Source organism: Perca flavescens, chromosome 3, assembly GCF_004354835.1.
Source record: "Perca flavescens isolate YP-PL-M2 chromosome 3, PFLA_1.0, whole genome shotgun sequence".
Classification (NCBI taxonomy): domain Eukaryota; kingdom Metazoa; phylum Chordata; class Actinopteri; order Perciformes; family Percidae; genus Perca; species Perca flavescens.
This window is the reverse complement of record NC_041333.1, coordinates 34,399,901-34,521,796: the sequence shown is the minus strand read 5'-3', so window position 1 is coordinate 34,521,796 and position 121,896 is coordinate 34,399,901. Positions and strand designations below refer to the sequence as shown.

The following is a 121,896-nucleotide window of genomic DNA, read 5'->3' as shown; positions in this document are numbered from 1 at the left end:
CGTAGGGTTCGGTTTGTTGGGAAAAAAATTCTAAGGTTCTGCAAAACCCTGTCAAAAAGCCCAATATTCGGCCGAATCAGAAGCCGAATCCTGGATTTGGTGCATCCCTGATTGCTAATCCTAATTCTCTTCGATCGAGATTTCATTAAATTCTTCTGTCATCAAAGTCTCCCGAGCCCTTTTTCACCTATCCAGAGTCGAGAGCTGCTCCTGAGGTCTGAAGTAGATGACAAACTGTTATCCAAAAGCGTGCGTTGGAGCATTTAACAGTTTGCGGTGGTACATTTGCTGCAGTCTGTGACTATGACTTTCTAATAGCTGAAAAATGGAAATGTTTTCAAATCAGTCCTGACATTTCCATTGGCTCAACTTTCTTTTCTTTTTTTACCAAGAACAAGGACGAGGACAGGTTGCATTTTGACCAGCTCTGGCTTCATAATGAGCTGCTGTTCTTTGATGACCGAATTCTCCACCTCTGTCGATGGGAACGAGCTATCTAGTTCCAATTAGCATGTCATTAACCAGAATCAGAGAGATTTAATCACACACACACATTAATCCTCTTATATCTGTCACCTGAAGCACAGATGAGTGAGTTCAGTGGAGTGCAGGATAACCTTTCCATCGTGTAGCTCAGCAACCTGAATCTGCTCCAGTGAGTTCAGCGTGTGCATATCTCCTGCGATATTCTGTGTGTGTGTGTGTGTGTGTGTGTGTGTTGAATCACTGTGATGTCAATCTCATCAATGGCTCCTGAAGGTACTATTTCTACTTCAGGACATGACTACTCCCTGTTAGTTTTTTAGTTCTTAAGCATGATTGAATTTGCCTGCTAGACACTTTAATGGCCTCAAAGTTTAGTTACATAATCACACTGCTGGATTAATTAAGCGAAGCTCCTGAATGACAGATGAGAGGTATATCCTGCCTCTGGCTCCAACCATCTGTGCTGAGATCCCGTGGAGTTTACATCACTTGTGTCTGTACAGCGATGTGATGCAGAGCTCTGCGTCATTCAAACTCCAGTGTTTATAATGTAGATGTAGATATTGGTATCAGGCCAGAACCAAGTGGTAATGTAATGGTGGGACGCCTGACCTTTATGTTGGATCATCTGCGGGTGTCAAAAATGTTTTGTAGCAGCACAATTTCATTTTTGCTCTCATTTGGGCAGAAGGGGTTCCATTTCTATGCATTTTATATCACACCGCTGTCACGTAGGCGGTTAATTTTGTCATAAACAAGTGAGTTTCCTGCTGTTTCATGAATTTGTCTGATGATTTTGCCATCAGCTATTACCGGAATATCGCCATCTCTTCAGCTCGACATTTTCAGTGGCGCAGTCGTCTATATGACCCTTCTTCTTCACACTCTGTTTTCTTTAAGTTTTGAGCCGTGACAGAAATGCCATCAACACGCCCACTCGCTAGTGGATTCTCCAGAACAATGACCTGCTCTATTCACACATGGGCTCAGTCAGCCATTACACAGACTTTGTACCAGATACCTGGCAGGGTATAAGACCATTTAATGTCCGCTGCAACTGATTGGAACATACAGCTCCTCCGTGTAAGGTCTGCATAATTTCAGGGTTGCAGTGCATGTATGAAATGGATTTAAGACTACACACGCTTGCATCATCAGGATCAACCCATCGTATAGTAGAGCAGCAATTTGATTGCATTCGCTCGTTGGATTGGCACATCCGGGCTACCATACTTTGAATACTTTTTCTGTCTATACAGCCTTTTTTTTGTATTCTTGTGTCCAGTCGTATTATTTGTTTAATTTGGTCAATGTTGTACTGAAGCTCACACTGGTCTGCCTCTGTGTTCTCCAAATTTGCAATTGTATGTGCTACTTCAGTCAGCATGTTTTTTATAATGATTTCCATCTTATCCGCCTGGCTCTGTGGCCTTGTGGACAAAAGATACAGTGAGGGAAAAATGACAGTTATTGATTTTACTGGATGAATTATAGATTAATCCCAGCATGCAAATGTACTGAGGAAATACTGTGCGTGTGTGTGTGTATGTGTGGGTGTGTGTGTGTTCTGAAATTCTTGGCAGATTGATGTCTGTGTGTGACCTGCAGGCCACTTCCTTGTTGTTAGTCATGGGCTGAGAGGAGCACTCATACTGTCACCCTGGGACACACACACACACACACATACACACACACACACACACACACACACACACACACACACACACACACACACACACACACACACTAACCTATACATTTAAATGCTCCAGCTCATCTATAATTCATATCACTATCACATTATCCACACAGTCCATATCAAACCCCCTAGCCTCCTAAATCCCGGGGCTCTGACTCTGCCCACGTCCATCTCATGAGTAGTTTGTATTATCAAGAAATCTATACCTGTGCTTTTGTGAAATCTGTCATCAACGCCAGTGTTCCCTGTCTGTTCCATGGATGTACTATAAGAGCTGTGTTCTGCCGAGGCTGGTCTTACAGGGTGTGTCTGGGGAGCGATACAGTGTGTGAGGTTCACTTACCTCCTGCTGCTGCTGCTGCTGCTGCTCTCACTGCTGCCTCAGAGCCAGAGCGCCATCTGCTGGTCGCAGGTCCATCACCTCACATCACCCCTCTCGTTGGAGCAGTGAACAGTGGAGAGGCCTGGGTGTGGTCAGCTGACGATGGATTTGAATTTAGAGTGAATAGGAAAGCTCTTTAGCGGGTCGTCTCCGGAGCACAGAAGATCATTCGACAGCTGTGAGCGCAGCACACTCTGCCTCAGAAAAGCCTCTCAGTTCTGTAAGAACTCCACAGAGCCATGCAACCATCAGTTCGAACTCCGAGCATCTGGCAGATGTTACTAATGTTATGGCCTTCTTTCAGTCTGCACCTCCAGACTAGAGCTATAACTGCACGGAATCAGTCCACTAAGTGCCCCCTATAATTTCCCTCTGCCCCATAATAGCTGATTTTATGATGCTGATTATAAAGAATGTATTAAATGACTGATTTTCTTTATTTTATTTGTAAGGACACAAGCACATTAATCAAGATTTCTGTAAATGTGCCAGTGTTAGCCAGTTGGCGTGACAGCTACTGAAACTAGAAAGTAACCTCAGTGTACACGGTACCTCGACTAATACACTCATCCATAGACCTAATTTACAGTGGGTACCAATAATCAAAACTGGCCAGTGCAGCTCCCCCAAAAAATCTATTAAAATTTCCTTTACATAAATATAGACATTTGCACCATAAATTGATGTAGAAAAATTCACCAGAATTCAGAAAATGAAGTGTTTGGAGCTCAAAATGTCAATTTTGCTCAAAAGTGGAGATCTCAACCCCCCCCCCAAATCTTGAACCCAAAGTTACATCCATAGCTGAGCTATTTGCACTATTTTAAAGCTACAGTGCGTAGCTTCTGCCGCCCCCATGAGGAATTCTAAGTAATGACAAGAAAACTGTTGTGGTGCGTCCACATGATACAAGCCTTCCGTGATCGCACACCACTCCCCATCCCTCCTCCACACAGCTGCTAGTAGCCAAGGAGGAAAGGGAGGATTAAAAACACATGATGGACTCTTCAGAAGAGGTCATTATCTTCACTCACCAGACGCCACAATCTTCTGACCATAGTCATGCTGAGAAATACAGAGAGAGTTGTGTGGCGCTGATGGTCTTAATTAGCTTTGTAGCAACTCATTTGGCGATTTTTAATTTTTAATGTTACAGTCTTGTTGCCACTTTATTGCTATTTTTAATAAATTGTTTTTAACTTATTTATTATGATCACATCGTTACGGAAGTTGCAAACGTAGACGTATTGTACTTGTACAATGCCATTAAAGATATTCTATTCTCAGTCAGTTTAACGGGAGTCCCTGTGGTTTTTTGGTTCCCAACCTGGGGGGGTCAGGACAACTCCAAGGAGTCACAAGACAAAACAGAGAACAAGAAGGAAGGATAGACATATTTCTGCTACGCAAAATTATATTATTCTTTCTGACTTTCATACAATCTTTGCTTTTTTGTGAAATACTGGAAAATTTCACCTCTTCAGTCCACATTATAGTCAAATATCACCGTTAATAATAGTACCGTATAAACAGAAAAAATTTAGGTGAATCGTTGGTAAAAAATAAATAAATAAAAAATATCAATTCTTGGAAAAGGAATCAATAAAATCAAAAACTAAAAAAAACAATACATAGGGCGTCTGGGTAGCTCACCTGGTAGTGATGGTGAACGTAAACTCCCATGCTATAAACAACTGCACCAAAACATAGACTTAAATTATCAGAGCCAGACGCTCCATAATAATATAATATTCTGAAGTAGTCAAACTCCAAGTTTGTCAGCTCGGCTGCGGTTACTGTAAAACAAGCTTTACTGTACCTAGACTCCCTCCTGCAGCATTGGTCTCCATCTCTGTTGCTTCTGGTAATCCACATTCAGAGCCACAGCAGGCTTGTTGTTCTGTGTTGGTTAGTTCCATAGATTCGTTATCCATGTCTATCTCTTCATCCTCCTCTTGCTCGTTTTGTTCTTCCTCTTCCTCATATTCCTCACTGTCCTGTCTTTCTCCCTGGTGTGCTGGCTCCAAGGGGGTAAGCTTCGCTTCAGAACTCAAGCCATCATGGCGCCATTTTGTTGCTACCTGGCCATCACCTCCTGTTAGCATTCCATTGACCGCCATTTCTTTTTTACGTCACTTGACTGCGAATAACTTTACATCTGAAGCGTTTAAAGACTCTATTTGTCCGTTGTTTATTTCTAAAGAAACACGACAATGTATAAAAGGGTCCATTACCTTGTACCTCACGTTATGATTCCGTAGCAGATGTTTTTGTAAAAATAGGCTAACGATTGTGTCATAACCACGCGACTTACTGTCGCATAGTCGAAAAATTACCATATTGCCAGGAGAAACCACAGACGGCCAGGCTCGCAGGCAATCGGGGGGCGTGGAGCTATTGTCTATGGCGTGGAGCTTGTATACTGTCTATGGCGTGGAGGCATGCAGTAAAGTGAGAAGGTGAGAAGCCCATAGCGTTTATGAAAAGCATCGGAAGAAAATATTTCAGCTTTATTATATATAATATTTCAGTTTTCAGCAACGTTTTGATGGATTGGAATTACTCACACTTTGAAATATGGCAAGTGAATTCATATGAAGTAACATTTATCCACGAACAAGTATGATATTTTAAGAAATGTATATGTTGTTAAATAATGAAGTAGGGTTAACAAGGTATACACGGGGGATGGGGAAATTATACAGCCAATGGAGAAAAAAAAACTTCTCAATGCCAATTGCGGTTAACGTTATTACTTTATTTATTTACACATCTACGCGTGAAGATGAGGGATCCCTTTCATAATGGCCGAAGCCATCTACAAGATGATCCTCCTTGCCTGTGCCTGATGAGCTGAACCACATCCATAGGGCCGCTTTGATAGGGGCAACAAGGAGGTAGCCATCAACGTTGAGCCCCCCACCTCCCCTCACACACCACCCATACAATGTTACTGTTATTACACTGCACATATCTATACATACTGTACATATATTGTTCATACTGCATATCCATGTGTTCTGCTCTTATAATGCTACTGTTAATACACTGCACATAGCCTTACTGTAAACCATACCACTTGGTTAACTGTATACTACTGTGTACACTGCACTATGCCATATACTGTTTATACTACACTACCTGTCTATACTGTACTTTTTTTTGCACTTGTGGTTAGACACAATTCAACTGCATTGAATTGTCTCTGTACTTGTGCTCTGCACAATGACATTGAAGAGAAATATAATCAAATCTAAAGGTGTCTTGACACCTCCCTTATCAATATTCACTGTGTAGGCCACTGACTTTGAATATCATTATAAAGTTCTACCACATAAGTAATAAAACCACATGACATTTCTGTCAAAGCATGTCTACTTAAAGTGTCTACTGTGTGTTTCAATAATAAATATTGAATCATTTGGTTAATAATATTGCTTTATTAAAAGTTGAAATAGTAAAACCCATAAAAACATTATATAAAAAAGTAATAATAATAAATTAAAAATCCCTATCCCTGTTAAGGCTGTATATACAACCCAGAACACAGAGATACCAATCAGGACACAGATAAACAGTTCAAGTATTTATTAGGCATAAATACTCAGAGGAGATGAACAATCAAGGCTGAGCTTGTAGTCTTCTTGGAATGGACTGCAGCTTGAGGGAACCAGGCAGTGGCGGATCCAAAGAAGTTCTGAGTAGAATCCAGGAGAAGCAGGTGGTTGTGTCTGAGTGGCATGAGGCAGGCAGCACGGCAGAGCACGGCAGGTAGGAAGCAGGTAACGGCGGGATCTGCACAGAGGAACTGAAGTTAGACAGAGAAAATACTAAATCATGAGAGTTTCTAGAAATACGTGCAGGGATACTGCTCCAAGTTACCACGTAGGAGTATGTGTGTGAATCATGGAATGTGCATCAGCTGTGCCAGTGGAGGCCACTTCCAGGTGGAGACAAACGCTACAGACACACACAGAGGGGAAAAGGGAGACACAAACACACAGGAAAGGGGGAACAAGGCAGCTGACCCACAATCTCCTCTCAAGCTAGCTACATTCGTCGTGGGGAAGAAAAGAGAGAGTGCCATCGAAGTCCACCCCAGCCAAACCAGTGAACCTTGGCCGCTAGGCCAAGATTGGCCCCCATGGTCTCTCTGGCCCTCTCTTCCCCACGACAAATGTAGCTGCTGCCCATTATCCAAATCATTTTTTTATGCGAAAGTGTCAGTACACACATGTTAACACACACAAGTAACTTGTCTCGGGCCATAAACAAAAAAGAAAAAGTCTATGCAGATATACAATAAATCACAGTTGAATTGCTCTTATCTGTTCACTGAAATAATAATATGACAATATAGGTATTACACAACGTTTGAGGGCTTTGCATTCTTTGCTACTGCTTACTGTTAAACCTTAATTATAGTGTGAAGTCATGCCATGTATTGATTTGCAGTGTGTCAGGTGGGTTACCTATTTGGACTTGTACTGAAGGCTTCATGGCCATAGTCTCTCCTGCTGTCCCCGAGGTGGAGGATGGGGACGGGTCCTAGAAAAATAAAAAGGAACAGTACAGAGCACGTTAGCTTTGGTATGACATGATAAATAACAACATTACAACTAACATCGTATTTTAGCACAATCTCATACAGTTCCGAAATATATACTAGGGTCCTGTTTCTTCAGAGACAGCATTGTTTGCTATTCAGTAGGTGACAGGGATTATATTTGGACCCAATCTGTTTTAGTTATACAATTAAAATCAACTTGTGTAATACTTCCTTTGGGCACCTACAATTGATTGTTAGGCATGGTGTAGGCTAACAGCTTAATGTTAAAGTTAAAGTATTTAAACCTATGTGGAAAGAAAAATGAAAAGGGCAACCCTCAGTTATATATGTTATTGGTGACATTATTGTCCATCTATTACCTATCTGTTATTCAACAGGCCAAAGCAAAAGCTTTTGTCCAAAGCGATTTACTGATTAACTTTTTTGTATGACTGATTCGTCCATTTTCTTTTGCGATGTAGCTAGATAACAGTTGATGCCATTTTGTGGTTATATTCGGCCAAAATTAACGTTATACAACATGTGCAAGCAAGCATTTTATATTTACCGATGCCTCAGCTAGCTTAAATGATATATAACTTAATCTGGCGTACTGGCGTTATATTTTAAAATAAATAAATGCTATGCAAAATGACCAAATAATTAATCATAATACTTAGCAAAAGTTGCTTGTCTAAAAATTAACGTTATACAACATGTGCAAGCAAGCATGTTATCTTTACCAGTGCCTCAGCTAGATGATATAGCCTATGCATTAACTTACTGGTACTGGCGTTGTATTTTAAAATAAATAAATACTATGCAAAACAACCAAATAATTAATCATAATACTTAGCAAAAGTTGCTTGTCTAAAATTAATGTTACAGCATGTGCAAGTGTAGCAGGTATGGAAAAGTGTTTGTATTCCACCAAATATCCCTCATTTTACTGTGCATTCATTTTTGTTTATTTGCTGCTTATTCTATGAAGGGATTGTGTATGTTGCATAGGTAATGCGCCCCCTGCTGGTCGTTTTGTGAACGTACTGTTTGTTTTCCCGGCTCTCGTCAGACGATGTTGGATCTGGCCGAGAGCGGTAGGTACTTTGTGTAGCGCGAGATGGATATATAAAATACGATGTTTAATGTGCATTTAAGTGATTAGACAGACTGATTGTGGTTAGTATAGGTTTTTAGCAGTTAGACTGCTTCATTCTCTTCCGTGTATTTTTGTTTATTATTCAGTTCGGAGTGTTTTAGTGGGCTAGCTTACATGCTATGTTTTCACATGTATCTGCGTTGGCATTCTCCATTTTGTGTCTTGCACTGCGCTCATATAAGTATATGTATGTTCTCTTTATGTTGTTAGGCGTGTGTTGAGGGCATATTACCAACGCTGTGTTTCTCCTCTCTAAAACACTCAACAGGTATGTTATTTGCACAGGATTTATGGTGATTTAAAATGTATATTTTGTAATGCCGTGAGGTTGCAGTTAAAGTGTGAGTTTGAGACATCTGAGAGCAGTTTTATATAGGCTATATATTACAAAGTATTTTTATATTGTCATGTTGTATTTTTGCATTCATTGTTTCATATGCTGGGATTTTATTTTATTGAGAAATGAAATAATTTGTCAGACAATGTTGGATCTGGCCGAGAGCGGCGTGTGTTGAGGGCATATTACCAACGCTGTGTTTCTCCTCTCTTAAACACTCAACAGCAATAAATGTCCTGTGCCAAAGCCTGAGTCTCCAGTCGTCTGCTTCACACGTTAGACACAACGCAGGTAACCGGTACTGAGGCCAGGCCGGTTACACAAGCAAGCATATCTTTACCAATGCCTCAGCTAGCTTAAATGATATATGCATTAACTTAATCTGGCATACTGGTGTTATATTTTAAATTAAATAAATACTATGCAAAATGACCAAATAATTAATCATAATACTTACCAAAAGTTGCTTCTCGTGATCCATCACGGTCTCTGCGAGATTCGTAATGACTGAGATTTCTCTTGGCACAGCTACTAGAAGACTTACATGTGACCGGCAGTTACCTGCCGGTCACATGGTCTCTAACAGTCCGCTCACAGTGAAGTCCTGCACGGAGATGTTAGAGTCCGGCAGCTGCTCGCTCCGTTTGTTATAAGACGCACCGAGCAGATGAATGGAGCCGCTCGGTGTTTGGCTAGCTAATAACCCGTTAGCCTGTTACCTTGAGCTTTTTTAATTAGCCTACATTAGTAACAGTTCATTTTGTTACGTATGAACTTAATCCTAGGAAAGGCAAAAAATATAAGACCTTTGTAACGAAATCCAAGACTTTGTATAGCAAATTCAAGGCTTTTAAGGCCTTAATTTGAGATTATCAAATTTAAGATTTTTTCAATGCTTTTACGATCCCGCGGGTTGCCTATGCTGACACACACAGACACACACACACACACAGAACACACACGCGCAGTCACTCTCTAGTCTTGCGCGGTCTTGCCCGTGTGTTGGGATGTCTGGATAAAGATATAAAAGGCATAAAAAGGAAGATTTCCTCCCGTTTGGCTCGCCCTACCTGTCACGTCTCTATTCCCCACCAGTGGGGCGCGCCCCACACTTTGAGAACCGCTGCATTACAGCGTTGGGACAGGAGGCCGTGTAGTCAGAGACACGGCTGGTTTCTACTGCCGTTAGGATGTCTGTTAACGAAACATCCAATTCACACTCACACTGATGACAGGAGCTAATGCACCCTGGGGAATACTTGGCTGTTAATATGACCTGTTGTTTCTCTTTAGTTTCCTGTTTATCTGCTGATTTGTTTATTGCGAGACGGCAATGAGGGCAGCAGTTGCTGTGGCAACCTGCGGCCTTCCCGTGAGGCAAAATAAGGACTTCATACGCGTCCACCGATGGTTACTGGCAAACAATGTTCACAGCGTTGCTGCTGCAGTCCATTTATTGAAAGAACATTTACAAACAATCAGGTAATCAAAAGCTGGAAATGACTTTTATCAATCAATCAATCAATCAATCAATCAATCAATCAATCAATCAATCAGAAAACAATGTAGTGTCAAGGAAAGTGCTGCAGACTGATATGTTGTACAAAGGTTGGATAAAAAATCATGAATTTACCATTGATCAAAATGTGTATCAAAATATGTTACATCAATATCTTGGCAATATGTATATAAAATAAGCAAAGTATATACAAAGCAGAGAGGGATGAAGAGAAAGAAGCAAGGATTTAGGGAAGGAGGTGAGGATGTTTGGGAAGGAGAAGTCACCAAGAGTGAGGCCCAATTCCACTCTTCACCCTAAGTTCCTTATTTTGAAGTTGACAGTCGACTTGGAGTGACTATAAGGGTTATATCATAGATACAGTACGGGGACACTAATACAGCCAGAGGCAGCTGGAGTCCTTCCATGTTCATTTTCATTTAATGGATGAATAAATACAACCTTGAAAGGTGACAGTGAAGTGGTAGCAGAGGAGTGGGCCTTTGGCAGCGGGTGATATGTCTGGTTGCTCCCTGTGGCAAAGAGAGAGAGAGCGAGAGAGAGGTAAAATGAATAAGATAATAATTACATTAAAAACCAACAAGAGGGAAACTAAAGCCAAACTCCTATCCCGTTTTTACTGGAGCTCAGCAGACCTGCCACTGGACCTCGCCGCTATCTCTGCCAGGCACCTGTGAGTTTAACGCCACACCTCCTCCTCCCCCTCTACTTCGCCTATTGTATGAATCACTGATTATCAGCTGCTCCTCACCCCTCTGGTCCTTCTTATCCGTCTCCCCCTTTTCCTTTCTATCTGCTACCCTCAAATCCCTGCTCGCCTGGACAACTCTACCTCTGCTCTTCACCTTTACTGGATCACTGTGATGTGAAAAAAAATGAAAAAACAACAATATTTCCATTTTGATTACCATGTCGCCGAAGTTTGGGAAAATGAAATGTGAATGTTTCAGTTTGTTAAAGAGTCCTTTATTACATTTAAATCCAAAAAAGTAAAAATATGTGTTTTGTCCTGTATTAGTTACCAATATGTAAAACATAAAACACTGCCACCTTTTCTTCATGTCTCCACTATACCACACAGCACACTTTATAATAAAGTTTTTCCATCTACATTACCATTAAAAAAAAAAATTATTTAGCTGTTATAGTGATGTTTTTCTTCTTTCCTTCAATGATAACTAATCTAACAGAGACAGAAACTGTATGATACAGACACTAAATGTTTTATTCACATGTGAAATGGTTCCAATTGGCTAAAAAAGAAGAATTAAATGATTCAAACTTGTATTTAGTTAATGTCCCCACAGTGTTGCATGACTAACCTTCCTATTGTGAAGTTTGAAGAAGTTAAATGTTAATTCCAGCTTGTTACAGGCTGCATTATTGAGCACTTGACACTTAAACAGGAAGCTGTTCCTGTTTACCTTTGCACACATGTTGATGCTAAGCTTCCAGTTTCTTTGCTGCTGATTTCTTCTCTTCTTATTCAACTGTTGCTCAAAGGGATCTTTGTCGTCAGTCTGGTTGAACCATTGTACAGCGTTTTGTTCTCCATGTACAAAACTAAATAACATCTATTTGTAAAGAGGGCTTTCTACAACCTAAAAGCATCAAATATCATTCAAACATAGAGCAGTGCTCTCAGACATCTGGCTGGAAACAATCAAGCTTTGTGGTGGGAGATTCATAACTTTTGAACGGTGGTGTATAGTATGTCAATGGGATCTGTATAGTAAGGCACTGTAAGTTCTCTGTATGAACCAGACAGTTTGTTTTGTATATGTCAACAGAAATGTCATAAGTATCCACGTAGAAATAGACTCTTTGTCTGAGGCAGGTTGAATAATGAGCTAGTTACCCACATACACTCATAATAACACCCTGACTGTAACTCATTGAGCCACACACAAAACACACACACACACGCGCACACACACACACACACGCACACACACACACACACGCACGCACGCACGCACGCACGCACGCACACACACACACTCTCCTTTAGCTGTCACAGCCTTCTGCGGCTGCCTGATTGGTGAGCTGGTGTCACGGCCGAGCTGTGACTGATGGCTCACTGACAAGCAGGCCATTTAACCGCTGCCCACGTTTGTTTTGATTTCATAAATGTACATAAACACTCGGACAGTGGTGGGTGTAATTTGTCTGGCTGCCCGCCCAAAAAGCTCGGTTCTCCTGGGATCAACAACTTGGAGAGTAGAAAAAGACGCTTTTATCTCAGACAGTGGACCCTCACACTCACACACAGACACACACAGCGATGCAGCGTGCTACCTGTCTGTCTCTAACTTTGTCCGCACCCTCACACTCTGAGCTGTGCTTGCTTGCTCGCTTACCATCCAGCTACCGCCATAAATAGAATCTAATTATCATTATGTGGGAAACACTGCAGCAATTTCAATAGAATGACATGAATGAACGTAACTAGACTTAATGTGAATAAAACTTACATTACATGAACTCATCCGTGAACAGATACATTTTCATCGGCAATGGTGTTTAACAATAAAAAGGACAACTCCCAAGTGATGTGAGTGGAGTGTTGTTTGTGTCCAATACTCTCTTTTAGCTCTGTTTTTGGTCTCCACCATCTCCTGAGGGAAACCTATGTCTCTTTAGCTGCTAAATGCTCCACTACGTTCATATAATTATCTGCCCTGAAATTTAAAGGCTTGGTTTTGAGGTAATTGTAAAAGTAACTTTGTCGTTGTGATTTGTAGCTTCCACTTTACTTTTTTTTTTAAACTGATAGAATTTCCTCAATACTGCATTTTCACATAGCTTGAAGAAGAAAATGCTGCCAAGAGCAGGTTTGCTCTGAGCCCCATGTGGGGAGGGAGTGGAGACTTTGGTTCCCTGTTGGTAGCAGCTGGTGCACCTGTTCTGAATCAGGTTATTTGGTTAATTGGCTCAGAACAGGAGGTAGCCTACACCACTTTGCTCTAGATTACACCGCTCGGATCAACACAGTTTTTTGACACTGAAAATTGGCAGATGGAGGCTACCTGCTGTTGTAATGTTTCTTGGCTTAGGTTTAGATTATATTAAGTTGTTTCCTTTTTTTGCTGCCAGATTTGCTTAAGTTAGTTTTAGGCAATTAAAGTTTAGTTAAAGATGTGCAGCTATGGTGTGTTTGTCAGACTAAGGTTACTGTTTTTCAGGGTATTCATGTATTGTTATAGCTTGTACTCATACATAACTAACAGTGGGGAAAAGTGTGGTGGAATTTCCAGAACACCATGTTGTGGTATGATGAGACTATAGGGAAATCTTAGACAACATCAGGTCATTCATAAGTCACAGGCCAGGGGACGAGAATAGTCTTTAATAACCAAACCTGTTCATGTATAATTATGCCCGTCTCTAGAGATTCAGTGAGTCTAGGCAGCTACCTCCTTTTGGAGGTCAGAGGGCCAGCCACACTTTAGCATACTTCCCAGAGAGAGAGATAGGCTGAACTAGGCTTTAGCATCTGTGTTTTAGGCACCTGCAATATCTTTGTTTACCTTAAAGGTTCAGCTTAAACGTAACATCCCCAGCAGAGTTCAAAGCTATAGTGCCTAGTTTCTGTCTCCCCCATGAGTAATTATAAGTAATGACAATAAAACTGTCATGGTGTGTTCACATGATACAAGCCTTCGGTGATCGCGCACACGCTCCCACCCCTCCTCCACACAGTTGCTTGTAACCAAGGAGGACACGGAGGATTAAGAGGTAATTATCTTCACTCGAATTTCTGCGCAGGAAAGTCACCGGACGCCACAATCTTCTGAACATGGCCATACTGAGAAATACAGAGAGAGTTTTGTGGAGCTGATAGTCTTAATTAGCTTTGTAGCAACTCATTTGGCGATGGCTTGAATGTAACGGATGTTTATTAATGTCAAAATGGAAGAGACAGGAACTTCAGAGAGTGATTGATTGAGTCTTCATTAAAGGGATGCTTCACCAATTAGCATTAAGCTTTGTATCAGTAGAAACCCGGTAGTATTTTAGAATGACCGTGCTTCCCTCCCTCATGTCCCCCGGAGACTAGATTTTTCTGTATTGTGGGTCTGGAAAAAAGCCTCCGATGACGTAAAAATTATCATTAAGCGTCATCGGAGGCTTTTTTGCCCAGAGTCTGTGGCTGTAGCCAGCTGGTTCCGCATGTTTTAAAACCCGCACATAGGGGGTCGGACTGTCTTCTTTACCTGAAGCAAATCGAGTGTCAGTCATCTTGGAGCTAAGCTACAGCTCTCTCTCAACAATTATGTGCATTCAAACAACCGCACATGTGTACCACCGGGAGACATTGGTACAGATCGGAGAATATGCGGGAAACTTTATTACAGACGGAATACTCGACACACTAAGCGAGCTTCGCCTGCTACGGAGACCAGCACCTCAGCCTGCGGTCTCACTCTATGTGGCTAGCCGGTAAGGGGACATCCAAAGTGGTGAAATGCGGAACGAGGGCAGGAGTATGAGCTAGGCGGAAAGCTAACGCTAGCCGGCCACCTATCTCATCCATCCTGCTTGCAAGTGTCTGCTCATTAGACAACAAACTGGACTCCATCCAACTTCAACGAAACTCCCAACGCGAGTTCAGAGACTACTGTGTTTTTGTGATTACCTGGCTGAACAACAGTGTACCGGACTATCCAGCTACCAGGCCTGCTAGCCCTCCGAGCAGCTGCTGCACACGGACTGGTGCAGAAATGGGGTGCTTTTATCCAACTAACTGCTAACTGCTGGTGGAGTTTGTGATTGTTAGATGCCGACCATTCTACATTCCACGCAAATTCATGGCTGTGTTTACACTCGGTGTTTACATCCCACCAAGCGCTAATGCTACCAATGCGTTAGCTGAACTTTACGGAGACTATAATGTGTGTGCACTAAATGTAGCCTGTTTCATATGTCGCTTTTATATAATGTCGTTTTTATATATTTTAAATGTGTAACACCATTTGAGCCGCGGTGAAACGTTGTTTCGTGTATATGGTTGAAATGACAATAAAACACATTTGAGTTGACTGTCTCACTGTCTATTATGTCTGTAAACGGTAGGCGTGGCTTGGGAGTGGAGTCGTAGGGAAGCGAAGCAAGTGCATTCTGGGAGTTGTTGTATTTTAGCCACATGAGCCAAAAACACATTTTCTGGCATATCTCGGTTAAGAAGGCACCAACTTCTAAAAAAATTGACATTTCTACTAAACAAATGACCCAATTTAATACATCTTCTTATTCATCTTAATTCATCTTTCCAGCGGTGAAATATCCCTTTTAATGTTCCTGTCTAATTGATAAAAGTCTCCTGAACCTTCTTCGAAAATCGCCTTGTTTGAAAGGAAATTTAAGTGAAAAACACTGGAATGTATTTGCCTGAAAATAGGAATATTTATCAAATAATGTGTCAGATTACAGCACAGTCACTAGGGACACACACCTGTCTCAGAGGCCCAGGCAGACCATCAGCTCGTCCAGCGTCAGGCCTCGGTCTCTGTCCCTGTCACAGTACTGAGCAAACTTCTTGGCGCACCGTCGCGGCTTCAGCCTCTGTCGCAGGAACTGCCGCAGAGGTCGAGCTTCGTGTTTGCTCAGCACCCCACTGGAGTCCATGTCCAGCTGACTGAAGTGCCACCCTAGCACAACCTCTGGCCCGGAGGCCTCTACAGCCTGCAGAGCAGCAGTTGAAGACACGTCCAGAGTGGAGGAGGAAGGGGTGGCGGAGGTTGGAGCGTTCAAAGATGAAGAGGGAGAGCTGGAGGGAGGGGTGTTTGATGCTCTGGTGGGAAGAGACAGGACAAAACCAAACATTGCCACAGCAGGAATAAACAGCATTGTGTTTATTAGACATAAATAATCAGAAAGTAACAAAGTTAATAAACACAAAGGAAGAAAAATAATAAGAAACCTGGGCATTGTGTGTGTGTGCGCGCGCGTGTGTGTGCGTGCATGCATGAACAACTTCACTATCAGAAGTAGCAGTGTGACTTCATCCAATTACTATGATATTAAAGAGATGATAAAAACAAGACTAAAACCGAAGATACCAGCAGTGCTATGTGACATTAACGAGGCCTCGGTCATATCATAAATTTGTAATGCTGAGAGGAAGGGTAAAAAAAGAGAGGACTTGATGTAGATGAAACAGTGATGAAATGAACTGAGTGAGAAGCAGACGGAGAGAATCAGGTAAGTACTGAAAGACTAATTGGCAAAGAGAAACACAGAACAGATGGAGTTGATCTTTTCTGTTCTTCCAACAGTTAATCAGGTACTTGATCAGGTCTGAGTTGTGCACTGAAGTGTAAAATTGGTTTTCATTTGGCATTCTGAGCAGCATCTTAGCACTGCAACAGACCAGAGGAAATGTATGCATCCACTGAGGTCCAAGATGAAAAACCAGTGTAATTTGACCACTAGTTTTTGACCACCAGTGGAGTGAAGTTTAGATGACTGTTTGTACAGTTTGTCAAGTTTTACATGCATATACATGAGTACAGGGCAGACCTGATACAATTTTTTTGCAGAATGAAGAGAGTGATGACAGTAATGTGTTATAAAATGAACAAGGTGACAATAATAGAGGAGTAGAAGACCACAAGAAGATGTCTAAGAGGATCTTAAAATTCAAAACAATAACTTTAGCGATATTTTATGGGGTACAGGCCTTAGCCATGAATGCAAAGCAGAAATATTAAATGTTAACCCAAACATGTTAACCTTTTAATGCAGAGCTTTACATACTTAGCAAGTCAGATGTATTCTCTGTGCTGCTTATGTTAATCAAAGTATGATCAGAAACTGAGCATAACCCTGTTCATATATTTCTGCTTATTGTTTTTACTTATTATCCACTTATGTTGTCATGAAAACCCATACTTTTATTTTTAAATTGCATACAGTATGTCAAAGGTCACCCTATGCAATTAACTAGCTCTTGCATTTACTAAGCAAACAACCTGCTACAGCACATACAGACCAATTATCACATGTAACCGTGAGAAATGTATACGTATCCCAGCTGCATTCAGGGCGCATTCTTGTCATTAATACTCTAATTAAAAAGCCTACGTAGACAAAGAAACGCCTGGACATAGTTTTATACTTTTGCCAATTTTGAGCTTATTCTTCCAATCTGTATTAATCATTATACATTGGAATTGGAAATTGATTTATTTGAAACAGGGACGATGCACAAATAAACATTAAACTTGTTAAACAAGAGAATATGTCTTGGGCCAGGTTATAGCAACAATTGCTAATTTCCACCTGTAGTCCCTGGGCAGGTATGACAAATTTAAAACAAAACAATTTACAATTTTAAATAGAAATATTACAAAACTATATATAAATGACATGATGTGCATAGTAATTAAGAACAAACTGTTTAGTAAAAACAGGGGCGCCATCAGCCCACTCACTCTCTCTTTCTCTCCCCTCCCAGCACGCACACTGTAAAAACTTCTGGAGCAGCTTAGGCACATTAGAGTACATTCTACTCCAGATATTCATTCATACAAGGATACACACACACACACACACACACACACACACACACACACGCACATTCACACTCACATACACACACACACCCACATAAATAGAGTATCCTATATATGTGAGCAAACTTGTTTACTCAACAACCAACTCTTTGTTAGGCATGAGAAGGTGTGAGAATTTGTACATAAAATATGTTGCGTGGGGAGGTCATTCCACTGCCTCATTGCAACACAAGAGAAAGAGGAACTCCCAAATTGGGTTTTACGTTGTGGGATGCTACACTCCCCCTTGTAACGCTTGAGTTGTTCGCACTGTTATTTCGGAGCAGAGTGTTACAAACCTTTTCAGAGGGGGGAGCAGTAGCACTGTATATGATTTTATGTAATAAAGACACATTTGAGTGTTTTATTAAATTATCAAAACTAAGTAGATCATATTTGACAAGTATATGACAATGATGATAATGACAAGTTTTTTTGTCATGAATCTTGAGGCAGTTTTTATACAAAGATTCCAAGGGTTTTATGACTGTTTTACAGGCCTGAGACCAGGATGTAATGCAGTATAAAAAGTGGGGAATGATCATTGCATTTAAGTATGTACTTGATGCTTCAGTGGTGAGAGAGTTTCTTATGTATCTAAAATTAACTAAATTGAATTTCAGTTTGTTGCACAAATTTTTAACATGACCTTTAAAACTGAGTGTTGAATCTAGAGTTACCCCTAGGTATTTAAATCTCTCCACGTGTTTTTATATATTGGCCGTTTACTAAAATTTCAGGATAAGTTTTAAGTTTAGATCGATTTGTGAAGAACATGGTTACAGTTTTTTCAACATTTAATGTAAGACACGAATGATGTAACCAGTCACTAACCTTGCTCATGACGCTTGATAATTTCTTTGCTACGTCTATTGCACTTCTCCCATGGGTATATAAAACGGTGTCATCAGCATACATCACAATATTTATGCCCTTGCAAACCAAAGGCAGGTCATTAATATATAAACAAAAGAGCAGTGGCCCTAAAATTGACCCCTGTGGAACTCCCACAGTGGATGCAAGAAATGTAGACAATGTTCCATTTACTTGCACACATTGTTTTCGATTTATCAAGTATGATTTTATCCAATTTTGGACATTTATGGAGATATCATATTTGGCCATCATCATCATACATCATATGATTCAGGGTAATCTACTCTTTCTTTCTGGTGCACTGTAAAGTCACCATCTTGCATTCCCTTTGTGTGAGCATACCATACTTGAAAAAAAAAACGCCCAGTGAAAGAAAGGTGTGTTTTGCTGAATAACTTCATGGTCGACCAGAACACTTTTGTTTCTTCAATGCAAAAAGTTGTGTTTAGGTGTTTTGGAGCTCCATGAAGTGAAGTTTGGTGCTGTCTTTATATTTTGCTCAATATCAAGTAAATATCAAAGTGTTAGTATATATCAAGGGTTAAAGACTATTTGTTGTTGTATCACTCCCTTGTTCACTCATTCATTATGCAAGTTTATATACATTAAAATCTGCCTATATAATGAACACCAATAGTTTACCCAATTTATAGTAAATAGAGAGTGATTTTGGATTATTAATACACCACTACATCGATCACTACAGGCGCTGTGATGTGCAGTAGATAGTAAAGACTTACTGGTAGGGACTCAAACTTCCAGCATGCTCTGCTTCCAGCTGCAGAGCTCTAACCAGACTCTGTAGGAACTGCTTCTTACGAGCTCCGGGACACCCTGCGGGATCAGACCAGAGAGGACGGTAACCTTAGAGATGTTATAATAATAATAATAATAACAATAATTACTTTTATTTATATAGCACCTTTCATGAAACCCAAGGACACTTTACAGAATGACTGTGGCTAAGCTAAAGGAGGTTGTAGGCTGTGGTAAACAAGTAGTGTTTCAGGAGGGTTTTTTTATTTCCAGGGATGTAGCATTTTGGGAGGGTGTTCCAGCGGGTTGGGGCTACAACACTAAAAGCTCTGTCTCCGAAGGTACGGAGTCTGGTGTGTGGAATGGAGAGCAGGCCAGCGTTTGAGTACCGCAGGTTTCGGGGTGGGGTGTATGGATGGAGGAGGTCAGAGAGGTACTGTGGGGCCAGGGCATGGAGGGATTTGTAGGTGAGAAGGAGGATTTTATATTTGGCTTTTGGACTTAATTGGGAGCCAGTGAAGGTGGTTGAGGGTTTGTGTGATGTGCTGCCACATCTTGGTGTGGGTGAGGACGCTTGCGGCAGAGTTTTGGACATACTGGAGCCTGTCTAGGGTTTTGCTGGGGACCCCAGACAGGACTCCATTGCAGTAGTCCAAACAGGAGGTTATGAAAGCATGTATGAGGGTTTCTGTTAGACTTTGGTTCTTCACATGAATCTGACTCATGAGTCTACCCTGCCTTCCCTCCTGTTTCCTGTTTGCTGCTCCGTTTCTATCACCTCCCGCAGGAGCGGGGACAAACAACAAAATGTTTCATATATATAAATGAAGTAAACATGCAACAAAAAGATAATTTTCTAGAAAAAATGTCTAAAACATTTTACAGAATGCTTGAAACTTTTGTGATGATGTGTGAAATTGTGGAATGGTCTGTGCACAGAACTAAAGCAATGTCCAAACATAATCCAGTTCCAAAAAGGTACAAAGCAATGATTTTCAAAAATTATATGAAAGGAGGGCATTAACCGCTGCAATATATATGTTTGTTGACGTGTGTGTGTGTGTAAGCTGGTGTGTGTGTAGGTGTATTTGTATGTGTTTATGTGTGTTTATATGTATAGCAGACCTATAGGCTATGTATAATAAGATAATTGTGAATATGACGTAAATATGTGTTAAATGAAATAATAATTACAATAATTTACTGAGTTATGGTAAAAGGGGTAGGATTAAATAAGTGTATACTTCTACTCATTTTCAGACATGTCTTTGTTGTTTTTTATTAAAAAATTTTGTGTAATGTTTTGTTTTGATTATTTTTTTTTTTAAAATTCTTTTTGGGCTTTTTCCACCTTTATTTGACAGGACAGCTAGGTGAGAAAGGGGAGAGAGAGGGGGAAGACATGTAGGAAAACATCACAGGTCGCATTCGAACCCTGGACCTTTGTGTTGAGGCATAAACCTCTCAGTATATGTGCGCCTGCTCTACCAGCTGAGTCAACCCAGCCACTTGTTTGGATTATTTTGATATGTCTGAAATAAATGTCTTCATTTATTCATTCATTCATGATATAATCATGTAACAGAGACTCTCATATTTACCAGGCAGAGGTTTTTCCCCGTACCTCCTGTGTGTTGGTGCCTCCTTGGCCCCATGGCACTCTGGGATGTGATTCCTGCATAGAAACAGAATGAGCAACTAAACTGTCAATTAACCAACATTACAGTACACTGAAAGTACGTATAAGAAGAAGACGGGCCAAGGATTTGCAGGACAACATAAAAAAACCGATATGTGAGATATATAAGAAATGAAAGAGATCTCTGAAAACTGCAAATGCAACAAAAAAAAAAAAAACATGCTGAATGTATTTGGCTTTTCGGTTTATGTGTTTACATTTAGATACATTTAGCTGTGGAAATTGTGTTTATCTGACTGAACAAATGTATTTTTTAATTGGTCAAAATGTCTTTCCCTTTTCAAATTAAAATTTTTAATTATTACAACCAGAGATAGCGTATACAGTGCTTGTCAGTAGGGAAACAACATTATAAGGCCTCGGGGAGTTTTCCTCACACCAGTGAACCAAAGAAAACCATCACATGAAAACATCCAACCACGCTGATAAAAGCCCTCGAGAACAGAACCGGCCAACCGCAATTTATTCAGATTTGTTCTGCGTGTTTCCTTTACGGGAAACCCACCTAGGGAACAGAGACAGTAAGTGGTGTAAAACTGGATGATTAAGATTAAATGCTTCTCTGCATCAGTGCGTAATTATATCTGTGCCAAAATAAACCAGTCATATAAAATAAGGAGAGGGGAAGGGAGCGAGGGAAAATAAAGAAAATGTTCTATAGAAAATTAGTTTCTCAGACTGATTGAGAACTGTACAGTCAGTACCAGAAAATGTTAGAAGCTAAAGTCACCTTTTAGAATATTACTTGAGTTACTTAAAGGTCCTATGACATGCTGCTCTTTAGATGCTGTTATATAGGCCTTGGTGGTCCCCTAATACTGTATCTGAAGTCTCTTTTATATAGACCTTAGTGGTCCCCTAATACTGTATCTGAAGTATCTTTTATATAGACCTTAGTGGTCCCCTAATACTGTATCTGAAGTCTCTTTTATATAGACCTTAGTGGTCCCCTAATACTGTATCTGAAGTCTCTTTTATATAGACCTTAGTGGTCCCCTAATACTGTATCTGAAGTATCTTTTATATAGACCTTAGTGGTCCCCTAATACTGTATCTGAAGTCTCTTTTATATAGGCCTTAGTGGTCCCCTAATACTGTATCTGAAGTCTCTTTTATATAGGCCTTAGTGGTCCCCTAATACTGTATCTGACGTCTCTTTTATATAGACCTTAGTGGTCCCCTAATACTGTATCTGACGTCTCTTTTATATAGGCCTTAGTGGTCCCCTAATACTGTATCTGAAGTGGCCTTGACCAACTGCCATGCTTCGCTCGTTTGCAAAATAGACAGTAAAATGAATGGACACAGTGACCCCATAGACTCTGGACGGAGACCAGTGAAGGCTATTAGAAGCACTTTTCCGGTGCTGGCTGAGCGTTACTCTGCAGCCTCCAACTGAGAGAGACGACGTAGATGTGACGTGAGCAACGTGTCTGAAAGTTGGAAGTCTTCTGGTAGCTGTGCCAAGAGAAATCTCAATCATTCCCAATCTTGCAGAGACGGAGAGCGTAGGTATATGTAAGGAGATAACATGGCACAGGCTAATTATTGATAAATAAAATGTTATTTAACATTAGTAATTAAACTTAAACAGCTAATGTGCTTCTCCTGTACTATACGGTAATTCCTCTACTATGCAACAGTAAGTCGCGTGGTAATGACACAATCGTTAGCCTTTTTTTTACAAAAACGTCTGCTACGGAGCAGTAACGTGAGGTACAAGGTAATGGAGCCTTTTATACATTGTCGTGCTTCTTTAGAAATAAACAATGGACAAATAGAGTCTTTAAACGCTTCAGATGTAAAGTTATTCGCTGTCAAAGTGACGTAAAAAAGGAATGGCAGTCAGTGGAATGCTAACGGGAGGTGATGGCTTGAGAGCAACAAAATAGCGCCATAGGAGCTACGCTTTGTAGAGGCTGGCTTACCCCCTTGGTTTGAAAGCCATGATGTGTCTCTCTCTCTCTCTCTCTCTCTCTCTCTCTCTCTCTCTCTCTCTCTCTCTCTCTCTCATGGGTGGGCAAACCAGATAAAGGGGAGGTAACCTTGCTCCTTATGACCTCATAAGGAGAAGATTCCAGATCGGCCCATCTGAGCTTTCATTTTCTCACAGACAGAGCAGGATACCCAGGGACCCCTGGAACTGTAGCACTAACAAACGGGTTGATTACCTTGCAGAGGTGCCTGGTACCGGCCTGCCGCTGTCCACCCTGACACACCAACAGTAACCTGTATCAGCGTAACACTGCACGGGGTTATAGCGGCCGTCTGCACTGCATTCTGGGATGAAACGCTCATCCTGCCAGGATGAAGTCTTCTGAGAGAGCCTCGACGCTCGCTCACGATCACACGTCTGAGCACTGTCTACAAACAGAGACACACACGATATTACTGCAGTATATTTGTAAAGAATGTTACTGAAAATCTTCACCCAACATCTAATTTGGTTGTTTTTTTTAATCCCTAAATGTTAAAAAATGACATGAATGATTGTTGCTGCGTCCTCACTGTGCAACCGATAGAGCCGGTGCATTAGAGACCTCCACTTGAATAGGGCTAAAATGATTTAACCGTGCGGTTAAATCATAATTTTAAATCGTAATTTTCCAAATGTCATTGGACCGAATGGATCAAATTCGGATAGTGAAACGAGTCATTTTGTGGGGGTTGTGACGCTCACAAAAATATGTATCCACTGATTTACAGACGTCTCTTTTGCAATGTAAGTCTATAGGAGTAAGTAAGTATTTTGGGCCAGAGGGCATCACGTGATGGGCTGGGAGTTGCAATTACACCGTTTGGCAGTTATGTTCAATCTGCTTCAAAGCCAGAGTGAGTCTAACTTACACACAAATATAAAGCTAGAATATTATCAAGTATTTATTGTCTTTTCTAATAACCCCTGAAAAAAAGAATCGCTTTGCGTAACAGTAAAGAAAACCTTTCACTTAAAGGGATACATCACCGTTTGTTGAAATAGGGCTTATCATGGTCTCCCCTAGCTGTAGATAGGTGAAATAGGGCTTATGATGGTCTCCCCTAGCTGTAGATAGGTGAAATAGGGCTTATCATGGTCTCCCCTAGCTGTAGATAGGTGAAATAGGGCTTATGATGGTCTCCCCTAGCTGTAGATAGGTGAAATAGGGCTTATCATGGTCTCCCCTAGCTGTAGATAGGTGAAATAGGGCTTATCATGGTCTCCTCTAGCTGTAGATAGGTGGGGTCTCCTCTAGCTGTAGATAGGTGGAGTCTCCCCTAGCTGTAGATAGGTGGGCCAACACATTTTTTGTGCATGCATTGTTTTAGTCCGGTGCAACACCAGCAGCGCCGCCGCTAGTTAGCTTAGCATAGTGAATGGAATCCTATGTTGCTGGTTAGCATGTTGTGAGTAACAGTGAGCCAACAAAAGACAAAAAAACAACCTAATCACTTGCACTGAGACAAAAAGTGCGTTGGCCCACCTATCTACAGCCAGGGTAGACCAGGATAAGAACTATTTCTACAAACGGTGGCGTATTCCTTTAAGAATGGCTTCTCAAGTGAAGACGCATACCAATGTTTTGAGAAAGCAGCAGGCACACAGAGTCTTACCAGTGGGTCGTCTGACGGAGCGCTTGCCTTTGGGGTCAGAGTTCATCAGGATGTTCACCCAGATCGGAGGAGCAGTCAGCTCTGGACAAGAGAATCATACCATCAAAGAATGTTTAAAGGTATTTCTGCTTGTGGGGATGTTGTACAGAAGAGAGTGAAGGAAAGGTGAACAACAATACCCAAAAAGTCTTTAACGTGCTGCAGTTAACTGTCCCCCGCAGCTGTCCATCTGGGGCGAACATTGGGGCGCCCTGGTAGCTCACCTGGTTGACCGTGCGCCCCATGTGCTAAGCCTCAGTCCTTGCCACAACGGTCTGGGTTCGATTCCAACCCTTTGCTACCACCTCTCTCTCCCACTTTCCTGTCTTCAGTTGCCCTACTATAAAGGCATAAAAGCCCAAGAAATAATTTATGGCGACAATTAACAAACAAATCTTTTTTCCGGGTCAGCCTGTCTCTAGTCTATATCGACGACTTTTTATTTACGGGATTGTTCAGGTGCCATAGCACTTTGAGCATGTGATTCATGCTTTTAATTAAACTCATTTAGACTACTGTAATGCACTTTACATTGGCTTAAACCACACCTCTCTTTCACGCTTACAGTTAGTACAAAACTCGGCAGCTCGTCTTTTAACCGGAACTCGCAAACATGAACACATAACACCAGTCCTGGCCTCGCTACGCTGGCTCCCGGTCCATTTTAGAATACATTTCAAGATCTTATTGATTGTTTTTAAATCACTGAATGGTTTGACACTTTGATACATCTCAGACCTCCTCATGGTCACTTAGGTCTACTGATCAACTTTGGCTGGTCGCTCCAAAAACCAGGTTAAAAACCAGGTTTAAAACCAGGTGCAACCGCGCTTTTTCAGTTGCAGCCCCAAAACTGTGGAATGACCTCCACAGGTCAAATTGGCCCGACCCTTCAATCTTTTAAATCTCGTCTTAAAACTCACTTGTATTCCCTGGCTTTTAACCCAGCATGAGAACTGTGTGATCGTATGTTGATTTAGTTTATGTGTTTTTATGTGTTATTTCTTGTTCAGCACTTTGTAAACCTTTGTTTTTTAAATGTGCTATATAAATAAAATGGATTGGATTGGATTGGCTGTCCCTCCGGATGTCCCTTATTTTCGACCAGATGTCCGTTACCTTCCGCTAAATCAGGGTAAATCCAGACAGCTAGCTAGACTATCTGTCCAATCTGAGTTTTCTGTTGCACGACTAAAACAACTTTTGAACATACACACGTTCCACCAAGACAAGTTCCTTCCTTCCTTCTACTTTGCAGAGGCACCGTTGCTCTGTCCGGCGCTTAGTGCCGCCAAAGATGATTGTGATTGGTTTAAAGAAATGCCAATAAACCAGAGCATGTTTTTCTCCCATCCCAGAATGCTGTGTGGACTAGCCAGACACTCCTCCGCAGCGCTTGTACTGTGCTGTTCTGCTCTGCTTGTGTTGTCTTTCTCTCTTGTTTTTGTATTTAAAAAAAAATCTTTTTTACATCAAGACCAGGGGACTACAGCCTTTTGGCTAATTCTAGCATTTTCTAACCCATAACCATGCGTTTTATTAATTTGCACTGTCCCCTTTTTTAAATAAACTGAAAATTGAGAATTGAGCTGTAACCGTTGTATGCCCATTATGTGTATAGGAGAAGGTTCGGTTTGTCACCTGCATGTTTTCTGGGATCCATTGTAGGCCCAGGTTCACCAACATCATCTGGAACATGAGAAAATAGAGTGAAAGTGAGAAAAATGAGAAAGAAAATGGTCAGAAAGAGAGAGAGAGAGAGAGAGAGAGAGAGAGAGAGAGAGACAGACAGAGGGGCTAGATTTATCGAGCCGTTTGCGCCTGTTTCCAGGCGCTAATTGGTCGCAAAGACGGACGTAACCGATGCGGGCTATTTACAAACAGGGCGCACTTGGGTAAAACCAGATCGTCTGCCACATGAGCGAGAAGAGGAAAGTTGCGCTTCCAATATGCGTTCGTGGGAGGGTCGTGGGGAAAGTCGGAGTTCCACCCAAAAAGGTGGGAGGATAAGCGCAAAGTGCACCTAATTATATATTCCGTGGTATTTACAAAGACTGTCAGTAAGAGCGCGTCTCTATTCTGCGGGGGAAATTCTCCGCCTCTTAAAAGCAGGTCTGAACCAGCCGCAGTTGAGTTTCCTCGTAGACCTTTATGCCGCTGGTGAAATGGCAACAGTAATTTGAGCAAGACGAAGACATGGGCGAGGCTGAAAATGTTTTTAACACAAGAATCACACTTTGTCAGTGAACACAACATCATTTAGCGTTACAGATCAAGCAGCCATGCAATATTAGAGTTACTGGAAGAAATCAAAGATGAAATTGAATCTCCCACTCAGCGTTCACATCCCATTCCAGCAGCTGTTAAACTCCTCGCTACATTACAGATATATTGGCATCAGGATCATTTCAAACAGTCATAGCATCAGCAGTGGGAATATCGCAGTCTGCACTCAGCCGTATCATAGCACAAGTACCGCTTCGCTACAGCGCAATTTACGGTATAGTGGGCGGAGAAAGACGCTGATTGCCTGATGGGTGTCAGGGTTGATAAATACTACGCAAAATGTGGAAGCATAGCGTGCGCTATTACCGAACTCGCATAAACAGACGCAGCGCAAACTGCGCTAGTGTTAGTAAATTAGGCCCAGAGAGAGAGAGATTTGGCATGTAGTGTGGTCTGTTATATGATCCAGTTCCTGCCGGTGTGTCTGGCAGAGAAACAACCCGTGTCATGCCAGGAAAAGACAGAGAAAAGTGAAAATGAGAAACATACAGAGCTAACGTTGTGGAATAGAGAGCTATGCTGCACACATGATAGTGCTTGAAGAAGTACTCAGATCATTTAGTGAAAGCTTTGGTAGGTAGCATATTTTTGGCGCTGCTGGGCATACACTTTATAATAATCGTTGAGTATATTGTAAGTGAAGTGGTCTGAGAGGAAACTAGACTTCTGTACCTCCTCTTGGCTCTGTTTTCAGGCTTTAGAGAAGAGGGAGAGCTGCAGAAAGAGGTCTCACTCTACTTGTTGTTTTTGTGCTTTCTACCTACTGCAGCTTTAAGTTAAAAGTAGAAATACCACAGTCAAAAGTACAGTAAAAGTACTCATTATACAGAATGGCTCCTTTCACAGTGTTTTATTATTATTTATTTTTTTTATCAGTGATGAATACATTTAATAGCATTTTAATGTTTGAGTTCGTCATTGTGGAGATCATTTTAGAAACTTAAATGCTACAAGGTTGTAAAAATAAATAAATGCAGTGGAGTAAAAAGTACAATATTTCCCTCAGATGTAGTGGAGTTAAAGTGTAAAGTAGCATAAGATAGAAACGCTCATGTAAAGTTAAAAGTTAAAAGTTAAAGTGAATGTAAAGTTACATTCCAACCGCTGCTTTGTAAATTAGGAATAAAACCTCTTTCTCACCTTTGATTGAAGCTGTATCTGCATCAATGGTCTGAGCCAACATGGCGACGTGATCTGTTTGGGATGATATATTGAAACGGAACACCTCAGTGTGGAAAGTACACACAATTTCATGCAGATTTAATTTAAGTTTGACATTACTGTGGCCTGAAATATTTGAACTTACTAACATACTTCCTGAACAGCAGCAGGAGACAAAAAAAAAACATCTCTACTTCCTCTACTGTAGATATTTAAAGGTCAAAAGTGCTAATTGTACAACTATAACATCACTAAAGGAGAAATCTGGTGCAAAATGAACCTAGGGGTTAATAACACGTGTACCGAGTCGACCGTTCTCTGGGATATGTTTTCATGCTAATCGAATGCAACCAGTTTTAGCGCAAACCGCTAATTAGCTTATAACGCTAATCGTCAGGGCCACTAACAAGGCTCAAAATATCACCACACTTCCACGGTAGCAGAATGAGGGTCCCTACATGTAAACCGAAGTATCGAGAACTTTGTAAGTGTACAGACAGTTTATTCAAAAGATAGTTTATAAAGAGAGTACCGTTCACGTATACAGGCAGGCGGCATCTTGGGAAAACCGTCACGACCAGTCGAACGACGAACGCCGTGCAACCAGTAACATAGCTCAAGCACGATGTTCGTCGTTCGACTGATAAGATGGCGCCTTATTTATTTTTGACCCACATAACACCACCTGAGGAATATATTTAGGAAGAATTGTGTTTATCCCTCCAGTTAAGTTCCACGGACACTTGGAGAATATATGGCAAAGACAGTTTTTCCTTTACTTTGTAGAACTCTGAAGAAATTATATCTGACCAGTGCAGTTGGGGGTGAGATGGAGGACCGAGGTCCCGCTGACAGGTTTGCCATCTGGCATGGAGCACCAGCAGTATCCGGTCTGGCTGTGGCACTGCACTGGCAGGAAGTGACCGTCCGGACTGCACTCAGGCACAAAGATGGCAGCTCCTGGGCTAACGTGACTGTTGTGGGCACTGGCCTCCAGGGCCTGAGCGCGGGCCAGCTGGCATTTGGACAGACTCGGATCTAAAAACCAAGAGGATATATATATATGTATGTATATATGTGCTCAGTTGTGGAAAGTAACTAAGTACATTTGATTAACCCTCCTGTTGACCCAGTTTCTATATCAAAAATTTGGCGTTCTTTCAACCAAATTCAATCAAAAGAAATAACGTGGATGGTTCCCTACACCGCTCTTCACAAGTAAAATAAATGATCAGTTCACTACTTTCATTGAATTTGGGTGTTTTATTCAATTTTATAGTATTTAAAGACAAAAACTGATAAAAGAACGTTGTAAAAAAGTGACAAATGTAGGGGAAAAAGGACCAAAACGTTGAAAAATAAGTGACCAAAACATTGGGAAAAGCGACCAAAGTGTCGAAAAAAGAGGACCAAAACGTTGGAAAAAAAAGAAGTTGCAGGGTCGACAGGAAGGTTTAAGTACTGTACTTAAGAGCAATTTCGAGATATTTCAACTGTCGTGTCATAATCCAGCTGTTAGTTTTATTAGCGGGGGTGGGTGTGGCCGTTCAAAAGTAGTTTTAGTTGTGCGAGAGAAAACTCAGATTGGACAGATAGTCTAGCTAGCTGTCTGGATTTACCCTGCAGAGATCTGAGGAGCAGTTAACCATAGTCCTCACAAATCCACGGAGGTTAGAATACTAGAGATGCACCGATTACAACTTTCTAGGCCGATTCCGATTTTCTTTGAGTTAGGTGTTTTTCGATTTCATTTTTTCTAACCACTTTACAGCACACACAAATATTTATTTTCTATCTTTTCTTTAATAGAAAATTTTTTGAACAGATAATGGATCACTATAAAATAGAACTACATAAATTACTCCTGGTGTGGGGAATTCACACTAAAGTTCAATGTTAGAACCATTTCCTTCTTTTCACATCCAATATCCAACTAAAGAAATGTGATTTGGGTTTTTGGTGTCGTCCCTCCACGCCCTACTTTCTCCTTGCAGGTGTTGCATATTGCAAACTTGTTATCTTCTGCACACATGATGAAGAATGTCCAAACAGCTGACATGTTGCAGGTTAATTCACCAGGTTCCCTACGTGTGCGAGAATAGCGCCGGCACGCGCTTCACACCGCGAGCAGGTACGCGCCACACATGGCGGAGAAGTTGAGAGAAAGGAAAAGAGAGCGTGCTGTCGCGTCCGTGTGTGCGTGTGTCCTTGAGAACTCTAACTCATATAACTTCTGTTGTCAGTTAATTGTAGCGTTGACCGGCATGAAATCGGCATATGTCAGACTGACCTGCCGGTCACCGGTCACGGCCGAGCACTTGAAAACCGGCCAATTCCGGTCACCGGCCGGTCTATCGGTGCATCTCTATAGAATACCAACACAAAGAAAGTGGAAGGTAACAAACATCCAGTCGAAAAGATGGACATCTGGTGCAATCCCAGAAGTGGAACGTCGTGGATATAGACTTTAAGTTAGTTAGCATTGTTCAGAGTAATAATACAAAATATAATAAACAAATCAATAAAAAAATTAAAAAACTTTAATCATCCCCAGAGGGAAATTCACAACTGCCCAGTATTTACAATGAGCTCCACACATTATTGCATCACTAATTATAATACAATAATACTATATATATATATATATATATATATATATATATATATATATATATATATATATATATATATATATATATACCTATTTAAGACTCCCTGCATTGGCATGCAGTGAACTTCAGGATAGGTTTTAAGGTTTTACTCATTCATTATAAAGACACTGTACCCAATCTCAGAGGTCCTTCTGTTGAAATTTGCCTTACAACCTCACTGATTTCTTTGCTAATAAAAACTAATTTTTATGAACTTGCTTTTATGTATTACTTTTTGTATTATTTATAAGATATTTTTTTTATTTCTCTGTTTCTCTCTCTCTCTCTCTCTCTCTCTCTCTCTCTCTCTCTCTCTCTATTATTATGAAAATTAGCTTCTTTGAATTCCATCACTTTGCATAAAACTAAATCTCTGTCCTTATACATTGTGTGTATTTTTACATATACGTTATATACAGTATATTGTTTGTAAAGTAATGCAACAACATTGCCTTTAGGAGCTGCAGTGGGTCAACATATGAGCATTATGGGAAACATTATTAACAGGTGGTGCTGATGCAGCTGTGAAGGTGCGTACCTGAGCAGTGTGCTTGTGGGGCGACGCGGAGCTGCGTGTTGATGCACTGGGCCCTCTGGAAGGCGCACAGAGATTTATACAACCTGCCGTTGCTGCCACACACGGATCTGTGACGCCCCCTCTGGCAGTCCAGGACACAGCCGCGAGGCCACATGTTCTGTGTGATCAGGAAAGGCTACAAACACACAATTAAATGATTCAAACTTCCATTTAGTGAATGGCACAACAGTGTTGCATGACAGGGAAGAATACTGTTGGAACCTGGATTTTTGAATTTGTTTTCCAGTCCATAAAAGTGTAAGTGACCCTCGATCATTAGATTAGATTGATCCCGTTAGATTGAAGAGGTTTAAACTGTGATTTATCAGTCCATAGTATGTTCATCTGATGTTCCAACAGTGCTAACCTTAGACTAACCTGTTTCTATTGTGAAGTTTGAAGAAGGCCTCTGCTAAATGTTAATTCCAGCTTGTTATGGGCTATATTATTGAGCACTTGACACTTAAACGGGAAGCTGTTCCTGTTTAACTCTGCCCACATGTTGATGCTAAGCTTCCAGTTCATTTTACCAATACATTTGCTCAGAGGGATCTTTGTCTCTCTCAGTTGTCTGTCTGGTTGAACAGCAACTTATACAGCGTTTTGTTCTCCATGTACAAAACTAAATAACATCTCTTTGTAAAGCAAACATTTTACAAAATAAAAGCATCAAAGACCATCAAACATATAGAGCAGTCCTCTGAGACAGTGGTTCCCAACCTGGGGTCCGGGCACCCCCAGGGGGGGCGGCAAAGATCACAGGGGGGGCGCGAGTCTTTATCTGGTTTGAGGTTGAGGTAAAAAAAAAAAATTTGCACATGTTAAACAAATTATGATAATACACTAGAATATATAATGTATACAAAAGTCTGTATAAAAACTATATATTCTGTTGTATCCTCATTTTTCCTGCTGCCACGGCATCACTATTTTATGAATGAAACATGGCGGAGAAACGTCACAGTGCTGATAACTGCTCTGTATCAAAAAAGAAAGTAAGGCTCTATTTCCAGAGTTACCTCAACTTCGGTTTTGGGGGAGGGGGGGGGCTCGGCTTTTCTTAGGCATGAGTAGGGGGGGCGCCAAGGAAAAAAGGTTGGGAACCACTGCTCTGAGACATCTGACTGGATCCAATCAAGCTCTTGTGGTGGGAGATTCATAACTTTGAAGGTGGTGTATATTTTGGAAAAACTGTAACCAGCCAATGGAAACACATTTCCTTCCTGCAGCCGTTAACAATACGTAGTCTTAATATAATATATACAGTACACTTTGTGCTGCAGCCTTTTCTTCACTACAAACTCGTCTTGGCCTCCATTATATCGCCCTCCTGTACTTCCCCTCCACCCACCGCAGCAGACAGAAGTGTGTCAATCAAAACTGCTGTGTGTGGCTGAACACTAATAAAACTGTCCAAAACACTGCAAGGAAGAAATACAGCGGAAGACACTTTGTTGCCTCTGCATAGCTGGCCGTCTGTGAGTGATAAATTGTCCGCTATGCCTGTCAAGCTTTCAATGTCACGCCTGAACAAACTTGACTGAGGGAGAGAGTAGGAGAACAATGATAGAGGCAGCATGAAAGAAGGGGAGAAAGCAAGTGACAGGGAAGAGAGGGTTAATTACAGTCAACACATCTGAAACATGCAAACATTTCAGGATGGCTGAGCAAAGACAGACAGACACACACACAGAGAGAGAGAGAGAGAGAGAGAGAGAGAAGAAAGTGTGTGTGTGTGTGTGTGTGCAAAAAACATTTGTGGGTCTTTCCTCACCTGCCATTTTACCTGTGAGAGCTCCAATTTGGCTAACAAAGAAGTGGATAAACTTCAACAGATAAGATGAGCATCTTCCCTGCAGAGACACTCTGTCTCCATCTCTGTCTCTGCTGTCAGGCGCTGTGAGTGGAGGAGCGGGATTGGCTTTGTGCCTGACAGGATGACTTCCACACACACAAGACTGTTTTGTTGGCCTTTGCCCACCCTGAGGTTAGACCAGGTTCCTTGTGTGTTTCTCTGAAGCTGTAAATAAACTCAACCGTTATCATCTTCAGCCATCTGTCTCTGTGGCTGCTTGAGATCTGGGGAAGATGAGGCTTATTCGTGCGGTGTCCCGGTCAGACGGGGCATAACAGAGGAGAGGAGACAAGGAGGGAACAAGGAGAGGAGAGAAGAAATGAGGAGAGGAGACAAGAAGAGGAGGGGAAAACAAGGAGAGGAGACAAGGAGGAAACAAGGAGAGGAGAAGAACAGAGAGAGGAGAGGAGAAGAGAGGAAACAAAGAGAAAAAAAGGAGAGGAAACCAGGAGAGGAGAGTCTGGCGAGCTTGATCATATTAATGACTCCCACATGCTCCCCTCACAACACTCTCAGCTCAGGATCACACACTACTTCACACACACACGTCTCCAAAATATACATGAGATTCGTCACACACACACACACACACACACACACACACACACACACACACACACACACACACACACACACACACACACTCTCTCCTCATCAGTGCCTCTTTGTCCATCAGCCTGCCAGCTCTCCGTACGTACACACCATATGCATGCACACACACACACACACACACACACACACACACACACACACACACACACACACACACACACACACACACACACACACACTCTCTCTCTCTCTGTCTAACAGTGTTAGCCTAATTTAGCGGTGAATGAAACCTCTGTGCCTTAATGTCCAGACATTAACTTATGTATTGACTGCAGAGATCAAATATAAAAAATATAACCCGGTTTAATTAAACAAAAAATTGAATTGAAAAAATAGTCTCAGTTGACTCCTGTTCAAGCAGGCTTTTACTTAGATTATTATGGTTGTTTGTTATGTTTTCTATTTGTATTTTCAATTTGCTTGTATTGTGACTTCTTGTGTTGTATTGCATTTTACTGTGAAGCACTTTGTGATTTTTATCTGTGAAAGGTGCTAAACAAATTTACCTAAACTTTACTTACTTACTTACTTACATACTTGATTATTTGTGATTATATAATCATTTACTTCTCCCCTACTCTATGTTGGTTGGATTAAAGTCATTCAAAGATGTCACCCTGGGTCATTATGATGTGCATCTTTCCTTATTTTCAGATACTTTATAGACAGGTTGTTTAATCAATTATAATCAGAGTAGTAACTGTAGTTCTAAAAATACATAGAATAATGACATATACAAATGACAATACCATTCAAAAGTAAGGACAATTATACTGGTAATTATAAACGATAAGTACGGTGGCCGACAGGGGCAAACGCCCTGCAACTTCAGAAAACACATGCAAATAGACAAAACACAAGCAAATTAAGAAAACAACTTAATTAATTTGACAACACATGTGCAGCATTCAGCAAACGCGCTGCAAATACACACAACACAACCAAATATACAAACGCGCTGCAATTAAAAAACGATGCAAAAAGAAAAGCATTTATTCAGTTTGATAAATCCCACGGTAAATTGGCTGGTTAAACAGGGAGGGACTATTTTAAATAGTCTATTTTTTTGTATTTCAAGAGCGTATTGCTCCACAATATGAATACAGATTGCTCACTTATTTTGTTGTACAGTATAATATGTGAAGTTGCAGGGCGTTTGCCCCTGTCGGCCACCGTAGATAAGCATTAAACAGTCCTTCCAGAAAAATGCAGAGTTTTTTTGTGATTGTTGTGGGCAAAAATCCTTGATTATGCGGCACGTTTTCTTAAAAAATACGATGGAATATGCTCTATGATATTTATGCAATTTTATGCGCTGAAATTGCGGAACTTGCAAAAATTGCGGTTTGATGAAAAAGAGGAAAAAAAATGATTCCCCCAACATCCTGCTTTTCGATGATGTTCACGTCACGTAATTACGTAACTTCATAACGTTCCCATGGCAACAGCGGAAAATGGCTGCTCTTGTGTGAAGTAAACGCCACATTTTTCAACTTTCTGCTAAGATATATTATGTGACTTTTTTGCAACGAAAATGCGGGGATTATGAAATCATTCAAGCCATGCATATTTTGTGCAGAAATCGACAATTTATGCGACAATTTATGCGGCAAAAGTGCGGCGTATTTGAAAAAATGCAGCCCCCTCATAAATATGCAGACTTTGGGTGATTATGCATTGAATTATGCGATTGCATAATCGCGTTTATCTGGAGAGACTGGTTAAAGTGTGGCAAATTACACAGCTTGTTTTCCTACCTTAATAATGGAATGCTATTCCCTGCAATATACATGCAGGATATAGCAGTTATACTTTTAAATAAAACCTATCACACACAAGGTCTGAAAAAAGTTTGCCTTTTTGGAAAGATAGTGTGAACTAGAGGTGATGATATCACTTTACTAAATCCAGTCAAAGCAAAGCGCAACCCCTCCCTGAAGCCCAGACTACATGAAGGTGAATAACACATGAAGTGAAATGAAATCAACAGTTGTGTCTGGGCATACATGTTTAACTGTGATGGAGAGAAAGTGAAAAAACAAGGAGAAGAATCAGAAGAGGAAGGAAGGTATGAAGGAGGGAACAGAGGGAGAAGAGGAAATAAGGGGAGCAATGGAAGAAAAGAGGTGAGAAATAAAGGAATTGTGGAACTAAGTTTGGAAATGAGTATGAAGGAGAGATGAGGAAAGGAGGGGAGGAAAAAAGGAAAGTATGGAGGCTGGAAGATAGGGAAAATAGAAGAGATAGAAAGATGAGAAATTATGAATTCACAGAGAAATTGAAGAAGGAGCAAATAAAGACTAGAACTAAAAAAGGTGTCATGAAAGGAGTAAGAGAGAATGAAGGCAAAGCATGAAAAGGAATATGGGAGGAATCGAGAAAGGATTAAAGAAGAAGTGAGGGAAGAATGAAAGAAGGGAACAAGGAATGAGTGGAAGGACTGCAGCAGCATAACAATAATAAAGAGAGTCGAGGAAGGAAAATATGAACAGAGGGAGAAATGGAAAAATAGAGGGAAGAACGCTAAGAATAAAGAAAGGAGGGAAGAATGAAGGTGGGTAAGTGGAGAAATACAGGGATAGAGGAAGGAAAACAGGAGGGGGAGGAAAGAATGAAGGAAGGAGGAAAAAAAATGTGATTAGAGGAATTAAGAAAAGCCTGCAGAGAGTATTGAGAAAGGAATGAACATCTGGGTGGATGGAATGAAAAGGAGGACAAGAGGGAGGTTAGAGGGAAGAGAGGAATAGGGGGATGAAGGGAGGAGAAGTCAAGGAGGGCAGGAGCCCAGGTGCAAAGTGGTGGGCAGACTGGGTTTCCTGTCCGTCAGGTAGAACTGCAGCAACTACAATATCCTCAGTGTTAAAACAATTACGGCCAGTGTGTTTGGGCCTATAAAACTGCAGCCATTGCATACAGTATGTGTGTGTGTGTGTGTGTGTGTGTGTGTGTGTGTGTGTGTGTGTGTGTGTGTGTGTGTGTGTGTGTGTGTGAGAGAGAGAGAGAGACAGGAAGGGAGCGAGCAGCAGAGAAAGCGAGAACAAGCCCCACTGTCTCCTCGTGCCTTACACATTCCTACTTTAGGAAAACAGAAAACTTATCTCCAGAGTTTTTTTTTTTTTTTTTTTTTAAAACACGATGTTTGTCCTGGAAAGGGTCGCCGATGCTGCTGAAAGGCCCGTTGACACCCGGCGGCGGGATATAGCGTCTGAACTAACAGCCCGCCTGTGAAGGCGTGAATCGCTCACTTGTAAACGCTGCTCTCTCTGCCGTTAATCTGTCCAGCACATGTGTTAAACTGACCATTAACACACACGGAGGGATGATGAGGGTATGTTTAACACACACTCACACACACTCACACACACACTCACACACACACAATGAAGAATGAGACTATAATCTTTCTGCAGGTTTACCGAGTGTCTGTGCAGCTTACTTTACCGGCACCTTAAAAAAGGAGCAGACCAATATCTTTGTACGTTTTAGCACATCGAGCACAAATGACCTGTACTTTACATCAACTGCTGACCATTTCTAAAGCATACGCTCAACTTTCACATGGATTTTCAAATTCCAACCTGCAGAAACACACTGGGATAAAGTTCACGCAAGTGCAGTAAGAAAGTCCACTTGAGGAGACTTCTGTCAAGCTAAAGTTTTTCCTCAGGTTTCCTAATAAATAAAGTATTAATTAGTGTAGTTTTGCAACGCATTCTCATGAACAGGTTTGTATGATATCGTACCAAAATGCATGCACACCAGTGTGTACGGTATCCTACGAAATAAGGCGACTGTCAGCTGGTCACTGGGAGCCGGTGTTCTGTCGATTTATGCTACCTATCGAGATGTGCTACTTAGCGGTTCTGCGCATGCGCACGACCCACAAGCATGGTCTGATTCCCCGCCCATAAATCTATGCAACCTTGCGGTCGGACATACGGCCGATACTGTGGTTAATAGAGTAATATCTAATAAATAATTTATTCATTGTACCTTTTGATAGGGTATATTTGTCTATCAGAATACACTACCACTGAAATATTCAATAAATATAATTTAATAGAATATCAAAATATGCTCCTTATCTCCTGACAATGCACATGGAGTGAGTAGTGGTGCAATATATAATGATTCTGTTGGGGGAGCATTATTTGATAGGGTATATTTGTCTATCAGAATATGCTACCACTGAAATATTCAATAAAGATATAATGGAGTATCAAAATATTCTCAAATAAACATAAGATGTCAATACTGTTAGAGTTATACCTCTATGGGATTCAGCCTGCCTGCACATTTGGAAATATGCAGGCAAATATATCACATAAGGAAGCACATTTCGATAGGGCAGCGCGACTCGATAGACTCTACTATCGATTTACGCTATGGTAGCATTTTTCGACAAGGCAGCATAGATCGTCAGAACACCGGCTATAGAGCACTGGGAGCTGTCGGTCCAATCAGCGGCCGTTGGTCGTTGAGTTTAGCCGACAAAAGATGACTATAATGGCTAAGCCTAAAAACTTAAAGTTGTTCCTGCTGTAAGGACTTGAAACAAACAGCCTATGGCTAGTACACTAGCTGACGCGCTCTCTTCTACCTTACACCGCTCAGCATACTGTCAAAATCATAGACTCCAAATAGTCATCGTGGCATTTTGATGGACATTTATTGGTCACAATGGGCCTCATTCACCAATATCTTCCTAAGCTTTCTCTTAAATATGTTCTTAAGAAGGTTCCTAAGAAAAGTCTACGTCAGATTCATGACGTGTTCTTAAACAGCAGATTTGTTCGCATCTGTGTTCTTAGGATTGATGAATCCCACGTCTTCGTAACTGAAAGCGCGTGCCAGTTGTTCCTAATTAGCATAAGAAAACGCCCCGCAAATTCCCATATAAGGACATGACACTTCCTGTGCACCTCCTGGGAGACAGGTTGTCGGAGATTGTCGGAGCCGCGGTGGAGGAACTATTGAATCTTAGTACTTAAATAAAAGTACAAATAACAAGAGACATATTTACTTTAGTAAAAGTATAAGATGTCCACTACCACAAACAAGGCCTGGCTTTTTAAAAAAAGTTCCTGTCCTAACCAGCATAAAACGGAAATGTGTTGTTAGAATCGGAATGCGGTTGGTTTTATTCAAGTTTTATTTTCTTCATGCAAGTAAGCCAATAAAGTGTGTGAAGCAGCGCAGATGGAGATGTGAAGAGGTCCAGCCAAATAAATAAGATATGAACACGTCTTACGCAGCCTGGCGGAGGAGTAAACGACGCTGTGGTGAGAAATAGATATAGCAACTTTGATTTAAAAACGGGAATAATAAAAACAAACGTTTTCATTTTCACTTTTACCGGAGGCTTTAGGCCTATTACCGAGGGTCAGCGGCGCTGCGCCCAAGCTCTGCAGCACCGGAGCCGGCTTGGATCAGCGGAGCCCCATATATACAGTATCTACGGCAACCAAACTTCTGGTGAGACAAACATGTGACGGTCAGGAAGACGTTTTGGCAGAGGGGGGAAACTGATCAGAAAATGTAACGGAACATTGTAGAAATGTAGTGGAGTAGAAAGTATAGATAATTGCTGCAAAATGTAACAAAGTAAAAGTCAAAAGTAGTCTATGCACTATTGAGTCTACTTAAGTAAAGTACAAATACGTGAAAAATGTACTTAAGTACAGTTAGGACGAATTTGTACTTTGTTACATTCTACCACTGCATTTTGGCCCTATAAATAGCGATCAATCACCAAATAACGCAGGATTTAATCAGTTTAATTGCTGATGTAAATTGCAGTGTTAGTGTTTTTTTTTTGCATAATATGATTTCTTTTTCAACAAATGATCAGAAATACATTACAGTACAATACTATCATTGTAAACGACTGTAGAATTAAATAAAATGCAGTAAGCAATCATTTGGAGCAAATTGTCATCACTCAAATGTGCGTAAGAGTGCTTTTCAGTGTTCGTAGATTTTGTTCTTAGCTAAGAACAAATCCAAGTTAAGAAAACATTAGTGAATGCCAGAATCTTTGTAAAAAGTTCGTAAGAAGGGTTTAAGAACACATTTCTTCGTAAGAACGGTTGGTGAATGAGGCCCAATGTTCTTTTGAATGAAAGTGCAAGAATCCACGTGTCCATCAAGCTCCATTAACAAACATTTACACATCCACATGCTGTGTTGCAGTGTGCAGCGATTTGATGAGGTCAAAAACTATTTGTGCTCCTCCGATTAACAGCACCCCATGTTACCTGTAGAAAGGTTCCTACCTAAATAGACACCACTCAAAAGCACACCAGTGACACCAGTGGACAATTTGTGTCCTACACCCAAAACAAACGAAAAGGGCTCTTAGAATGACTTTGAGCCGAGTACAGGGCATGGCGAGATGGCGTCCTTTCAGAGGCCGTGGCATTTGAGTTTAGCTGACAAAAAGTGAGCGTCATGCGGCGACGACAGTTAAGTCCAGGCGCCAAAACGACGGCTTTGGAAAGAGAACTCCACTAACCAGCTTGAAAGCGCCGGGTTTTAGGACACACCCATCCAGCCCGACCTCTTCGGTCCACAGCGCTCCTTAAACAGCAACAGTCAACGTAGTGCATGCAGCAACAAATACGTGAAATACGTACTACATACCACCATGGGACCTTATTTCCGCAGGGTAGTGAACGGCGCGAGACAAATAATTAGTTGATCCCGTTGAACTGAGCCATGAATTACACTTATGATGTTCGTCAATTTAAAAGATCATTTTGAAAGTGAAAAAAGTCATAGGTTTGTCGTAGTACCACTTAGTTTTGTGGGAACTGTGTATGTAGCCTAAAGAACTTTTATTAACCTATGTTAACACTGCCATATTCTACAGGAGTTTATTGTGCGTCTCTACTTTATTGACATTACTATATTTCTACATGTACTCACTGTAGCTGTGATATTTGTTTAGCATGCTCAAATGCTATAATGCTAAAATATATTACAGGATTACTGGGGCTGTTTTTCATGTGAGTTCTCACTTTTACACACACACACACACGCCTGTTTCCCCTGAGTAGTAGGTTAAATATTTGCCTGGCAGCAATGTGTGTGTCTTTATTGTTAGGTCTTGCTGGCTGGTGTTACCCTGTCGTCCTCCAAGGAGCTCACACACACACACACACACACACACACACACACACACACACACACACACACACACACACACACACACACACACACACACACACACACACACACACACACACACACAATTCATTTTAATTAAATTAATTGAATGACTCCCACATGCTCCCCTGACAACACTTTCAGCTCAGGATCACACATTACATTACTTACCAAAATATACATGAGATTCGTCTCACACAAACACACAATTATAATTTTCCTTCTTTAGAGAAGAATCATGGTGTAAAGTCATTAAAAATTCAATCTTGCTCTGATTTTTATCTTGGTTTTTAACATTTCATCTTGTTGACCTGTAACTTATGTTTTCAGCTTTAGATGTGCAATTTAAGATTCTCAGCTTCAATTTTATTGTATGTCCATATTTGCAGTGTATTTTGGTTTTATGATCCTGAAAGCTGTATATTTGAATTAAACTGTACATTCAACAGCCAAACTACTATAAGGACAAGGAATTTAAAATTAGCATGAGCTATAAACTCTCTGTGCAACAGTTTCATTCTCCGTATTGGAACTAAATGTCATCGTCCCTATATCAAATCAAATCAAATTCAAAACTTAGCTTTTAAAAGAAATGATACATTTAAAAAAAGTGTTCATTGGAAATATAAAAGTATAGCAGATATTCTCAGTAAAAGCTGAATGAGTCAAAGTAAGTTAAATCTTACAGTGGCCCATGTCAGTGGCAAATAAATCTAAATTACATAAATAATGTCAGAGCTAATAATTCAATATGAATAAGAACTGGTCCTATCTGTCAGATTTTTCAAAGTTTATTTTACCAAAAAGAATTATTTGAACCTCCTCATTAAATACAAAATTGCAAAAAGGTCCACTTTTTGAAAAAAAAAGAACCACCCGCCCTTCCACTAGGATAGCTACGGGCCTGACTCCTCTTTTTTAGGTAATATTATATTCTAACGGCTGTTCTGCACTGCAGTGCAAAGGATCATGGGATGGGACTATGTTATTAACGCTTCCTGTCCTAGTGCTTTTCTTATGCATTTATGTTACCTGGGTTTTAGTTGATTTAGTTTATTTACATTTGTTGGGTTACCATGACTGAGACACTGGGGGAGGTTGGTGGTCCGTGTAACGCTTATCAGTTCAATTTTCTGAGCAGAAATGGACATTTGGAAAAACAGAAAAATGGGTTCAAATATCCAATATTTTTCCACCTTGACAAATTAAAAAACTGGATCTTTAACCTGTCTTTCCAATTTTCTGTTTTTTATGTCATTAGCTCTGTGCTAGCTCACGGACTTCTTCCACGTAGCTCGCTACAATAGGCCTATATCTTCCATAAAATGCGTCCTAAAGGAAATGCATTTACATTGGTCAGTTTGATAAACTGATGATTTCTGCCATTTGTGAAACTAAATTCACAAAGTTTTCAGGTAGGCCTACAAACCTGAAAATGTAGACTAACTAAACTAACAGCCTATATTGTTTTTTAGAATACTACTACACTTGTATAAATACTAGTTTTAGTGAGTATAATCCTTAACCCTTGTGTTGTCTTCCTATTCAACCTTGAAAAAAAATATTTTTCCCCGACGTTTTTGACGCCTTTTTTTCCACTTTTCTTTGTTTTTGCTTTTTCCAACGTTTTAAATTGTTAAATGTTTCTTCTACACATTTTCAGCGCTTGTTTCTACGTCCCACTTTTCTGATATTAAACAAAAATTAACTACACAGAAGTTTCCGACCCCCTAGCTTCGTAAACAGGCTAGGCTACTTGTTGGTTAGTGAGGTTAGTGAGGGAGAGTTCCGGTCCTACCGCTGTTCTGTCGGTCCGGACCGGGTCGGACAGCAGGAAGACGAGCAGCGCGCGACAGGTGAAGGTGAGCGCGAGCATCATTCCTGCCACAGCGGACCAGAGGAGGAGTGGCCGCGCGCCCTGTTGTTCCGAAGTTTTCAAAGCGCCGCAGTGCGCGCGGAGCGGCCGCAGCAAAGTCTGTAGCGGGTGACTGATGATGATGATGATGATGAGGAGGAGGAGGAAAGCTCTAAACGAAGACCGACTTCTGCGTCGCTTCTTCGGATGTCACCGAGCTGCTCATGTTGCTTTTTTTAGAGGTCTCGAGCTGCTCCAAAAAGGTAGAGCACACCAGCGCGTGAGAGCAGGCGCGAGTGTGTCGGCGATGCGTGCGCAGGTCAGACCCTCTCCTCTCCGAAAGGTCCGGCCCATTTCCGCTCCCCGTGCCGAAAACCAGCTGATAAAATCCATGAGGTGAAGCCAACAGGTCCGTTGCTCGCAGCGATTGTTTAATTTTAACAACGAAAATAACTTCGGATTGCACGCGGACAGAGGAAGTTTACAAAAACAGCAGCAGCAGTTTGTGTAGTTTGGGCCCTCTGGTATGGGATCAAATAAGGGTCATTAATATTTTGAGCTTGTAAAACAAGTTTTGTAGCTGTAGAATCAAAAGTCTGACAGGACATTTGCGTGTCCATCGCTCAGACTTTGTTTAACCTCACTGTTGAAAATATTCCTCCACTAAGCTGAATTCCACATGCACACAAATAATGCTACAGCTACAAAACTGTTTTACAAGCTCAAAATATCAATGGACCCTCTTTGGTCCCATACTCTTGCACCTGGTTTGGTTCAAGTACAGTGACTTCTGAAAGCTCAAGTACAAATCCAGACTTGAGGTTAAAAAGCTGATAAAATGGCACAACAGTGCATCATGTTTTTGTTATCGGACTAGCAGAATGGATGATGTCAGTTACTGAAGTGACATAAAAGAAATATTAGGTATGGCAGTCATTTCTGTTCACACGGAGATTACAGTGATATGAAGTATGATGGCACTTGTCCACAGTGTTGACAAATATATGCTAATGTCACTTCAAAACTTCACGGGACATTACCATAAGACTATTTGAGATAAAAACCAAGTAAGTTGACATTAGAGCTGCAAAGATTAATTTAATATCTGACAATCGATTAATCGCCAACTAGTTTGATAATTGATTAATCGGTTTGAGTCATTTTTTTTCTTCTTAAAAGAAATACGCCACCGTTTGTTGAAATAGTTCTTATCCTGGTCTACCCTGGCTGTAGATAGGTGGGCCAACGCATTTTTTTTGTCTCAGTGCAAGTAATTAGGTTGTTTTTCTTTAAGTATGAGAGGGAAACCTGTATTGGTACCAGTGTTTCCGCTGGTAACTCTCTGTTACTGCTGCCGCCACGGTGAGAAACACATCAGAAGTTATTAAATGCAACTAACTTCAGTTGGTTGAGTAATAGCGTGTAAGACGGAGCCTGCTGGATCATAGTTCATAAAAATGCAGCGCAGTGACGATACAGACATTTCATAGCCGACACAAGACGGGTGTAATGAGTCAACCGGAACTCTCTGAGTAGCCTAGCATATCGTCACCTTCCTAAAATAATTGCCTAAGTCATTTTTTCAGGTTTTTCAGAAAACACAAAAAGTAAAACTGCCTAAGTCACATGCTTGACATAGGCAGTTATACAAGGTGTAGAATCACATGACCTGTTCAACTGAGGATGTAAGCAATTTTACCAGAGGTGGCCAGCACCATGAGGAGATGATTTAGGCAACAAAATCATTCTCTTATATATATATATATATATATATATATATATATATATATATATATAAAAAAAAGCTCCTTCATAAGCTTTCAACAACAATAACAGACTGATTTAAAAGAGAAAGAGGACGCCCGGCTAGCTCACTTGGTAAATATAGAGGTTTTACACCCCCCCTCTCTCCCCCCTTTCATGTCTTCAGCTTTTCTGTCAAAATAAAGGTCGAAATCTTTAGGGAAAAAAAAAAAAAAATGTGTTCATCTACAGTGAAAATAATTGTAAGTTACAACTGTAGTTGACATAAAAATCAGGTAGTTTTTACATTTGAAGAAAACTATATATTAAAAAAGGGAACCCAAACTTTTCATGGGATAGTTGTTCTTAGCTTCCGCAGCCTTTAGTGTCAATCATGTAGAGAGTGAGTCTAATGAGACAGACAGACAGATGGAAAAAAAGAGACATCGAGACAAGCCAAGGTATTTTGTAAGGAAACTTTTATGTGTGCTTTGTGAAACTCAGTTATCATTAAAGACAGAAGGCGTTGCAGTTTCCAGTACAGCAGATAAGGTTTGATATTAAAGAGTACAAAAAAAGGAAAATCACAATTCCAGAGTTCATTTCTCTCCAACCTGACGGGGAAGAGAAAGAAAGAAAAAAAAAAGAAACAAGCTTTTGGTCCAAGTCTTTTCTACTCAGTTCCTTCCCTGTCTGTCCCTCCCTCCCTCTCTCAGTTTCCCCCCCTCCTCTCCCCCACAGCAACAGCCAACAAACACTGGAGAAATCGCTTATCCTGTTTAATTTAGACAGGGAACTTGCTCAGAAAGGGCCTGATTGACGCCCACAATTTCCCCCAGAACTCCATTATTGAAAACATTATGATTGCATAGTTCTTTCTTTCTTTTTTTTTTTTTACATAACAATTTCCTTTTTTAATATTTTTTTATTTGCACATTATGGAATGTTTACATTAAGACCCCCTCCCCCCAACTTCCTTCCAGTAAAATTTTCTTTCCCTTTTCTTCAGAGACAAATGAGGGGATGTAGGGATGGAGCGGAGAGGACGTGGGAGAGTGAGGTAGGGAGAGAGAGAGAGAGAGAGAGAGAGAGAGAGAGAGAGAGAGAGAGAGAGGGACAGGGCTGTAGCCAGCAATAGGCACATTTTATTTTATTACTTCCACCATTTTTCCAAAAAGTCACAAGGGGAGCTCTCCACAGCGCGTTACTGTGGGAGCTCTAAGAATCCAGGGAGTGCAAGCAAACCTTCATTCAGCCAATCAAATGCATCCATGACGTGTACATTTCTGCACATGGGAGCGATTTCTGGTATATAAAACTGGAATCACTTCTACTACTACATCTTACCTATCATATAAATGTATAGTTTCTGTATTTAAATAAGCACCTGAAGCCCCACCCCAGGAGGAGAATAGTTTCACAGAAGCAAATATTTGTGTTTATTACTATGGTGTGTTGCCTGTCATGGTGATTTCTACAGGAGAAGGCCTTTAGGTACACAAGCCTCGACGTCATGGCTACCAACTTTTTTTCCATTAGTATTTTTCATTGCGAAAATAAAGAAGGAAAAAAAAATAAAAACCTGAAGAAAAGACTTCTGGAAGCTCAAACCTATCTACTGGTGAAACTGCTCTCCCTGTGTTGCTATCATCGGCTTTTAAATGTCTGCGTTTTGTCATTTTATTTTTATTTAAATAAATGTCACTCTACTTTGCCCTACTGGAAAGCCTGCGGCTGATTATTCTCGACAACTGGGGCCGTGTGTTATTCGTCGCACTGAAAAAAATAAGTACGTACAGCGCTGAGCCCCCCCCCCCCCAAACAAAAAACGACAACAAAAAGAAATTAAACTAAGACAGGAGGAGGGAAAGGAGCTGAGGTTAGACAGGTCACCTTGTCCAGCAACATGGGAATAATGGGTAAATATGTCATTTTATCTGGTTGGTCAACACCCCTGCCCCCGGCAGCATAAATCTCTCTAGGATCTAATACACAAACCTCGCCAGTCGCCACGCCACGCCCCACACCACCCTGCCGCTTAACGCCCTGAACACCCCCTGGCAAGAGAAAGAAATTATAATAAAATAAACAAAAAATTAGCATAAGTATCAGATTAGCTTGTGCCCCCCCCTCCCCCAATCATAACCCTTGTCCCTCCCCAGTTTGACCCCACAAAAAAAGGCAGAGAGGGTGAAGCTAAGGACCCACCACTGCAGAGCAACCGTCCCCTGTCCCGCAGCTGCCCCCGGACATGCCTGTCCATATAAACCTTTTTTTTTTTTTTTTTTTTTTTTTTTTTTTTAATTAAACGACAAACTGAATACTCTTGATCCGTGTTACGACATAACGGAGGTGGAAAACATTCGGCGGAGGCCAATCCTAACTACAGTTCAATCAACAAGCTCAGAGTCTCCGAAAGCTTCTCCTGATTCTTTAAACCGGCACACGCAGGGGGCACCTCACCACCACCACCACCACCTCAAATTCTTCCAAACGCTCGATTTCCTGGTGTCTGTCTCTACGCAACAGAATAACTCTCTACCTTCCTTCCCTCTTCCTCCTCTCCCTCCCTCCCTCCCTCCCTCCCTCGTCTGTCCAGGCCTCCTCTTCCTCCTCTACAGATCGCTCTCTCCGTACAGGGCGGTGGAGAAGGACATGTAGTCCAGGGCTCCGGGGATGGCGTTGGGCCCCGTGTAGGGCGCCATGCGGGCGATGCAGTACTCGGCCTGGTCGGGGGGTAGCTCCCTCCTCAGCTCCTCGGCCGTGATGAAGGGCTGATGAACACAGACAGGAAGGTACAGAGAGTGAATTTACATCCTGGCTCACATGCCAAAAAGCACACCTGACGAGACCAATGTACCGATATGCATTGGACGTATTAAACCCTGTATGAAACTGTATAATGTAGTGTAAATGTATAAAAGACGCATGCATTTAAAAACCCACTCAGTCTCTTAACACCTGTATCATGTTGGTTATTGATACTATGGCCAAAGTGATTGCAACGTGTGGGCCCAATGTTTTCCTCAAGTTATTCATTTGACAATTAAAGCTAATTGTAGGTTTTGTTTAATCATGCTCAACTAGTTAAATGTACTGCAGTACAAAGAAAAAGCGAAAAAATGAAACGATAACATTCAATAAGCCTCCAGCTCTTTATGTTTGAGTTAATTCAATGCACTTTATTACACAGAATTATTTCACCTGCGCAATAAAGGAGGGGAAAATAGACACACACAGAGAGGGAATTACTGTAATTGTTGGGGCTTTGTAAATTATAGAGTGTGGTCTAGACCTACTCTATCTGTAAAGTGTCTCGAGATAACCTATGTTATGATTTGATACTATAAATAAAATTTAATTGAATAGAGATACACACACACACACACACACACACACACACACACACACACACACACACACACACACACACACACACACACACACACACACACACACACACACACACACACACACACACACACACACACACACAAAGACAGACAGAGAGACAGACAGAGAGACAGACACACAGAAAGACACACAGACAGACAGAGACAGACAGACAGACACAGACAGAGACAGACACAGACAGAGACACACACACAGAAAGACAGATAGACAGACACAGACAGAGACACACACAGACAGAGACACACACACACACAGAAAGACAGACAGACAGACAGACAGACAGACACACACACAGACACACACCTTATCAGCGGCCAGGATCTTGAAGGAGGCGATGACTTGGTCCGCGGTGTCCGTGTCCGTCGTCTCCCTGGACATGAAGTCAATGAAGGCCTGGAAGGTGACGGCGCCGCTGCCGTTGGGGTCCACTATGCCCATGATGCGAGCAAACTCGCTGTCGCCCTGGCAACCGAGAATCAAAAGATTAACCCAGCAGAGGCGGCACGTTGTCCTCACACACACGCAGACAGTCAGAACTTGACGCGGACATAAAATGCTGTAAGTGTGTAAAACATCAGGACCACCAGGGAATAGACTGAGCCAGGGAACAGAAGTAGTTGAAGATGGCGGTCCAAATATTTTACATTTCACACTTTGACACATGCATCTACACACATAACATGATCAATGGGAAACACAGACAGGTGAGGGCACTGAGGACAAACATTTCAGAACAATTTGGATGGACTATATGAAAAATGACATTTTGATTCAGTCAGTAGTCTATCACCAACTAGGGCAGAAGGGTAGCAAGTACAAAAGCGACACAGATGTGACAAAATAAGACGAGCAGCGGGGATCAGAGAGGGAGGAAGGGAGAGGGAGAGAGAGAGAGAGAACGGTGTCCGCAGGTGTCAACTCAGATTTAAGAGGTTTTTCTACAACACCCCTTTTTTATTTTGCCATTTGAACAAAAAAGCCAAAGTTGTCAAATGCATCAAATGTGCTTCCTCGATTCTACCAGGTGTGTGTGCATTTTGTTTTTAAAATAAAGAGCTGCACTTTAGTTAGAGTACAAAAAAGAAATAGTGATTTGAGGGAATATGTGATCAAAGAGTAAGCAAACAAGACAAAGAAACATTTTGGAGCTAGATATCCAGCCCTGATCATGAAAAGGCCAATTAAATCACTGGAAAAACAGCGTGATGGGAGGCATCGCTAACTGCTTGCCAAACATTGCGTCGGGCCCTATGAAAGTCTTAAAGTCTTTGAATGTGGGCGAACCACATTGAGTTAGGACGGAGTTGGACCTGCGGATACCCTGACAGAGCATCATGCCAGCAGCAGTACCAGGCTGTTTCCTGTAGAAATGAGTAGAGCCCGGAAATCCTCCGAGACCATCTGTCCTGATCGCTTCTGTGGGCCGCCACAGCACAGCAAAGGCCGGAAGGGGGAGTCAGAGAGATACAAGTGGCAGAGAGGAGGATGAAAAGAGGAAGAAGTGATGGAACAGAAATAAGAGAGATCAAAATGTTGTAGAGAAAGTGAGAGAGGTTTTGGGGAAGGTGGGGGGGGGGGGGTGGGAGTGAAAAAAAAGATAAAAAAGCACAAACGGTCAACAGCGAAAGTGAAAACCTGACAGACTGACAGGGGCGGGGGTCTGTTCGGAGAGAGAGGGAGCCTGGTCGAGCTGAAGCAGCACAAAGCCAACAGAGACCCCCGGTGGACAAACAGGGACGCAACATCTCCCTGCCCTCCATGCTGACGGACTGAACCCCTGAGTGACCCCCCTCATCCAGAGCCGAAGAGCATGAGCACTGACGGATCACTGACCAGTTGGTTTGGCTTCACACCAGAACAACGTATTACATTTGTCTATCTAACAGGGAAGCTATCCACAGTCTAAACACAGCAGGGCAATGGGGATTAGGTCAGAGTGTAATGGCAGCTGTGCATGCACGAAGGCACCAAAACAACCATTTTTAGAAGATATTCAGACATGATTAATATCCTTGTTTGTTACGGGTTTTTTTTAGCTGAAAATGTGTAATCTAAATTGTATCTATAATTCCAGATGTCTTTTGCGTTTTCTGAAATCTCAAAAGCAGACTTTACTGTCTCACGTCAATGTCCTCGTTGTTGTCATTTCAAGGCTGTGTTCAAGCTGGGTTCAGAGACCTAGGCTACGTGTGTATTACAAGTCATCAGAAAATGGGGCAGAGCTAACTGGTAAAGATGGCGCCAAATACAGCCTCCATGAATGAAAAGTGTCATCGTACTATTATCATTAAATCCTATTCCAACTGCAGTCTGAAGTTCTTATGCACTGCATTCTTGTGCAGATAAGTGAATTACAAAAAAGGAGAATTAATACAGACATATACCATTTACTCCTCCTCACCTTCATGAACATATTTTTCATCAAATGGCAAAAACTGAGTCAGTTTTAACTTTAACTAAATTTTTTGTAAAAACAGGGATTATAATCCAAATAAATGCTAAATAATTTGTATGTTATTAAATTGCCAGAAAAAAAACCTCAAAGATTTCAATAACTTTTTTTATAATTGATTTATAATTTAGAGCTATTATGTGTTGAAAATCCTGTCTGACTTTGACACCCCAAAGTGGCAGTGCATAAAGACATTTTATAAAAAAAAAATTAAATTATATATTAATATAATTTTAAAGATTTAATAAAATCGATTACAAAACTGAAAATAGCTTTAGCCCAAATTCAGATCAACTGGCAGTGATCTCCGCTCTGCTCTCGTGCTCAGAGGCCCAACAAACACCGACTCTTGCCCTCCGTCCCGTCCTGGAGCTCCTACCTTGTCGTTCTCCACATCGTAGCCCAGGCTGATCAAACAGGCCTTGAACTCCTCCGCCTGCAGGGCCCCGCTGTGGTCCTGAGATCGGCCAAACGCACCAACGACAGAGCGCCAAACGTCATGAGGGTGAACCAATCGCAACACATGGGCGGTGGATGGGCGGTGACCATGAGATCCACAGCATGCAAGGAGACGATGAGGACATGGAGGATGGAGGGACGGACGGACAGACAGACAGACAGACAGACAGACAGACAGACAGACATTCATGGATGTTTAGACAATGTCAACACACACAACTCAACAAGCAGCCATGATGGACCTGTGAAGCCCTTTTTCAACACATGCATGTGTCAACACGAGTTATTTATATAAAAAAAATGCGTTAAAATGTATTCACGGTAACATGAAGTGTTAAATTAAAATGTCACTTTTGCCAACACTAAAAAGGTCTTTGCATTCAAAATACAGTAAGATAGTATGCACGTCAGTGGGCTCTGCATGCAGGATTTCAAGTACCAACTGTCTCCGCATGTCCAATATTTCAAAGACGTCAATATTGTCACAACAACTTCCCTCGTGTGGAGACTGCGATTCTCAGACATTCAGAGGTTCTAGTGCCGTTAAAGAACATATATACAACAGTGCTGTGAGATGGTGAATGACGGTGGGGTCTTTCTCACCGTTAGGAGTTTTCAAAACATCTATAAACTGGTTCGACAACGACCACACAAGTCTGGTGACACATGGTGCTTTTTACACCCAATTAAGCACCACTTCTGAAGAGTGTGTCGTCATGCTAAAATACAAATAACATCTTCTGACTGCCATTAGCATGAGGATTAAAGTAGTATTCCTATCAGAAAGTCTGCAAATTCTTACTGAAAAAAATAAACATGCACAAGGCAAAGCACAACCGTAACAGATTTAGAGCAAACATTTACTGCATTCGTTACCTTTGACTTGACTAACAACTACAGTCTTTTTTCCTGGACCTGTGATGGGATGCCTCTCAGCTCAAATAAACACCAGTCAGCAGTACACTGATGTACTCTCTGCTCCGCTAACACCTGAACGCAACTTCTCCCCAACATGTGCTCGCCTGTGTCAAACATCAGGATGAACACTCACATGCTTGACTCTTCTCTCACCCCCTTGTAAGGTCTAAACAATCATTCAGTCGGGTTGTACGTTCACATAGGAAGGGCTAAATCCTCAGATGAAAACACAACACGTTCAGCTAATAATATACAGGAATATTACACCGATCAGATTGTCTGCCTCGGACTGTAACATAATAGTATAATCCCAATCCCTTGATTATCTGTAAATCTTATCTGTATATTTTGGTATATAGGTTTTATTGAGCTGAATGTTTACATCAACATATACAGTATAACCTGCTCCTCGGGTAGGGCTGGGCGATATGGAGAAAATCAAATATCACAATATTTTTGACCAAATACCTCGATATCGATACCGCAACGATATTGCAGTGTTGACTATTGGTGCTTTCATAAAATATTTACACAATGAGATTTTAGATAAATAATCATCAGTAACGTGGATATAAGGACTAAGTGGGTAAAAGCAAATAATAGAACAGTTACAACAGTCTGGTAAGTTCAGAAAATGACATCACTTTACTGTAATGCAGCCTTTAAAACCAGGAATAGACACTTATGCCATATTACAATATCCAAAATCTAAGACGATATCTAGTCTCAAATCACGATATCAATGTAATATCGATATATTGCCCAGCTCTATCCTCGGGTATAACCTAGTTAAAACAATAACAAAGAAAAATTAAAGTATACTTAGCTCCAGGGCTTAACGATTTGAAAAAAAAAAAAAAATCAAATTTGCTATTTTCCTGCCAGATATTGCGATTACGATTCAATTTACGATTATGGTAATAAAAAAAATAAATGAAAGATCCACTGAAAATAGGACATTTCTGTAAACAATCTGGGATATGTAACATTATTCCGGGCATTTATCTTATGGACAAAAAAAACAAACAAAAACAGTAAATATAATAATGAAAAGAGGAATGTGAAATCAATTGTTACAAACATTCAACTAAATATTTCACATTCGTTTTGACACACCTGACAGCCACTGTAACACTGACATAGTGAAAAGGACAGAAGACGAAGAAGACGAAGGAGAAGAAGAAGAAGAAGAAGAAGAAGACGCTCGGGCCCCTGACCTTGTCAAAGTGGTTGAAGGAGGCGCGGTACTCGTAGAGCTGCTCCTGGCTGATGCCCTTAGCGTCGCGCGTCAGGATCTGGTTCTCCACCTCATTGATGGTCCTGGCGATGGTGGTCAGCAGCTGCTCCCAGCCCACACGGAGGTGCTGGGGGAAGAGAGAAGGGGCACAACACAAAGAGGAAACATGTTAGACACCGTCTTTCAATGTTCTGCTCTCGTTTTCATTTTAAAGCTGCCCTTTTTTTTTTGTGATTAACAAATTTTAGATTTTCATTCTTTCAACAAAACATACACCAAACCCATAGATGTACGTGTGTGGGTTACCTCCATTGTGTAGGAAGTGTACTGGTTGTCGAAGATTAGTGCCTCCTGGATGAGCTGATGGTATCCCTCCAGCGTGTTGATTTCGGGCATGTAAGACATGATGGTCTTCTGGTAATCCTTCAGGTGGGTCAGCTGGTCCTCCAGAGTGCCGTTCATTTCAATGGATATCCTGCCGATTTCCTGCCGACAAAAAAACGCGCGCTTTAATATCCTCTTAATCCTACAAATGTACGTCCACCATTGCACGCAGCCCAGTGGGAAATCTTTAGAAGACACTCTGGCGCAAACTCTCTCGCAGCAGACTCCATCCAGCACCAGAGGACACATTTATTAAAAAAACCTTCTCTCTTTACTCCTTTCTGTAGTTATCATGTGCGATTAGCCCTTGTTCTGTGACTTGAGCGAGGATGGATGCGTTTTCAGTTGAAACAACCAGCGCTCAGTGGCGAGTTGCAACTAACGATCTTTTTCATTGTCGATTATTTTCTCGATTAATCGATTAGTTGTTTGGTCTATAAAAGGTCAGAAAATGGTGAAACATGTAGATCAGCGTTTCCCCAAAAAGCCCAAGACGACGTCCTAAAATGTCTCGTTTTGTCCACGTCTCAAAGATGTTCACTTTAGTGTCAAAGAGAAGAAACTAGAACATAGTCACATTTAACAAGCGGCAATCAGAGAAGTTTTCATTAAAAACAAATGACTCAGAGCGATCAATCAATTATCAAAATAGTTGGCGGTTAATTTAATAGTTGACAACTAATCATTTAATCTTTGCGATTAAAACGATTAATGTGCAGATAAAGTGAAAATAAAGTGCTCCAAGGCTGTTAAGAGTTAGAGTTATTTTTAGCTTGAGGCTCCTGTACTGTGGGTACACAAAGTATGTCTGCTTAGTCCTCTTGGCCTCCTTGTATGTATGTATAAATAGTTGTGAGTGAAGCTGTGTGTGTGTGTGTGTAGCATGACAAAGGCCCGATTCAAAAACTAGTGATTATAAAATTAACATAGCGAGTAAATATAAAATATTAATAAGTAAAATTAGAAACCTAAACAAATAAGTTCACCTATGTGTAAAACTCCACATTCACCAAAGCTCCTAAATCCTGTTGAGTCTTTGCTCTATGAGCTCACTGTTGCACAATGTCGGCCTGAAAACTGTGACCAACTACACACAGCTGTGCAGAGATGAAACGCTTCAACACAACGGCGATGGCTCGGACCGACTGCGTGGGCTGACCCCTTACCTCCATTTTGGCCTGGATGTAGGCTCCGACCGTGTTGGCCTGAGTGGCGAACTTGGCTCTCAGAGTGTCGTTGGAGTTCTGCTTGTTAAGCTCATCCTGCAGGGCATTGTCACGCAGCGGCACCATGTCCATCGCCTGCAAAACACACACACACACACACACACACACACACACACACACAGAGCTGTAACAGAACGCACCTGTGGCTGCACACACAAAGCACCAGCTGGAGAAAGTCTTCAAATCGTCCAGCCTCCAGAGACATCATTGAGCTTCTTGAGCAACTGTTGCTCCGTACAAATCAGTCTGATCAATTGGGTGGGGTGGGTGCTTATTATTAGTTCGGTTATGTGCAAGGGGTGTCGGACTGGGGTTGGAAATGGTACTAGAGGCGTCAAAATTAATCAAATAATCGTTGCATCAAATCGTGGACATGGACGATGCTGCATCGATAATCGGCCGGGCCATAATCGATTATTTCTGTTTACAATCTAATGTAGGCCTAACGGTTCGGTTAGGTTTTGCAAATTCAGGTAGTGCCATGTGCTCAGTGCTGTTGTTTTATGTATCCAATTTATTTAGTATTAGAGCATAGAGGAATGTTTTTTAAAAGCTTGAAACGCTATTAATTACATATCCTACATGGCTTCAATAGAAAAATGGATTTGACGCATCGCGATAACGAATCGAAGACATGATAATCGGAATCAAATCGGGAGATCAGTGAAGATTCACACCTCTGCCGAGTACCCAGGGTCCTCATGTGAGGAGCTGTGGATGTGGGGAGGGGCCCACAGAAAATGCCTTTCTACACGGGGCCCCGAATTTTGTGCCACACCCCTGGGTACGCGCACTTCACCAAAAGCGGCAGCAAACATTTGAGGGAAAAGAAATAGTGCATGAAGTGTTTGCAGCTTTAAATCGGTTTACTGTGTGTGTTGCTGACCTGAAAGTGTATCACCCCAAAACTAAAAGTGCTAAACTCTAAAAAGTGGTACTTTTTGGGCTTTTGAACCCAAGATCAAAATGTGAGAGAGCTGCACTGTACTTACAAGTACACAAAAACCCAAGATGGCATTAACGTAGAACAGCAGCAACAAACAGAATGAGGATTAGAGGGCACCGGCTGCAGCCCTACCTTTTTCCATTTGCTGTCGATGCTCGCCGGTGTGATGGTGGTGTAGGGGTTGGCCCCACTCAGCTTGATGCCGTTGCTCTGGGCAATCTTCTGCACCTCAGCCTGGATGGCCTGGATGGCCTCCCGCTCCTTGTTGGCCTCCGCCAGCGTGGACTTGAACTGCTCGTGGGCTGTGATCAGACCCTGTGGGAGCAGGGGAAAAAACATGTTTGTTTTACCTCCACCAGGCAGCAACTCTATCTTATGCCAGATGTAGTTTATACCTCTCAGTTTACTTTTTAATTCCTCGCTTAGGGCTCGGCAATATAGCGATCGTCTTAGATTTTGGATATCTTAATATCGCGAAATTGGCATATGTTGTCTTTTCCTGGTTTTAAAGGCTGCATTACAGTTAAGTGATGTCATTTTCTGAACTGTTCTAGCTGGTTTTTTTATTTGACTTTACCCACTCAATCATTGTATCCATATAACTGATGATTATTCAGCAAAATACTTGTTGTGTAACCAGACTCGCACGCGCTCCAGCTCCCCGTTACCTGGATCTCCTCGATATTGTGGACGATGAACATGTCCTGCAGGTCCTCCATCGCTCCCTCCATCCAGTTGTTGAAGGGCGCCGCTCTCTTAGCGTACTCCAGGTAAAGCTCATCTATCGACTCCAGCTGCTTCTCTGTCCTCTGTTGGCAAGAAAACAGCCAGAGGAGAGGCTCGTACATTAATACTGGATACAGCTGTTCCAGGACAGAGCACATACTTTATTCAGCATAACGGGCTGGTCTGGCATTTTTCTACTCATTATAAAATACCTGATTTTTGAAACCTTACTTTGAGAAAGCTTTGAGATGTTTTTCTACTGATTCCTACTGAACTAAAAGCCAGACCAACTTAACATTTTCATAATTTTATACAAACTTATAAACACAAACACTTATTTAACCGAAGCTTCTGTATGAGAATTTTAAATAAAATGATGATATAAATCAGGCCTGTCTGATCTGAAAGGCATAATCCTTTTCATAAAGCTCTACTTCACCAGGCTTTTTGCCTTTTCTGATATCTCAATGCAGCTATGAAAGATCAATGTAGGCAGAGAACACACTAGTAAGTTACTTTGCCCCATTATGCATCTGTACATTCAATCTGTTTGTTTAGATTTCATATTCAAGTGAGACAGGTACTGTAAATGTTTAATGCAATTAAAGATGCATAGTGGTGTGTTGTAAGAATACATTGGTGAGAAACCTCAAACAGAATCAGTACAAAGTGGAAAAACCATGTGACTGCATCAGTGAGAAATGAGACAAGGGCTAGGGCTGCAGGATACGAGGAAAATATGCGATAACGTCGTTGAATATCGCGATAACGATATTACTCGCGATAAATAAACAGATATTAAAGAACTGCACTCCGTTCTGCTGCTTTCAGTAGTCTGCTCAAATACAGAAAATTGCTTGTTGAATTTAAAACCAATGAAAAGGAAATAATTCATTCGACATTCTTTTTTATGAAACAACTGAATATAAAAGAATGCCCGTTAGATTTTAAAGTGCACTTTACTTTACTACTGATATTTTCTTTCAACTAACAAAAAACCTCTGAGTGTCTATCGTGATATGTCGCAGCCTTTCGCGATGTGTTTTTTGCGCCAGCTGATATCGCGACGCCGATGAAAACGACATATTGTGCAGCCCTACACAACACGCGTCGTCGTACCTCCAGAGACTCTTTGCGGTTCTGGGTGAGAGTTCCCAGGACGTCCCACTGATCGCAGATCTTCTGACAGCGAGCGTTGACGCTGGCTGAGTCGTAGTAGTCCAGCTCGCTAAAAACACAGAGCAGAGGAGAGACGAGTTACAAATTAATTAGGGCTGAACGATTTAGAAAAAAGAAAAGAAAATGGAATGGCGAGTTTTCTGCCACATATTGTGATTTCCCTTCACAATTTGTTTTTTATATTAAAGTATAGCTAATGTCCCAAATTCACCATGTAACAGATAAAACATGTCATGGAGCATTATAACATGAAACCCCATCAAAACTGTATATTCTTATGCAAGGATGAGAACATCTTTATCAGGATATGAACTGCCAGCAGTAAGTGTTTTTCTTTTAAAAAGCGTGGAACAGTCAAACACAGAACATGTATCACAAAATCTAAAGTTATAATTAAAAACTATTCCAATATAAATATCAGTACTTTCATGTAAACTGAAATGTCTTATCTGCCTCAGTTCAACAGCAGCATCGACATATTGCACCTTCTACCATCATGTTACATAAAGTAATACAAAATAAATGAAAAATCCACTGAAAATGGGAAATTTCTGTAAACAATCTGTGATATGTAACATTATTCTAGCATTTATCTTCTGAAAAAGACGGTTTAAAGTAAGGTAAGGTTTAAAAAATGTTGCAACTAAATATTCACATTTGATTAATCGCGGCCTTCACCATTAGCTAATTGCATTCTTTCAAATTGCGATTTTGATTTGAAAAGGATTAATTGTTCAGCCATTTATTAAATCAGCAAGGTTTTCTCTGTAGAGTATTGTTGTCCTTTACACTGGGACCCCGACGGGTCCACAGCTGGTCATCCCTCCTTACTTGAGTTCCTGCGCGATGGCGGCGATCTGCTCCACTCTGTCCTGATGGGCTGCCAGGTCGCTCTCAAAGGCCTCGTGTTTCCGTAGCAACGCCTTCACTTCTGACAGGGTGGACGTCTCGTAGTCTTTCTGGGTCAGCATGGCCTCCTTACCTGCATGCACATAAAAATCCATCAATCCATGCAACATGAAAGTCTGCTCAAAGGCTGCAGAGACGTTTAATACAGTGAAGATCTGCGGCACCTGCTCTCTTCACAAGGAAGACTGACTGGCTGATTTATTAACTCCACTTTAACAACAACAACAACAACAAAAACGCAGTTGGATGAAGAAGAGACAGAAGATTTAAAGAGGGATTTTCATCTTGAAACTGAGCCAAGATTTTTGTCAAATCAGAGGAATCGGCTCGATCCCAGAGAGGCGATTCAGCTCAGTATGCAGCATGCTCACCCGGCGAGCGTTTGCGATAAAGCCGTTACGTACCATCGGTCCAGGACTCGTGGATGGCCGCCTTCTGGTGGAACTTCTCGGCCAAGTGTTCCAGCCTCTCCAGACGCCGGATCTCGCTGAGGATCCACTCCTCATAGCCTTTTTCTGCTCCCTCCAGAGTGTGCCACGCTCCATTGATATCCTGAGACCAAACAGCAGGGATGAAGCCTTCACCTCAATAAAGTATGGCAAATGTTTATTTGCATGTTAAAACCCCCTCTCCCACTGACTTCGACCACTGCAAACTCAACGCTGAGTATTTCTGTTGGAACTTTTGAAAGAACCGAACCTAAAGCTGATCTTTTGCAATTTTGTTTACAGTCAGTGTGTCAGCAAAAGCTACTTTTTGAACCTGAGGAGGTCATATCGTTAAAATGCACCAAGCATTGACTGGTCTCAGATCCCTTTTTTACACCTAAACATACAGTACCAAAGACAAGAGAAGATCTTTTATATAAAAAAGTGCATTTTTCCTCTCTAATTTGACAAAAAAAAATGCACATTCCTGTTTTGTTTCATATCTTACAAACTGCCGAGAAGCTGATCCGGCAAAAATCCCAAACAACTACAAGCTAGGAGGCCCCAGTTAGTGCCGACACGTCACTAAGTGCCCGCTTTGTGACTGAAAAATGTTTCATTTCACATATACATCTTTTTGTAAGCAGGTGTTAAGTGTAGATGTGAATCCTAATTAAGAGCACACTCATCACATCAGTGTACTAACCATTTAAATGGTTTCCTGCAGTCGGTCACAAATAGGACTAACGTTCAAATGTCAAAGATATGGACTCTTGTAGATGATATGAGCATACATACAGACACCATGCGTCCCTCGGATGGCATGAAGGCAGGTCTGTTGCTGAGTCTCAGTTTAGTCTGCAGAGTGTTGAAGCTGATCTCCAGCTGGCATTTCTCTTGGACCTGAGGGAGGTGGGGGGGGGGGAAACGCTTAAAATGACAGAAAAGGATATAAAAGCACTGAAGATATCCTCAACTAGCTCAAGGCGCTGGTGAGGGTATATTGCCGTGCATATTTCTGGGAGTTTGCAGAAGGTATTCTCTACCTTGGGGGGTTTGTGGACACAGCGGTAGTCTCTGAAGTCCTCCTGTTTGGCCTGCATATCGTTTACAGTCTTCTCCTGGGTTCGGTTCTCCAGCCAGGGGATGGTCCGACGGATCCACTCCAGCAGCTGGAGGCAGACAGGAAGAGAACATAATCGGGGTGTCATCCATTGGAGAGAAGGCTCCGACATGATACAAGTTGGTTCCAGGGAGCCTTGAGAGTCACTTGATCAGTGCATCCGGTAAATGTATAACAAAAACTAGACGCCCACACATTAGCCCCCGTTCTCTACACTCTCCATTGGCTCCTGCTAAGTTTTAGAATCAGTTTTAAGATTTTTTAAAGACTATGTTTTTGGCATTTTTCCTTTCTTTCTCCTCCTTTTATGCAACCTTTTCTTACTTATTCTAGGTTTTATTCTATTCATTGTATGTTATGTTGTTTTATTCTTGGTCCTTGATGTAAAGCGCTATATAAATAAATGTTGATTGATTGATTGATTGATTGATGCATATAGAGAATAATGAGGATCTGAAGTGAAGGGGTCCAATCAGCGAGGGTGTAAACCTGCCGGAAGCGTCTTGTCCTCACCTCACTGGCCAGCTTCTCGTAGTCCTCCATCATTTGCTCGTTCTCCTGGTTGACAGCCAGCACTTTGCAGATACGATTCGCGGCTGTCTCGGCCTATCAGGACACAAGAGTGATGAGTAGCGCTCACAGTGATTGGATAAAACACTCAGTGAGAACATTCACTCTAGTTAGCACATTTCTAACAGGATGCTGCGCGTTAAAGCCACTAAAAACAAACCGAACGTTAAGTGTCTATTGCGCCCGAGAACTACCTAGACCTTCCATTACCACGGTTATAAGAACTACGAGTTTCTGGTTTCCAAATCTGTGCAAACACACTCCACACACAGGCAGTGAATAGGAATAAATGGAACCATAAGGTCAAGCACACATTGTTAAAGTGCACAAAGACAAAAACTCCTCAATCAATAAATGAAGGTCACATTTGACCGATTAAAACATGCTCCAGCTGTTGATGGTTAGTTGAACGTGGCAAAAAAAAACATCAATCGGTGCGTTTTAAAGCTCCATGCGTCTCCCGTCACAACTAAGGAGTCAGTCCATACATCTAGTTACAGGTTCATGTAGCGCTGTAGTCCACCTCTGGACGTCTGCCTAGGACATTACACTACTGTACCACTGGAATAAAAACAAACAGTACACACACTTTGACATGTTGATCAATGGGGATATAACAAACTTTCTATTTGTTCTATTATACATGGCTAACGTGCTTTCAAGTTTAAATATTTACCTTCAAGTCTAAATTAATATATTCCTTATATACATATACACATATATATATATATATATATATATATATATATATACATATATATGTATATATGTGTGTGTATGTATATATATATATATATATATATATATATATATATATATATATATATATATATATATATATATATATATATATATATATATATATATATATACATACACACACATATATATATATATATATATATATATATATATATATATATATATATACACACACATACACATAAATAATATCATATAATAGAAAAAAACATTTAGAGCGGAGAAGTGTTAATAGCTTAGGAGAAACTGGAAGGACATCAACCAGTGTTTCCCTCAGGTCTGCTTTTCCCAAAAACCACGTCATTAGAATAACAGAAATATACGTCGCTGCACATACATGATATCTGAAATGTGTGAAATTTAACACCGGCAACCGATCCAGTACAGGCACGGCACGGTATTCATTCAGCAGTAAAGTGTAGAAGATCACGTGAGTTTTTGGGAAATTAAATCCAGACCGCAAAGTAAATCCCTTTCGGGGAAACACAAGGTCGATGTCCAAAGAAACCCGAAACAGAAGCATCAGAAAGCGTTATTATGGCTGCTGTTGTCAGAGTTCCCCTCGTGGTCCTATAATCTTTCGATATTTCCTGTGAGTTCCCAGAACGATGCAAGACAGCATCCATGACCGTACATACTGTAAACAAATCGCTTGTACCCTCTGAGGAGAAACATAAAGCAGCTCTAATAAAATGTTACGGAAACATTTCACGATATTCGTGCATTTTCATCTTCTGATATTCACTGGATTCCCCTGAAAATGGACCTCTGTCTTTCAACTATCTGGGACAAAAAAAAAAAAACTATCCCCCCCAAAGGTTTGATCACTGATGGAAACCATGCCAGATTTGTCTTTGTTGTTTTTTGTTGTTGGGTTGCAGCATCAGAGTGTTAACGTGAGACTGAAGCGCGAGAAGCTCACCTTCTGTGCGCCAGAGAAGGCGTGATAGAAGCAGGATACATAGGTCATTATGGCCTTCTCATCCGGCCGCAGCGTGCCCACGATGTCTACGCATCACCCAGCACCCAGCAGGACAGAGACAGGTTGACGGAGAAAGGCAAACAGAGAGAGAAAGAGAGGGAGAGAGTGAAGCCAAAGCAACCCAAAGCATCATGGTCCCTACAGGATGTGAGAGCGAAGGCTTGGGAAGAGAGAGTGGCTCCCTCTTTCGGTCCACAGCTTCAAGTTCTCCTCCTATTACTCCCCCACCCCACACTGACAGCAGGAGGAGGGATGTCAGGAGGGAGGGGGGGTGGGGAAGAGGAGGAGGACGACTGTCCTCTAGAAGAGAGTTGAGGGACACTGGAGCCACAGGTTCGAGGTTGGGACACAAACACACATCAGCTGCTGAGTGGAGCCTGTTAACATTGAATCTATGTCGGGAGAATTCACTGCGATTATTATTCAAAGTCTGAAGCGGGGTTGTTTCTTTTCGTTTTGGTTCATTTAGCAGGTGAGAAAAGATGAAATTACTGCTCTGAGGTCAGAGACAACAAGCCTCAGTCCTCCCCGGAGACAACTGCCAAATGAATCGACGTGTCGATTAACCGGTTAGTCAATTCAACAACAAATAAATGCGTACGCTGTAAATCTTTGGGTTCAAACAGATCACGTGGAGAAAGAACCTTTGGGGCTTGAGGAACTTTAGAAGACGACTTTGACAGAGGAGTCTCCGTGCAGAGCTCAGGTGAAGTTCATAGTTCTTCTTTTCAAATGACTAAACAGAAAAGCAACAACACACCAGATGTTGAATAAACTCACGGATGGTAACAGGAGGGATTGTGAATTGTGTGATGTATAAATTAATAATTAAGTACAACGCTGGCAAAAGCAGTAAGAGTTTGCTTCTAATCTAAGTTTGCTAGAAAAAAAAACTCTCTGTAGTTACTGACTTCATGTAAATCATTCAAGAACTAGGAGAATAAGCTGCACATGGAACACGTTTACACACACACACACCACTGCCCAGATCTGTCTAATTGTCTGTCACACACACACACCTACACACACACACCTACACACACCTACACACACCTACACACACCACACCACACACACACACACACACCCACACACACACCCACACACACACACACACACACACACACACACACACACACACACACACACACACACACACACACACACACACACACCTCCTGAGACTGCAGAGGCACACCAACAAGTTCTGAATGAGCCAGAAAATTAATTAGAGGAAGAGGAGCAAAACAAGAGAGGAATCAACTGGCTTCCTGTCAGTGGTCTACAGGGAGAGAGGAGAGGGGGTGAGTAAAGATAAGAGGAGGAGGAGGTGAAGGAGAGAAACTAGAGATGGGAGGGTAGTACAATAGTAGACAGGAGAGTTCCAGGAGAAGAAATAATACCACTCTCATGCTGAGACTTTGCTTTCTTTATAAAAGATGCTTCTGAAAGCAAACGTTAATCGTTGGTGCTTTATTATAACATTTTTAAATTTACACTGCTGCTTCAGATTTAACAGTTATTTCACTTGAGTGTCTAGCGTCAATATGGTGAGTTGCAATTCTGGCATCAAAACCCTCCCTCAGTAACCTTCATCATATGCTTAGTTATCTCGACAAATGTTTACGATTGACTTAACCTCTACTGATAGTCATCATTTGACCTCTACAGCATCTGAAAAGTATTTTATAAAAAGTCCCCAGCCAGAGAAGCACTGCTCTAAAAGTAGAAAATCCATCTTCTTATGCTGCTGAGGGTTCACTAGTCGGTCTGCACCGTTGTGTGAATATTAAGAAGTGACAATTTGTGGCCGGGTTGGCTCAGTGTGTAAATTAAAGGCGGAAAAGCCAAAAAATAATCTTGAAGAAAAAAATAAATAAAGAAGTGACAACTTCTCATACAAAATCCTATCAATAATAGCACATTAAATCATCTAGAACTACTCCTGAAGTACACATGTCGTCTTTCCTCTGCTGTGGCTGTGTGTAAAAGCAAACAGGATCTGCATCTGAAGTCTGATTTGATCTTATAAAATTCTGAAAGCCAACAGACATCTGTATCAACCAGAAGAAGAAAAAAAAAAAAAAAAAAATCGGAGCCTCCGATCACTGTTGCTCACGGTACAAACACACCTTTTTGTATAGAAATTGTGCAAAAGTCTGGCTGCTGAGCACACAGGTCTCGGGGATGCACCAATACGGTCTCGTCTTGTTAACAGCGATTCATTCGGGCTTTACCAACTAGCTCGGCTGCAATCTCCTGACTTATTTTGCTAAGGAAACCTCACAATAGAGCAGACAGGACATTTACTGCTTTCACCAGCGCCGTTACATTCACACTGCTTGTGTTTGTGTGTGTATACGTGAGTGTTTGTGTCCCAACAAATCCAGTGTCCTTGCTGAGGCCCAGGGATACGCAGCGCTGTCGAGAGAGAGAGAGAGAGAGAGAGAGAGAGAGAGAGGCCATGCTGGACAGGAAGCAGCACCTGGTTAGTAACAAGGGGGGGTTAAAGGTAACTGTCAGGGGGTTTAGAGGGTACCTTCTGTGCTCCAGAGAAGGCATGGTAGAAACTGGACACATAAGTCATTATGGCTTTCTCATCTGGACGAGCAGTGTTCACAATGTCTACAAGGGGGTGAGACCGTGGTTATGAAGACACACACACATATATACACACACACACAGGCAAGACAGAGGGCGTGTGATTAAACACAACAACACACACATTTGGGAACATGCACTCACATATGATACACACACACACACACACACACACACACACACACACACACACACACACACACACACACACACACACACACACACACACACACACACACACACACACACACACACACACACACACACACACACACACACACACACACTTAACAAGCTGCTGTAGCTGTTAACAGCCAGAAAGGACGATCCGATTCATACGCAAACACAACGAGAGGGCAGACAGAATTAACAATACTGTACATGCAAGGGTCAGACTAGATTTCAGATGACTACAAACAGTGTGTGAGTGTGTGTATGTGTATTATCATTTTTTTGTTTTATTTTGGGAAACTGGGAATTTGGTATGAAAATATATATATGAACAAATTAATATCAGCTTTTTGGTCCGACCCTCATACATAGAGACAAAGACACATTCAGACAGTTGCATCTACTTTACAATCCAAAGCATTAGAGGAGTCGGAGGAGGGGGGGGAATGCCTCTGATGTACCACAGTGGCCACATTTACATGCACATCAACACTGTGACTAACGGAAGTAAGGCACAAAGCGGGTGCTTGGCTTTTATTGGCTTCAGACATTAGAATTTACATTGTTGCTGCAGAGAGGATTTGGGTCAGTCTGATTATGTGTCAGGCTCATCACCTTTTAGGGTTAAGGGGGGTTGCAGTTAAAGTTATGTAGACAGGGTGCCCTGGTGACCTAGTGGCAGAGTGTGTGCCCGTATGTAGGGGCCGCAGGTGCGCTTTCCTTTATGTCATTCTCTCCCCTTTCAAGTCTAAGCTGTCAAAAATAAAAAGGCCTAAATGCACAACAAAAATGGGTTTAGATTAGTCTGTATTACAGTTTGTCTACATCAGAAAGCACGTGGACCTGCAAGCAACACAAACTAATCTACACTACCGTTGAAACGTCTAGAATCAGTTGTTATATTGATGTTCTTCTTCTGTACTTCAATGATAGCTATTTCAGCAGAAACTATAATATAATAAAGTATTTTTTCTTTTGGGCCCTCAGCAGTCTACTCAGTGGTTGGATTAAAGAACTTTAAACTGTGATTGTATATGAAACCACGTTAGCGCGGAATCACAGCCGAAAACCTGTAGAGTACTACATATAACCGTAAATGAGAATAACAACAATAGTAATAATACAGGGGTTGTAAAGTTATGAAATAACTCAAGCAGCTTAATCAGACCACACTTCCATTACAGTCACATTGTTTCATGTAAACACAGCCACTTATAAAAATAACAGTGTACATACAGTACACAGCATTATTCAATAATAATAACACTGAATCCTTCACAGCAGGAGGTTTCCGGCCTACCTTCTGCGTCCAACATCTTGGGGATGTCCAGGTGCTTCTCAGCCACCTCGAACGCGTTGTTCAGATTGGTCACTGGGTCATCCTAAACATCCAATCACAGCGTCAGAAGGCAACAAACAACAAGCCAAGTTTAACCCTCTTAGGTCTACATTTTTTTTTCTTCAAATTCCCATTTTAAAAAGAATATTTGCATATAAACCTGATGTGTTTCATATCAAAATGTTCAGAACAAACAGCTTTCTGTATAGTGAGGCAATGTGTAAAGAAATCATTTGGGCCTAAATCAGAAAACCTAAACTTGATTGTTTTGGTGCTTTAAATGAGTTGACAAGTCTTGGGTTCACATATGTGTCCTAATATATGAATAAAAACAGAAATAAATGTCTAAAATGAAATTTTGTGGTAACGCTTGGACTCGCCGGTGCGTCTTTTGTCCTCAGAGGGTTAATATTATTATATTATTGGTTATGTATAGTTAAAGTTTAGTTGTTTTTTGAAATGACAATGAAACAACACGGGTCAGTTTGGCAATAAAGACACTGGTCGCAATAAGAGCACGAGTCACAAAATAAGATAAAATGACAATAATATGCAAGATAAGATGGGATGAAATAAATGAAAATATAGCACTATATACATATATGAAAAAGGGAATTTGTCTGTGAATAATTTGAAACCTGACTAGTAGTTTGCTTCAAAATGCACAGAGACTTTCTAACATTTGGGTTTGGACTGGGCTTAGTGTTTCCGTCTAGCGGTGGTATAAGGGTGTGAGAATGGGCCTACCTTTCGGAGGCTGTCGTAATCGATGAGATCAGGTCTGTGTCTGTGGATCAGAGCGTTGAAGGCGAGACCGTCCTTCCAGCTGTCGGAGAGAACAGAGGAGTTGGAGCGTGAGGCAGAAGGGCTGACGTGTAACATGACAATCACAAATCACAAATCCAGTTCTGATCTGCACGAGGGAAGCAGAGGGGCTCAGATGCCCATCACATTCACTCTCAGCATTTAATTAAATGTAGGAGCCACACCTCTGACTGAAGATACACTTGGCTGATCTGCCTGCTTCTCATCCTGAGTGCAGCAGCCCAGCTGGTCTTAAACCCACCTGTGTTCTCTCACATTCTCTGACACACCGCTCCTCTGCTCCGCCAGCTACCGGTGGGGGCTCAAATCCTATTCAAATTCATGGGCTCATGCCCATCCTACATCCAGGACGGTGTCAAACTGTACACCTAGGGTTGGGTAACGAAACCCGGTTCCACTATGGAACCGGTAGGAATCGGACCGGATTAGAACGCAAATTTCGGCTCCTCATTTCGGTTCCACTTAATGTGCCGACTGAAATATTTTCCCTCGGTCGCTCTGAAACGGACGTAAAAATATCACACTTTCTCTGTGGTCTACCGTTAGCTAGCTACCGTAAATGTAGGCTACTTTTAAACATTTTAACATTTTAAAGTACTTAATAAGTTAAGTACTAAGTTAAGTACTTTTAATAAGTTAAGTACTTAACTTAATAAGTTAAGTACTTTAATGTTAAAAATGTTAATATATTGTTAAATTTAAATAATTTTCAATAAAAAAAAAAAAAAAAAAAAAAAAAAAAAAACTATAAAAGATCCTTCCTTTGATGTCATTTTTCAAGAATTGGTTTAGGAATCGGAATAGTTTTAAAAGTACCGGTTCGGCATTCGATACCCAACCCTATGTACAGCCCAGCCCGTCCACTACGCTATGTGACTGCCCCCCCCCTCACTATGACAGGGACACTCAACACGTGGCTCCACAATGATGGACCGATCTGCCCACTGACATCCAGACAGCAGAAACCCTACACGTCTGTCAGACTGCATCTCGGCCCATGAAAAGATGGAGAAATCCTTCTCTCGTTCTCTATCTGCAGCACTTGATGCTTTGTTGAAGTTCTCCCTATTTGATGAATTTTACGTATTGGCATTAGGGCTGTGCAATAAATCAACTTTTAAAAGCCATTTCAGCTCTTTAACGATCACAAAAACAATGCGATCGAGAAAAACAATCATTTTTGCACATTACATTTTATTCAGCGAGTAAACTCTTATTTTGTCTTGTGTTCTGAATGGAGAAAACAGGTATGAAGGGAGATGTCACAGTTCAAGGTGTATTAACGGTTGATTTGTTTAACAGTTAAAAAAAAAATTGGACGTTCAATAAATGCAACACCTTTCCAAAAGTCAATGAGTAATCATGTTAAATAAACATGATTTCAATATTGACCAAAATAATTAAGATTAGGATTTTTTTTTTCCTGACCTCGGAACCCAATAATCTCAACTCCAGCTTTCACATTCTGGGCCTGGTCTAGACTCGGCTAGAGGCTGCTTGCCTCGCAGCCTTTCTTGGCCACAAGTAAAAAGGTTTCCACATATAACTCGTACTTTGTATTTACTGTATACAGTACACCACACCAACACGTACTGTAAGCCACTGAATAGCATGCATCAGAGTTTTCTGACACCGCAGTTTAAGTTGCTTCTGACTACTTCAGAGCAGTGAGACGTGTTCCAGTTTCTCCAACAGGGGGCGACCTTTCTAAACAATCTGAGCAGTTTATTGGACAGCAGTGGGCTTTTATTCAGCATTGAACAGTGTTGTGGTGTATCAATACACGCCTAAAAACTAAATACATGTACTCCTATGCGACTAGGTGTGGTCATGCTGCTCCCAAGACAACCGAGATGTGTTTGTATTTTTGTGAGTGTGTTTAATAGGCCACAATTTCTTTTAAGTGTTGAATATTGGCCAGTTCTGATATCATGCAGACCGCGGCTAACCAGAAACACTTTAATCAGGGTTTCACTGGAGACGGTTCCTGTCCCATGAAAACCTCAAAGCTCTTTTAAAAAGGATTTTCTAACCTCGAAGTGAAGAAGTGAATTCTGATGGAAATTCTAAATCATCCAAAATTATCTGAAGAACTTTTTGGTCTTTAATGTGATGAAAACATGGACTGTCAAAAGCTTTCATCCCAGAATAGCACTAATGATCGGTCCAAACTTAAAGCGCACGTGCGTGTGTGTGTGCGTGTGTGTGCGTGTGTGTGTTACCTAATGTGGAAGTTCTGCACGTTGACATTCTTGTAAGGAGCGGTCTTCCTCTGGCACCACAAGAGAAGACCCTCCTTCGCAGAGGTCTCTGCATTGAGGAAAAAGAAGGGAGAAGAGAAGAAGAGAGGAGCAGCAGCAGGAGAGAAGGAGGAAAGGAGGCGTGCATTAGTCTGTGAAGAAATGCCTCTTCATTACCCCCGAATCCCTATCTTGTTTTATTCCATTACTGGCGCTCAGGTCAGTCTGTTTGTGCTAAACATAAATCAGAGGGACTCAAAAGTAAATCAGGATGTTTTTGTTAACTGCGTGTGCCTGAACAAACATCAGAAACATGTCCGTAATATGGAGAGTAAAAAGATATGACTCAATATTCCTTATAGTGGCCCACACCCACCACAGTTAACTCAACACAGAGGGTTTTAATTAGCTACCACAGCGTCTTCACAGACTGAACTGAGTCAACATTTATCAAGCAGAATGAACGCAAAAATAACAAAAAGGTACAGCGCTTTATGGAAGGGAAGGAGGATGAGGATTTGTTGCTGTTCTGTTTCATAGCAATCTAAATGTATAGAAGGACTGTTGATTTGAAGTGGTCCCCCTGGGCCACCAGAACGTGGGACGGGCATTAGCAGACATTTTACAGACTAAAGCGTTACTGAACTATTTGATAGATGACTCGATAATGGAAATGATTGTAAGTTGTAGACTTAGTTTAAGGAAGTTTCAATTATGAAGCCATGTTTTCATTTAATTTTGACGAGGCAACTGTATGTAGTTCTTCACATTCAATTAAGAGGGGAAACCCCCTGGAGATGCACCATCCCGTTTCCAAAAACATTGAAATTAACATTTAAACCAAAAGAAACACAGAACCTCTAGAAGTAACCAATGATGTGGAATTATACAACCCGACAAAAAAAAAAAAAAAAAAAAAAAAATCAATGTAGTAACATCAACAAAGAATGAAAAAAATTCAAAATGACAGAATAATTAAATAAAGTAAGACAGCCAGGCTATAGCAGCTGGTTTAACAGTGTTCCCAGCACTGAGTAGTTTCACATCATCAGACTTACTGAGCAGCCATGCACCTGGTTTTTATCTTGAAAATATTCCATCACTACTCAACCGTGATAGTGTGTGTGTGTGTGTGTGTGTGTGTGTGTGTGTGTGTGTGCGTGTGGGGTTGTGTGCGCGGCCGTGGGTCTCTCTAGCCTCGTTACTTCCACTCTAGTTCCCACAATGCATCCTCATCGTGCACGTCTTCACGTGCGTGCGAACACCAAAGGATTCCTGCAGGACTTTGGTCGGCCAATTACTCCTGAAACCTGGCTGGGAGTCGAGCTGCCGTGGTGCCCCTCAGCAAGGCGCTTCTCTGCCAAGCTGCTGCTGCTGATTGTGAATGCAGATTTTTGTTTTAATTTTTTTTTTTTTTTTAAAAGCACAGGAAGTTGTACCTTCTACAGAGATGTCCTGGATGGCGAAGCGGAGGATGATGGTCCAGATCATTCCCAGGGTCATCTTGGCGTTCCCGTCCACGATTTCTGCCCGACACAAAAAAAAAAAAAAAAAAAAAAAAAATGAGAAAAGAACATTGCTTCGGATTCACTCTGGAGCACAAATCTCGTCCCGTCAATGCTGTTTTTACAACCTTACATCTGCTCTTTCATTTAATAAAGCCAGCAGACCCACACACAGCTACGGCTTCCAAGTGAGATACTTGGACTAAAAATACATTCATTCCCCGTAGATATAAAATACAGTTCATTATTTCATCCATTGTACTTTTTATTTGGGCCTTTCCGCCTTTATTTGACAGGACAGCTGGGTGAGAAAGGGGAGAGAGAGAGAGGGGGAAGACATGCAGGAAATTGTCACAGGTCGGATTCTAACCCTGGACCTCTGCGTCGAGGCATAAAACTCTCCGTATACGTGCGCCTGCTCTACCCGCTGAACCAACCCGGCCACAAATCCATTGTTCATTTAAAATCGGTATTTTAATCAATTGAAAAAGAATATTCACGAAGGTGTGTGCAGTAAAATCTATATTTTGTTTGGATCATCATCTAATGACATGAGGAAATTCATTCAGCAGTAGGGCTGAACGACTTGTCGTTTTCAATTCGAAATTGAGATTTAAAAGAATGCGATTGGCTAATCGTGAAGGCCGCGATAAATCGAACGTGCAATATTTAGGTGAATGCTTAGTGTAACATTTGGTTTAACCATTTGTTCCTCTTTTTATTGTTATATGCACTCTTTTTTTTATAAGATAACTGCTGGAATAATGTTAAATATCACTTATAGCTGGAAATTCATAACTATGTTCCTCGCATAAAGATATAGAGCAGTTTTGATGTGGTCTCGTGTTGTAATGTTCCATGACACGTTTTATCGGTTACACAGACAATATTGAACTTTAGCTAAATTATTATTAAAAGTTATTTATAAAAAATAAAAAAAATAAATCGTAATCACGTCTGGCAGAAAAATCGCAATCTGATTTTTCCCTTAAAGCGTTCAGCCCTTAATCGGCAGTGAAAAATTTTTAGCGTGAAACTTTCAAAATATAATTTTGGCAGTTTTCCCACCACGATCCACAGGTGTTTGGCAGGTTAATGAGTGCACACAGGACAGGACAGCGGCTGGTGTGCAATGCTATGTCAGGGAGGAGGTATGTAGCGCGGGTCACATTCCACTCATAGTTCAAACGCATACAGCACGGAGACTATTCATCCAGCAGTCCTTTCATACTGTCACCCGTTTATCAATCACACTCTCGCTGTCAGCTGGGAATGGGACCCACGTCGCTTTTATTCCATCAGACATTCTTCGTGTTCAATTTGGCATCCGTGTTGCAGATTTCTATTCAGCTCGATTCATGTCTTTTCACATCTTAAAAACACCGTCAAATGTATTGTGGTACATTTCTCTAAATTCTTATAAAAGCTAAATCAGGTTTGTGTTGTGAGTTAGCAAGATTGTTGGTTTCCCCACTGCCATGCCTCCACAAATCTATACTTTAACTTATTACAAAAAGGATTTAAGTCCCTGGAGTTCAAACGGAGGTTTGTGTCAGTTTAAACAGTCTCTGGAGGACCTCCCCCACTCTCATCTCGTCACCACCAACCCTTCCAGTTTTTTCCTCTTCCATCTTGGCATTTTTCTCTCAGACGGCTTTCCAGTAGATGACATATAGTGGGCTGTTTTTTATAGAAGGCCAGAAAGTGTGTGTGCTCACAACGTGTGTGTGTGTGTGCGTGGGATTGCAGGATTCTGGGCAACTTTGTTTCGATGGTCAGCAGTATCAGCGGTGTCATGTGGCAGAAAGGTCACGTTTGTCCTGATAAAGTAGGAGAAAGGTCACTGTCCCGACATATGAAGCACAACATTTCCACAAACTTACACGCTGCCAATTTCAAAAAGGAGTTGCTGAGAATTTGACCTCAACACTGGTACTCGGGTCACTCTGTTCTCCGAAGGCATGAGAAGGTTAGGAGATAACAGGCACCTCAGCCAGTGATGCCATGTTACTCTAATCTGAGCACTTTTTTCAGTAACAAGTAATCTAACGCGTTAATATTTCCAAACCAGTAATCAGATTAAAGTTACTTATCCAAGTCACTGTGCGTTACTATTTTTGTCATTTTCCTTAAAAATACAGTAAAAATATATTTTTGTTTTCTTCTTGCTCTCTTTTGTGCCATAATAAACCAGATCCTACTACTGGCAACGCCGAGCTGCCTCACAGTAAACCGGTTGTCATGTTTATGTTGAGGCTGTGGGGGTGTTGTCGGCAGCTGCTGCATGTAACTAATAAAGTAATCTGTAAAGTAACTAAATTACTTTTAAAATCAAGTAATCTGTAAAGTAACTAAACTACTTTTTCAAAGTAACTGTGGCAACACTGACCTCAGCACAGACATGTAAATTGGCTTTGGTTGGCAGGTACTCGATGAAATAAAGACTGATCAAGAAGCCAAAACAACACATGACCAGGACCTCCCTGCTTTTAACTGAGCTCTGTGACTTTCCAACTGAAACCGGTAAAAGTCACTTCAAAACAGAGGCTCTGGCCCCCGGGGCCCCTGCTCTGTAGGCCATGTGACCCATCCATGTCCAAAGGTCCTTTACGGTCAGTGTGGAATTTACACCGACCAAGTATGAAAACTAAAGCTCCCATTTTTGTCTTTGTGTCCCAAGTTTTCAGAAGGACTACACGACGATGGATGAATGAGATGTGTCCACAGTGACTGAGTCTGGGGGACTCACAAGGAAAAGTTGTAATTCCGTTCATTACGTATTAGGGGAAGGGGTGGTTGGAGGGGGGTCCTTAATTATATTTGCATGTATGAATGCATGCTTACCCTCTGCTCCAATAGAGACCAGCTTGACTCCTTTGCTGGCGATGAAGTCCAGGGCTTTGTTAACGTTGTTAATCTTGTGCACCCTCATCTTACCTCGCTCAGGCTTGGGTAACCGTTCGCCTGCGGGGACACACACACACACACACACACACACACACACACACACACACACACACACACACACACACACACACAGAAAGTGAGCGAGTTAGCGGAGTGCGTTTCCACAGGCTCAGCAGAACAACACTCGGTCAGGACAGTTAAGGTTACAGCAGGGACGTCAGTGTCGCTGACAGCAGAAAAAGAAACCCTAAGTGAATGTGAAAAGGGAAGCACAATTTCATTACGGGACGACAGCAGTTCAAATGTTTATCTACTATGCCACACGAATGGTTTCCCTGCTACAACAACCTGCAATTAAACACGAGAAACCTCGAGAGAAAAGGCGTCATTCAGTGACAGATGTATAGCAGGGTGTTCCCAATGGGGTTTTTTGGATGCCTGTGATCCATACTGAGGTTGGAAACTGGGAGTGACCTCGCCCTGAACGGGAGGAGATAGCATCTGAAAACATTTGGATTGACAGCTAAGAGACAGCTTTGAAAATCAGACCACGGCTCAGTGACACGAGAGAGAGAGAGAGAGAGAGAGAGAGAGAGAGAGAGAGAGAGAGAGAGAGAGAGAGAGAGAGCATGTGTTGGGCTGGTCGGCTTTTCCTGCGGCTTCAGGGTGAAACATCAGCACCCGGCGCAGCGTGGCGCAAAGCCTGACACAAGCGTCTTTGCTATTTTAAAGACCGTCCAGCGTCCGCGTCATTTAAATAGCAAATGCACCTGGGCCCATCTGTGCGTCCATGGGCGTGCTGGTCTTACAGGGAGGTGTGTTCAGGTGCATTCTGGGCGTATTGCTATCTTGAGGCAGGGGGAAGTGGTCGCGCCGTAGACCAACAAAAAAAAAACCTGGTCTAAAGTCAATAACGCAGCATTTCATTGTTCTTTTAACAGCAAATTAGTAAAATAATGCACTTAGGCTCGTGCTCAGCGTGCACATACTATGCTTGTTACACACACACACACAGCAGCACACAAACATGCACAATCTTATGGTCCATATCGGCCATCATAATAGTAATGCTCCAAGGTCCAAATGTGCCTGGCTTTTGCATGATAGATAGATAGATAGATAGATAGATAGATAGATAGATACACACACGCTCAAATTCGTTGGTACCCTTACAGCTCATTGAAATAATGCTTCATTCCTCCTGAAAAGTGATGAAACTGAAAGCTATTTTATCATGTATACTTGCATGCCTTTGGTATGTCATAGAATAAAGCAAAGAAGCTGTGAAAAGAGATGAATTATTGCTTATTCTACAAAGATATTCTAAAATGGCCTGGACACATTTGTTGGTACCCCTTTGAAAAGATCATAAATAACTAGATTATAGTGATATTTCAAACTAATTAGTTTCTTTAATTAGTATCACATATGTCTCCAATCTTGTAATCAGTCATTCAGCCTATTTAAATGGAGAAAAGTAGTCCGTGTGCTGTTTGGTATCATGGTGTGCACCACACTGAACATGGACCAGGGAAAGCAAAACGAGAGAGTTGTCAGTTTGTTTCTGATCGCACCATCCGTCGCTTTTTGAGCGAAAGTAGGCTCCATGGAAGAAGACCCAGGAGGACTCCACTTTTGAAAGAAAAACATAAAAAAGCCAGACTGGAATTTGCTAAAATGCATATTGACAAGCCACAATCCTTCTGGGAGAATGTCCTATGGACAGAGGAGTCAAAACTGGAGCTTTTTGGCAAGTCACATCAGCTCTATGTTCACAGACGAAAAAACGAAGCTTTCAAAGAAGAGAACACCATACCTACAGCAAAACATGGAGGAGGCTCGGTTATGATTTGGGTCTGCTTTGCTGCTCCTGGCACAGGGTGCCTTGAATTCTTGCCGGGCACAATGAAATCTCAAGACTATCAAGGCATTCTGGAGCGAAACGTACTGCCCAGTGTCAGAAAACTCTGTCTCAGTCGCAGGTCATGGGTCCTCCAACAGGATAATGACCCAAAACACACAGCTAAAAGCAAGAGATGGCCCGATCCGATACCAGTGGGTCATATATTTTATTATGTTTTAACAACTGTATTCCACTACCCCTGTATGGATGTGATATTATTTCAACAGTTAGTGTTAATCAACCGGGATTTCAATATTGACCAAAATAATTGTGATTATAGACAGATGGATACTTTATTCATCCAGAGGGAAATTTTAGGCATCAAGTAGCTTATACAAACAGAACACAACAAACACAGACACACATTTATCGCATATACATAAAAATCACTCACAGAAATTTAAATAGTTAACAATAATAATAACAACAATAATAATAATTATGACCATAACGCCAGCCATATTAGTTTAACTGAATATGTTGTGGTGCTTAGAGGTTGTACAGATAGTTACCTGCGATGACCTCCAGCAGCAGCATGAGTTTCAGCCCATCCCTGAAGTCCTCCTCGATGTTTTCGATCTGTGTGCCAGACTTGCGCAGGTGGGAGTTGCACCACGCCGTGAACGTCTGAACAGAAACAGGAGACACACAGGGACTATTCAGAGCCTGGGCCGCGGTGTTTTTCCACCTTTTATGACAATAAACCACTTTGAAAATCGAGAATGAAAGAACATGAAATTCAATGGGACAGGAAGGGAGGTCGGGGGAGCCGCTTTAGATAAGACGGGAAGTAGCAGACGAAAAGGGGGTGGAGACAGATGTTAGAACACAATACCTATAGCCAAGAACGGCTGGTGATCTCACAGAACAATTTAAAATGTGTACACGTCAAAAAAAAGGGAAACGTGTGGATGGCAGATAACAATGATGAATAAAAACAATGCACACTTTAGGTAACGTAGTGAACACGCACTTTCTGAGACAGCTGTGCTGCTTTTCATCTAAATAATAAAAACCTTCTCTCTTCCCATTTCTCATCCCTGCTCTTCTTCACACTCTTCTTACACAAGATCTAAAATCATTCCCACTATCCTGTCACGTCAACCAGACTACGTCCCATCTGTTAAAGAAACACTGCAAAACTTAGAAATAGATCCTCTGTAATATCTGGCAGCCAGACAGGAATCAAACGGTGAGAACTTGTAATTAGATATCAGGATGGTGCACCAAATCACAAACACACAGACATCTGGGGAAAGACACACACACACACACACACACACACACACACACACACGCTAGCATGAATCTCACACATCAATAGCTGGTTGGAATCTATGTTTTCGTGCTTCTGGTTAGCCAACATTCTTTCAGAAATGTGTTTTTAATCTTTTCCTCTTTTTTTTTCGTAGCAGAGAGGTAGGCACGGGACCGCGGAGAGCTTTGTCACGCCACTCTACAAAAATCTCAGTTATGGCTCGTCATCAATCAACGCACCCAAAACACTTCAGGAGTTTTTTTTTCCCTGACTCGTTACATAATTTAGAGGAAGTGACTAAAAAAGGCCGTGACCAAAAATAAAATGTTGAAGGCCTGGAACGCACACTCGTAGTGAAGTTGCTGTCCATCATACTCCACTTTGAGAGATTTACAAAGAGGGGCCACCGTCCAGTGACGCACCACCACCCCGATTAATGCTACGTTGTGAACAACAAATCAAGTCACGTTTCCATCTAATTGTCAAGCGAATTTTAAGCAAACTTTTAAAAGGTCGTAGAAAATAAAAATCCGAATTGGAGGCGTTTTCATCAACGCGTCTAGAGTGAATAAACTAGACTACGCAAAGCGTATTTTGGCCACAAGTTGTCGTTACGCAGGGTTGTAGATTGCAAACCGGCTTACTAAATCCAAGAGTTTAGAAGCTAAGTTCTTTGGCTAAATGGAGACGAGAGAGGTAGCATTGTACCAGTTGGTTACCTGTGCAGTATCCTGGGTTGTGGCAGAGACATTTGGTGTCAGTAAGACAACCGTTCACCGCTGTGTATACGCGGTGTGCAGGGCCGTACGATTGAACTTGTTGAACCAATTCGTCAAAATACCCGACGTGGCTGAGGCACAGGCTATCACGCACCGCGACTCCACTACATAGCTTGGTGCCACAAGTGTACGGTGCACTGGATGGGACCGTATCCCGATCCTTCCCCCAGCCGATGGATACCGCGACTACATGTTCGCTACCTCACAACTTTTGCGCATTAACTTTTTTTTTGAAAAAGGCAAAAACCACCTAGCATAAAAACTTTTTATTTTGCCATTTCCATCAACATTTTCTAATGAGATACTTCAAAATGTGCGTAAAAATGCGTTGATGGAAACCCCGCTAGAGAAAATAAACGAATCACTGCCGTCAAAATAAAAAACAATCCACGGACCGGTCGCCATTTCCTTACCGTCCGCGCAAGACGCGCTCCCGCGTTCATAGTCTCGATCCTCGCTGCACAGATTTCATTTCAACTATCAAAGCTAAGAACTTGGTATTAGGGCTGTCCTCGACTAAAGAAATTCTTAGTCGACTAACACTTATAGGATTTTGTCGACTAATCGATTAGTTGATTTAATTGACAGAGCTGTGCGCTTTGAGAGGTGGTTAAGACTAGAAAAGCTCAATATAAATGTAGTTAATTAACCATCTGTAAAACTGAGTTTCTCCACAATTAATCCTACAAAAGCACCACTTTAAATCTTGTGTTTACCATAAATGTGCTCAGAAGTTTCTAGGAAATAAGTAATTAAGCATGAATAAGCATAAAAAATGACTAATTGACTAAAGAAATCTTAGTCGACTAAGACCAAAACGACCGATTAGTCGACAAAAAAAAAAAAAAAAGAGGTGGCAGCCCTACTTGGTATTGATAAATAAATTCACGTGGCCACCGATCGATCGATGCTGTACTCGCACCCGTTGACGAGGACCATATAACGTCAAAACACAAGTTTAACAATACAATTTGTAAAAACAGCACACTTTTTATTTGGGAACTACTTAAATGACCACGAGTGTGTACCGGGGACTCACTTTATTGAAAACATACCAAAATCGCTGCCCTAACGTATGAAAAAAAGTTGACTTTGTAAAGCTCGCGAGTTGATTACAAAGATCCTTTTCACAAGTGCATTACATCAGAAAATGGAGAGAAATGCTCATCATTATTTCCCAGTCCAAAAGCCAAAACAAAACAATTCATTGACTATACACCTTAGAAAATATTAGGGATTAGGGCTGGGCGATATGACGATATATTATTTTTCAAAACGATATAAAAATGCCTATAGTATACACAGGCGTAACTTTGGATCTCTTCTTTTGTGCAAACCTGAAATTTTGAGCATATCACAGACTTCATTTTCTGCATTCTGATGAATTTTTCTGCAACAATTTGTGCCTTTTCTGCAACAAGTTATGGTGCAAATGTCTTTATTTATGTAAATGAAATTAGATTTTGGAAGGGGTTGCAGCGGTCAGTTTTGATTATTATATCGTGTATATTTTTCTACAACGGATCTATGAACAGCGCTTTACGTTCTGATCCTTGCAGGTTATGTTTATTTTGCACTTAAGTTCTTAAAATGAGAAAATACTCCGTACTTTTCATTTGTCAATTATTTAATTCACATAGGAGTAAGAAAATAGGCCTCACCATGTGTTTATTTCACATAAACTTATTTATTTACTAATGACCAGAAAACGGCCTCTATCATGATACATATTATATCGAGATAGAACTTTGACCATATGGCCCAGCCCTATTACAAATTAACAGAGAGAGGAAATAAGAGTTATTTGCAGTTCTTTTGATTCACACCAGGGACACAACACCTCAGTATAGGATCTAGAAATATCTCAGACAACTTTGAGGAAAATATCACAGTTCAAACTGAAAGACTATCAATCCAATTGACCTTTACACCTCCCCTCTGTCTGCGTCTCTCCTGCGCTGGGTGTTCGAAAACATTTTGACAGGGCGCTGCTCGCTGCCCCGCCCCTCTCCCCACCGTCCCACTGTGGCCACCGGCAACAAAGCGCCCATTGAGCCTCGTGGATAATAGCACCCTTCAGCCCCCTGTACTCTCGCCTCAACCCGCTCTCTCTCTCTCTCTCTGTATGTGTGACCCTCCCCCAGACCGCTCGATACCAACCCCCAACTCACACACACAATTATATATATATAGAGAGAGAGAGACAAACACACTGAGGAGGGAAGGATACATTTCGCATAAACAAACAGACAAAGTTAGGGGAGGATAGAACACACACACACACACACACACACACACACACACACACACACACACACACACCTCTGCGACATGGTCGACTGCAACAAAGGTGAAACAACCTCCAGTTTGTGACCATCCTAATACATAAACAATCCATTTAGTATTCCTTGCTGTCATTCAGCTTTGTTTGAAATTTGTTTGATTACAGAAAACCAAAAAAAAAAACTTTAAAAAATACAAATACTTGGCGATTAATGACGAATTGATGACAACTAATCAATGAATGTTTGCAGCTCTAATGCTAATCAGGCACCGTTCTATGTAACCAATGTAGAGAATGAGATTAAACATGTTATTTTTTTATTTTACATGCATCGTTTATGTTAATGGAGATACCCCAGTCAGCCCATTTTCTCCGGGCAGGGGATTCACCATCTAAACCAGCGGAGCGGAGTGAGGGGACACTGAGGGCTTCTGCAGGTTGGGAAGCTTTGGATTTCAAAAGCGCGTTTTAGGAACGTGAACTGGATCAGAGAGCAGGTTTACTAGAATGGGGCTCTGTCCCAACAGGAGCGCTGCCACTGGGAGTGGTGACGAGGAGAGTACAGTGCACGGAGCAACAGGTAGAGACCTGCACAGAGCCTGAAACGTTACACTCAGTAGAACACAACACGCTACAGATTGAACAGCTTTCAGCCCCTCCCTCCGAGCCCAGGGGTCAGACGCTGGTTCGACTTCCGCTGGGCTTTACCAGAGCTTGAAGCAGGCCTGCATGCTGCTAAGAGAGGGCTGCCCATCAGGCTGCTCTGGGTCTGGGACGAGTGTACTGTGGGAAACGTAGCACCGCCTCTGGCTGTGTTCTGTCAGTCAGGGACAGTACAGCGAGGTGTGGTGCTGCTGGGTGTTGTTAACTGGAACGGGCATGCACACACACACACACACACACACACACACACACACACAGCTCAGACAGAGTGGAACCATGCTGAGTGGACACAAGAAAGCAGCAATTCTGGTTCAAGATTTCTTGCCTTAACATGTTTAAGTGAATCCCTGCAGCTGTTTAGCATCATGCGACAACGGCCGTATCGGGAGATATCTCAGGAAGTTGTTGGTTCACATGAAACTGGGATTGACTTTCACTTCCCCTCAACAAACATTTTGAAAGCTTGTTGATGGAAGTCTTATTAAACTTCCCGAGCATGACTTCTTTATTCGGAGTTTCACTCTGACCTCAAACTGGCTTTCAAAAAGCCACGTTTAAAAATGCATTTTCAATATTAGCTTTCAAGTCTGTATTTTAATATTTTCAAGTTCAAGCGTGGGCTCAGCAGTTAATGGAGATTTGAATCGCGATTACGGCTCGTTATGACACAAAAACAGGATAAAAAATTACATTTTGCAAGTATTATTTCGTCCAATATTCAAATTGGGGAAAGCATTAAGGGGATATTCACAGTTCAAGCTGTTTCCACTGTTGGTTTGTTTAACTTTTTTCACTGCTTTCCAAGTTCAATAATTGCAACATCCTTCCAAAAGTCAATCATTGGGATTATGGGCGCCCGGATAGCTCAGCTGGTAGAGCAGGCGCCCATATACAGAGGTTTAACTCAGCGGGCCCGGGTTTGACTCCGACCTGCGGCTCTTTGTTGCATGTCATTCCCCCGCTCCCCCACGTTCATGTCTTCGGCTGTACTGTCAAATAATGGCCAAAAAATAATCTTAAAAAACATACATACATATACATATATGTATATTTATATTGTGATTATGAGTTAAAGCATGTCAGAGGATTTCCTGTTTTAATTCTGAAGGATATCTACAGGCCGAATTGCCCTGAATTAAACGTGAACTGACCCTAATTCCTGGAGAGAGAGAGAGAGAGAGAGACCAAACAGGATGAGTGCCAGTGCAGCCTGTTAAACCTGCCTGTGTTGGCTACACACGTCTGATGAGATGATAGGATTTCTGACCTGAGCCGAGGACACGCATAACGAGCTGGAGGCGGTGGGACCGAGCAAAGCCGGATGGGACGGTTAAGACGGTTTACATTTTAGGCACGGCGCTCTTTATCCTCTAGTATCTATTGCATAACTGTAGTCACAGTGGAGAACATCCTCTCCACTGGTCCCGCTGCACGCACCGACCAGACCGGAGCCCACTGCCTAATCTCACCGTTTGACTCCAAACATGTCATGATGATGGGTTTTAAAAGCTGCTCAGCTCATCAAGCTTAACTATTTGAAAAACTTTGAACTTTAATACCAGGAAACCCCTTAATGGGATTAACTGTAAAAGTGTAAAGTGGACTCATGTCTGTTGGCAGATTTTTGTTATTGTGCACCAACATATCCATACCTAGTCTCACATTGCCAGACCTATCTCCGCAGCACTGTGGAGGAGGGTCTGGCTAGTTGACACAACATTCCGGGATAGGAGAAAACGCTAGAGATGCACCTTTTACAACTTTCTAGGCCGATTCTCGATTTCCCTTGAGTTAGGCCAGCCGATAGCGATTTTAGCTGATTCTGATTTCATTTTTTTTTTTAACCACTTTACAGCACACACAAATATTTATTTTCTATCTTTTCTTTAATAGAACATTTTGCACAGAACATCGAAACAATTTGGAACAGATAATGGATCACTATAAAATAGAACTATATAAATTACTCCTGGTGTGGGAAATTCATAAACATCTAAAGAGCAATGTTAGAACCATTTCCTTCTCTTCACATCCAATATCCAACTAAATATCGCCTAAAATGATTTTGTTGCCTAAATCATCTCCTCATGGTGCTGGCCACCTCTGGTAAAAATTGCCTACATCCTCAGTTGAACAGGTCATGTGATTCTACACCTTTACTATAATTGCCTATGTCAAGCATTTGACTTTATTTTTTGCGTTTTCTGAAAAACCTGAAAATTACTTAGGCAATTATTTTAGGAAGGTGACGATATTGCAAACTTGTTATCTTCTGCACACACGTTACATGTTGCAGGTTAATTCACCAGGTTCCCTACGTGTGCGAGAATAGCGCCGGCACGCGCTTCACACCGCGAGCAGGTACGCGCCACACATGGCGGAGAAGTTGAGAGAAAGGAAAAGAGAGCGTGCTGTCGCGTCCGTGTGTGCGTGCGTCCTTGAGAACTCTAACTCATATAACTTCTGTTGTCAGTTAATTGTAGCGTTGACCGGCATGAAATCAGCATATGTCAGACTGACCTGCCGGTCCATCGGTGAATCTCTAGAAAACGTGGCCTTGTTTAGTGGCATTTCTTTAAACCAATCACAATCGTCTTGGTTGTTGCTAAGCGGTGAATGGAGCAACGGGAAGGAACTTGTTTTGGTGGAACGTGGGCACGTAGGGAGGCGAGCTCTGGAATTAAAATGGCTGCCGTGTGTTGTGTGTGTGAACCAATAGCTGCAGTGTCTCATTTTGCTTGCATCAGTTTGTGTTGCAGGATGAAAGGCTCCACATGCCTTTCACTGTCAACTGTGGCTCTGATAAAACTGGGAGACCGGGCGACTCCAACTTTGATGTTGACCATCACCGAAATAAAAAAGCTCGTATTTCAGTGGTCTTAGTTTGTACCGTTATCAGGGCTCTAGGATGGATTATCCATGCAAAGGGGACATCATTTTTGGTCTCCAGCTGTCATTACCTATCAAATGCAAATAAACATCTTCATCCAAGTAGCGTTATTTTTGCCAATGCTGGGCCTTTAAAAAAGGGGAACATGTGGTGTGTGATGATGAAGGTTTAGACATCTTTGTTGTTTGTGTTCTGGAGAAACTGTGAGTGTGTCTGGAAGTGGTTAAGTTGTCCAACATGTCTCCATCCGTGGCAGATATACAACGGTCTCCTCGCTGCTTTACTGTGTGGAAAACACAGGGACCCTAACAGGGCCTATTGGGGTCAGCTGTTTGATCTCCACACACACACTCTTTAAACTTCAATCTCTAACTGAGCCTCCAGGGTCAAAGGTCAGGATTCAGATCATTTGTTTCAAAGAGAGGAACTCGGCAGATGTCAAATGCAAGCAGTTACACGCACACAAAACACATGCATAAAAACACATGACAAAAACATGCATGTGAGGCAACAGTGAGAACACACACAGACTGAAAAACATACGTAGACTGAGGGCAGAAAAGGGTGTAAAGATGGACAGCATCCGTCTTACACAAACACACCACTCCTTGGACAGGAATGTGCTTAAGCCCAAGTGCTATAGCCCAATACAACAATTAAATATGTGCATTGATGTCTCAGCAGGATCTGGAAAAACTTGTCCATGCTTTTATCTTCAGTAGACTTGACTACTATAACGGGGTCTTTACAAATCTCCCTAAAATATCAATCAGACAGCTGCAGCTGATTCAGAACGCTGCTGCTCGAGTCCTCACTAAAACCAGGAAAGTGGATCACATCACTCCAGTACTGAAGTCTCTACACTGGCTTCCAGTGCCTCAAAGAGTTGATTTCAAAATACTTTTACTGGTTTATAAATCACTAAACGGTTTAGGGCCAAAATATATTTCTGATCTGCTACTACATTATGACCCCCACCCAGACCTCTCAGGTGGTCTGGGACAGGTCTACTTGTTGTCCCCAGAGTCAGAACTAAACAGGGGGAAGCAGCGTTCAGTTTTTATACTACACATATCTGGAACAAACTCCCAGAAAACTGCAGGTCCGCTGCAACTCTCAGTTCTTTTAAATCTAAGCTAAAGACCTATCTTTTTGATGTTGCTTTTCTTTAAATAATCTATTTTATTAACTTTAATTTCTTATACTGCACTGTAACTTTTATTCTTATACTGCACTATCAATTTTATTCTTGTCTTTTAATTTGTTTATTAATGTTTTTTAATTGTTTTCTAACTGCTCTTTAATGTTTTATGTAAAACACTTTGAATTGCCCTGTTGCTGAAATGTGCTATACAAATAAAGCTGCCTTGCCTGCCTTAAGACACAAAAGAATCAACATTCAAACACACACAGACACACACACCTGTATTGATCACTTCAACTGTTTTTCAGCATGCATACACACCAATTATCTCACACCCAGTTTCTCAATGCATGTGCAATTTTCTGACTACATAGGCAACTTAATTGTATGTATACCAGAGAGAGAGAAAGAGAGAGACAGACTAAGGGTGTGTCGCTACACCTGGGAAGAATGAGCCAGGTTTATTGCTGAAGTGCCTCGCATTCTCTGCACAACGTCAGCAGTTTGTGTGTGTGCGCGCGCGTGTGTGTGTTTTCTAGATCTCACACACCCTTTTTCTTGCCAACATAATGAGCTCACTCTTAAAGCAACTCTACCCACTGACAGTCTTTTGTTTCGGTGGCAGCTCGTCATTTCTATCATCATCATCAACTGACACACACTATAAACAGGAGTCTTACTTGTGTCACTTTTGAACAACTAACTATTATTTTGTCACTTTACCTTGCAATTCTTGTCTCCTTATGCTTTTGTATAGTTTTCTATTCTTAAATTTAGTTGTATGTACCACTTGCTCTTCTTATTAGTTTTTTAATACGTCTATTTATCTGTATTTTCTGTCTTTGTGTTGCTGAAAAAACCCAATTTCAAACATATTTGTTACTAAACTTTTTCACACACCTACACACCCACACACACACCTACACACACCTACACCTACCCACACACACACCCCCACACCCACACACACACACACACACACACACCTCACTGATTCTGTGACGTGATGAAGCTGCTGAAACAAAGGCGTCTTGTCACTTCCTGTGAACATTTCGCAGAACGATAATTTGCACCTTTTGAGAGTGCGGTTTGAATTAATTAGGCAACAGCGGTAGTCCTCCATACTGGGTTTCTGCTGCAAATCTTCATTTCTGAGTAAGGCATCAATAACCGTAGTAAAAATATTGAGAAGAGGAAACGCAAAAGAGGAAGAGCCAAAGTGACTTAGGGAGGTTAGGAAATGGCTCAGGAACAATAGCTGTTAACATGCCCTGAAGCAAGGCACTGAAATCACGGTTGCGCCACTGGCACGGAAGAACTTGACGCCAACTTCGTCAGATCGGGGCTTGGCCGCGGCACGACACGGCCAGTCAGAGGATGAAAAAGCAAATGTAAAAATGGCAGCAGATGGCAAGTTGTTGGCACCCAAAAGCAGATTTGTACTGCTAGTTAAAAGGAGTTATATGGGGACCTGCTGGCAGGAGGTAGAACCTCAAGGAACTTGGACAGAGCCATACTAGACTGGACTGGTTGAACCATGCTAAGCAGGGCCAAACCATGCTGGCCTGGCCCTGTGAATAAAGCTCTACGACTAGTCTGGTCTGGCCTGACACAAGGCCTCCTATTCTTAGAGGCAGGGCAATTAAAAAAAAAAGGGCTGTGGCATGCGACACAGCAGCAGCCCCGCTAACTATTGTCACACACTCTTTTACTTCCAACGCTGCAGAAGACAGGTCGCTCTTTGTAGCCTAACGTACAGAAGCAGACTGTCTCCGTTTAAATACACTTTCCCAACACATAAAAACACATGCACAGACAGCATCTAAATGTCCACACAGGTTAACAAGCCATGAGACGGACCCATATGGCCAACCTAAAAAAGGGTACTTTTACACAAACATCTTTTTGCTGTCATTTAACAAAAACTAAGTCCAACGCTCGCATTTCTCTCCAATTCTCCATTTTAACGTCCCAGCTATACTCTATTAAGTCGAGCAAACCACAAGGCAAACACCATCTTCATTCCTCAAACTCCATTTCAGAAATAAACATCATGACAACTCCTTTCTACAACCACTCTGAGCTGGAACATAGGACCCTGGACCTGCAAATTAAATTAAAATACACACAAAAGAAAGAAAGAAACCGAGCTGCACTCTAGCTTCCATGCAGACCCATTCATACAGTAGTGGTGGAACTGGATACGCAGCCTGCTACTGTAGAGTCACACAGTGCAGGAATACGACACCGTCCCCGGGGGGGGGGCGGCACGGCTGTACCGGGGGAGGGCTTACGGTGCATCGGTGCATGTGTGTGACAACCCGAGGCACTGAGGAAGAAGAAACCGGCTATCAGCTAAACAAGTGAACAGCTGTTGGAAGTGTTTTTTGTTTGTTGAGAAAGTGTATAGATGTCAGACACACGCACACTTGGCAGCATCTCAAACTGTGAAATGACAAAAGATGGACTTTTTAATGCGGCGTCACAGCCGAGTGTAGTGGATCTACAGAGAGAAGGTGTTCACCTCCAAAGTACTGGGGGCCATTAGAGCACTGCTCATCGTGAGTAGACACAGTGAAGAGGAGGAAGAAAGAAGAGATCAGGAAGAGGAGAAGAAAGACGAAGCAGCAGGGCTCTGCTGCAGAGGAGGTTGTTATGGTGTCATTATCCTTTCAACACACACACACACACACACACACACACACACACACACACACACACACACACACACACACACACACACACACACACACACACACACACACACACACACACACACACACACACACACACACACACACACACACACACACACACACACACACACACACACACACACACACACACACACACGTAATTGCTGTGTACTTCTTGGCTGGCCTAATGCCCGTCAGATATGCCATTATGGGAGTCAACAGCTTAACGCACAACTGTTTTTCAACAAGCTCCATAGACCAGTCAGACCCACGGCTCGATATAGCAGCTCACAGAAACAAAAGGAAAGGGAGGATTGAGGACAGGAGAGCAGGAGGGGAGAGGAAATGCAGGGGGTGATGGGGGAGGAGGGGAGGAAGCCAGGATATGATCGAGAGAAGGAGGAGAGACGAGTGATGACTGTGGGAAACAGGAAGAACGGACGCTGGACATCATCAAGTAGAAAGTGTTAGTTACATTTAGTTTGGTCCCAACAAGAAAAGTCTCCCTAAATCTTTCAGTGTTGTAAAAACAATGATGGGAAATAAAGTGGGGAGTGCAAAAAGCGCTCGAAAAGCCCACTTTGAATAACAACCATTGCTTAAAAAGTTTCTAAGTACTAAAATCACTTCTACAAGTAACGTCGCCTGCGCTGGACCGGAGGAGGGGAAAGGAGAGCTCACAGATGCCTCGACGTGGGATAAGAAGTTTAAAATGAAAAAAAAGAAGCAATTTGGTAAGATGAAAGGTGGAAGCTGAGGAGGAGGGAGGGATGTTTAGAACCAAGCACAACGTTGAATGATGAAAAATAAAATCCAATATGTTGTTTTGCAGTTCCCTCCGCTCCAGGAAACACTGAGGATGGAACCAACAGCCTTCAGATTATTTAAGGAGACTCTCGGAGCCAGAGGAGACAGGAGAGGAAGAGGCTCTATTGAGACCAGGGTGGGGGGGCTCTGTGTGTGTGTGTGTGTGTGTGGGGAGCATTCTGGGTAACCAGAGCAGGCTTTCACATTTCTGTATCCCCCCCACACACACATACAATCTTAATCTCTTACATACAGAGTGTGTGTGTGCAAGAGGATCTCCTTGACACAATAAGAGACCACACACACACACACACACACACACACACACACACACACACACACACACACACACACACACACACACACACACACACACACACACACACACACACACACACACACACACACACACACACACACACACTTCACTTCCACACATTCCTTGCACATCTCATCATTGAAAAGATGAAAGATAAACTCCTGTTATTTTTCCCTGGCAAAGTTGAGAAACTTCTCTGAACTAATCAGCAGCTGCCTGGTGGCTTTTAGTGATTTGCTACCGTTTTATGAGAGGAGACTACAACGCTGGAGGGAGGAGAAGAGGACAGGAGGAAATAAGGGAGGGAGGAGTGGGAGGGGAAGGGGGGGGGAACTTGTCAAGCGATGTGGTTATTTGTTCATTTACGACTCTTCCTGTCTTTGTTGGTCAAAGAGTCCGGCCATGGGTCGGATTGCACTGCCACTGCGCGTGTGTGCGCCTGCGCGGGTGTGTGCCTTCCCCATTTTAGGATCAGGAAGGACGTCTTACAAAAGAGCGGGAGTGTATTTTTATACACTGGCAACGGGATACAAATTAGGGCTCACGATCTCACGATATTCTTGACCAAATACCTCAATATCGAGGCAATATTCTAAAAAAGGTAAACAATTGGTGCTTTAACAAAATATATTTAAGTGTGAAAATATCTTCACACTTCGATTTTAGATAAATAATCATCAGTAATGTCGACATAAATGGGGAAAAGGCAAACAATAGAACAGCTAAAACAGTCTGGTAAGATCAGAAAAGTCACTTTACTGTAATGCAGCCATTAAAACCAGGGACAGATAACACTTAGGTCATATCACGATATTACGATATCCAAAATCTAAGACGATATCCAGTCTCCTATCACGATATCGATACATCAATATATTGCCCAGCCCTAATACGAATACATTCTTAATATTAACATAATAATAAATACAATGTTTTAGTAATTTTCATGTTTTTAGGCCTACTTGAAGTACAGATTTTTTCTACTTTTAACTGTGTTATGAACAATGGAAACCTTTGAGAAAACTATTTTTAAGTCCTATTCATCACATTTAACTGCGCGCTAACATTTAGAATAACAGCCCAATATTGTCACATAGGACGATGTAACTTTTACATTATGAAACGTGGTGGTTTTTGTTTATAGTCGGGCTCGTTGACAGAAAGCACCACCGCTCCTGGATCCAAGTTGTCGACCCTGCACATTTCAACATTCTAGATGAGGCCATGTCGTCCCGCTGTGTGCCAGTAAAAGCTGCCGGGGACGTTGAGGCATGTTGCTCCGGTGTTGCATAACTGTATGTTGACACACGGCCACCACAAAAGCCCCATGTCCTTAATTCGCTGCATTTACATTTTAGGCTTTCGGCCGACACGCTTACCCACGACTGAGCACACGGGCAAGTTTGGTGTCACGAGGCGGTTTGAAATTCTTCTCAGATTGCTTTATTCTTGACTTATATGATAAGGTTTTGGAGGGAATCTTACATTGGCAAGTCTCTTTAGAAATTAGGTTCTGGATTTGTGATGCTGAGCTCATTTTTTTTAATGATTTGTCTGTTGGGTGAACCGTTCGCCACACCAATCCACCGACTCTACTCCCAGACAGGACCTTAGGCACGGGAAATCACCAGGGGCTTAAAAATATTAATCCTCCCAAGTATGTGCGATCACTCTGGCTCGCAAAAAAGCCTCATTTAAGAAACCGCTCTTACTTTGGCGAGGCCAAATCCCACCAGAGTGGTCAACGATGGCATCAATGTTTAATGTGAAAATCCAACGTCTTCAAGCAAATGTGACAACCTAAAGCCTGAAACATTTTAACAAATGGTGTCTACCATACGGACCATTTCGCCGTTCAGCGATCCGAGACTTCTAAAGGGGGGGGGGGGGGGAGACAGTTGAACGGAGAGAATCATGTTCGGTTGGTTTCCGGATGAATGAGTTTGTGTTGCCCTGTTTAATGCTTTGGTAACAGCTCTGTGCAGGAGGAGGCTGATGGGTTTTGAGGGGTCAAGCGATTTAATGACTCTTCTTGGCAATGAATTAAGGGAAGAGAGGTAACGGGAGATGGGGGGGCACTCCGAGGTGTGTTAGAAGTCTTTGATCTTGTAGCCAGAACAGGGTCTTCTCCTCATTGAGGGGAGGGAGGGAGGGAGGAGTAGAATAACACAAGCGAAGACAAGGGAGGAAAAGAGCTAGCAAACACATTGATGTTAAAGTGTCCATATTATGAAGAAATAGGGATTTGGGGTGTTCTTTTGTTTCTCTGATGCTTCTACATACAAACTTGTGGAAAAAAATGCTGTTTTGAGTGAGATATGGTTTCTGAATTCATCCTGCCTTCAGTCTCAGGGTGAGCTGTTCAAAATCTGCAGGGTTTTCTATGTCATTAGCCGAAACGCCGGGATAACCGGTTAGCCCCTTCGTTCTCAATGGCAAAACATAATGTTTTTTGGAAAATGAGCATAAAATGGGCGCTTTAAAGCTATAGTGCATAGCTTGTCGTCCCCATGAGGAATTCTGAGTAATGACAACAAAACTGTCGGCACGTCTACATGATACAAGTTGCTAGTAGCCAAGGAGGGCATGGAGGGTTAAAAAAACATGGCCTCTTCAGAAGAGGTCATTATCTTTGCTCGAGTTTCTTGACGACATCAATTTCTGAACATAGCCATACTGAGAAATCCAGAGAGTTGTGTGGAGCCGATAGTCTTAATTAGCTTTGTAGCAACTCATTTGGCGATTGGATTGAATGTAACGGACGTTCATCAATATAAAAAAAGTTATGCACTAAAGCTTTTATGAACAGCAAATATAAACAAATATAAATAAATACACAAAAGTACCATTGTTTCGAGTATACAGAGAAGCAAAACAGATTTATTTGTATGCAAATGTCATGGATTACTACTTTCCAGATGTGAATGATCACCCCCCCCCCCCACCAATCTGGATCATTTATCTACCGTTGCCAAGTTGCCACAGACAAATCAGATCGCTTCGTTGTGTTTTAGTTCTCTGGCACTCGCCGTGTTGTCTTGTGTGGAAGACTCCGCCCACTCGAGTTGGCAAAACCAACCACAAACATTTCTCTTCAAATGAGCTTTTTTTCTGTGTACCAGGACAAAACGAAGGTCATCCCTGCTGAACGTGACAGAAATGTCAGGAATGCCAGCGATGCTCTTCCTCCCTCTGACTCCCTTTCTAGTACATCTTCACTCGCTCCTCCTCGGTTTCCTTCCACCCTCATCATCAGCTCCTTCTCTCAGAGTTTCCACATGATTAACGTTAGCGCCGGTGTAGTCCAGAAACGTCAGAAAAGGAGAGAGGTGTCCTTCTGCACAAAATCTCTGTTCAGCAAGTTTCTGGAAACACGGCAGGCCTCAGCCACTTTACTAAAGGACCTGAAAGTGGGTCCGTCGAGTAGATCACATAAACAAATCAGTCCACCGGAAGCCCGGAATGGAAAGAATTTGCGACGTCTGGTAAGAAGACACATTTCTATCTGTGCTTGTACAGTGTTGACTATGCAGGAAACCGCTTAAAACCGGTTTCAAATGTTCAAGAATCTTTAAAAAAAAAAAAAAAGGCACTAAAGGCCCTATTCTAAATTAGCTTCTTACTATACGGGACGAGGTCCCACGTGAATACATGAATAGTTTTGTAGCGAACAGCTGACTGATCGTAATTGAAGGGGCTTGTTTGCTTAAGTTTCCAGGCCGCTGTCAATCAAATCTGATCAAGCCATACCCACACAGTCCTGCTTAAGCAAATACAAGTGTTTGTGTGTCACACTCTTACTAAATAATAACTAAAGATGCTTTGGCTGAACCTTAACTTTGGTTGTTGTTTGCTTATGGAGCAATAATTCATCTAAGAGACAAAAAAATACATTTCTAGGGGCTTTAAAAAGTGTATTTAAACTGCATAACCTCTATCAATAGTGACAATCCTCAGCTATCCTATCAAATATAATGTGGGTGTGCACTCAACTGGTACTATCTAATTGTATTTATTAATTCTAAGATGGGTAGGCCTGTCACGATAACAAATTTAGCTGGACGATAAATTGTCCTAGAAATTATTGAGATATTTTCATTTTGAGACCATTTTCATCTAATATAATGATAATGGCATAATAATGCAGGTACACCTTTTCAAAGCTCAATAAACATTTACTTGTAAAGAATATTTAACACTGGAAGTGGACGACATTTTAAATAGCCACAATAAATGAACAAAACAACCAAAAAAAAAAATAAAAATAAAATGGACTCTCAGTCTCAGTTAACAAAAAATGCACTGGAATAAAAACCAAACCAAATTTTTCCCGCCGCGATCATTAACATTTAAAAATGATCAAGCTCAGTTTTATTTATCATGCAATTAATTGATTTATTGCATATTGCGACAGGCCTAAAGATGGGTGTCTTTTCTTAGCTGATGTGAAGGAATTAAACAAGCCATTCAGTTTTGTTTTAGACTTCTTTCCAACCATAAGCCTTCCTTCGGTCTTCAGAGTTGCACGTGATGCCACGCGCAGCGTGACACGACGTTTTACTGCAGCGGTAAGTGAAAAGGAGAAGTTCGAGCTCAAAGAAGCCGAGAGAGGAAAGAAACAACATAAAGAGGGAGTCCGCATTACTCGGCATCGGTGTCCCCCCATTTGTGTGCGTCTGTTTCTCTCATATCACACCATAACTTCTTTCTCTCCTCGGCCAATCAGCAGCCAACTAATCCACTTCCTGTATTTAGAGGCACAGCACAGGAAGCAGCGGGGGCAGGAGGATGTCCATGTTAATCCCCCAGGAATGCGGCGAACGGATCCAACTGTACAAGATGTAAAACATTAACCCCCGAGGAAACTTGTGAAATTAGCCATCTGAAGATTTTCAGCGTCCAATGACGCATCACGCCGACAATGGACTCAACGAGGAAAGTGCCCGGGGAGTTTGTAAAGGCCCGCTGCGCTGTGAGGACTTAAAAAAAGACTGGAGGTGACTCATGTAGAAAGCGGAGTGAGGTCAGTGGGAAGGAAGGTGCTTCTAACTGCAGAAAGTTTATATAGGAGGTGAGAGGGTACTGGTTCAACTGTCATTATCTGGTTCAGCACTGAGAGACAATTATACTTTCAGGATTTCCACACCTGCAATTTGTTTTTCCTCAGTAGAAAGGCTGACTTTATTTGTTACATTAGATTCATGGTGGCTGGTGAGAAAAGGTCCCAGATATCCCAACACAAGCTTAGAGCTCCAAATCGCTTACTTTTATTCATATTTTAGCACGTACTGCAGCTGCCCTTACAAAAGTACGTACTGTTGCATACAGGATGAATACTATGTACTACTTCTTCATAGCACTGCGCTAGAGCTTGGCGATATGGAGAAAATCAAATATGACGATATTTTTGACCAAATACCTCAATATTGTGGCGATATTGTAGGGTTGACAATTGGTGAGATTGGTGAGAGAAAGAGATTTGATAAATAATCATCAGTTATGTTGATATAATAACTATGTGGGTAAAGGCAAATAATAGAAAAGCTTGAACAGTCTGGTGTGTTCAGAAAAAACATCACTCTACTGTGCCTTTAAAACCAGGGAAAGACAACGCTTGTGTCATATCAGGATATTACGACGTCCAAAATGTAAGACGATATCTAGTCTCATATATCGATATAATATTGATATATTGCCCAGCCCCACAATGCGCCTTGAACTTCGACCCTCTTCCTCATATTTGCTGCACAAAGGATTGCGGGTCAAAATGGCCAGAAAGGTATGGTAATATGGCAGGGAATATTCACCAGCAGCAAGTTAGGACATGTTCTTATTATTGATTCATTGTTCAATCATTATAAAATGTCAAAAAGATAGAAGTTCATAGTGCTGGCTGAAGGCACTCACCTGCCCAAATGTACCAAACTAAAAAAGGAGATCTTCACAACAACGCTTCATTACTCACACTGTAGTTGAATCAAAATGTGAATGAATAATAAAATAACATACTCCGCACTTTCAGGATGTATTATTCCCTTTATTCCAAACTTTAGCTCATCAACGTGGAATGCTGCAAGTAAAATAATCAAACTTCTTAACGCCTAAGACGTCATGACCGACCTAAATAAATAACCTGGAAGCCCCACCTCAGGCACACACACACACACACACACACACACAGCGGCAGACTATTTGTGCGTTGAGAATAACTAGCACAGGTGTTGCAATGACACCATTTAACAATCGAGGGCTGCCCACTGAATGAGTCAACCACGCCGTCATTTCACAACCGACATGTACAGTACATTTGGAACGGTTCCACTGCCCTAGAGAAGATACTAACTCGCACTACAAAGCATGCCTTGAAATACACACGTATCGCACTTCAACGGCTTTTACTGACCTAAATTTGATACTACAGGAATGTGATAGCTTCTCCAAATGTATCACACAGTCAACAAAGTATGTGTCTTATCCTCGCTCTGTGGCCGCGTACACTTTTGCCATCCAGTTATGGATCCTATTAAGCCCCGGCTAACGCCTGGAGAGCAAACCAGGGTCATGGAGAACACCTGGAAACTGCCCATACAATTCCACACAATGGAGCGGGACACGATCAGAAAAACAGATAAGGAGCAAAAAGGTTACGCAACACGTTCACGTCGGAGTTCAGTGAATCGAACATCACATCACCTCATGTAGAATCACAGCACTTGACAGGAAAGGATTACTATTATATATATTAATGCAATTTGTTTTGAATAAGTGTCATGACAGCGTTTCTTCTACATTGGTTTGGGAATGGCGGCCCGGTCTGTAGCCTACTTGTCACATTGGTAACAGCAACAGCTAATATTGTGCACTGTAAGTTTATAGTTGATCACTTAGTAACCTAGACCGGATCTCCCGGACAGGTTTGGACAGACCTGACCCCACAGCTAAATAAACAAACACTACAAACGTGTCGCTGCTGCAGAGGTCTTGCACTCTGACTTTGTGCTTTTCAAGCCTCGACTTGGCTGCAAATCGACTTCAGTTATCACGAGTCAACAGAGAGAACTGGGACCGTTCAACGCAAATGTTCCTTTTGACCCTCGACAGAACTCACTTTGGACTTGTTGTGACGGAAATGGGGATTATTTGGTTTTCACCGGCTGCTCTGCAGGAGTTGGTCTGGGCAGCCAGAACCACCGGTAGCCAGACCGGTGTTCCCCTTCTTTCCTCAGCCTGATTACCCCCCACCCCAACATTACAAAGCCAAAGCTCTCCAATCACTGAATAAGCTGAGGTCATTATTATTACTACTACACACCCACTTCTGTGTTTGTGTGTGTGTGTGTGTAGTTTGGCAGGCCCGATAGCAGTTGGCAGGGCGAAGAGTCAGCTGTTTGCATCGGCCTTTTATTAAAACCGCTGGCTGAATCTTTCCAGAGCTCCGCGACAACTCTGCGGTTCTGTTGTTGATCAGTTCGGGCAGGAGGAAACGGAATCGCTCCGCCTGCCCTGGATTTGTTGAAAAGCGTTTTTGTTGTCTGGATGCCAAAAGGGCTCTGATGCCAGCTCTGCTGTTGGCATTTATATATATATTTTTTTGCATTTATGGGTTTTCCAGCGTGAGACAAAACACGTAAAACATGTTTCTTTAAAAGTACAGAATATGGAAATTAACCAGACTGAAAAGAAGAGGAAAAAAAACCAGAAGAAAACAAACTGTAAAATATAAAAAGCGCTTCAGCGCAACGTCTTTTTCTCAGTGGAGTACCGAAAACCAATGAGCGTGTACTCATCACACCACAAGTGTGCAGATTCAATTTGGTGATCTACACCTCTGCAGAGCCAATACACAGCTAGTAGTTGGACCCAATTATTTAGATAACCAATCACCTTTCTCATCATGTCCCATACAGGGAACACACGCTTTTAAATACCGGTACTTGCTAAAAGCTGAAAACGCACAAGCATATTTTTTTATTGCGATGTGAGCTGCGTAAACAAGTGAAATGTGAGTGTTTGTCCTCCTCGACTCAAAAGAAAAATATATGTTAGCAATTTGCGTGCAATGCATGAACTGGCAGCTGGCAGCTGGTAAACATGACACAAAACAGAGCGCTGGGAAACCTCTAAGTATGGAAATTACTGTTTATGTTCACAGTGATGATACTTAATGTTTTATGTGTTTGAGAGTTGAGAAACACTGGGTTAAGCACATACGAGGATAGAAAATGGCACCTGCCAAACCAATATTCCACTATTATTCAGAATATGACAATATTCCGAATTTGTTACAGGGCAAGGGCATGTTTTCGGGTGTTACAGGCATTCATTGGGCATGTATACAGCGCGTTTGGAATTTGCCGCAGGCATATGGTCAGCTCTGTGCGTTGCTATGGTTGCTGTACACCAGGGGTCTCCAACAAGTAGCTCTCCAGCAGGTGTCCAGTAGCTCGTGGATAGGTTGACAAACCCAGACACAAAATTCCCCCGATATTAAATGTGAGGTAGCCAACTTTGTGGGCCATAGACATTTAAAGTGGCCATTTTTTTATGGACCAGAATGGGAATATTTCCAGTGATGTAGCTCTAACTATGTGGGCTAAAGAAGTGTAAAATAGACATGAACCTTGGCGTGAAGTTAGGACTTTTCATAAGCTTTGGGTATTGCAATTTCAGCAAACGGTGGCTTCATTCAGCTTATGTGAGTTATCTAAATAAATGTAAGCGATGTGATGCAAGTAGCTCTTGGCCACTTTAGTTATTTTAAAGTAACCCTTAGATGAAGAAAGGTTGGAGACCCCTGCTGTACACAAACCAACCAGCCAACAGTTTGCAAGGCTGCAGACCTGATGAGGAGAATCACAGCTACTTTTAAACATTATCAAAGACTTGGATATCAACAGGTTTTTGGATATGCGCAAACATCGCTACGCCAAAGTTTTCAAAAAGCTGGTTGAAGGAATGAAAGAGGGACGCTGTGTTCGCCACCAGTCCGTACACTTTGAAATAATTGTTTTTTGCACGGCTACATGTAAACGGGTCAGAATGTCGTCTTTTTCGGAATAAGGGCAAAAAAAAAACAACTGAATATTATGTGCATGTAAACGTAGTCCGTGTGTGTAGTGTAGGAGACCGATCGCAGGCTGTGTTGCAACTGTCACAGGTCCAAACCTGGTAACGGCCATGAGCTCTGACCCCGCTAATCCACGCCAAGTAAGTCTGGATAAGAGCGGCAGAAAAATACCAAAACATTAAATTATCATAAAAAATTAATTAAGAGGGAACACCGGGTTGGAAAATTGTAACATTTTGCCCAACCCTTTACAGTGTCATGAAGTCCAAAAGGTTATTTTGATGCGCATCATCATGAGGAAAATTACCTTTTTGTACCATTTTCTTTGTAATATCGCCAATATGCATTTATAATAGAGCTGGGCAATATATCAATATTATATCGATATCGTGATATGAGACTAGATATCGTCTTAGATTTTGGATATCGTAATATTGTAATATGGCATAAGTGTTGTCTTTTCCTGGTTTTAAAGGCTCCATTACAGTAAAGTGATGTCATTTTGGGAGGTGGTGGCGCAGTGGATTTGACACATGCCTTTGGTGCAGGAGACCAGGGTTCAAATCCCACTGTGAAACATCAACCAATGTGTCCCTGAGCAAGACATTTAACCCCTAGTTGCTCCAGAGGCGTGTTACCTCTGACATATGTAGCAATTGTAAGTCGCTTTGGATAAAGGCGTCAGCTAAATGACATGTAATGTAATGTAATTTTTTACCCACTTAGTCATTATATCCACATTAGTGATGATTATTTATTAAAAATCTCATTGTGTAAATATTTTGTGAAAGCACCAATAGTCAACACTACAATATCGCAGCGGTATCGATAGAGGTATTTGGTCACAAATATTGTGATATTTGATATCCTCCATATCGCCCAGCCCTAATTTATCATACAACTAATTGTTTCATTATCATTTCATAAAGTGCGTTATGAAACGACAGACTTCAGGCAGGTTAAGGCAACCAATGATGGGTAACTGTTGTCTTTACGAGAAGGGTTTCTTCACACCGCTTAGCTCACAGAGTCTATTTGTAACCATGACGGATAAAAAAAAACATCTGAAAGAGGAAGTCATTGGTCAGAAGAGAGAAGTAATTGCTGTCAATGCACAACTGTTGGAGAACTGAACCTTGTTTTCTATTCATCCTGAGGGTATTTTTGCAGGGTAATGAAACCTTTTCTAAGAATGACATTATCTAACAAATGTGTAAGACATTTACACAATGCTGTAACCAACGGGCACACGGAGGCCCCTGTCTGGCTCTAGCGTGTGAATGGGTCTGCCTTAGTGGGAGTAAACGTCACTATAGATCGAATGAGTAAGTGCTAAACTCGCTAAACAGCAACTAAGACAGAGTTACTCTTTGCTGGGTTATTTTAATCATTAAAAGGGGAAGAAAAAAAAAAAAAAAAACTTAGTCTACACACCAGAGACATGAGCCAAAAACGTGCTCAGCTGGCAGCATCACTTTATCTCTTTCGGACACACACACACACACACACACACACACACACACACACACACACACACACACACACACACACACACACACACACACACACACACACACACACACACACAGTTATATAACCACTGCAGGCAGACCTCTCTACTGACATGTTGGACAAACTGGGAGGAAAGTAGGGAGAGGAAGAAAGAGGGGAGGAGAAAAGAAAGGAGAAACACACAAACACTGCGTGGTGTGTCAGTGAGTGTGAACAAATAAAGCAGGTCTGCTTGTTTTAGGAGTGTAATCTGTTTGTGTGTGCATGTGTGGTATGAGAAGCACGACATTTCAACAACTACAAATCCTCATTCTTGGCATTCCCTCTAAAACAGAAGTCTGTGCTGCTCATGTTGCTGCTGATCTCATCCAAAACCTTTGACGATGAATAACCAAAATGTATGAGAGAGAGAGACAGAGAGACAACTAATATTTCTTATACCAACAAAAGCAAATATTACATCAGTGAATCATGTGGCGCTCCAGAGACGAATAAGATAGAGTGAAAACAGAGGGCTGGGTGCGTGTGTGCGTGTGTGTGTGTGTCTCTAAAAAATGTGGCCAAACGGGAGTTTCAGGCCGGCCCAGTTGCCCGGCAGCAGACAGCATTGTCACGGTAACAGGCTTTTCCTGCCCCTCCTCCTCTTCCTCCTCCTCTCCACCCGCCGCGCAAGCTTTTACCTTATAAGGAAACGCATTCAACTGCCTATCACGGCGACAATGGTGACGTAAGAGGGCAGCAAGGTGCACCCCCCCGTTGACACACACACATTTTTTATTACATGAATGTACAGAAACACACACACTTTCAGGATGACACTGTAAATCGTGTGTGTGTGTGTGTGTGTGTGTGTGTGTTTTCCTATGAAGCAGCAGAAACCCGATAAGAGAGATAGACGAGCAGAGAGACAGGAAGTGACAGGGCAGGTTATGTGAAGTGAAGAGGTCAAATAAAAGAAAGAGAGCTGCTGCGCGGCAACACCTCCCAACTTCCTGCGACGTACAGGAGGACTCGGGTCAAACACGGGGTCAATAAGTCTGCGTGTCAAAGGGAGCGTACGCATGCCCTTCGGTGGCCTTGGCTCCCATTTGGTGAATTTTAATACCCCGTGTGCGAGTCTCTGCCGTTTTCAGGAAATTAAATATCTTTTTGTGCTGCATGGGGGCTGACTTGACGAAGAAACAAAGCCGGATGCTTATCTGGAAATTAATTATGAAGAGATATTAAGTTTTGTGTCTGGTTAAATCGCTGTTACCATCTGAAAGATTATGAGGCTCATGGAATCCCAACTGTGTTATTTAAGCAGACAGGATGCCCATTGTTCCATTAACGCCAGCCAAGTGTTCTAAATATGGACATTTAGGTGAAAGTAAGAAATACAGTCTCCAAGTGCAAGATATTTTGCTACTGCAAAAGCATTTTATTTTATTTTTTAACAATGAGGCCTGAGGACTATACAGATAAAAAAAAAAAAATCTCCTTTTTAACCCATGTAAAAATCATGCGTTTTATTACATTTGCACTGTCCTGTCCCTAAATGAACTGAATTGCAGAAATTAGGAAAAGGGGAACTTCTTGGGGGGTCTTTAACCAAAACAGGAAATCAATCTTTGGACATGCAGCAAAACATACCATAGTCATTGGCTAGTAAAAAAATCAGACCTCAAAAACTTCATATGAGATAAAGTCTTAAGGCTGGATCATGCAAACTGTTTCCAGATTTGTCAAGGACTTCCTGGTGCTGCAAGTCATTAGGAGAGGAGAAAAGAGAGCTCGTAAAAAGAGCTGAGAGGGTCCGGACCCTGTACAAGGAGAGGCTCATTGTTTGTTCCTCGGAGTTTCCGCTTGTTGATGACCCGCTGAGTCCGCTGTGCCCTTTATGGCTTCATGACTCACTGGCCCACGCCTGTCTGACACATACACACCATCAAGCGCATGCCAAGGCAAATGGGCATGCAAATGGGCATTAATCAGCCGCTGAGAGTGTCACATCCGACACACAGGGAAGTTAAGAGTGACGGGGCCAGAGATCAAAACCGGTTGCAAAAAGAGGAAACTGGTGTGCTTGTGTTGGACCGCGCTAATTGTTTAGTCTGTAAAATGTCAAACAGTGACAAATGCCCATCTGTTTTGCAGAGCCCAAGATCACATCTCAAGAATGCTTGTTTTGTCCGACCAAAATCAGCCTGAAAACAAGTGACGAGATGAGATTTAAACAAACAATCTCTCCGTTTCTAATAGGAGTAGGATTTCCTTCTTTATCCTTTTGTGCACACACAGACGTACAACTTGCAAGACCAAAAAAGGTTTCACGGCGATAAGTCTATATTCTCCACGTAGCGCTTCAGGGATTGCTCCGGTGCTGCCGAAATTCCGCCGGAAGACACTCTTTTCGGCCGGACGTTTCCTTCCGCTTTCTTTGTGTTGCCGTTCTAAACTCTGGTGGATTTGTGAGGACTATGGTTAACTGCTCCTCAGATCTCTGCAGGGTAAATCCAGACAGCTAGCTAGACTATCTGTCCAATCGGAGTTTTCTGTTGCACGACTAACACTAGGCTACTTACGCACATGTTCCGCCAAAACAAGTTCCTTCCGGAGGCTGTTTTGCAGCGGCTCCGGGGCTCCGTCTGGGTCTTAGCACCGCCCAAGACGATTGCGATCGGTTTAAATACATTCCATTAAACCAGAGCACGTTTATCTCCCATCCCAGAATGCTGTGTGACTAGCCAGAGTGCTGTGGAGGAAGGTCTGGCAAGGTGATGAATCCACACGCTGGGCTTAAACACACATTTATAAATCAATCAACACGCTAACCTAAAACCTTAAGGTGGTTTAATGCGGTGATCCTCGTGCCCTAGATAGACTCTCGCAGAGCCGCATGCACGCACACACGCACACACACACGCACACACACCCCCCTCCGGGTGCAGGGCTCAGTCACGGCTGGTCTGGTCTGTGGAGGAGGGGGGTGGGGGATCACTGCTCCAGATCAGTGCAATCCCTTTAAAATGACTTTAATATCACACCGACCCCCCTTCTTCTGTAAGTGGAGCAGTCCAGGATGAGTAGACAGTGAATCAGTGACCGTCTGATCCTCTCCACCACTTTCTGTCCATTTGTATTCAAACAATAGACCCAAAGAGTTTCTTTAACATTAAAAACAGAATTAAGTCTGCCCTCCCCCCCCTTTGTCGATTAGTCGACTATCCGGTCGTTTTGGTCTCAGTCGACTAAGATTTCTGAAGTCATTTTTTTATGCTTTTTCATGAGTGACTTATTTCCATCAAACTTATGAGTACGTCTCTGGTAAACACAAGATTTAATGCGGTGCTTTTGAACAATTCTTTGTGGAGAAACTCCGTTTAAATCAATCGATTCGTCGACAAAATCATGACTCAGTGGAGTAAGAATTTCTCTAGTCGAGGACAGCCCTAAACATAATCTACAACCATGGGCAATATGGATACAATCTTTGATCACAGTATAGTTTGATTTAAATGATATAGAGACATAGATAATGATCATACAGTATGCATTCTGTAAAATCAATTGAAAAAGCCGTTACATCTAAAATGACAAGCTGGGACCTAACAGTAGGCGAATTAAAACTCAAATATTGCAATATTTTAAAACAAATACTAGGAGAGGGAATCACCAGTGGGCCAACAATACGATATTACCACCATACTTCGGTCACGGTACAATATTATTGTGATAGTCTGCGATATATTGCAAATTAGTTTAACTTTTTTTTTTTTTTTTAACTTCGGTCAACATCTGTTTGTTCATCTCACTTCAATTTTTAAAAAGAAATTGATTTTATTATTCTAGTACCAAAAAGTGAAGCTAATCCCCCTACTTCTAGCAAATACCTTAAAATCCTAAAGGAGAAAAGCCAGAAAAAAAATTAAATCTTATAGAAAAATATTGATTTGTTGCATTGCTTGCTCTGAATGAGAGCTTTGACAGCCATAAGTAAGAATGGTTATGTACGTAGGAGGTGTTTTAACACAAGAGGAGGCAGATACTGACATGGGGATATTGTTTTTGAACAGTCACGCCTCGGTTGCCTCAAAGCGTGACCATTTCCTCCACAACTACTGACATTTCTCTTCCAAGAACAGCGAGACTTGAAATCAACACATGTAGCTTTCCACAAGGTTCAGCTGAGTATTTCACAGATCTGTCTCTCTCGGTCAATTATACATACATACATACATACATACATGTATAGTTTTTGGTCATGCAGGATACCACAGCAGCCATATTAGGTCCACAACCCTGCTTCAGGGCTGTTGCTAAGCAACCTGAGACTACAGCATCTTATTTTTAGAAGGTTTAAACTGCATCTCAGCACCTGGTGTCCGGGGTATGAACCAGTCCAACTTTTGAGCCGTTTAATCTTCACACTGTTGCAAAATTATCTTTTATTCTCAAACCTTTCATCCATCAGAGTATTACTGCTTACCATTACCTCTCGCTCTCTCCATCCTCCTCCTCTAAAATAGATTTCACTCACTACTGCCTGGATATAATGTGTCAAGCTCAACCAAAGCAAAGACTTTTTTTTTTTTAAATCACAACAAAGCGCAGCTGGAAACCAGGCAGCACCGGTGTCGGTGTGCGCGTGAAGGCAAAAAACAACCCATCAATCCTCAGGAAGGTGTTAAGAGAGCGCGTTCGCACAGAAACCTCTCTTACTGCGGGCGACGAGCTCGGCAGGAAACACTGCAGTGCCATTCTCACGCTGCAGCGACGAGCAGTCACGTCTCCGCAGCAGTGGTGTCAAAACCACGGGCCAAAAACACATCTATGTCGCTGTGAAGCGACATAGATGTGTTTAGTTTTCTATTCTTAAATTTAGTTGTATGTACCACTTGCTCTTCTTATTAGTTTTTTACTACGTCTATTTATCTGTATTTTCTGTCTTTGTGTTGCTGAAAAACCCCAATTTCAAACATATTTGTCACACACACACACACACACACACACACACACACACACACACACACACACACACACACACACACACACACACACACACACACACACACACACACACACACACACACACACACACACACACACACACACACACACACACACACACACACACACACACACACACACACACACACACCTGAGCTGCGAGTCAGAAGAGGGCCAACAGAGGAGTCTTTGTTAACCGGGGAAACGGTAGCTAAATAATCTCCTGCAGGCTAGCTTTGATTGGATCAGACAGGATAGTAGAGTGGTGGCCGATGGCGGCGAGGGCTTCCCTGACCCACATTAAGAGCTGCAGCGGAGCAGAGACCTGGAAGACTTGCTGCTACACAAATGTCAACTCTGACTTTTAAAAAGGCAAAGCCAGCTCAAAAGACTTTGAGAATAGAAAAGGATCTCCAAAAGACGGTTAAAAGCACAAAACCGTGTCAAATAGGGGCGCGACGATAACATCTATCTGGATCAACACATCGATTCAACGATCGACTATACAATATCACTGATGCAAAGGGAAAATATTGATACGCATCTTTAAGATGCGCCTTCATTTTAAAATCCCCACTTTGTATTTATTCTTTTTTTGTGGCTGGAAGAGCTTAGTAATACAATATCAAATCATATTTGAGTTGCTTTTTCTGAGTTGATATAAACGGATTGGGTTTAACGGGCATAATATGTCGTCTTGTGTCGATCACAGGCCCCTGAATTAAATCCAAATCGTAGCGTGGCAGACTTTGGGAAAAGAGTCAATATATCGTTTGTATACCGACATAATCTTGTCCAGTGATACAACTTGTAATTTACATCCCTAGTGTTGATAAAGATTGTTGCTGTTCTGTACCTCAGCCTTTACCATATCCTCTTTTTCAGCACACCAAGTGTTCACAACTGTTTTAATGTGACAGCTTGGACACATTACTCCTTGTTCTGTACATTTATTCAATATACAGTAGGGCTGATGTGCAGGCATTCCCTACTTTCTTGGCCAGCCATCTGGTCCATTGGGGAGGGGGGATGGATGGAACACACAGCGATCTGTCTGTCTCTCTGGCCTGACTCTGAGGGCTTGCCTGGCTGTTTGCGTGTGGTGGTGACTTTATATTTGCAACAGGGTAAGGGCAGAAAACTGCAGAGACCACAGAGCCTTCCTTCCTCTTTCTTCCACATCTACGACTCCCAGGGGGATGAACGCAGTGCTGCAGTCGCTCTTCCACAACATCTCCCGAGTCTCGCTCATGCTCTTTTCTTCTCCTTGGAGGAGAGTTTTATTCTTTCGCTGCTGAGCGTGTGTATCAAAATAAACAGATTATTTCTCCATTCTGGGGGCTGAATGTCTGAAGAAATAACCTATTTGTCCACGGTCCAGATTCTTCTATCAGTGCCGTCTCCACGCAAAGCAATTTTTGCCATACCAAAAAAAATAAAACTATATTCACCAAGCTGTCAGCAGGAAAGACTGAAGTCAAAACAAAATGAAAAAGACGAGGAAAGAGGAGAAGAATCATCCTGCTTTCCATTTTCATTTCAAACCCCGAGGCCGACGGCAGCAGCAGGATCTGATCGTCTGTCTTTTCAGCTGCATAAACTGGCAGTGAACCTGCAGTAAGTGCTTATCATCCATCTGTCTCAAGCTCTCTGCTTGCCTGCATGAGAGTCTAATGTATTCTTATACTTACATGCTACATAACCCCCGAAAAACAAGATGTTTTATCTGCCTGTCTGAGTCTTGATTTCTCTCCCTTGTTCTTTGCAGAATAATCAAAGTCCCGTATTATACTTTTAGGTATCATTATGCTTTAATGTTCAAAAAAACATTATTCAAACATTATCTTTCTCATACTGTCTGTCTGAATAAATGTGTTTTCACCCTCTACGGTTTGCCTTTTCCGGTCTTCCGCAGGTGAACCCTCGGCGTCCGTGAGCCATCATTGCAGCCGGGGGAATGCCTGTAACGGCTCCGTCTATGTAGTATAGGTGGGAGATCACAACTGTACAGAAGTTCTGGAGGCCCGTTCTGAATATGTATGCATTTCTCTGTGGATTGAGCATTTTGATGCTGTCACAGTATTTATATAGCAACTTAATAACCTGCTTTATAATGGGAAAAAAAGGGTTAATCTTTGTGCTGTAAACCTAGACTAGACCCTATCATCCATCCAATGCGTCTCTCTGTAAAAGCTCTAGGCTTGTAGTCTCTGAGGGACCTCCTCTGAACTATGAAAGACAACAACAAACTTTTGAAGTTATGAACAGACCCCAGGCTGGTCCTGGACATGCCTGACCAGAGACATATCCCACATCACAGAGAGAGGCCCCAGAGCTGAACTGCTAAATCACACACACAAAAACACACAGGGAAATAACTGAACACCAATGGCCAGAAACTAAACAAAGCCCTAAAAATAGCAACATACACTCCAATTATCCTCTTTTGTCTGAACCTGTTGCCTTAACGACTCTGGCAAAGACTGAGAGGCTGAAGGAATAAGTGTGGAGAGTCGGAGAGGAAGAGGAAGACTGCTGCGTGGGATTACCTGCTGAGCAGGGCCGTCCTCGCTTTAAATGAGAGCAGAGGAACCTGAAGGCCAGGCACAATCAGTAAATATTTAATGCTGCTCTTGTGTGCCCTGAAAGCAGCTCAGGCTCCATTAATACCCCGCCGAAACGTTTCTGCTTCGGGTGCACAAACCCAGAGACAAAACGTTCTACTTCAAATTTAAAACATCTTGATTTTAGCCAATCATCTGGCTCACTTACAAATTCATATTTTGAAGATCAACAAATGCTTATCAGGCTTTTGAATGTGCCGGTTCCAACGCCAGATGTTACTTTGGCATCCTGTAGCATTCGGGAAGTGAAGCATTTTAGGTTTCTGCTTGGTTAGCAGTGATCATTTAGAATTGTGAAAATTGAAAAAAAAAAAAAGACATCGGTGTAGACTTGTGTTGTCTGTATATTTCATTGAACACTGTTCTAGTGTGTGCGTGGGTTTAAATAACTGTATCCACACACACACATTCATTGCATCTGCGTCTTTATGCATGTATGGGTGTCCCAGTAGGCCTCTCCTCTTCACCTCTTTGCCCAGTGCCCCAGTTTGAAAGCTGTTAAATAATACAACAGGAGCTCGCTGAGGAAATCAGAGACAGCAGAGGACACACACACACACACACACACACACACACACACACACACACACACACACACACACACACACACACACACACACACACACACACACACACACACACACACACACACACACACACACACACACACACACACACACACACACCTTCACCCGTGTTACGTTTTAAAAGCCATTGGGATAGATGGGGGCATGTGTCTCAACACCACAACAAACACTAACCGATGCCTACAGATCCCAGAAGCTTCATCAGGTGATCAGATTCCCCATAGAGTTCAGTTCACTTTCAACATTACCAGGCTTTTATTGTGAAAGCAGCTACAGCTTTCTGAACATCCTGTACAATACAGACCTGTCACCGTGCTCTCTGTTTCCATATCAGTTTACATGCAGAAAGGACATTTGTCCAGTTCATTCAAACTACAGAGCCGCTACCCGATCTGGCAAACTTGCATAATGTAACGTTATGGACACTTCCACTTCCAACCTGTAGGGGGGGGACCAAAGCGGGAAAAGTTCTCTAATGTTACTTTAATTCATCAAGAATTTACGTTAAGTTTCGGGATACCTCGTTCACTGTGGAGGCATGCGACAATAACAAGGCAACACAGGGTGAGTTACTGATAAACAAATGATTATTTTGGGAGTGAAGTGTTTGGATAGGGTTGGGTATCGTTTTTTTTTTTTTTTCGATTCCGTGCTAAATCGATACTTTTAAAACGGTGCCGGTGCCTAAACGGTGCCTGAACCGGTACTTTTCAATAAAAAAAAAAAAAAAAGGTAGTAAACAACAGTCAGTGACTTGTTTATTGCTAAGGCCATGGTCAAAATTAAAGATTTGATAATAACGTAATAACTATAACAATAACTTATTTCACCAGTAAATTGCTGTTGAACCCCAGATGGGAAAAGGGTATTTTACAATTACTGTCAATGCACCACGAGGCTACCAGTTTTAAGTGAATCTGTGTTGTTTAATTCCGACAATGGCAGCTGCAAGTGAACGCACCGTCTGTGTTGTTTAATTCCGACAACGGCAGCTGCAAGTGAACGCACCGTCTGTGTTGTTTAATTCCGACAACGGCAGCTGCAAGTGATCCAGCCTAGCATCCCCTCCAGATGTCTGCTCGGTGTAGAAGCAGATCCCAGATGTAGCATGAGGCCTCACCGTCACAGCTCACTCTTTGTTACCAGAGTAGCACGGCCTGTTTGTTTCTCTCTCTCTCTCTCTCTCTCTCTCTCTCTCTCTCTCTCTCTCTCTCTCTCTCTCTCTCTCTCCTTTTTTCCATCTCCCTCGCTCACTCACACACCCGCCCCGGAGGGAGTAGAACCTGTCTAGGTGTGGCCATGTATGCAGTTATCTATCGTACAGAACAATATTATTTGAACAACATTGTCTGCTTTATGGATCCTGGCCTGCACTGAAGAAACAGCCACAGTCACATAAAGAAATCGGCTCTGCATAATTTGGATTTCTGCTGATCAACTCTTTCCTGGTTAGATCTTTTTAATCATACTAAAACTAGTTTGAACCGGTGTGAAGAGTGTCACAGTACCACAGTTACTTCTTTTTCTGTTCATGAGGACATTAGATGCATTAGCTGCGATTAAACCGGTCATAAAAACAGGGGAAATACTAAAACAAGATGTGTTAACTGATCTCCCATTCATTTCTAATGGGATATTAAAGCCTCTATTGTTTTTTTGTTTTTTAAATGACACTTATGGTGAAAGGAAAGTTGTGTCTCTGATTTTAATAACTCAGATCCCATTTTTTCACCCTGCACTGCAAAATAAAGCAGCAGCCACGCCCATACGTGCCTACATGCATCATTTCCCCACCTCTCCATTCATCTCAGATGTGTGTCAAATCTGGACATAATCTGGTCATCTGAGCTGGGGTGTAATCTCTGGGTGGGTGGCAGCGGGGGTGTTCTAGCCCCACTCTGACAGATGTTGCTGCACAGCGATGCTGGCCTCCAGAGGAGGACCAGATTGAGGACAACCTCAGACAGTGTGAACAACACAGACACACAGACACACACAGAACAGCTGCTCTTGTAAAGACCAAAAACACAAATGAGATTTAAAACATATTCACTAAGGAACGGTCAAAATCAAAGCAGCAGAGGCCAAGATACCCTAACATGGATGTACGTATTATGCGTCCTACATTTCCTATAATGCAACTAATATCTTTTTTTTGTTAAATCTCTGACAAACTGTTTTCAGACTAAGTAATAGCTACTTCTTGCGACTGACCTCTATGTATAAAAATCAGTAAAGGTCCCCTTTAAAGTTTGTTTTAAGATATTGAACACGGTTCACAAAAGACAATTTTTATTATTTTTTTTTTATAGTTGTGATGACAAATGTCTCTTTAATGTTATCTAAAGAGAAGTACATTTAGCTCTGTGATTCCCTGCAATAACACCAACAATATAAGAACGCATCTTCTCACGACATCTTCTTCTCGAACGCCGAAACAGCACGCATTAATTCACACACCAACAACCACACACACCTTAAAAAAAGACAACGAAATAAACGCTGTTAAAGATGTAGGCAACGCGCATCTATCTATAGCCTGCAGTGTGCGGTATGGAACAACGCTGGCTGCATTCGCCTCCTTCATAACTGCTGCGGACCGTTTGAAATAGCAACCGTGAGAACAGGATTTTGCTTCTCGTTCTATTTTTCTGATCAGGTTTCTTTATTGAACTCTCTTCTCTCTCTCTCTCTCTCTCTCTCTCTCTCTCTCTCTCTCTCTCTCTCTCTCTCTCTCTCTCTCTCTCTCTCTCTCTCTCTCTCTCTCTCTCTCTCTCTCTCTCTCTCTCTCTCTCTCTCTCTCTCTCTCTCTCTCTCTCTCTCTCTCTCTCTCTCTCTCTGGTGCAGGATGATATCAGGGCTCTGAAGTGGTGTTTCCAAAAATACAGAGCCCTGCAGAGTGCCGTGGTTCAGAATAGAGAGGCTGCAGCCTCACACAGATCCATCTGTGCGCTATCTGCACTCTGCAGCCATGTAGACAGAGGAGAGAGAGAGACACGAGGCCAGGCAGAGATCTTCAAACCTCACACAGCACCACCAGCTACACTCTGCAATGGCAATGGGTCAGCTTTCTGTATCTTTCAGCCCTTATTGTCACAGGTTAGTTTGAAAAATGTTTGCTGAAACAATTAAATACGGTTGAGATTAGAGCAGCAAAGATTTGATTAATTGTCAACTATTTTGATAATCATAATAGTCTCTTTTTTATAGGGTTGCTTCCTCTGCAGCGTTGTGGAGGAGGGTCTGGCAATGCAAGACTATTCATAGAGCAACTGCCTCAACCTGTCGTCTTCTGATTTGGAAACAACAGCGGTGAATGCGGTATGAACTTCTTTATTTTTTGGAGCATTATAAGTGCAGCCCAATTACACAACTCCAAACAGTGGGGGTGTGAGGAGAGTTACTGTAATCCTTCCATTTTAACTCTACTGATGTTTATGAGGAAGTTGCCAAAAGCACAGTTGAACTTTTTCAATATTCGATTGTTTTCTAAATGATCCTTCGTTTATTTCCCTGTATGTTAAATGGACCCTGAATGACACAATAACACACACGCTATGTACCTCTGCTGGAAAACTGCAGTCAACACCTCCCTCCCCAAGACCCATAACATGATGGTGCCACCCCCCCAATTCAACCACACCTAAACACACATCCTTTTCTTCTGCTGCTGCTTTCCTACAAAACAACAGCCCCTCTGACACACACACACACACACACACCTGAGAGCACAAGGCGACGTCTTTAAATGTCTTGTTCTGTCCAACCAAAAGTCAAAAACTTAAAAAAAAAGGTATTCAGTTTACAGTGACATAAACCACAAACCCAGCAGTGTCTGAGAGGCCAAAGCCAGGAAATGATCAGCATTTTTTGATAATATCTTTTGAGTAATCGTTGCAGCACAAGCAGGACCTCTGTGTCTTTCAGTATTCAGTGTGAAAAGTACTTTTGAAGTGACGCAAATCCAGCAGAATATTTTGGATTTACTAGACGGTAAAACTGCTACCAACTACTTTTTACACATTGGCAAATGGATCAAAGAGCACACAAAAAAAAGTCAGTATATTCCTTTAAATCCCTGTCGAGGATACACTTGGAGGACATAAAAGGGGTGGGGGGGTGGGGGGGGGGGTCTGAGCCTCAACCATCAAGCATCAACATGCACACTGGCAGCCAACCAAAAGGAAATTCTTTGTCCCTATTGTTGCCAGTGTTGATTCATCAGGGGGAAATGCCATTTACTAATTATCATAACTATGCACAACAGCCAAGATGTAAGCCTGTGAACAACACAGCCAAAATAGGTGAGAGAGCACTAAGGACCTCAATCCATGGCTACTATGATGTTAGGATGCACCCTCGTCCTCCTCTCTGCCCCCGAAAAATACACCCACAAAGAGTGGGAGAGAAACAGACCGTAAAGAAATCGCTTTGAAAGAGACCCGACCCCCCATTAGGCTCCGCCACCTCGACACACAGGCCCTCCAGCCGGCCAATGGCAGTACCAGCCGCGGGCTACACTACAACCTCTCAGCTGATGATTGGACCGTCGGGCTGTGCAATTTTAATCAAATTGAGAAAAACAATTATTTTGCATGTTACGTTTTTGCAAGTAAACTCTCCGTTTTGTGTTCTGAAAGGGGAATTAAAAAAAGTTTAAAAAAAACGGGAAAGGTGTGAGGGGAGATTTCACAGTTCAAGGAGTTTTCACGGTTGATTTGTTTGAACCGTTTAACTGGTTTTTTTTGTATAAATCATCAACATCTTTCCAAAAGTCAACGAGCTATTGTGTTTAATAATTGTGATTTCTAGGGCTGTTCTCAACTGAAGAAATTCTTAGTCGACTAACACTCATTCAATCATATCGACTAATCGATTAGTTGATTTAATCGACAGATCTGTAAATCTGAGTTTCTCTGCAAAGAGTCGTGCTAAAAGCACCACTTTAGTTCTTGTGTTTACCAGAGATGTGTTCCTACGTTTCTTGGAAATAGCGATTTCAATATTGATAAAAAATAACCGTGATTAGGATTTCTTTGCAGCCCTATAGGACCGTGTGGTGGTGTTGTTTGCTGCACCCACCCCCCCCCCCCCCCTCCCCTTCTGGTCTGCACTTTGAACTAGAAACTAAGCCAACGGTTCCAAAGTGCAATCAATCACAGGGTGGCGGCGGTGTCCGACAACATTTCTGCAAACAAATATTTGGCGCCACGACTTTGGCCACATCGTAACCTCTCCTCTGCCCCTCGAGGAGGGTTCTCCGTCTGGTCTCTACCACACAGACCACATCTGCAATCCTTTTTTTTTTTTTTTTTTTTTTTCCTGTTGGTGCAAAAAAAACAGGACACCCCGCCCTCCTTTAGTAAAAAGCCCCCTCCCACTGGCCTAGCCAGCTCTAATGGGCCACCAAAGGAATGTTTCCCCCTGCATGCTCTCTCACCGCCGCCAATAGCCGAACAGAGAGAAAGACCAACGGGGGAGGGAGGGGGGGACAGAGAGGGGTTACATTCCTCTCGGCTCTGTCCTCTCGCTGGCTGCTTGACTGACTGGTTCGTTGTTTAGGTCCACGAGCTGATTCTGGATCGCGGTCAGCTGAGGCGGAGGGCTTTCCCACAGCTGACCTGGAATCAGCTGGCAGTGAGCGAACTGCCAAATGCTGCACTTCCATTATCTCACATCCCAAAATGCCTCCACACCGCTACTTTTTTTTTTTTTTTTTTTAGGAGGGGCGTCTCTCCTCAAATGTTATTCTTGTCAAGAAGGAAGAAAATGCAACTGAATCATCCCGATAAGGCCAGTAACAATTATTTTCATTAGCGGTTACTCGTTTGTCTATCGATCTATAAAATAAATAGTGAAACCGTTGCCATCACAAGTTCCCAGAGCCAACGTCTCATCTTCAAATTGATTTGTTTTCACTGCCAGGCAGTCGAAATCCCGAACGTACACGACTATATAAAATCGGAGAAAAGCCGCAAAGTCTCAAACATTTGAGGCGCTGAAAAACAGTCCAAGTTTGGCACGCTTGCTTGACAAATAAAATAAAATATATAATAAATAAAGTAAATGATTATTCGGTTGTTGAAATAGTTCTGTCCGTCCACGTGACTAGCTGCTTACCCAACTTAGTGACACCACAACTCCAGTCAAAATTGCTTCAATTCAAATGTTCCACTTCTGTAAGAGGAGAACGTATGCACCAGATTTCCCCCTTTCAGTTCTATTCTCCCAATGCCTCTGGAAATACATTTGGATAACCACAAATCAGCAAAAAGATCTAATTATCTTCATATAATCTAGTACACGGAGTCCCGGCTGAGCTGATGTGTACTCGGAGGCTGCGACGCAATGCGTACATGTCAGTGTGTGATCAGGACTAGATGTCTACAGTTCACCTGAGGCTGAGGAAACTCATTTAGCTCCAGATAAACATCTGCGGCGTAGACCTCACTGATTCCTGTTCCAACAGCCCTGAATGATGACAGCTGGGATTCCTCATGTAACGGCCACGCCCCAGTCAGGTTGGTCCTGCTTGGTTTTACAGCAGTGAATTGCTTACATTAGCTAAGGTCTTAAGGCGTAGGACTGGTAATTGTAGATTGGGTTTAGATTTGCCAAATTGTAATTATATAAAGTGATTATTGGTCGGACTACATATTTTTATTATTTAGTTGTAATTTTTAGTTGTTGGCACTTGACCCTTAACATGTTCATAGCAACCAAAAATGATAAGGGAGGGGGGGAAATGTTTTATGATAATAAAGAGGCGTGGTTTACTTCATAGGCTGTGTATTTGTGTTATTACATCATCTGGGTTACATAACTGTCATTATAAACAAAAGATGTATCCTGGAATTCATTCAAAGCTTTAAATTAGTTAAAATTTGACTGAAAGAGACAATTATATCATTAATCTCAAATTATTTCTGAGACAATTAATTGTACAGCAACATTTGGACTTGTTCCAGCTCTAGCATGGTCTATAGTGGTTTAGCGAGCAGGCTAATCAACCATCTCCAGCGCCCTTCATTCTTTGAAATGTTTTGGAACAGGAAGGCAGACGGGGAGATAAAAGTCACCTGGCAGCTTATCGTGCAGCCAGATCTTAACCAGAGCCAGTGTGGTGACAACGGCAGCTTGGTTTGGTTTCGACAAAATGTCACAGCTCATCCTGCGCCAACCCGGGCCATCTGAACCGGCTCCGCCTGCCCGCCCGCCCGCCCGACAGTCACACAGAAAGCATGTGAAAGTGGGCGGCAAAAGAACAGACTAACACTGTGTCCAGCTGCCCACCTTGGCAGAAATGGAAAGAAATATCAGTGTGTGTGTGTGTGTGTTGTGTTGCAAGTCTGGGCGCTGGTGGGGTGTGTCAGGGGAGGCTGGCCGTTAGCCTAGTGCTCCTTACTTTGTGACACATCTGCACCATAGGGCTGATTTTTGGCACTGTCGATTCATCCGTCGATTATCGTTTGGACTATAAAATGTAAGAAAATTGTGAAACTTGTCGATCAGCGTTTCCCAAAGCCCAAGACGACGTCTTTAAATGTCTTGTTCTGTCCAACCAACAGTCAAAAACTTAAAAAAAAAGGTATTCAGTTTACAGTGACATAAACCACAAACCCAGCAGTGTCTGAGAGGCCAAAGCCAGGAAATGATCAGCATTTTTTGTACCTCAAGTCTTTTGCCCAGAACTCAAAGATATTCGGTCTGCTGTCACAGAGGAGTGAAGAAACCAGAAAATATCTGTGTTAAGAAGCTAAAATGTGTTAATTTTTCCTTTTTTTTTCTTAAAAAAAATTATTGGAACCGTTTAATAGTTGAGAAATTATCAATTCATCTTTACAGCTCTACTGCACAAGCAAAGCTAGAATAGGACACGAAGTTCTATCAAATTATCCCGTCTACCTCCCCCATCTTTCCATCAGTTACCGCTGCTAACCGTAAAGCCCATGCAGCGAGTTAATCATCTAAAGTTTGATCTTATTGTGAAAGAACCAAACGCTACGGTCTGCAACAGAGGGACGAGTGCTAATTAATCAGATTCCAAAAGAACATCACGCTGACAAATAAGAGCAATCAATCACCGGTGATCCTGACTGCTCCGGGCCTTTTGACTTGTCTTGCTTTATTGCTTTCCCCGTTAGCTCATCCGCCCACATCGCCGTACTTTCGCCCTGCCTCATGACATGAGAAAATATGCGCCGCCTTAACGGTCGCTGAGAAGCTGGATTTGCATGCGCCTCCTGCCACACCGCCGAGAGTCCCAACGAAGCCTCTGGTGGCGTCACTGCATACTTCGACATGTTTCAGCCTGCGGTGGATCCGAGAAGCCGTGACAAAGACTTAATAGCATGCTTGTCAGATGAGGAGCTTCGACCTGGAACAAACTGTAGTTAACTGGACTCAGCTGGGCTCCGTCCAGGTACTCTGGGGTGTTGAGAAATGTTGAGAAATGGACAACTGGAAACAAGCTGCGAGGACAAACCTCTGCTTCTGCCAAAGAAACACAGACTCGCACTGTACAACTCTGAAATATCCGCATCACGACTCCGAAGAGACTCCCAAAGACCAAGTTATTCTTTTGCAGAGTGAGTCTCTGATCCGTAGGACCGAGAACAAACTTTTATTCGAATGGAGCAAATTTAAATAAAAGCCTGAAAAAAGAAAACTGCCGCCAAATGTTCCCTTTTAAGCATCCTCATTTTTAACTTCTTGCTGAAGAGAAAGAGAGAGGAGGTAGCCTATGTGCATGTAGCATATATATATATATATATATATATATATATATAGTCCTAATCTTCGGGGTGTCCTCGTGGCTCTATTAGACGAGGTCCAAACCATTACGCTACTACACCTCCAGTGTTCTGGGTTCAATTGTGAACTGAGGCCTACTGTCACATGCCATTGAGTTGTCTCCTCACTCTGGCTTTCCTGTCTCTCTTCCCTAATGTGGGCACCGCATAAAAGCAAGAAAACCAAAAAAATCCGAAGCATTTCTGTCTTTTACCCCCCCCTCTTGCATTACTCGACATGGTAAATGTGCAAGAGTCAGCATGACTGAAAACTCTGCATACGATAAACTGCTCTTGGTCTTGGCTTTGACCTTACAAACTCGCCCCTCACAAACCCATTCCCACACTCATTACATCCACGTCTCTCTTGATAGTCCTGGGGGAGGCATTAGCTTTTGCGCAATAACTGCCACAGTGAGCGCGAATACACCGCAGGAATTTGCCCTTGGTCCCCCCCCCCCCTCCCCCCCACCTTACCAGGGCCAGCACGGCTCAAGCTTGGCAGGGGGACATGTCCCCAGACTGGACTGTTCCCAACCAACCAAACACCTATCAGCCTCCACTGATGAGTGCAGATTCAGGAATGGACCTCAGCCCAGGTTTTGCACAACAAGGCCTCACTCTGTTAATGATTGGTAAGGTTAGATTTTCCTCTTGAAGAAACTTTGACCCGTGTGATCTCTAGACAAATATGCAGAGTCCCTCCTCACAGTCGTCCAACCGCCGCGGGTTAACAGCGAAAGGACTGGCAGCGCCAGGTTTGATGGTAATCAAAACGCAGGAATGTCTAAAGTTGACAGCTAAAATGCTGAGTAGCCTAACAAAAATTGCATGCTTCTATGCTCGGCATGCTGTCACACCATTAGAAAGTATGCCAGTCATCTGGCTTGTGAGTGACTATGATAGGGCGCGTAGCCTGGTTAGCACTAAGTACACACAAAAAAAAAAAAAAAAAAAACAACACACCCACTCAACCATTCCACACCGTTTAGCAATCATTCCTCAAATCATCCTTCATTATACCGCCTCTCCACTCCCTTATGACAGAGCTTTAGTGTTGTATTATGTGTCCACGTAGTCACGAGGGACATGAACTTCATCATCAGGGTCGCGTCCTCCATTTCCATTTTGCAATATGTCAGGGCTTGAATGGGTCCATATTTTGAGAAATGATTATTCAGCACAGCAGTGTTGTGTGTGTGTGTGTGTGTGGGGGGGCAATGGGTAAAGAAACAAGGTCACATTTGTCTGGTGGATGTTAGTGGACGGCTTTCATTGCCATCCTCGGGGGAAAGTTGCCATTAGCGTTGATCGTAGCTCAGTAGCATCGTTTTAAAACATGTCGAGGATGAGAAGTTAGATGGCGAGTTGATGAAGATGGGGGAGGGGGTGTAGAGTAGTACAATGATTATTTGGATGATAGGTGTAATGTTAGGCCGAAGAAATAAGGGAATGCAGCAGGGCCCAATTCCCCATATGGTTAGGGCTGCAACTAACAATTATTTTCAATGTCGATAAACCTGTAGATTATTTTCTCGGTTAATTGATTGTTTGGTCTATAAAAGGGTCAGAAAATGGTGAAAAATGTCAATCGGTGTTTCCCTAAAAGCCCAAGATGATGTCCTCGGATGTCTCGCTTTGTCCACAACTCAAAAGATATTCAGTTTACTGTCACAGAGGAGTGAAGAAACTAGAAAATATTCACATTAAACCAGCTGGAATCAAAGGATTTTTAAATCTTTAAAAATGACTCAAACCAATCAATCATTTATCAAAATGGTTGGCCATTAACTTAACAGTTGAAAACCAAATGGACTCATCTTTGCGGCTCTATGGTACCAAGTGATGTTGTTTGGTGTTGGGAGTATTTATGCTGAAAATGACTGGAGTTAAAAAATCTGCAGCACAGCAAGTGGGCGTTTAGTTGTGTGCAGTAACATGAGTGTGGCTAAAGAAACTTGTGTGTCCCGGGTCTGTGGGAAGAAGACTGGGTGCAACTGGCCCACCACATGGAACAACAGCCTAGAACGGGTGGGCTCAAGGTAGCGTTTCTCCCGACAGGGGTCCTGTTAACCTTCTCTTCACCTGTCCAGTTAGACAAGCATCTCCTGATGTACAAACCAATGAGAGATAATGGCCCATGCTTTATATACATTTTAACTAGGGCTGCATAACAGCTTTTTTTTTAGGGCTGTGCTCGACTAAAGAAATTCTTAGTCGACTAACACTCGTTCAATTGTATCAACTGATCGATTAGTTGATTTAAGCGACAGATCTGTTAATCTGACTTTCTCCACAAAGAGTCATGTAAAAGCACCACTTTAATTCTTGTGTTTACCAGAGATGTGCTCGTACGTTTCTTGGAAATAAGTCATTCTGCATGAAAATAAGCATCAAACACGACTAATGGACTAAAGAGATCTAAGTTGACTAAGACCAAAACGACCGATTAGTTGACTAATCGACTAAGAGGGAGCAGCCCTACAGTTTTTTGTTTTTTTATCGTCATCGCGATGTCAACTGGCGCAATAAACACATCGCGAAAGGCTGCGACATATCGCGATAGACACTCAGAGATTTTTTTGTGTTAGCTGAAAGAATATATCAGTAGAAAACTGCACTTTAACATGCAACACTTTTATTTATTTTTTTAGTGGTGCCTTTTATTTTATATTCAATGTATAATGTGTTCAATAAAAGAATGTTGGAAAGGATTTCCTTTCGTTCGTGTTAAATTCAACAAGCAATTTGTTGGAGCCTATTTATGCGGAATACTGACAGTAGCCTGGGCTACACTTTAATATCCAACTGCCTGCCAAGTGCCGAGAGTTAAATCTCGCTAACAAGAATCACTACTAAACTCTTCTCAGTTGACACAATGAACCACAGCAGCTTTCGGGGTTAAACGATCTGTATATAAAAGGCCTTGAAGTGCCTCGTATCGGTCAGCGGTCTTATCGGCCTCCAAGCAGCCAGCCAGGCAGGCAGACAAGTGGGACAGGGCGCCTTGATAACGCACTAACCTTCACACAAAAAAAGCTGCTATTTAAGGCCGCAAGTCTCCACAATCACAATTTGGATTTTTTTGTAACAATGTGGCGCCCTGTTTCCGCTCAGGGAGGGGGAAGAAGTGCCAGAGGAGGGGGAAAAAATATCACCTTTTGAAAGAGTGAAAGCCGAAAGCTAATGCTATAGACACACATACACAACCGAGTAGCCTACTTTCCATTCACAGAGGGAATTAGAGAGGGAGAAATCAGCATTTTAACCAGGGGGGGAATGAAATAGCTTGACATTGAGGAGACGAGCTAAGAGGAGAGCCAAGGCTGGGAGGAGAAAACGGTCGATACAAAGTAGGGCACTGGGGGCAACTGCGGGGTTTTGTAGAGCAAAACCGAGGCCCGTACTCGGGCTCTGACTTCCACTCCCCATCCCATCCCTCCCCTGCCATTTTCTTTCTGCCCGCCGCCGCCTCCTCCTCCTCTCAGCCCTGGCTCGGCTCGGCCCAGTAGGGCCCGACTTTTGGTTCCCCTTACCTTCCTCTGCTGTCTCTCCCAAGCCGGGTCCAGGAGCATGTCCCGGTCCCAGTCATTCTCTTGCTCCATGTAGGTCTGAACTCCTCCGGTCGAGGATTGATTATTAGCAGCGTGGTAATCTACCATGTCAGCACAAGAAACCTGAGTGCGCCACAGAGTGTGTCAGCAGGGAGAAAACGTTCAGATATAACCAAAATTAAAATGAAAAAAAAAAAAAAAAAGAAGCAACGACGGACTAAATTAGAGAGGTGGGACGGGGAGGGATACAGGACAAGGGACGTGTCCTTCTTCTCTCGCCGCTTTCAGCCGTGAGTGTGTTTTCTTTTTTTTTTTTTATGTGATGAATATCCGGCGTGTGCAGTCAGAAAATCCCCGCTGCCGCTGTGAGAAGAAAAGCTCTCTCTCTGAACTGAGAGGCTGCTGGGAGGGACCACGGGGAGGGACCGGCCGCTCCTACAGGCTCTGCCGCGGCACCGACAAGCTGCACGCACTCAGCCGCGACGCTTCCGGTGTCACCTTTCAAAGTAATAGCCTACATGGGCCTCGTGTTTATGTTTTAGCTTCATTTCCCACAGTGGCGTAGTCTACGACGTGATACACAGGTATAAGCAGTATATACCCACTAAGAAAGCTCCAGGATTTCCATATACTCACTGAAAAATGCGCAATCACACGCAACAACATACTTTCCATTATATGTTAAATATATTTTGAATTGCCATCTGTGTTTTCCTTCGCATAAGCTAAATAAAGGTATTTCCGCCGTAAATTGGTGCATTCAAGTGTATCAGAATGAAGGAAATTAAATCTTTGACGCTCAAAATTTCCCTGGAGTAGGACACCCAGACCTCACTTTAATATGTCCATTCTGGTCCATATATTTATATAGTACAGTATACCCGCTAAAATACATAAGACTACACCACTGTCCCACTCCATCACTGACACAAACATACACCTCTAAAGTTTTTTGTTTGTTTCACCCTTAAGGGTGTTCTTTCTGTCTTACACAAACATATTCTTTTTTATATATATATTTTCTAGGGCTAAAAAAACCTTAACATTTAAAATAAATATTATATTTAATCAATTATTTTAATGTCCCTAACTTCCATCCTTCACAATACTATAAATGCAATCATTCGACTATTATCATCAATTTGCAAAAGAAGTGTCAAAAGTCATTTTGGGATTTCTCGTGCAATTTACTAATTTTCCTCGAAGTTATGAGATTTTATTTTGAAGGGGACCTCGCCTATGTTGCGGTGTGAATCTGTGTATCTGTGTGAATTGACACACCTGTCTCCAGTGTCTTCTATAGGCCCAACCCCAGACAGTTTATGAACATTCATACATTTGACATGAGCTTCTGAAACAATAAAATGAAATGTTAGTATTTAGTATATTAGTTTCTTTCTTTCTTAATGTTATCTAGTTATGTGTATTTGTTATTTGTTTCTGTATTTATTTTTTGTTTTTTTAATATTATTGTTTAAATATGTGTTTATGTATGCACCATCAACCAAGACAAATTCCTAGTAAGTGCTACTTACCTGGCAATAAATCTTTTTCTGATTCTGATATTAAAAAGTTTCCATATTAGATTTTTTGGAATTTGACTCCATTTCAAGATTTTAAATATCACATTTGTTATAATTAGTTAAGCAGCACAGAAAGAATGATATTTGTTTGTGACTTAGGCTGCATACACACCAAATCAGGCGTTGCAGTAAAAGACGCCAGTCCTCCCATTCATTTGAATGTGGGAAGTGTATTTAGGATGCAGCCGGGGGGACCACTAGCCCGGTACTACCAGACTGTGGTACACTAGCCCGGTCCTACCAGACTGTGGTACACTAGCCCGGTCCTACCAGACTCTGGTACACTAGCCCGGTCCTACCAGATTCTGATACACTAGCCCGGTCCTACCAGACTCTGATACTCTAGCCCGGTCCTACCAGACTCTGGTACACTAGCCCGGTCCTACCAGACTCTGGTACACTAGCCCGGTCCTGCCAGACTCTGGTCCATTAGCCTGGTCCTACCAGACTCTGATACTCTAGCCCGGTCCTACCAGACTCTGGTACACTAGCCCGGTCCTACCAGACTCTGGTCCATTAGCCTGGTCCTACCAGACTCTGATACACTAGCCCGGTCCTACCAGACTCTGATACTCTAGCCCGGTCCT

The 121,896-nt window shown here is 42.0% G+C and overlaps 2 protein-coding genes and 1 long non-coding RNA gene across 8 annotated transcripts; all 3 read right to left on the bottom strand.

The window, feature by feature from the left end:
• Nucleotides 1-6,112: 6,112 nt before the first annotated feature.
• LOC114553280 (uncharacterized) lies at nt 6,113-9,152 on the bottom strand. Its single transcript, XR_003692278.1, has 3 exons — nt 9,070-9,152; nt 6,450-7,115; nt 6,113-6,362 (listed from the first exon to the last, which is right to left on the bottom strand). It is a non-coding gene; the product is annotated as an uncharacterized LOC114553280 (long non-coding RNA).
• Nucleotides 9,153-10,060: 908 nt separating this feature from the next.
• On the bottom strand, nt 10,061-43,155 carry LOC114553238 (SPARC-related modular calcium-binding protein 1). Of its 4 annotated transcripts, none has more exons than XM_028574462.1 (12): nt 42,756-42,844; nt 33,098-33,402; nt 31,285-31,459; nt 28,906-29,133; nt 28,075-28,128; nt 26,290-26,337; nt 24,610-24,690; nt 23,190-23,382; nt 20,921-20,994; nt 19,304-19,397; nt 15,587-15,925; nt 10,061-10,643 (listed from the first exon to the last, which is right to left on the bottom strand). In XM_028574462.1, the coding sequence occupies exons 3-11, from the start codon at nt 31,436-31,438 to the stop codon at nt 15,592-15,594; spliced, it is 1,260 nt and encodes a 419-aa protein (XP_028430263.1). In that variant the 5' UTR covers nt 31,439-31,459; nt 33,098-33,402; nt 42,756-42,844; the 3' UTR covers nt 10,061-10,643; nt 15,587-15,591. The 4 variants fall into 4 exon arrangements, with proteins under 4 accessions (XP_028430263.1, XP_028430264.1, XP_028430262.1 ...); XM_028574463.1 differs by having other exon boundaries at nt 33,098-33,343; nt 42,756-42,843; XM_028574461.1 differs by lacking the exon at nt 33,098-33,402 and having other exon boundaries at nt 42,756-43,155.
• Nucleotides 43,156-47,143: 3,988 nt separating this feature from the next.
• On the bottom strand, nt 47,144-120,142 carry actn4 (actinin, alpha 4). 3 transcript variants are annotated; one of them, XM_028571848.1, is made up of 23 exons: nt 119,709-120,142; nt 76,274-76,388; nt 73,796-73,915; nt 70,886-70,972; nt 69,429-69,516; nt 67,129-67,207; nt 66,343-66,424; nt 64,810-64,895; nt 60,470-60,562; nt 59,880-60,005; nt 59,632-59,736; nt 58,810-58,957; nt 58,328-58,478; nt 57,437-57,545; nt 56,260-56,400; nt 55,724-55,906; nt 54,586-54,720; nt 53,342-53,521; nt 53,016-53,162; nt 50,805-50,878; nt 49,320-49,392; nt 48,273-48,431; nt 47,144-47,329 (listed from the first exon to the last, which is right to left on the bottom strand). In XM_028571848.1, the coding sequence occupies exons 1-23, from the start codon at nt 119,832-119,834 to the stop codon at nt 47,171-47,173; spliced, it is 2,766 nt and encodes a 921-aa protein (XP_028427649.1). In that variant the 5' UTR covers nt 119,835-120,142; the 3' UTR covers nt 47,144-47,170. The 3 variants fall into 3 exon arrangements, with proteins under 3 accessions (XP_028427649.1, XP_028427642.1, XP_028427633.1); XM_028571841.1 differs by lacking the exons at nt 49,320-49,392; nt 64,810-64,895 and adding an exon at nt 62,211-62,296 and having other exon boundaries at nt 50,801-50,878; nt 119,709-119,834; XM_028571832.1 differs by lacking the exon at nt 49,320-49,392 and having other exon boundaries at nt 47,171-47,329; nt 50,801-50,878; nt 119,709-120,141.
• Between the last annotated feature and the right edge of the window lie 1,754 nt (nt 120,143-121,896).

Coding starts and splice junctions, on each gene's coding strand:
- LOC114553238 (XM_028574461.1), bottom strand. CDS start 42,836: ATGATGCTCGCGCTCACCTTCACCTGTCGCGCGCTGCTCGTCTTCCTG. Junction 29,134..31,284: donor CCCACAAGCACACTGCTCAG/GTACGCACCTTC, acceptor CTTGGTTTTTAG/ATCCGAGTCTGTCCAAATGC. Junction 15,926..19,303: donor GGAAGTTTGAGTCCCTACCA/GTAAGTCTTTAC, acceptor TCTTCCCACCAG/AGCATCAAACACCCCTCCCT.
- actn4 (XM_028571848.1), bottom strand. CDS start 119,834: ATGGTAGATTACCACGCTGCTAATAATCAATCCTCGACCGGAGGAGTT. Junction 57,546..58,327: donor GCCATCGCGCAGGAACTCAA/GTAAGGAGGGAT, acceptor CTGTGTTTTTAG/CGAGCTGGACTACTACGACT. Junction 53,522..54,585: donor ACATCCAGGCCAAAATGGAG/GTAAGGGGTCAG, acceptor TTTTGTCGGCAG/GAAATCGGCAGGATATCCAT.